Source organism: Dasypus novemcinctus, chromosome 3 (assembly GCF_030445035.2).
Source record: "Dasypus novemcinctus isolate mDasNov1 chromosome 3, mDasNov1.1.hap2, whole genome shotgun sequence".
In the NCBI taxonomy this organism is placed as follows: Eukaryota; Metazoa; Chordata; class Mammalia; order Cingulata; family Dasypodidae; genus Dasypus; species Dasypus novemcinctus.
Window position 1 is genome coordinate 98,080,954 of NC_080675.1, and position 144,179 is coordinate 98,225,132.

Sequence of the window (144,179 nt, forward strand, 5' to 3'; positions counted from 1 at the left end):
CTAAAACCTTCCCTTCAAAGCAGAATGTTCCAAAACTACTCAAGGCAATTTCTTTTCCTCCTTCACCTGCTTCAAGCAGTTATGTGTTGCTTTTGTAAAGTAATTATATATATATATATTTCATATTCTTTATTCTCTCTTGGAATGTCCTGACACACTGGTGGGTCTTTTGCTTATTTGCTGGTTTTAGTGTGTGTGTGTGTGTTAGATATTAAAGTTAAATAATTCAAGATACATTTCAATGTGGTCTGCAAATGCACAGTCGCATATTCACCAGTCTTGTACAATAAAAAATAATATAGTATGAGGATTAGTTTTAATTCAACAAGGTCAAGAAAAAAATCTTAAAGGAAAGTTTTAAACTAATCTCCTACATTAATCATATATAGTAAATATTGATATTTTACTGTAGCCGCTTTAGAACTTTACAAATATATATAATATTACTGATACAGGTGAGGTCCCCTTCTTATGTGAAGGGAACTAAATATATGTGAAACTTTTACTAGGACATATACACAGATGTGAGGTTGCTGAGTAGTATAGTATCTCATCTTCAATTTATTAAAAATGACAAATATGTTCAGTATGTGGCTCCTAGAATACTTATTTTAAAGATGAAGGTGAATAAATTGTTGAGATTATTTTTTTTTCCAGCAGTGTGAGGGGGGAAGTGATAGAAGATTTCTCATGGAGAATAAATGAGAGCACCAACTAATACTTGGAAAAACCAACATATTGAAGAAGGAATAGATTTGTTCCATAAAGTTACCAATGTATAACAATTTGAACAGTCTAACAACTGTCATGTGAAGGAGTGAGCTCTTTCTGGTTGAAGGAAACTATCCAGGGGCTAGATGATTATTTGCAAGATAATGAGAATATTTTATTGACTGTAAGAAAAAAGTCAAGAAATGGAAAGGAAATACTTTTTACTTTCAGACATATTGATACGTTTTTAAAAGTTTTTTTTTCTTCTTTTCACTGTACTGGGAAAAATTGGTTATACAATGTAATCACAGTCTGAGTGCATGAATAAGAGGGAGATGACAGGCCTCAGACTCAGGCCTTCCTTGCTGACTGTTCCTGCACGACATCTTCAGTCTTGCACTGGTTTGATACTTGGTTGATGGGAGCCATGGCAGCTCCAGTGCTGCTGTCAAAAACCTGTAGCAATGAAAACCTGGAAAAAATCAGTATGTCTTTAGATGACATAATCTATTTGAATCAAAAGGAAGAAAAGAAGCAGAATTTGGAAGACTCCAACAAAGCGCTACCCAGCAATTCAGGACAAGAATATGATGGGGAACCAACAGAATTCTGGTTTTGGTAAAAATAGCCGGGGCCATAGAGGAAGAGTAATTCCTGGACAGAGGCGTCCTTATGGGCTTTTCACTGGCCTTGCTGCTAGGAAAGGACCTGAAATTCAAAAAGGAATTAGTCTTATGAATCAACCACTTCTAAGTGATAAGAATATAGAGTATATTTTTCTGTGTTAAAAAGTAAGGCAAACCTTCTGAGACAAAAGGAAATGCAGAGAAAACTCACTGTAGTTCTCAAGAGACCTAACCAGTTAAATTGAAAAAATAATGTTCCAGCCAATTTTATGAGAAATGGAAATAAATTAAGTCATCAGAAAGACATGTCAGGCAACTTTTCTTTTCAGAAGAGGCCTTAAGGTTCAGGCCCACTTGAACAGAGAACAACTGCTACATGATGTAGTAGCAAAGAAAACTCCTCAATGGTGGACTGCTACCCCAAATGGAGGAATTTTAACTGTATCCATTAACTATCCTGGAGCAGTGCTGTGCCCTGTAACTTAGAAACAATGATTAACTTGTACTACTTTCGGAAAAGTGTAAGCAATCTGATATAAAGAAAGATCCTAAAGGTATCCCCCTACAATTTGACATAAATAGTGTTGGAAAATAGGGATGACTTTGAATGAGCAATTTGGGATCCTGAAGGAAAAAAGAGCCACTCACACATTCAATAGAGGAAAACGCTTTGTAACCATGAGATAGATCTCATGTCAAAGAGACTTTTTAATAACGACTGTATTTGACAAGTTGAATTGCTTGAAGAGTACGGCATAGAAATTTAAAAAATTTTATTGCAAAATACTCACAAGTCTAAATAACTCTTCATTATTTTTACTTTTGAAGTTTTTTAAACATGTGTAAAATAATACATGAAAGAATACCAGAGGATATTATACCTATCTGTTTTTAGAGTTTACATGGTTGTTTCAGCATAACAATCCTCTATTTGACTTCTTTCATTCCTCATGCAGTGGAAGAGAGACAAAGATAAAAATTGATTATTTTTATGCTAATGGTGTTTAGCTCCTCCTTTCCTGTGGGAATCCAGGCCCCACCCTCAAGCACATAGTTGCCTGCATGGCCTAGACATATGTTAAAGCTGAACAACCCTCACCAGAAGGGAGAGAATTAGTAGATGGTATCATAAACTACAATCTTCCAAAATGTCCTTGGTAAACGTCCTTCCTACAAGCATAGTGAAAACATCACTATACCCCATGTGTACACTTCATGGGACACTAGCAGGAATTCTGTTCTCATACCCTATGGAATGTTCTTGTTCTGAAATCCCTTATATATTACCCCTCATTTTCCTGTCTCTTTGTGGAGCACTGTCTTCATTCTCCAAACCACTGCAATCAGGGAGCATCTCCTGTGCATAAGTCCCAATAAAGCTTATGCCTGATTAAGACCTAGGTATGTTCTTTGGTCTTACAGCTACACCAACTTGTGCCCTTCAGGAGTTGAGTTGTAACATCTCTTGTGCTAATTTTTAGATTTTGCCATGGTAAATCTTGGTCTTTGGAAATATGAGTAGGTCCCTTTGTTGCTTTCACTTATACTTCAATGGCATTGATGTAATAATTGCAGTTGTCTTTACTTCAGTGGAAATGTTAAAAAAAAAATTCATTACAACTCCAATTTGGGAATATCTGGAACTCAGTTGTTTATTCAGGTAGTGTTAGGTTAATCTTTAGAGACAAACTTTTTTAGGCATTAGTGTTCAAAGGCTGTAAATGCATGGTTACAAAGTTATATGATAATGCCTTGGAGGAGAATGTCCAATGAAAACATCTGACAGTTTGTGTTCAGTAAATGATGAATGCATGAGAGGAAGTAGTAGGTTGAAGAACAGGTAACTGAGGTGGAAAATTTCAAAACCAAGGTTATAGGTATTCTGTTGGATACAGTGTAGTCTTGGGTCTAGTGTCCACAAAAAAGTTTTCAAAAGATTTTTAAAGCAACTATAATTATCAAAATGTATTGAGTCCCTCAAATATTGAGACTATATCTAAGTAAAAGTAATAGCTATAAAGTCTTAGTCTTTCTTCTTATTCAAAAAGTTAAATTTTATAAGGTTTTATGGTTGCTAAATTAAACAATATATGACTCTAAAAACAAAAAACATACTTGTCTTGGTGACAAAGAGAAAAAAAAGCAAAAGTTACACAAGAGTTTTATAACTCTTGCTCTCATTTATATTATGGTATTAAAGTTCTGGCATTTGTGGAGAGAAAATTTTGCCCCCCCTACCTGTGGGTGGGTAGGAAGAGTTAGTCTGTTAAGCCTAGATCTAAGAGTCCTCTGATAGTTGTACAGTATAAGTTTTGGTGTAGTGCCAAAATGCAGCAAAATATTCCAGCCACAAATGTAATTTTGGTTACTATGAAGTTTGTTATAACGTTAATCTCTAAATGAGCATCAGTTTCTCTAGAGCCAAGATTCTTAACCAGTGGTCCATAGAAAGGTTTAGGAAGGCCATGAACTTGAATTGAAGATTAAAAATAAAATTATTCTTGTGGGGATGTATTGGTGTGGGTGTAGTATATTTATTAAATAATATACAATATAGTGTGGATTTAGTAAGGGGTCTATGGTTTTCACCTGTCTGGCAGAAGTGTCCATGGAAGAAAACAGGTTAAGAACCCCAGCTCTAGAGTATAATATTAGTGTTGACATTTCCTATTTAAACAAAACAAAACAAAGCAAAAACCTTTATCACTCTTGCCTGCTTTGCATCATATACTAAACTTCATTGTCACTCATACCTCTTGGGTTTCTTATTGATTTGTTAAGAAGCTAGCCATGGAAAGCTGTCAATAACAGTTTCATGCTTATGCCAAAGAATTAAATCTGATCCTAAATATTTGCTATTTCGCCAGTACGTCTACTGATAAGAGGTTATCAGAAGTCAGTCACAATATTTGAAAATAAACCCTAGCATCTCTTTAGCTCTTTCATGCTTTTTGTAGGGGCCAAGGTACCATTACAAAACATTTTTGCAAGTACGAATGTTTGTATTTGGTCCAGGAACAATGCATTTTAGACTGGTTCCAATAGCTTATTTTAAAGCAAAAGAAAAGTCAACAGAACATGCGTTTGCTGTCTCCAGAAGAATTTGTGAATATATGGTGTAAAGTTAGTTTTCACTTTTCTGTTATTTGAAAATATTGTACAGAGCTATTATTAATGCCATTTTTAAAGCCTTAAACATCACCCCAAAAATTGACATTACATGATTCAAACAACAGTGTCTTTGGTATATTAAACTTTGTTTTTTGTTCATCTGTTAAAAAGAAAAGAAATGTAATCATTCCTGCTGACGGATAACCCTATCAATTTCTGAATTGTGATTTCTTAATTCTTCACTGAGATGAGTTCCATAATCAGGTATCAGTATAGAAGATCTATTCCCTATTTTAGGATATTGAAATTTTATGACTGGAGGCAGGATGCATAGTGCCCTCACTACCTCATACTGGGATATGGGGATTTTACTTTTGCTCAGTTTAGAGCAGGATCCAGGTCAAAAGGTATTAAGTAAAGAGAATATTTCTAATTCTTTAAATGTGAATAATCACAGCGATGGAGAAAATTTAGAAGAGTTGGAGAAAATAAGGACTGGGGAAATTATAACAGTGGGTAAGTACTGTAAATGCATTTCAAAGTATTTGTTTATAATAGAGAAATAATGAGCAAACTGTCTGTAGCAGTTTAATATTGCTTACGAATTCCAAAAATAGATATTGGATTATATTTGTGAACTGGTGTTTTCTTCCGGGCATATTAGATTATATTGGATTTAGGGATTTCACTTTTGCTTGATTAAAAAATGATTAAGGCTTTGATTGGGCCACATCAGTAGGAAGGTGAGTTCCCATCCCCTTAGTGGGCAGAGACTCACAGAAATACAGCATCACAGAGAAAGGAGGTTAGAGATTTTGATATTGGAGCCCTGGGAAGTAAACACACAGAGAAGTAGATATGTCAGGAAGGAGAGAAGGCTCCATTAGACACAGCAGAGGCCCAGGGAAGAGCAATGAACCATTCACCTGACCTTGTGGAGAGAACAGAGAAGTTGAGCCCAGAGACAAATGAGCTCCAGGAAGAGAAGAACCCAGGAAGCCTGAACCCTGGCAGATGTCAGCAGCCATCTTGCTCCAAAACGTGGCAAGAGACTTTGGTGAGGGAAGTAACTTATGCTTTATGGCCTAGTAACTGTAAGCTTCCACCCCTTTATAGAAACCAACCAATTTCTGGTATTTTTGCATCAGCACCCTTTTGACTGACTAATATACTGTCTTATATTTGCAAACTTGATAAATAGAAGACAGTGAAGGGGATTTCAATTATTTTCTTGGTCAGTGATGTACATTCCTGGTCTTTCTCTGTCCCTAAGACTCCCCTGCTGAACTGGCTAAAGGGCAGGTCTGAGAGGAATAAGATCAGGGTCTGATGAATAGAGCACATAAGTTACAGTCACATTGTATGTCCTTTCCCTGCTCATTTATATATTTTCTACTGTGAGGATATTTAGCCATTCATTAAAGAAATATTAATTGAGTATCAAAATTTGTCAGTGTGAAGAAAGGAATTGCTGCACAAAGCAGAGTAATGATCAATAAGGTATCTTTTATTGCTTTCTGTTTCTAGTACAGTAAGAAAGGAAACTTTTAAAGGTAAATTAACAAGAAGAAAAAATTTTGAATGCTCATTGTTTCAGAATTTGTTATTAAATTTTAGAGAGTGATATTACTAGGAGATTAATTTTTTAAATTTTTTAAATTTTTAAAGAAGAATTAGATTACATAAATGTTACATAAAAAATTTAAGGGCCTCCCATTGCCCTGTTCCCTCCCTCTCCCATACTTTTCTCCATCAGCCAAATTCCTCATTAGTTTGATACATTTGTTACAAGTGATGAACATATACTGAAGAATTGCTACTAACTGTGGATTATAGTTTGCTTTACAGTTTACACTCTGTCCTGTTCAATTTTGTAGGTTATGACAAAATATATAACGGCCTGTATCCATCATTGCAATGCCATGCAGGGCAACTCCAGTGTTCTGAAAATGCCCCTATATTATACCTATTCTTCCGTCTCCCAACCCTCAGAACCTCTGGTGGTCAGCCACTGCCTTTATATCAATGATAAGAGTTCTTCCATTACTAGAATAATAAGTCTGTATTAAAATAATATAGACTTATTATAAGCCTATAATTATATATATAATATATTATTACTATAAGTCTATATTAAAATAATGTCTACTTTAGCCCATTGTTCATTTCCCAATCTTGAGGATTTTGAAATGGTGATACCCACTTTGCTTCTAATTGAGAGGGAACTTAGATCCCATAAGGTAGGTGGATGGAACTATCTTGCTCACAGTTGCAGAAACCCTTTGTTCCTTGTAATGGGCATTGTCAATCATCATCTCCTTGTTAGTAGACCTGGGTGAGTCCAATGACCTGGAGAGTAGGTGTTACAACTCTGCTGAAATTCAGGGCTCAACTGGCACATGGACAGATCAAAGATTTAAATCTCTGGGGCAGAATTTTTGATGTATCCACATTGTTCTTAAGCAAGGAAGGGAGAAATTCTCTTATGATGAAATTTGTGATCTGAAAATACTTTTATCTCTGTGGTACACTGGCAATGGTAGAGTGAACGATGTCTTAACCAAAGAACCTGTCAGGAGTGCTGAACATTATTCAAGGAATTGAATATGACTTCTCAAACTTCCACATGTTCTCATTACATACACCCACTGAACTTAGAATTTAAGAGATTAAAATAGATTTGGCCATGTTCTAGTTCTATTTTCTAAGGGAAGAATATTCATCTCTTTTACCGGCAAATGCCAACCTCATATTTTAAAAGGAAAAATATGATGTTTATTACATACATGATAATTTCATTGAAAAACCATGGAAAGTTATTTTGCAGAGAATTTTCAATGATTCCATTTTAATTGAAAAATGAAAATTTCAAAAAGTGGATGTTGTAGGAATTTAGGAAATTTTCAAAAACTTCATTATTTTTCAGTGCTAATTGAATACACAATAGCATATCAAATGCTATCTTCACTTGGTCCAACATGATTTAGAATCTCTGGTTCCTCCTCTCTCTCTTCCTCTCCTTCTATATCTCTTTCTGAAGCTCCTCTTCCACTTGAGTGTGTATTTTGTCCCAGGTGCATATATATCATCACTTATATTCTAAAGTACTGTCTGTGATATCAAATGACTAGCTTCTAATAATTTGTCATGGATTTCCTTTTATCTTTAGGTTGAGAATAATGATACTCCAGAGAATTTAAGGAATCACACAGAAATTTGCATCTCTCATCCATGGACACTGAAAAATTTTGTTTTGTTGATGGGGCAGATACTAAATGCATTGAACAAGAAGTGAGCTGTGCATGCCTAGGATCTCAATTCAGTCAGAAAAGAGAGTAGAGAGGGGTCCTTATCGTTCACACTCTTCTTTACCTACTTAAGATCTGTGCTATTTCTTCTACTACATGTTGTCCAAACAACTAACTGAAGAATGAATTAGGCCTCAATTTTTTTTTAACAAAAAAAATTACCAGGCCTATTTTACTTGTTTCATACTGTTTCCATCAATACAACCAGTTCCATTATTTTTAAATTGACTAGATTTATTTTTTAAAGCATGATTTCAAGAAGCAGAAAAGCAGAGAATATGCTTAGAAGGGCTAATCGCTCCTCTTTGTTTTGAAGAAAATCTGAGGGCCTGAGAGGGTATGTGTGATTTACCTAAAATTTATAGAGCTTACCATTTAGAATGGTTTCTGTTGATTCAAGTTGGGACAGTATGAATATATGCTAATCAATGAAGAACATATAATCTTTTCCGTGCCTAATTAAGGAAAATGTATCACTCATATGTGGTCAGATTTTGGGCATCTGTCACTACTCTGGTCATATCCCTTATACTATTGAAGTGATAAATGTTTAACTGAATTTTATGATAATCACATATTATGCATGCCTGAGGAGGAAGATATTTTCCTGTAGTTTAAAATGAAGGGAAATAAGGATAAAAGAAAGAAAAAACCTAGAGATTTTCTAATCATGGTTTTCACAAAATGATTAAATTTCCTGTCAATTCAGTGACTTTATAGACATGAAATTACATGATGTTCATCGGGTTTACCTCCTAAAATATTTTTGAGTTCTTTTGATTAGTATTTCTTACTGAATCTTCTTCTGATAAAAAAGACACTTTCCATGAAAAAGATATAGTTGAAATTACTGTGCTTTAATTCCTTGAGTGTTTCCATTCATCTTTCTGGAGGCTAAATTGGAAAGTAATACTTAACTAATATATACAGGTAGTATGGAGAACAGAACCAATCTTCTTCATGTGGCTGGCCACAAGTGAGGTATGATTGCTTTTATTTTCTAGAGGTCTACATAAGTTATTATGAATGCTATCTTTGTTCTTAAATTACCTTCTTATAAACAAAGGGTGTTGCATCAACTATGCTAAACTTCAATCACATCTAACAGGCAAATGGTTTCCCATGTTAATTTGTCTCTTTCTTTTAGCAATCCCACTGCCCTCTGTCAGTGTGTATCTTCCTGAGAGTTTTCAGTGTTCCCCTTGTGCAGAGGCCTTCACAAGGATACTGTAACCAGCCCTGTCCCATCCTAGCTACAGACACCCTGTGCCTAATTTCTTCTTTAAAAACATACCTGCTTTATGACTCGTCTTCTCAGTGCCAGATCAGTGTCTTCCCAGCAATCTTTAAACATTTTCAGAACCTCACTGATCCTGAACAATGTGTCCACACTTTCCATTTCACCTTTGGTAAGCAAAAGCAATCCATTAATATATTTTTAACGGCTGTGCATCATCACTGGCCTCTTGTATGCAGTGACTGAGGTGAAAGAAGGGAAGAAAGAGAAGTTGGGAGGAAGGAGAAGACAGCGAAGGAGTTTCTGCAGTCTTTAATTTAAAACTGGGAGTGTTTATGGCATCAGGTAATAATATTGGGGAGAAGACGGCTGTACAGTATGTCATTATAGGTGGGAGTCACCTATAATGACCTGAGAGTCACCTTGCAAATCCCTCTTATGCATATATTAATTCACCTTAAAGTATTACAAGAAATGGAAAATTGTTTTTCCTTGGCATTTCCAGAAATGGGAACCTCATATCTGTATAAGTCAGGCCACACATTCTTTAAGAAGTTTAAATAACAGGGAAAGTACTAATCTTGATCTGAAATAAATCCTCCTCAAGAATATTTTGCATATGTTGTCATGGCAATTGATTAAAGACTTTCCCTCTATTGAATCTTTTAAGAAACTTTTTGATGGTTCTTTGAGAGTAATATTATTCTCAGCATTTTTTACATAAGGACAGAGCCCTGAAAGGCTAAATGAATGGCTTAAAATCACACAGCTGAATGGTGACACAGCTGATATTTTATCCTAGAAACTTTTAATCCAAATATTCATATTTCCACTACAGTATGGGGATTTTATTTGGTTTAAAAAAACAGATCTTTTATTACATGTTTACATACTGTAATTTTTCTGGGAAGGAATGGTCTGGAGATATCATGAAATGAAGGTAGTTAATTGTCTCTAGAACCCCAAAAGATTATTTTAGTAAATGATCTTCAGATGTCAAGTTGTAAAGCTAACTCTTCTGCAGGAGTGTATATAGCTCTGTGCCCTGTATAGTGTAGGCCTTTGCATTCTCTAGAGTGAAGGTACCAAATTTGGTTTATTTTGGAAAGAAACTAATGTTTCTGTTGTCCATCATTTCATCTTACATTAGAAAAAGTGAAGGTTTTGTTTTAAGAGAGTTGCAAAATTTTACCAAGCTAGTCAGTAGAAGAGGTAATAATCATATTTATTATTTTAATCTTCAAAAATGTTTCTACTTGGAGCAAAGATGAGTGCTAAACTTCACTCCTTTTATACCTATAGATTTTTAGCATAAGCATTTTTTTTCAAATATAGATATACTCATTTATGAAGAAAATATCAATTCTATGGCATATAAATAAAATTCAAAATAATCTCTTATTAATGCTGAGTTATGGAAGGAGATAGCACCTGAAAGCCAATACCCCAAAGTGTCTTACTAATAATGAGAGGAGAGTTTCATGTTTTATTAGCAGGAGGATGTCTTTAAAATCTAGGAAGAGAAATAAACAAAAGTGACTTCTCTTTCTTGTCACCATATCTAGCCAATAAAAACTATCAACATTATCAGGAAACTGAACATTACTCGTCCTCTGGAAGCCTGTATTATTGCTCCCTTCTCTACCTTTTCAATCTTGAATGACATCAGCTATTCTTTGTTTCTTATAATGTAGATTAATTTTTATGCATTTGAATATTAAGTAGAAAAATACAGCATGCATCTTAGTGTCTAATATACCTTAGCATTAATCTTATGAAATTCTAATCCTATTAGCAGTACACACTTTTTCTTTGGTTACAAAATCTTAGTAAGTGAAGAATAATGGCATTTTAGTCTTTGCAGAACTGTTATTGGGTTTCTGTGATTCCATAGCAATTTTTCAGATATTGATTTCCATTTATGAATTGGTTGTTTGTTTGTTTTTTTTAAAGATTTATTTTATTTATTTAGTTCCCCTCCCCTCCCCCGGTTGTCTGTTTTCTGTGTCTTTTTGCTGCGTCTTGTTTCTTTGTCCGCTTCTGTTGTCGTCAGCGGCACGGGAAGTGTGGGCGGCGCCATTCCTGGGCAGGCTGACTTTCCTTCGCGCTGGGCGGCTCTCCTTATGGGGCGCACTCCTTGCGCGTGGTGCTCCCCTATACGGGGGACACCCCTGCGTGGCAGGGCACTCCTTGCGCGCATCAGCACTGTGCATGGGTCAGCTCCACACGGGTCAAGGAGGCCCGGGGCTTGAACCGCGGACCTCCCATGTGGTAGACGGATGCCCTAACCACTGGGCCAAAGTCCGTTTCCCATGAATTGGTTGTTTTGACCTCTTATAGTCATCCACTGTATTGAATCTATGGATTGAAAATCTCCCCCACTGATTGCTTAACTACAGCCATCATTTTTTACAAAAGTCTTGGGTTAGTGTCCATTCTGGTGCTATTTGTTTTATTTTCACTGACAATGTACTGTCTCTGTAATTGTTAAGGATGATTGAAAATCCAGAGAGACATCTGAGTTGAAACAAAATCCCTAAACACTTAGATAGAATTCAGAAGTGAAATATTAATGTATATTCATTCATTAATTGACCTCTGATTCATTCTCTTCAGGTGAATGAAGATAAGTCCCTTCAAATTCGATGAATGAGATAAAATTTTCTTGGTTGAATAAGTTTATGTTGTTGGAACTCTAGTTTTAAGGAGCTCCAACCTTTCTTGTTTGTCATATTTTCACTATTCTACCTAGCTATATTGCTGGGTAACTTTCTCATCATCCTCACTGTGACCTCAGAGGCTCACCTTCATACCCCTCTGTACTTTCTGTTTGCAAACTTCTCCTTTTTTAGATATATGTCTTGTCTCCTTCATTACCCCCAAAGTGATTGCTGACTTTCTGATAGAATGCAAGACTATTTCTTTCGAAGCCTGACTTGCTCAGATATTTTTTATTCACTTATTCAGTGGTGGTGAAATGGTGCTTCTTGTATCCATGGCCTTTGCTATTATGTTGTTATTTGCAAACCGCTCCAGTATATGACAATCATGAACCACTGCATGTGTGTTATTCTGGTCCTCATCTTTTGGTTTACTGGCCTCATCCATACTACTAGTTAGTTGGCATTTGTTGTTAACTTGCCTTTCTGTGGTCCTAATTAGGTAGACAGCTTTTTCTGTGACCTTGCACTAGTGACCAAGCTTGCCTGTGGAGGCACTTATGTTATCAGCATCTTAGTACTTGCAAACAGCAGTTTCTTTCTATGATTTCTTTCTTCCTCCTGGTCATCTCCTACACTGTGATACTTATCTCAGTTAGGAAATGCTCCTTTGCCAGCATGACAAAGGCCTGATCCATGCTGACTGCCCACATCACTGTGGTCACATTATTCTTTAGACCATGCATCTTCACCTTGTGTGTCTCCTCAACAGTTGCTCAGTTGACAAGGTCCTTGCTGTGTTCTACCCCATCTTTACTCCCATTTTAAACCCAGCTATCTACAGTCTAAGGAACGGAGACATGAAGAGAGCCATGTCAAAACTGAAGAATCAGTATCTGAAGACTGGTCAGGCGTCCAAAGTCATAAGAAATGTTCTTTTCCTGCAAACAAAATAATAAACTGTACTGTTGCCAGTTTATTTTTGTTAGCTTGCTGTTATAAATGGAATAACTATGGTTAAAGCAGATCTTCTTACCTACAGGGAAGGATTGGCTTTTAAAACATGAATTAAAGAGTAATGACAGTAATAGAAAGCCATAGTACAAGCTAGCAGTTTTAATGTCCTCTAACTTCCAGTATGCATTTTGTTTTCCTGTTTTAGGTTTCTATTTCCTATTTTCATTCATTATATAAAACTGATTTTAGATGTTGGCTTATTGGCTTAACGACAATGGAAAAATGTCATTAATTATAAATGTTAAAATAAAACCACATTTGCGCCTCTGCCTCTCAAATAAATTACTCTTTATTCACCTACTTTACAGTGATTACACACACACACCCCTTAGAGACAATAAATAAATTTGTGTAAAAGTATATATAAAGTAGGTGATAAATGACATACAATATATTATATATCTACATGAGAATTCATATAGTGCTGCACTTGTAACTGGCAGCACATGGATATAATTCTATGATTTATGATAATAGTGGCAGTGAAATATCTAATGTAATAGTTATCTAGAAAAAAGGCATGTACATTGAAGAGCACTCTTCAGAAATACTTGTTTCAAAGTGACTACTTAATAAATTTATTCATGGATGAAAATTGCAAAAAACTACATACAATTATATTTTGTTTTTCCTCATGTGTGTTGAAATAATGATAAAATAATGTGGGTTCTTTCATAAGGACTGGTACCTGAATCCTGGCGTATACATGCTTGTTCTCTGTAGGACTCATGATCTCTATCTTCTTAAAAACGAAATTATTTCAAACCCCAAATCATTTATAAGACCAAAATTTCTTAGGAATTCCCATACACTTTAAGATTCCCATTCTTATCATATACAAGGCTTTTCCTATATTTACTACTGCATTCTGATTTCAGTCTGGTGTCATAGTTTTCATGAAATGATTCTATTTCCTGACACTTCATTGACTTTAGAGACTCTCAATAATGTGAAGACAATTAGAGGTACTTCCTAATATATTTTATTAAGGGCTTTCTATTGATGTTTTCTACTAGAAGTTTTTTTGATAAATAATAAGATAGTTTATATGAAATATCTAGAGCTGAAATAGTTGACTCCCCTTGAGAGCAAAGCTTTAATTCCTTGAAGGTTTCCATCTACCTTTCTAGAGGTTAAATTGGAAAGTAGCACTTTCCTAATATATATGGTTAAGATGGTGAGCATGAGTCAATGCTCTTCATGTGGCCCTTAGTGAGGTGTGATTGTTTTTAATTTCTAGAGATCTTTGCAGGTTATTATAAATAATAACATTGTGCCTAATTTACTTTCTTGTAAACGATGCTTGTTGTAACAATTATGCTGAATTTCAACCAACATTCCTAATAAGCCTACTTGTTTTCAGTGTTTCTTTGCCTCTTTCTTTTAAACAGTCCTACTGTCGTCTGACAGATTCCTGAGAGTTTCCAGTTCTTCCTTCATGCACAAGCCTCCATTAGGAAACTGCACCCAGCCCTTTCCCACTTCCTGGAATGGAGCCCAACATGGTCAAGGGCAACTTCTTTAAAAACAAACCTGTTGTTTTCTCAGTTCCTGGTCAGTGTTTTCCCAGCATCATTTAATCACTTTTCAAATATCACTGATCTTGAACAATGTGTCCACACTCTACAAGTCATCTTGGTAAGTGAAAGAAATCCATCAATATATTTCCAAAGCCTATGCATTGTCACTGTCCTCTTGTGTACAGTGACAGATGTGGAAAAAGGGAGGCGAGGAGAGGGGGCAGGCAGTGAAGAAAAGTTTCTTCAGCATTTAACTTGAAACTTGTAGTGTTTGATGGCATCTGAAAATTATTCTAGTACCTGTTTCACTTTACACACAATTCATAATATTCCAGAGAAATAAATATTGGGGAAAGGCTAATTGTACAGGATGCATTATAAGAGGGATCTGAGAGTCACCTAGCAAATCCCTCTATGCATATATTAATTCACCCTAAAATATTATAAGAAATGAAAAATTGGTTTTACTTGGCACCTCCAGGAACAGGAAACTCATTTCTGTTTAAGTTATATCACACCTTCTTTCAGCACTTTGTCAGAAAAAATACAAATACTGATCTGAAATAAATCCTCATTAAGAATGTTTTGCATTTGTTGTCATTGCAATTAATTAAAGACCTCTCATCTATTGAGTCTTTTAAGAAGAGTTTCAAAGTTTGGGTGGGGGGGGCTATTATTAATCTCAACATTTATACTTGAGAACAGTGAGCCCTGAATTGCTAAATGAGCTGTTCAGTTTCATACCGATGAGTAATGGCACGGCTGTGATTTTATCCTAGAATCATTTATTCCAATGGATTTATTTTTCCACTTGAGCATATAGATTTTATTGGGCTTAAAAACCATTCCTTTTATTAAGTGTTGGCACACTTTTGCTTCACATGGGAAAGAATATGCTAAGGATGAAGTGAAATGAAGGAACTTCTTCTCTAAATAACCAGGATTATCACAGTATAAAATGATCTTAAGTAGCAAGCTATACCAATAATTTCTCTGTCACAAGTGTCTAGCACTATGCCTTGGATAAAGTAGGCATTTAAATTTATCTAGAGTTAGTTAATACAAAATTGGTTGTTATTATAAATAAACTTAGAGTTTCTTTTGCTGGACACCATCTTACTTTCTAAAAAATAGATGTCTTTATTTAAGAAAACTGCCCAAGTTTATTCACCAAGCTAATAAGTGAGAGAAGATGGCATAATCATATATACTTTTTATTCTTCAAACAATGTTCATCTTTGGAGCAAAGTTGGGAGGTAAAGCTTTACTCTTACACAAATAACTCCTTATCATAAGGAAAAATGTGATTTTAAATATAGAAATACTAATTCATTGAGAAAATATAATTTATTAAGAAATTATCAATACTTTGCAATGTAAATAATATTCAACATTTCTTTCCAGCAAAGATGAGTTGTGGAAGGGGTTATTATTGTCTTAAAATCATTACCAAAAACTGTCATGTTAGCCAAAAGAAGAATGTTTCAAGTTTTGTTTTTGTTTTTTGTTTTTGATAAGACTGAGGTCTTTATAACTCATTTAGAGAAAGGAAGAAATGGGACTTCTTTGTCTGACCACCATAAATAGCCAATAAAAACAATCCATCTCCCTAATAAATGGAAATTTACTGCTCCCCAGACGCCTGTCCTAAGCCCCCTTCCTCTCCCTTTCCTCTCCTGAAGTAATACGGCATGCATTCTTTGCATTAAACATCCCTTAGCCAGCATCAATTTTGTGAAATTCTAATCCTCTTTGTTAGCACTACACACTTTTTAAATTAAGGATTTATTTTTATATGGTTTATTGAAAAAAATGACTTTTTGTAGATTCTGAGACTTGTATTCAGTGATGTGGAAACAACTTTTCAGATATTGATTTTCATTTGTAGATTAGTTATTTGACCTCTTATATTCATCTACCTGAATAGGCCAATTGATTGAAACTCTACCCAATAACCACTTGTCTACATTCAGCATTTTTTAGAAAATTTTGGGTCAATATTCCATTCTTGCACTGTTTGTTTAATATTGATTTGGTGAGGTTCTGTCGCTATAATCACATAAATGTATGAAAATCCACATATGTATTTTAGTAGAAGAAGAATCCCTAAATACTGAAGAGGAATTGGGAACTCATTCATTTGTTCATTGATCTCTGATTCTCTTTATTCAGGTAATTGAAGATAAGTCTCTTAAACAGAGATGAATGAGGGAAATCTTTCTCGGGTGAATGAATTTGTGTTGCTGGGACTCTCTAGTTCTCAGGAGCTCCAACCTTTCTTGTTTGTCATATTTTCACTACTTTACACAGGAATCCTGCTGGGCAACATTCTCATCATCCTCACTGTGACCTCAGATTCCTGCCTTCATACTCCCATGTACTTTCTGCTTGCAAACCTCTCTTTTACAGATATGTGTGTTGCCTCCTTTGCTACCCCCAAAATGATAGCTGATTTTCTGGTAGAGCACAAGACTATTTCTTTTGAAGCCTGCCTGGCTCAGATTTTCTTTATTCATCTCTTTGGTGGTGTTGAAATGATGCTCCTTGTCTCCATGGCCTATGACCGTTATGTTGCTATTTGCAAACCGCTCCACTACATGACTATCATGAGCCGCTGTGTGTGCATTATTTTAGTCCTCATGTCCTGGTGTGTTGGATTCATCCATACTACTATCCAGATGTCATTTGCTATTAACTTGCCATTTTGTGGTCCTAATCAGGTTGATAGCTTTTTCTGTGACCTCCCACTAGTGACCAAACTGGCCTGCAGAGACGCATATTTTGTCAGCCTACTAGTACTTACCAACAGTGGCTTTATTTCTATGATTTCTTTCTTCCTCTTGGTTATCTCCTACACTGTGATACTTATTACAGTTAGGAAACGCTCTTCTGCCAGCATGGCAAAGGCTCGCTCCACATTGACTGCCCACATCACTGTGGTCACATTATTCTTTGGACCATGCATCTTCACCTATATCTGGCCCTTTAATAGTTATTCAGTTGACAAGGTTCTTGCTGTCTTCTATACCATATTTACTCCTATTTTAAACCCGGCTATCTATACTTTAAGGAATAAAGAGGTGAAGGCAGCTATGTCAAAACTGAAGAGTCAGTATCTGAAACCTGGCCAGGTTTCTACAGTCATAAAAATTATTCTTTTCCTGGAAAGAAAATAATTTACCCAATGCTTACCTGTTTATTTTTGTTGACAGACTGTGAACAAATGAAATAACCATGATTAAAGCAAATAGTTTTACCCAATGGGAAGGATTGGTTGTGAAACATGAATGAATTGGTAGTGATGATATTAAAATGCTTAAGATGTATGCTAGCAATTTTAATGTTCTCTTCCATCCTATGTGGGTCTTTTTCCCTTTTTCAGTTTTGTTCTTATTTCTATTCTATGTTTAAAACATTCCATTCTTATCGATTGGTTCATTCACATACAGACTTTGAACCTATGTTGCCCATTAGGCTATAATTTCCTAACATCTGCCATAGAACACACATTCTAATGGTGAACACAGAAATCAAACAAAACAGCAAACAAACAGAAATTATTTTTAAAAATTATCAAATTACATATTTGAAAATTGAAAGTATCCTGAGATCCACATAAGGCTTTAGTAAATGTAAGGGTAATTTATAAAAAGGTATAGCAGGAGAGTGTTCAAGGCAGGTCAGAGGTCTGTCTGAGATTTGCAAGCACAGTGGTCTTTGTCCTTCCTCAATGGCACAATGTAGTGAACCACCAAGATACAAGTGAAAGACCCTAGCCTCAGGGGAACCAAGACACTCCTTCCCTGTGGGATCTTATAGTCATCTAGAGTACTTGGCTGTATAACCAAATAAACCAGAGAAACCAGCAACCTACACATTTGACAATATATTTCTTATAAACAATGTAGACAAACTGCCTAAGTGAACCTGAAGTGTGGATTTAGACCTTAACCAGCACATTATAAATTACTGGCTGCTATTTCTCATGTCTGTCTTTCTTGGCCAAGACTCAGTACCATGATTCCAGACATATTTGGAAATTAGCATGGAGTTACAATGGACCCCCTGCAAACTAACCTTATTTTTACCACATATTTGCTGTATAGTTATGACTGCCACTTAAGTAAATCAGATAGAAGAAAAAGACTGGGAGCTGGTCACAGGACAGCCTATATCAGGAAGTGTTTTTTGAGGAAAGATCTGATGAAGTAAAGAAGTGAACTATGGGAAGCTCAAGGGGACATCAGATTAGAGAGAAATTCAAAGTAAAATCACAAAGGTAAGAATGTGTTGTATTCATTTAAAAAAGAAAAATTGATGATGTTAGAATAGAGTGAGAAATACTCTGGAAAAAGATTGTTTTTAAAAATCTGACTTTATTTAATATTGCACCCAGACAACAAAAATTTCTCTCAAAACAAATTATATAAATTACAATTAAGTGAAATTTTACCTGAAAAACTTTTAGTGTGAGTAAATAAATTGCAAAGAGAGAACAAATTCCATCTCAAAACTTTCATATGAAAAAAAAGTGGTAGAAGTTCTGGAAAGATGGTGTTGAGTGGCAAGCAGGGTTCATCTCTTCTCTCACAAAAACAATGTAGAAAGGGCCAAAATCTATCTAAAGGACCTGCTTTGGGGTTCAGTAGAGAAGGACAGTGCTATAACTCTCAGAAGGGTGAAGGACAGAGAGACCAAGAACCCAAATCGACAAACATGATTACTAAACCCTGTGGTGCCAGGAAGGGCTCCCCTCCTCCAACCTTAAAATATTAAGCTAGGATAAATCTCCTGGTTCACTGCAGTTGACTTAGAGATGAACAGATATCTTCTTCCCTGACGTATGTTACAAGGGAAAATGGAGGGGAAGTTGGGGGGCTTCTCTTCAGTGAATTTGGCCAGAAAAGCCTATTTTGAATCTTGTCTCTGGCCAGACCAAAACATAGGAGAGTGGAGATTGAAATTAATACTTCCATGGAAAGGTGTTCTGATGAGCACCATCCACTGGCTGTTCTGGAAATTGTGTGGAGAAAAACTGCTTTTAAGTTTCTTAATTCCAACTCCTGGGGGAACATCTGCACCCCATTAATAAGGAGTGGGGCAATTTCAAAGACTTAGAATAAGTTGCTACATAGTAAAGAAGAGTTATGAAAAAGTAAAGCAATAGCAAGAGAGGGAAATTGGTCATCAGGGTAAATTCAGTAACATATCAGATGCCTAGATATCAGTAATAAATTACAAACTAGGAAACATGAATAGTTGGAGCCAACCAAAGAAACAAACTGAAATACTTGAAAGGACACAGTATTTAGGACAATTATCAATGATTATCATAAATCTCTCTGAAATTATTTCAAAGAAGTCAAAGAAAATATGTCCAAAGAGATAAAGGCCATTAAAAAGGCATTGGGTGAGCACAAAGAACAATTTGAAAGCCTGTAAAGAAAAGTAACAAAGCTTATGGGAATTAAAAACATGATAGATGAAACTGAAAGTACAATAGAGGCACAAAAGAGCAGATTTGAAGTGCTCAAAGACAGAATTAGTAATTTCAAGACAGAATATCTAAACTAGGAAACACAAGGGAACAGAATGAGAAGAGAATGGAAAAAAAGGAACAGGATCTCAGGGAATTGAATGGCAATGTGAAACACATGAATATATGCATTATCAGTGCCCCAGAAGGAGAAGGAAAAGGGGAGGAAAGAATATTTGTGGGAATGACCAAATAGTTCCCAAACCCTATGAAAAACATATATGTCAATATCCAAGAGTTCAATGCTACCCAAACAATAAATCAATCCGAATAGACTTACCAGGAGACAACTTCTATTGAGAATGACAAAAACTAGAGGTAAAGAGAAAGTTCTGAAAGCAGCAAGAGAAAAGCAAAGCATCACATAAATGAACTTCAACAGGATTAAGGCCTGATCTCACATCAGAAACCATAGAGGTGAGAGGAAAGTGGCATGATGTGTGTAAGATACTGAAAGAGTAAAACTGCTGGCCAGTGATTCTGTATCTGGCAAAACTGTCCTCCAACAATGAGAGTGAGTTCAAAGTCTTCACAGACAAACAAAAAACTGATAGAATATATTACCAAAAGACCAGAATTACAAAAGACACTAAAGGGAGTGCTGCAGCCTGAAAAGACAAAAACAAGGATGAGAGACTTGGAGAAGTGTGGAGAAATGAAAATCATTAGGAAGGGTAAATTAAAGAGTAAAAAGAACTTAGTAAGATGTGATATCACAAAAAGTAAAAGGACAAAACAGTAAAGTATATATTGCCTTTATAGTAATAACATTAAATGATAATGATCTGAAATCTCCCATCAGTAGACATAGACTAATAGAATGGTTAAAAAAAATAAAGCCATCTATGTGCTATTTAGAAGAGACTCTCCTCAGATATAAGGACACAACAAAGTTGAAAGTGAAAGGTTGGAAAAAGATATTCCATGTAAATAGAAATAAAAAAGAGATATAGTAGTGATAATAATAGTGTACCAAATAGATTTTAAATGCAAAATTGGTAAAAGAGATAAAGAATGTCAGTATATATTAATAAAAGGGGTAATTCACCATGAAGAAATTAAATACTTATGCACATAACCTAGAAGTTCCTAGATACATGAGGCACACACTGGCAAAATGGAAGGAGAAATGGTAGTCCTACAATAATAGTTTGAGAATTCAGTAAACCATCCTCAATATTGGATAGAACATCTGGAGAGAGGATAAATAAAGAAGCAGAGCATTTGAATAATATGACAAATGACCTAGACCTAACAGATATCTATAGAGCATTGCAACCCAAAACAGGAGGATATATATTCTTTTTAAGTGCTCTAGGATAGACCATATGTTGGTTCACAAGATGAGTTTCAATAAATTTAAAAAGATTGAAATTATATAAAACACTCTCTGTTCATAACAGAATGAAGCTTGAAATCAACAATGGATGGAAGAAGGAAAATGCATAAATATACAGAGATTAACACACTCTTAAATAATCACTGGGTCAAAGAAGAATTTGCAAGAAAATTCAGCAAATATGTTGAGATAAATGAAATGAGAACACAACATATCAAAATCTATGGTATACGACATATGCAGTGCTGAGAGGGAAATTTATAGTCTTCAGTGTTTGCATTGAAAAATAACAAAGATCTAAAGGTGAAGATCTAACTACACACCTGGAGGTACTAGAAACAGAACAGCAAACTAACTCAAACCAAAGTGAAGGAAAGAAATAGTAATGATCAGAGCAGAAATAAATGAAACAAAACAAAACAAAAAGAATAATAAAACCAAAAGCTGGTTCTTTGAGGAGAACAATAAAACTGACAAATCCTTAACTAGATAGATAAAGAAATAAATAAAGAAAATGCAAATGAAATCAGAAATGAGAGAAGGGACATTAGAAATGATCCTGCAGGAAAAAGAGAGGTTATAAGAGGAAATTATAAATAACCGTATGTAAAAAAACTAGACAATCCAGAAGAAAGGGACAAATTCCTAGAAACTCATGAACCACCTATACTAACCCTAGAGAAAATTAAAGACCTTGACAAACCAATCACAAGTGAAGAGACTGAAGCAGTCATCAAAAACTTCCCAAAGATGTAAAGCCTGGGAGCAGATGGCTTTACAGTTGAAGGTAAAACCTACCAATCATTCAAAGGTGATCTAATAGCAATCTTGCTCAAGCTCTTCCCTAAAACTTAATAGGAAGGCACACTACCAAACTCATCCTATAAAACCGACACCCAAATAAGAAAACAAGATAAAGATACTACAAAAAAAAGGAATTACAGACCAATGTCTCTAATGAATATAGATGCAAAAATCCTCAACAAAATACTTGCAAACTGAATCCACAAGCACATTAACAGAATTGTATTTCATAATCAAGGGGATTTTATTCCAGATATGCAAGGGTGGTTCAGCAAAAGAAAATTAATTAATGTTATAAGCCACATTGGTAAATTGAAGAAGAAAAATCACATGATCTTTTCAATTGATGCAGGAAAGGCATTTGGCAAAATAGAAATACATTTTGATAAAAACACTTTAAAAGATAGGTTAGAAAGAAGCTTTCTCAATATGGTAAACTGCATGAATGAAAAACCTACAGCTAATATTGTACTCAGTAGTGAAAGACTGAAAGATTGAACGCTTTCCTGCTGGGATCAGGAACAAGACAAATATGCTCATTGTGACCATTGTTATTCAATATTGTGCTAGAAGTTCTAGCTACAGCAATTAGGCTAGATAAAGAAATAAACGGCACCCAAATAGGAAAGGAAGATGTAAAACTTCCACTATTCACTGATGTTTTGATCCTATATCTAGAAAATCCTGAAAAATCCATAAGAAAGTTACTAGAATTAATAGATGAGTTCAACAATTGGTGGGATACAATATTAATACACAAAAATGAATAGTGTTTCTATACACTACTGATGTGCAATCTGAGGAAGAAATCAGAAAAACATGGATGAACCTGGAGGGCATTATGTTGAGTGAACTTAAACAGACACTAGAGAAGAAATACTGTATGACTACATTATTATGAAGTAAATATATTGTTTAAATTCATGGAATTAATAATTAGAAAACACATCATAGTGTTTGTAACTAGCAAAACTATTATATGGGTGTGAGAGTGGTTAAAGGATCAGTCTAAGGTCATGCATATTACTAGATGGAAGGCTAAAAAATGTAACATGGGAATGTATAACAGTGAAACTTCATATAAAATATGAGTTTGGCTGATATCACATATATAATCTGTTTTTACAAAATATAAAGACAAATAAACTATAGAGAGAAGGAAACAGAATAAAAGATATGTATGGTAAGGGAAGCATACAGAGATTGAGATGTGATGAGTTATTTTTTTGTTTTGTGTTTATTATTATTATTACTGGAATAATGACACTGCTCTAAATGGGTTGAAATGACAAATGCACAAGTGAGTGATTGTACCAAATACCATTGATTTTATACTTTGGATGGATTTATGTTTTATTAATATTCATCAATAACATTTATTTGCTAAAATTAAATAATATAAGATGATAATTCATAAAACCTTTAGTAAATATCACGGAGCAGATTCACATAAATTTATCATAATATAAGTGAATTCGTTGTATAAAATTAGAAACTATCAATAAATTATAAGACTTCCAAATTCTTAAGTCAAGTCTTATCTTTAGTTTATTTCTTACCTACTTTATTATTTCTGAGTTTAAATTTTATGGAAATTTAAATATACTTTATATCCTGCTGTTGTCTTTGTTATGTAAAGAATATGCAAGAATATGAGTAGGATTTGAATAAATAGGGGCTATCAGGAGATCCCATGGTTCGAAGAAAACCAACATTGCAGAAGCACCATCCAACCACTGCTTATATGGAGATGAATAAAATACCCACAGACCCAAAGAAAGACAAGAATGGCTCATTTTTATTCTGTATAAGTAACTTTATTTCAACCTATGTGGTAGGATATCAAAAGAGTCATACAAATGCACAAATAACCACTTTATGAATCTGTTTGGATAATGAAAACATAATTTGTGCTCTTTGCCCAAAGGTATGGCCAAGTGAGAAATCCATTATAGAGAATAATAAACTGGACAACAAGACCCTTAAGGGAAGCAGACTTGGCCCAATCGATACGGCATCTGCCTACCACATGGGAGGTTGGCAGTTCAAACTTCGGGCCTCCTTGACCCATGTGGAGCTGGTTCATGTGTAGTGCTGATGCACACAAGCAGTGCCGTGCCACACAGGGGTGTCCCCCGTGTAGGGGAGCCCCACATGCAAGGAGTGGGCCACGTAAGGAGAGCCGCCCAGCAAGAAAGAAAGTGCAGCCTGCCCAAGAATGGCGCCACATACATGGAGAGCTGACACAAGCAAGATGATGCAACAAAAAGAAACGCAGATTCCCGGTGCCGCTGATAAGGATAGAAGCGGTCACAGAAGAACACACAGTGAATGAACACAGAGAGCAGACAACTGGGGGGGGGGGGGGGGAAGGGAGAGAAAGAAATAAAAATAAATCTTAAAGAAAAAACAACTTAAGTAGGATTGATGACTTAGTCATAAGCCCAAAGTTAAATGTGATCCTTCCTTCATCCATTTCCATGTGTAGAGCTTGATGGAAAAAAGGTACAGGGTTATAAAACAACTCAACATCTGCAGAGTATGATTTCCTATCCCAGATAAAACTCTACACAGTAATACCTAATCACCCAAATGCTTAAATTTCATCTGAAAATCTTTTATTTTTTTCTAAACACTTTCAATTAAAAAAAAATTAATACCTTAAGAAAATGAAATGTATTTCTATGAATGAATGAGGAAAAAGAGAAAGAAAGAAAACATTCATTGATGGCAGAGAGCGATGACTCAATTAAAAGTTAAAGGATTTGGACCAGTTACTTATAATCCTAACAGATCTGGCACATTTCATCATTGTCTCAGGACTGGAGCTTGTGGAAAATGTATATTTTTCATTTCAGTTAAGGAGAAAAGAATTTCTCCCCCTAATCAATTGTTGTGCATTCTAGAGGAATAATATCCTTTTTGAAATAAGCAGTTTCTCTTATCTGGTGGAAAATTTCTCATCCCCCTTTAAGTTTAGGATGCCTCATTGTTTAATTTTTTGGTTTTAAGTAAAGCCAGGTCAGATGGATGAAAACCAAACAGAAGGTGTGAGAGCATTTGTCCTGGCAGGCTTTTCAGAGATGCCAGCTTTTGAGGCAGAGCTCTTTCCATTATTCCTTATCTTCTATGTTTCCACATAGGTGGGTAATGTCCTTATCATGGCCACAGTGGCCTATTAAAAACTACCTGCATACCTCCACGTATTCATCCATATATTTCCTTCTTGGCAACTTCTCTTTCTTGGACATAAGTTATTCAGCAGTAACTACCCTTAAATTCTGGCTGACCTCCTTCATGATCAAAAACTTACTCCTTATGACCAGTGCATCATGTAGCTCTTCTTTCTGTTTTTGTACGGGTGGCTGAGCTGTCATAGTGATGGCCTATGACTGTTGTGTTAACATCTGCTACTCCCTGAACTATACCACTGCCATGAGTGGAGGTTTGTGCTGTGTCCTGGTAACTGCCTCCTGGATTTGTGCCTTCCATTGTGCATACAAGTCTCACTATCACTCAAACCTTTTGTCATGTTCCACTGCCATTTGTCATAGATAATTTTTTTTTGTCACGTTCCACTGTCATAAACTGTACCTATGCAGAAGCCATTGTCATTCAATTGTTAGTGGTATCTAATAGTGGATTGATCTCCGAAGTTCCTTTGAGGTGCTGGTTTCTTCTAATCTAACTCTTCTAGTCAAGGTCCCTTCAGAGAGGGAAGGCTAATTTTGATGTTTGTTTCTGCTAGAAGTAAATTTACTGCTTCTGCCTGCCCCTATTCCACACTCCATTACTGAAAATAAATCATAATGCACAATCAACTCTCATGGTTTAAGGGATTAAGTTCCACCTCTTTCAGTGGAGAATAGGTATAGATAGATAAGTAGATAGCTTTTTTTTTTTTTTTTTTTTTTTTTTTTTGCTTCAATAGGAAGAACTCTCCCTTTTCCTCCATTTTTAAAATTACTCAGTTCTTTTTCAGGGGTTGGAGTTGTCCTGGGTGGTGCTGCAGGGACAGTTATCGGACACTGTAAGTCCTCCCATGGCCCACTGGGTAGACTGTGGGAGAGTGTGGGCTGTGATGTGGACCATTGACCATGAGGTGCAGCGGTGCTCAGAGGTGTATTCACCAAATACAATGAATGTCTCATGATGATTGAGGAGGTTGTTGTTATGGGGGGAGGAGTGGGGTGAAGGGTGGGGGATATATGGGGACCTCATATTTTTTGAATGTAATATTAAAAAATAAAGACAAAAAAATTACTCAATTCTTTATGTATATCAGATGGAGTAGTGGCTATGTACCTCAAAGTTTAGATTTAATCCAGTGCTACATTATTTATATTGTGCTTGAAATTTTCTAGTGGTGGCCTTTTTAAGTTTCTTCAGGTTGGCTTATGGTTCCCTGCAACATATCTCTATATTGTATTTTTTTTTATTACTTTCCTACTTTTGCCATAACAAAATTATCCAGGCTCATATTTTGGTCCCTGCTAGAGTTCTAGAATCTAGAATTCAGTACAAGGATCTCTGGTTCCTTGTACTGAAGAATAGTGTTTAGAACCAGATCTGTGCACTGTGTGCTTACTGCTACTTGGGCATCTATGCTTCTACACCTTCTCAGCAGACAGAGCAAAGCAATATATATATGGATAGCAAACGATGTATACATGCATCTATAATTTTTTTTTTATTAAATTTAGCACATTTTCATTCTGATGACTTCTACTCCAATACAGTAATACAGGGTTCTTTCTAGCTTTCCTTTCTTGTATATCTGTAACCTCCCTCATTAACAGTGAAATCTCTGGCTTGATCTGCGTTCATGCATTTTTTTTTCCAGCCCTAATAAACACACAAAACTATTTCATAATTGTTTATCCTTTGAGAAACAATTTTAGTAACCATAGAAAAGTAATAATGCACAATTCCTTTTGTCTTTATCCTTATACTTTCTAGTCAAAATTGGAATGTTCCAAAGTTATATTAGGCAGTTACTTCCTTCCCCTCACCTGTTTCAGTACAATTTTATATTATATTTGAATCACAATTTTTTGGTTATATTCTTCTTGTATCCTGGGAAGCCCAAATACCCTAGTTAATGCTTTTTTCATTTGCTTGTTTGTGATGAAGCTACAATTTTAAGGCAATCATATTTCAAGTACATTTTTAGGGGGTTGACAAATGCACAGTCTAATATCCACCAGCTTTATACCTTACAGAAGTTTATGAGGATCACTTTTAACGCAGATATTCAAGAAATAAAGAAAATTATAGAAAAAATTTTAAATAGTATTCTTCATTTTCACACATAGTATATAATAATATTTCACCGTAGTTGCTTCAGATATGTACAAATATAGGTAATATTATTGGTACAGTGAACTTCCCTTCTTATACTTCTTGATCTCTTTTCCTTTCTTCCTTTTCAATACTGTTTAGAATTTGGTGAATACTTCTTCCCTTGATGCTTTCAAACTTTTACCTTATAAACGTATGTGAACATTTTCAAATTTCAGTGTATGAATATATGATATATGATCAATATTATTGTATCATTTTAATTTACCTTTCTTTTCAACATTATATATTTGAAACTTCTAAATATTGACATAAATCTATTCATATTAGTTATGAAATAGAGTACCATTGCATTAAATATTATAGTTTATTTCCCAGTTGCCTAGTTTGACACATAGGGCTTTTCAAATAATGACTCAATGAGCACCATTGAGCATGTGTCGTATGTATGTGAAACTTTTTTTAGGTTATATAAATATATTTGAGTTTGTAGTTATTAAAAGATTTCTTATTTGTTCATAGGAATTGTCTCTTATGATTATGGGTTTTGGCAAGTCCAAATTCTATTGGCAGGCCCTGAGCTGGGAACTCTGGTGAAAGTTATGAATCACCAGAAGAAGCTTGCTGGCTAAAAAGAGTTAGAAATTCTTTTTGACTGTGGAATTAATTAATCCCCCCTTCAAGAATTTTAAGTGACTGGGTGAGACTTCTCTCACTCCTAAGGACACTCTCCTTTCCAGATGGAAGATGTAATCAGCCATAGATGCAACCATCTACTGATAACTTAAATCCATGAAATATCCTCACAGTAACAATCAGACCAATGCTTCCTTGATCAAACAACCAGACACCATAACCTAGCCAAGTTGACACATAAACTTAGCCATTAGAGGAATCAAAAATTATTTGCTGACTAGGATTCCAAATGGAAATCAAATACTTTTTACATTCAGAAATGCCAACTAGTTGATAATAGTTTGCTTTTTTTTTGGTCCCTGGAAAAGTTATTTGTAAATGTAATTATTCCCAGTGAAGGAGTACCTCAGAATTCTGAATGGAAATTTTTCACGTCTCTACTGAGATAAGTTCCCTGACATCAGGATAGAATTTACCTTGCCTCATTTTAGGATCTTGCAATTGTATGATTGAAAACAAGGGAGCTGTTTCCTATGACTTCATAATGGTAAATGGGAATTTTATGCTAGCTCAATTTTGTTCAAGGATCATGTTAAAAGGCATTAATTAAAGACAGTATTGCTAGAATACTCAACAATTAATTCATAGATGAATGGAAAGAGTATAATAGAGTTGGAGAAAATAAGGACTGGGAGAATTAATTACTACAATGTATAAGTATTGTAAATGTATTTTGACATATTTGCTTTATTAAGGAGAAAATGAGCAAACTGCCTTCTAGTTGCAAACTTGATAACGATAAGACAGCAGAGGAGAGGTAAGTGTTCCCCAGTCAAATTGGAAACACCATCTGGAAAATGTAAATTTGTGGTTTCTTCTTTGCCTATGACTTCCCTGCTGCTCTAGTTTATAAGCAGTCTGATACGAATAGCATCAGATTCTAATGAATAGAAGTACATTTAACCACATTGTATGTCTTTAATCTGTAAATTTTTATGCTTTCTTTTGAAAGACGTTTTAGCTATTCATTAAAAAATATTTATTGACTATCTAAACCTAATTGAATGAAAAGGGATTTGTAGCACAAAGCAAGATAATGATCAATAGAGTGTCCTTTGTTGCTTTCTGTTTTCAATTCTTAAAGGGATGGAAATTTTTAAGAACGTTTACGATCAAGAAATTATGCATGGCTCATTTTTTTTCAGAGTTCTATTGTCACATTTTAGTGTTGGGGATTAATTTAAGATTAATTTTCCATTAATCAAAGTGGTTATATATAGAGTGGTGAAATTCCTTTATAAAATGTGTGTTTTGTGATTTAAAATTGAAAATAAAAACAACAAAAACACTTTTAGCTCTGATGTACACTGTCAACTAGAGTGTAAATGGTACATTAGCCAAAGAAAATGCTTGAAGTTCGAGAGTAGTCCAAGGAATTATAAAAATAGCTTCAGCTATAATTGAGGTATATATTGGGGAAACTTGATGTCTTTAACTAGCAATTGCCTACTTTATATATTAAGAAGAAATAAAATATAATACTTACTGGGATTATAATAATAGTATTCATAGATCAAATGAAGTCATTGTACAAAGGATTTTTAATTATTTACATTATAATAAAAATGAAAATCAGAAAACTTATTCTCAGATATTAGAAAGATAGCATTGTAGGGGTTTAGGAAGTTTTTGGAAACCATTATTTTTCTTCTTTTTTCTATTTTTTAAAATTTATTGAAATGTATCACTCATACATAAACATACATAAACAGTAAGTGTATAATAGTTGTGAACTTACAGAACAAATGTATATAACATCAAACATATATAACATTTCACCCTACCACCAATAATTTGCATTGTTTTTAAACCTTTTTAACTAATGATTAAAGAGCATTGTCAAAATATTACTACTAAACAAAGTATTTTTCCCCTAACCAATCCGATTATTATCTTTATATCATTTATATATGAACATACATAAACAATTAAGTGTATAGTAAAAGTTGTGAACTTTCTAAAAGGAAACATGCATAACATCATACAGGGGTCCCATACATCAACCTTCCACCAACACTTTGCATTGTCATGAGACATTTGTTACACACCATGAAAGAACAGGAAGAGATGAGAGGTGGAGGCGTTTTTGGGACATGGAGCTGCCCTGGATGGTGCTTCAGAGGCAATCACCGGACATTGTAAATCCTCACAGGGCCCACTGGATGGAATGGAGGAGAGTATGGGCCATGATGTGGACCATTGACTATGAGGTGCAGAGGTGCCCAAAGATGTACTTACCAAATCCAATGGATGTGTCATGATGATGGGAATGAGGGTTGCTGGGGGTGGGGAGAGGTGGGGTGGGGGGGTGGGGTTGAATGGGACCTCACATATATATTTTTAATGTAATATTATTACAAAGTCAATAAAAAAAAATCTTACTACTAATCATAGTCCTTATCTTACGTTTGGTGTGTTTATCCCCCAACCCACCCTATTATTATTTTTTAAATATATTTTTTATGACAGAAGTTGTAAACATATAAACAATCATACACATCTGCAGAATTCCCAACAACACCCCTCCATCAACACACCACAATGTGGTGTGTCATTTGCTACTGATAAAATGTCATCTGATTATTACTATGTCCATAGTGTACATTTGTCTTACATTTTCCATGCTGCCTCAGTATCAACACAGTACATCTTTTGCATAGATGCAAGAATATTATATTATTATACTAACCACAGTCCATAGGTCACTCCAGCTATATTTTTCTCATGCTTCTTCACATTCCCAATACCCTGCAATAGTGATATGCATTTGTTCTAGCTAACAAAGGAAACTTTTGCATCTATACCATTAACCACAATTCTCATCCACCTCATGGTTTACTGTGCTATCCAGTTCCTAGATTATTCTCAAGCATTCTGTCAATTGGCATTTACATAACTAGACTATCACTTTTAGTCACATCCCCATTTATAAACTAGCTGTTAATGTATGTTACCATCCACTCTATATATTTCCACAATTTTATAGTAAAGCTCATTAAAAATTCTATGTACATTAAACATCAGTAGTCCACTCAGTCCTTCTCTTATCTCCTTTGAGAATTTACCACCTACTACCAGGTCTTGAAGATATTTTCCAATAATCTCCTCTAGAAGTTTTATGGTTCTTGCTTTTATTTTTAGTTTTTTGATCCATTTTGCGTTAATTTTTGGATAAGGTGTGAGATAGGGGTCCTCTTTCCTTCTTTCAGCTATGGATGTCCAATTCTTTCAGCACCATTTGTTGAATGGATTGTTCTGCCTGAGCTGTATGAATTTGACAGCCTAGTCAAAAATCACTTGACCCTACCTGTGAGGGTCTGTTTCTGAACCATCAGTTTGGTTCCAATGGTCTATTGTGTCTGTCTTTAGGCAGTATCATGCTGGGTTTACTACTATAGGTAAGTATGATTTAAAGTCTGAAGATGAGGGTTCACTTTTCCTTTTTATGATGTTTCTGGCTATTCAGGACTCCTTACCCTTCCAAATAAATTTAATGATCATGTTTTCAATTTTTTCTTTAATGCTGGTGGAATTTTATCAGGATTACATTAAATCTGTATATCAATTTGAGTAGAATTGCCATCTTAATGATATTTAGTCTTCCAAATCATGAGCATGGAATGTTCTTCCAGTTATTTAGGGCTTTATGGTTTATTTTAACATTGAGTTGCAATTTTCTGAATATAAGTGCTTTACATCATTGTTTAAGTTTATTCCTGAGTTTTATCTTTCACATTTTATTTTCACCACTCTTTTGACACTTTTAGTTACTTTTACTGATATGATCTTCATTTCTAGACTCTTTTCCAGATATCTCTCTCCTGTATTTTCAGGTTCTAGCACACCCTTTAGTATTTCCTGAATTTCTGGTCTCTTGCTTAGAAATTCTGTCAGTTTCTGTTTATCTGTGAATATTCTAATTTCATCCTCATTTTTGAAAGACAGTCTTGCTGGATGTAAGGTTCTTGGCTGGAAGTTTTTCTCTTAAACTATCTTAAGTATATCAAACCACTGTTTTCTTGCCTCCATCATTTCTGGTGAGAAATCAGCACTTAATCTTGTTGGATATCCCTTTTATGTAATGCATTGCTTTTCTCTTGCTGCTCTCAGAATTCTCTCTTTGTCTTTGGCCTTTGGCATTCTGATGAGTATGTGTATTGGAGTTGTTCTATTTGGATTTTTTTGCATGGGAGTATGTTGTGCTTCTTGGACAGGGATATCTATGTCTTTCAATAGGGTTGGGAAATTTTCTACCATTATTTCTTTAAATATTCCTTCTGCCCCTTTTCCCTTCTCTTCTTCTGGGACACCCACGACACATATGTTTGCACGTGTTTGCTATCATTTAGTTCCCTAGGACCTTGTTCAATTTCTTCCATTCTTTTCTTCATCTCTTCTTTTGTCTGTTGACTTTCAGAGGCCATTTCTTCAAGCTCACCAATCCTTTCTTCTGCCTCCTCAAATCTGCTATTATAGAATTCCAATGATTTTTAAATTTCATTGATGGCAACTTTCATTCCAATAAGGTCTGCTACTTTTCTATGTATGCTTTCAAATTCTTCTTTGTGCTAATCCAATGTCTTCTTAATATCCTTAATCTCTTTAGCCATATCATTGAATTTATTAAGGAGATTTGTTTGAACATCTATAATTAGTTGTCTCAACTCATTTATGTCATCTGGAGGCTTATCTTGTTCCTTTAAATGTGGCATAGCTTCCTGTTTCTTGGTGTGATTGTAATTTTTTGTTGGTGTCTTGGTATTTGTCTTACTTGAGTATATATTCTGGGTGCAGTTTTTATCTTTAATTTGGGCCTTCCTATTGTTTCTCCTTTGCTGGTTATGCAGTAGGAGCCAAGCATGTAGTTGGTCCTGAAAGCTGTGGAGGCTCAAGCTGCCCTCATTGCACCAGGGACCAATGAAGCTTCTTCCAAGTTTCTCCTTTGCCAAGCTTAGGGACAGAGTCACAGCTGTGTGGAATAATCCATGTGCAGGCCTAGACTGTAGTTGCCCAGAGAAATGGATAAAGCTTCACATCCCTTTCTCTCCTCTCTCGGGCAGGGTTGGAGCTGCAGATGTGGGCAGCAAACTATGCAGTGTGGGTCCAAGATGACTGCAGTTGCCCTGGTAGACTTCTGGTTTTCAGTCTATGCCAGCCAAAGTTACCTGAAGTTACCCATATAGGCTAGTGCAGGGCTCCTCAGCCTTCTCCCCTCCAGGGGTAGGGCTGAAGCCTAGGAGGCTGCAGGCTGATCTGCATGAAAGAAACAGGTTCCTGTGGACACTAAGAGTTTCTGTCCGCCCAGCTTCACCTCAGACTGGGGGTGGAGTCAGAATGGTGGCTACTGGCCTCTTTCTGACTTGGACTGGTTCATACCCCAGCTATTCCCAGGGTTATCTCTTAGCCAGCCGAGACTCCCATTCAGTAGCCGAAATTGGAAGCCACCCGTCTCCTCCTCCCCTGTTTCTGGGAAATGGAGCTTCCAATTCCCTTCATGGAACAGCTCCTGGGGCAAATCGTGCTGCCGGAGTAGGATGATCACTGACCTCTAAGGCTCGGCTGGTAATTTCCCAGAGAGGCTGGTGCAGGTCCCTGCAACTTCCTCCCTGTTGTAGGTGGCACTGGGGCCTAGGCTAGACCTGCAATGTGATCTGGGATAGGAAGAAGCCAGTCCCCACCTGCAATGGGATTTTCAGTCTAACCCGCTTCCCCTCGTGCCAGGTGTGGAGTTAAGATGGTGGCTATTGGCCTCTTTCTGACTTGGACAGGCTCAAGCTTTAGCTGTTCTCACTGAAATTCCTCATCATAGCTGAAATTGGTGCCCAACCATCTCTTTGTCCCCTGTTTTGGGGAAGTGGAGCTTTCAGTTACAGCCACAGAACAGCTCCCAAGGTGGCTTGTGCCTCCAGTGGAGGATGGGTACTGGCCTCCATGGCATGGAGTGCTCTACTTACGAGTCTTCTCAGCAGATAGGCAGTCTCCTCCTTCCACTCCTTCAAGGATGTTGCAGGATGCTCTTCTGGTCTCCTGGAGCCCCCAAACAGGTTCTTCATCTAGCTCCAGGGAGCTCTGGGTGTTTGCTAACTGCCCAGTAGCAGAAGCTGTCTCTAGGGGCTCCTTATTCAGATGTCATCTTGCTGATTCTATCTGGAAATCATTATTTTTCAGGAAAAAATTGAATAACACAAGAGAATAATGAATATTATCACTTTATCTAACATGATATAAAACCTCATGCTCTTTCTTTTCTCTCCCTTCCCACCTTTATCCCTCTCTACCCCTTTCTCCCTGCCTCTCTCTCTCTGTGCAAAACTCCCCTTCTATTTGGGTGTTTATTTTATTCCCAGCTCATATATGTATCATTACTTATATTCACAACTACAATCTATAATGTAATATAAGTAATTTGCTACTAATCATTCTTGTGATTTTCTTCTACTGGCATGCTAAGAATTGTGATACTCCAGAGAGCAGAAGGGATTACACTGGAGCCAGTATTCTCATCCATGGATACTGAAAATCTTTGATCATTGATAGTAGTGTATAGATATTAAAAGCGAGAGGACAAAGATGGAGTTTTGCTTGCCTAGGATCTAGATTTGTTCAAGAGAAGGTAGAGAGAGGTCTTTATCCCTCAGCTTCTTTAATCTGCTCAGGTTTTGTGCCATTTTGTCTATAACTGTTATCTAAATACCTGATCTTGAAGAATGAACAATGCCAGAATGTCTTCTCTAAATCCACATTTGTTTTACCTGTTTGATTATATGTGCATTATTTTTCACATTGAATGGATTTTTATTTGATAATTATGTTTCAAAAGCCAGAGAAACATAGAATATTAGAGTTCAGAAGAAGAATCATCACCTTTTCTTTAAGGGAAATTGAATGTCTGAGAGAGTGGGTGATTTCCCTAAAATTTGCAAACCTTATTATTTGGAATGCTCTCCATTTCATTAAGACTGAACCTTTTTAATATAAAACAACTAATGAAATTAAGACTAACCTTTCCTAAACATAATTATGGAAATATGTGCTCTCCATAGATGATTAGTATCATTCACTCCTCTAATAAAATCCATTACATTGTTTGAGTATAGTGTCATGATTATAATAAAATCCATTGTATCATTACTGGACAAATAGTTTGGCTCATTTATATGACATTTACCCGTAATGTATATCTGGAAAGGATAGAAATATTTATCTGCACTTTAAAGTGAAGTGAAAGCAAGATCAAGGGCAGAGAATGCCTAAAACTTTTCTAAGTGTAGTTTACATGAATTGACTCTATTTCCTGACACTTCAATGACTACAGACTCTAAATCTTATGACAATCATTGGTAGTACTTCCTAAAATATTTTTAAAGTTCTTTTGATTATTATTTTTTAGTAAAAATTTTTTTTAGTCCTCCAAAAGAGGGATTAATTGAGAAAGCTAGAGCTGATATTGCTGATCTCTCTGTTGAGATCAATATCTTAATTCCTTGAAGGTTTCTAATCACACTTCTAGAGGATAAATTTTTACTAATATATACATTAGTAGGTAGAGAAGGAATCATTCTTTTTCATGTGACCCATAGTGAGGAATAATTAATTTCTAGAGGTCTGTTATTTTAATGGCCAACATTTTTCTTAATTTACCTTCTTATAAACAAAAACATGTTGCAACATTTATGTTAAATTCCAAACAAAATATGAAATAAGTAAATTTATTTGCAGTCTTCTTATATTTTTCTTCTTTCTTTTTCCAACTCACTTTCATCTGTTAGCTTCCTGAGAGTTTCCAGGACTACACTAATGGAGATTCCACTAGGTTGCTGGAACCAGCCTAGTCTCACTTCCTGGAAGGGAGTCCACCCTGGCTATGGACATCCTGAGACTATTTCTTTTAAAAACTAAACTGCTTTATGGCTCATCTGCTCATTGTCAGGTAAATGTTTTTTCCTGAAAACTGTTAACCACGTTCCAAGTCTTACTGTTCATATATAATATCTCCATTTTCTACATTTCATTTTAGGTAAGTGAAAGAAATTCATCAACACATTTCTAAGGACGGTATCTTCACTGTCCTGTAGTATACATTGAATGGCAGGGAAGAAAGAGGGAAGGCAGGAAGGAGGGAGTAAACAATGTAGGAAAAATTCTGAGGACCTTAACTTTGAACTTGTAATGTATGATAACATTTACAAATTCATTTTACCTACCATTTATAATAGTTCGGACATGTAAGTATTGTGGGAGGGAATTTTAAAGGATATTTTTATAAGAGGGATGTGAGAGTCATCTAGGAAATCACCATATGCAAGCATTTTTATTCACCCTAATATAATATAAAACTGGCTTTTCTAGGGCACATCTATCAATAGAAAATCATTTCTGCTTAAGTAAGAGTGCACTATCTTTGAGCACTTCAAATTACTATCAGAAGATTTCAAATTATGACCTAGAAAAAAGTCTTCATCAAGAATGTTTTACATGTGTAGTCATTACAAATGGTTAAAGAGCTCTCACCTATAGAACTTTTTAAGAAATGGCTTCAATATTTCTTTTTCTTTGAGATTAATATTATTCTCAACATTCTATATGAGTTGCTCAATGTCAAGCAGTAAGTAAAGTAGGAATTTAAAATCTTCATAGGGAGTGAACAAAAATAAATGTACTTATATTGGAAAGAATCTTAGAGTTTAGGTAGCCCAATATCTTCATCTTTCATTTTGAGAAATGAAGGTCTTGGTGTACAAGTTTTGCCAATATTTATCAAGCTAGTCAGTGACAGCAGAGGCAATAAAGTCATCAATATTTTTAGTCTTCAGAAAATATATTCCTTTGGAGCAAAGAAGTGATCTGAAACTTCCTCCTGTTCTATCCATAAACTCTTTAACATGAAGATAAAACCCCTTGAAGATGAAAATCTCATCTATTAAGATAATCTCAATAATCTAGGATATAAAGTGTAAAATTTACAAAAATTACTGAATCTTTGAAGGAGTTACTTTTTTAAGAAGTCACTTCCAAAAATGTTCCAATTAGCAAGGAGAAAATAACTTCAAGTTTTACAGGAATATGAGGTCATTAGAATTCACAAAGAGAAAGGAAAAGAAGGTCCCATCTTTTTCTTGGCACCCCCAAGAGCCCATCTCCCAACCTAACTAAAGAAACCAAACATTTACACCACTTTAGAAGCCTTTACCAAGCCCTATTTGTATATCATTCCTCTCTTCAAGAATATCCATTATTGTGCTTTCTTATGCCATAGATTAGTTCTGCCTATCTTTGAAATGTATTTAAATAGAATAATATAACATGAATTCTTTGTGTCTTACAATCCTTAATTAAGATTAATTTGTGAAATTATAATTCTGTTACTAGAACACACTTTTATTACATTTATTATGAATTCTTAACTTATTGAATAAAAATGACATTTTGACTTTGACTATTCTGAACTGGGTTTCTGTGACATGAAAACAACTTTTCAGATATAGATATTCATTTGTATAGTTCCTTCGACCTCTTATTGATATCTTTCTGAATGAGTCAATTGAATGAAACTCTCCCCTCTGACCTCTTAAACATTTCCCCACTTTACTAGAATAACTTGCATTCCCATTATGGTACTGTTTGTCTCATTTTGACTGACATGGGGCTGTCTCTATAATTGTTATAGATGTCTGAAAATCAAGTTATGTATTTGAGCAGAAACAGATTTCTTAAAGACTAAGATAAAATTGAATATTAAAACCTATGTTATGTTCATTGACTGATAACTTATTCTCTCCTATACAGGTGAGTGAAGATAAGTCCCTTCCAAAGTCAATGAATAAGACATATCCTTCTCAAGTGACAGAATTTGTGTTGCTGGAATTCTGCTTCTAAAGAGTTCCAGCCTTTCTTGTTTGTCATAGTTTTACTACTTTACACAGGAATCCTGCTGGGCAACTTTCTCATCATCCTCACTAAGATCTCAGATGCCTGCCTTTGTATCTCATGTACTTTCTCCTTGCAAATATGACTTTTACCAATCCATGTCTAGCCTACTTCCCTATGACCAAAATAATTGCTGACTTTCTCGTAGCATACAAGATTATTTCTTTTGAAGGCTGTCTGGCTCAAATTTTCTTTTTTCATCCATTTGGTGGTGGTGAAACAGTGCTACTTTTATCCATGGCTATGACTGTTGTACTGCTATATGCAAACATCTCTCCTACATGAAAATAATGAACCACCACATGTGTGTTATTCTTCCATCATCCAGTGGTTTGTACCTCCTTTTGCTAGCCAGTTGGTATTTACTTTGACTTGCCTTTCTCTGGTCCTAATCTGACTGATAGCTTTTTCTGTGACCTCTCTCCAGTGACCAAATTGACTTGCAAGGACAGAAATGTTATTGGCCTGTAGTAGTTGCAAGTAGCAGCTTTCTTAGAGTTCCTTTCTCCTCCTGGTCATCTCTTTTACTGTGGTACTTATCACAGTTAGACATTGTTCCTCTGTCAGCTTGACAAGGGTCAGCTTCACATTGATTGTCCACATCACTATGGTCAGGTTATATTTTGGTCCATTTATCTTCATCTATATGTGGCCCATCATTAGTTATTCAGTGGACAAGGTTCTTGCTATGTCCTCAACATCTTACTCCCATTTTAAATGTGGTTATCTATACTTTATTGAACAAGAAGGGAAGCCATCTATGTCAAATGGAAGAACAAATATCTGAAACCTAGTCAGTATTCTGTAGCCTAAAGAAATATTCTTTCCCAGGAAATAAATTGAATTAGATGATTCTTATAACTTTGATATTGTTGGTTGACTGTCACAAATGGAAATTCCATGATGTTAGAGCATATCATTTTGCCCAAAGGAAAGGACTGATTGGGAGACATGAATGAAAGGTTTATAGTGATGAAAATATACAGACTACATACTATCAGTATTTTAAACAAAATTCACATTTTATTTAGCTTGAAATAAACTGCACAAAAATTTTTCTTCACCAAAAATAACAGCAATATTTTTGTATTACTCCTATATAAACCAAACCAAACCAAACCAAAACAAAACCCTATTTTTTAGGTTTTCCAGAAGTTGCTTATAAATCAAGATGAGGCAGTAAATACAGTCGTGGAAATAGAAGAAAAGAGTCAAATCAGTTGTTAGTATCTATGGCCTCTTGATTCTGTCTTGACTATGAAATAGAGGTATTCAACATATACATGCTAAAAAGCTTATGAAGGTATCATCTCAACAAAGGAATGTAAATAGCAACAAACAGATATGGAAAAAGGCATTGCAACTTTAACTGAAGCTTGCCCCTTTAGGATCATTTGAAAAAGACGAAATCTACACTGAACTCTTTGCTTGGCAAGTTCAGTTTCTCTCACTCTGTTAATTCCATTAACTGTCTAATACACCTTTTTAATAATATGTTTAAAACTCCTACTATTTAAAAGTCAGTCATGAGCTTCAATGTAACTTTTTACAAAATGCATTCCTTTCCTTCCGTATCTCCTCAAAATTTATTTCTTCCAAGTACTGGTAACTGGACTGATGATCTGACAATTGGATCCACAGTGATGATAAATGTTATGCTGAACATGACTTAACTAAAATTATTCCAGAATGCCACTAATAGAGATCACACAAAAGTGAAATGTCGCAGTTTTAATGCTACCTTTTGGGAGAATAGATGGGTTTCAAAGCATGAGAGTTTATTAAACAGGGGCCCTTAAAATAAGTAGATTATTAATACTAATGTATTCCATAGGAGACCTATTTGTAAAGATATTCTGTGATTAAGTGGCCTGGATACACCTTACAGTTTTCCTAAAATAGAAGAGAAAACCTATGGAACATGGGAGAGTGTGGGCTATGGTGTGGACCATTGACCATGAGGTGCAGCAGTGCTCAGAGATGTACTCACCAAATGCAATGACTGTCTCATGATGATGAAGGAGATTGTTGTTTTGGGGGGAGGAATGAGGTGAGGGGGTGGGGGGTATTTGGGGACCTCATTTTTTTTAATGTAATATTAAAAAATAAATAAAGACAAAAAAATTCTCTTAGATTTTTTCAATGGTCTCTGAATTACTTGTAGGAAACTCTGACTTAGTTGTATAGAGTTTGACATATGTGTCTACCATTAAATCTAGTTCATGTTTTATATCAAAATTTATATTAAGCAAGACCAAGTTTCTTGACCTGTGGTCTATCAAAGTGTTCCTTAGGTATGCTTTGAGACATTGCTGTCCATTTTCACAGCATTCATTCTCAAACTTCATCATGGAAAGAATACATAAGACCTTCACAATGCATAAACATTAGGAAAAAACTTGAAGTGAATCAGATGGAGGGCTTCATAAATGGTGAATGAAAGCTCTGTATCTTTCCCTCTGTGTTTCCACTTGATTCTTCAACAATGAAGCTTACTGAGAGTGTGTCAAGACTGGGTAAATCAGTTCTGTACATGGCAGCATGGTCTTCCTCTGATGTATTGAATTTGAGCTGTACCATGATAGAGAGCACCAGAGACAAGCATGTAAGAGCTTTGAGTGCTGTTTTGAGAATATATTGTTACATTCCTGAGTAATGTGCTCCACTGATGGGAAATTTAGGGTTTCTTTATAGTAACTCTCAGAGATTAGGTGAGATTCCAAGTGTGTTAGTCAGCCAAAGAGGTGCTGATGCAAAATACCAGGAATTGGTTGGTTTTTATAAAAGGCATTTATTTGGTGTAGGAGCTTACAGATACCAGGCCATAAGGCATAAGTTACTTCCCTCACCAAAGTCTATTTTCACTTATTGGAGCAAAATGGCTGCCAACATCTGTGAGGGTTCAGACTTCTTGGGTTCCTTCCTTCCTGGGGCTTGCTTCTCTTTCCTCTGTGTGTTTACTTTCTGGGGCTTCAGCTTAAGGCTTCAGCATCAAACTCCCAACATCAAAAACCCTCAACTCTGTCCTTTGTCACAGCTTTTACCCATGAGTCCCTACCCATCAAGGAGTGGGGACTCAACACCCCAATAATGTGGCCCAATCAAAGCCCTAATCATAACCTGATTATACCCACGTACAGATGAGATTACAAACATAAAACAACATTTATTTTTGGAATTCATAACTATGTCAAACTGCTACAGCAGGTTATCTTGCTGAGTCCTATGGAATTTGCTAAGGAGTTTCATTTGTATATCAAGTTTGGTTGCCAAATTTGCAGCTTGCTGAAACCAAAATTTGTAATAAACTTCAATATTTTCCATCACTTCATTGAGTGTATATACACTATGGTCAAACTGCCGGCTGCAAAGAAGACACCAGAGGTTGATTTTTCCCAAAATCTCTTGTAAAAGATAAGACATTCCTAAGAACAATAATGATAAAAATGAAATCAAAATTTGTTACTGCACTACAGAGTTCAAATGTTCAGCCAGCCATAGTTATCCATCTAACATTTGTGTCACTATTTGTAGCATCTAAACATAAAACAAGTTCTTGCAGGTGATCCATTAAAATTTCAAAAGCTTCAGGCTTGCCTGTCCACTCAAAATGGCAATTTTTTTTTCAGTTCAGTCCTCCTTTCTCATTCCTCTGAAAAATAACAGAAATTAAATTGTCAAATCCTAAAAGCAGTTGTGGTAATTGATGGAAAACAGAAGAAAGTTCCTCAGTTATTCTCAATGCAATAGATAGTCCCATCACAGGAACTGAATTTGTTAACCACATATTTAGGGCACAGGAAGAGCAGAGTGTGTAAACAGCTTGGGGATATTTCTCTAGAAGTGCAGAAGCAAAAACTTTCATTTTGGAAGAAAATACACTGGACACAATATAAGCCTGTCCACGACTGTTCTCCATGTTTAGTTCCCACTTCTCATTTTAGTGTGAAATTTCGCAGCCCAAATTTCTCATACTAGCAATTTTAACATTCTCTTCCTTTTACCATGGGTTACTTTTTTTTCTGTTTGCTACTTTTATTTTTTAAGTAAAACATTTTTGAGATATAGAGTTACTTATTTAAGAGACAATGGGAAAATGTCAGTTAATTATAAGTGGTAAAAAATATTCCCCTTCTTTCTCAAATAAATTACTATTTTAACACTAAATTTAGAGTTATAATAGTTCTATATCATAGAAATAATAAATATATTTAATGGGGAAATATATGATATAAAATATACAACATACCTAGATGAGAATGCATATAACTCTGCACTATGTATCTGACAGCACATGGAGACAATTCTATGAGTTATGACAATGCTGTCAGAAAAAAGCCACATCTAATATTTACTGAGTGTTAGAGGTTTGCAATAATTAACAAGCTGTAGCTCAGTTTCCCCTGATAGGCACTGGGGAAAGGCTAACCCTCTCCCACATATGTCTACATGCCTAAGGGCATGGCACTTCCCCATAGGTTAAATAAAGAAACCACATAGAGACAGGAGTAAAGGAAAATGGAAACCTTCCCTACTTACACATCAGAGGGAGATACAACCCCTACAGAACAAAGAAACATCTGCTCCTGCAGCATTCTAAGAAACCATAACTCCCTACCCCACTATCTTCTGGTCACTATCAGGGAAAGTTTTCAACTCTAGGGCTTCCTATTTGTCCCTGCACTTCACTCGGACACTCAACCCCCTCCTACCAACTATCATTTCCCTGCCTAGGAAAGTTCTGTATAAATTCAAATCCCCCCTTCCAGGATTGAGCTGAAGTCTCACTTCAAACCACCACCATGCTGGTGGGGGGACTGAAGTCTGTTCTTCAGACCCCCTCCATTGGGAGAACTTCTCAATAAATTCTTTGCTTATGGTCAATCAGTCTCCGTGTCCCCGTAAGCACCTTATTTTCACCAACAATGAACAAAAGGCATATCTGCTTTGAAGAGCACTTTTCAGAAATCCTTGTTCAAAGTGAATACTTAACACATTTATTCATGGATAACAACATATTGCATATTTTACTTACCATTGTATTTTTTAGTTACTCATATTTATGTCTGCCAAGTAATGATAAAATAATGTATGTTATTTCAGAATGTATTATGCCATACTTTTTCATAAAGATTGTTTCTGAATCCTGGCATAAGCATCCTCTCCACCCATGGGGATTCATGGTCTCTACATTCTTTAAAGAAAAGGTTTTTCAGTTTGATAACAGTAGAAATGTATGATTTTTTATATAGCTTTCAGTTAAAACTCATTTTTAAATTGCCTAATGCAGGCCCTAATGATGACAGGGTCACATGCTAGATTTTGGGATAGCAATGCAATTGAACCTCCAAAAATCTTGTGTGATACCAAACTTTCTTGGGAATCCCACTACATGTTATTATAGGATTTCCCTTATGTCATATTGAAGGCTTTTCCTATATTTTTCTACTGCTTTCTTATGTCAATCTCTGTATGTTATCTGACTCTTTCTTAGACCCCACAGCTGACAAACTCCTGAATAAAATGAATAATTTCATTTATGTTTATATATTTCTTAAACAAAAGTTACCATATTATTTATGATATAAAAAATAAAAAATAAGTATGTATTAATCTCTAAGTTTATTTATACACTCAGTTTTACATAATAATATACTATCCCAAAATTCTGTACTTTCACATTTCTCCAATATGATTTATAAAATACATGATATATCATTTTGTACCTACCTAATTACAATGTATTTAACCCTGCATAAAAGCAAATTAATAATGATTTTTTGTGCATTATATCTTTCTTTTAATATTTTCACTAAGATAGTTTATACCGACAATATTAGACTTTAAAGAAAAAATAATACAGTCATACCTCAGAGGTGTAGTGGGCTCAGATTCCAGACTACTGCAATAAAGCAAATATTGCAAGTCAGTCACACAAATATTTTGGTTTCCTAGTGTTTATAACAGTGATGTTTATAATACACTGTAGTCTGTTAAGTGTGCCATAGCATTATTTCTAAAAAGATATTGAACATACCTCAATTAAAATCCGACACAGAGGCAGGAAGTGAGCATATGCTGATAGACTTGCTTAAGCTAAAACATTGTTGCTGAACCTTCAATTTGTGAAAAACATTATCTGTAAAGTACAATAAAGCAAAATACAAGAAAATGAGGAATGTCCATACAGATATTAGACCAACAGGCAAAACCACTATAACACATTTAAAGAAATTTATGACCCAAGGAAACTTTAGACAAATGATATGCATATAATAAATAAAAGAGGAAAATTACATCTAAAGGTTGAGAGTTGTTGAAAGAGTTCTTTGTAAATTTAGCCTCTGATAAATATGAATTGAACAATCAAAATAATGGGAAGAATAGAAAGGGAAAAAAATGAAAGCAAATAGAGCTACTTGGTTAGAATCTGTATAAAAGAGGTAGGAAGAGACTTAATCTAAAAGTAACACAGAAGATTATAGCATTATCTAGTGAGACAAAAGTAATTAAGGTGGATAATCACTAGACCAAAAGCATAAACTCTCCAAATGCCAAGGAAATAAAAAAGTAAAGAGCAGAAAAACAGACCATACGGTTTAAGAAATGCAGTATACACATAGTTTAAAAGAACAGCAGAAATTAAAAGAAAAACAATTATATAATTAAATGTACATAAATTTTACTCTGTTGAAGGATATGATTTTCAGAAGGGTTAAAATGCAAAAATCCACCATTGTGTTCAATCAAGTGGGAAAAATGTAGAAATTGTGTCTATTTGCCTAGAACTCCTTTGGCCGTTTTATATTCATGTTGTTTATTCTTTTTTTCTTATTAGTTTTACCTTATTTGAAAATATTTATTGAAGTATTTACTTAACTATTGGTATATTTTAGAATTAATATCTGACTTCCATTATTCTTGGAAATTTGATTCTGACAGATTCTTCTTTTGCTTTTATTTTTGTTTTTTTAAAAATTTTCTGTGGGGTGGCATTTTCCAGGAACAACTAACTCTTCCCCTTGGGGATGTCTAGTCATGCTTTTGTTAAAACTTTGTTCCACTTGAAATTCATTTGTTTTTAGAACTTCTGTACAAATAGGTATTCAACTTTTCCCACAAATCCATTTGTTTAATAACCTTTTTTTCCTTAATTTGGTATAAATGCCCCATTATTAAATTAAATTTCATAGATATTTGGTTCTCTTTGTAGATGATGTTCTGTTCCATTTATTGGTCTGGCTAATCTTGTTTTAGTACCAAAATATTTCAGTTCTGCATTTTTCTTATATATTTCACTATCTTTAGTTCTACTCATTGATTACACTTTGTTTTAAAATTTTCCTGCCTTTTCTCGCACATTAATTTTATAATAAATTCCATAAACACTTTTTTAGGTTAATGTTCTATTTTTAGAACTGTTTTAATTTTTTAAAAAAATTACAGTTAGTGCAGAGTTCCTTTATTCCCCCAGCTTATCCTAGTGATAACATCTTATGTTACCATGGTAAAATTGTCACAGAAAAGAAGCCAATGTTAATACATTGTTTACAACCAAATCCAAGACCTTATTTGTCTTTTACATGTTTTCTCTAAGTTTTCATAAGGTCTGTCTCTGTCCAAGATTTCATTTAGTATATCACTTTACAATTTAATTTTCACGTCTCCTTAGACAACTTTAGTCTGTGAAAATTTTTCAGTCTTTGATGGTTTTTCATGACCTGGGCATGGGAGGTGTATTGGTCAAAAACCCACAAGAATCAAATGTTTTTCTGATAGATTGAGGTGGAGTTTTGGGTACAATACAACAGTGATGAAGTGTCCATCTCATTACATCATATCGGGGTACATTCCAAACTGACTGTCTGGCTAAGGATGTGTTTGCCAGATTTCTTGATTGTAAAGTACTCGTACCCTGTTCCCCTAATCTATAATCCATTGATTAGAGATAATTCATTATATGCAGTCCATTCTCAAGGAGGAGGGATTAAGTTCACGTCTTTGAGTGAAGAGCAATTACACATTTTAAGAATTCTTCAGTGAGAAAAATGTCTTCCTTTCTCATTATTTTACTATTATCCAATTATTTATGTATACTGGATGGAATTATAAAGCTTTATTTCACACATTTGACTTAATCCAATGCTATATTGTTAGTAATGTTGCTCAGGTTTTTCTTGTTTTGGTCATTTTGTGCTTCTTCAATTTGGCCATTGTATCCCTATTGGAAAACTCCAGCTTTTAGTATTTTTGAGAACTTTCTACCAGTATAAACTGTGAAGGAGTTGGCTGTTTCTGATTGAAGGGAAACATCCAGGGGCTAAATGATTATTTGTAAGATTTTAAGAAGATTTTAATGACTGTAAGAAAGTCAGAGGTCAATAAATAATTTCTGACAGATAGGCCAAATGGGATACAAATACTTTTTACTTTCAGATGTACTGACAAGTTAGTATTTTTTTTTCTTCTCTGTATCTAGAAAAATTGTTTTATAATATGTAATTATTCCTGCTGATGGGTTACCCTATCAACCCGTGAATGGTGATTTCTTAATTTTCCATTGAAATCAGTTCCCTGGCATCAGGATAGAAAGTCTATTTCCCAACTTTAGGGTGTTGTAATTGTATAATTGAAGGGAAGACAAAAAGGGTCCTCGCTAATTCATAAGGGGGTATGGGAATTTTACTTTCACTCAATTTAGTGCAGGAGAACAGATTAAAAGGCTTTAAGTAAGAGACTATTTCTAATATTTTCAATTTGAATAACCTCAGTGATGGAGAGTGTTTAGAAACGTTGGAGAAAATAAGGACTGAGAAAATGATGGCAATGGTAATATCGTAAATGCATTTTTCATGTATTTGCTTAGAATAGAGAAATCCTGAGAAAACTGTCTTAAAGATGCAAACTTGATAAAAAGAAGACAGAAAAGAGGAGTTCAGTTTTTTCCTTAGTAGAATTGTAAACTTCTTATGAGGTACACTGGTGTGAGAGAGTGAATGCTCCCCTACCCAAAGAAGCCATCAGGAGTTCTGAGCATAATCCAAGGATGCAACTCCTCCAAATGCTACATGTTTTCATTACATACAGTTGAGTTTTAGAGATTAAAATAGACTTGGCAATGATATGCTCTATTTTCTATACTGGCGATGGAAGATAATTCATCTCTTTTACTATCAAATAGTTACCTCATATTTTAAGAGGAAATAAAATATGACATTTATTAAGTATGTGATAATTGTATTGAAAGAAAAAAGAAAGTTATTTTGCAGAGAATGTTCAATTATTTCCCTTACATTGAAAAGTGAACATTGACAACTGGGTATTCACTAGATATCTGAGAGTTGGATGTTGTGGGAAATTAGGAAATGTTCAGAAACTTCATTATTTTTCAGTGCTAATTGAATGCACATAGAGTAACAAATGCTACCTTCACTCGGTCCAACAGAATATAGAATTTTTGGTTCTTTCTGCTCTTTCTTCCTCCCCTTCTCTATCTCTGTCTAAAGCTCCTCTGCCATGTGAGTGTGTATTTTGTTCCAGAGACATACATATCATCACTTACCTTCAAAAGTATTCTCTATGATGTAAAATCATTAAATAGCTGCTTATCATTTGTCATAATTTTCCTTTTATCTCTATGAACGTAAGGAGTTGTGTACAGAAATATTTTATTTCATTGATAGGGCAGATATTAAAAGGACTGGGACAAAAAGGAAATGTGTTTCCCTAGGATCTAAATTCAGCCAAAAGAAAGAGTAGTGAGAGGCCATTATCCTCCACACTCTTCTTTAATCTTCTCAAAATAGGTGCCATTCTTCTATTAAATGTTGTCTGAACACCTGACTTTGAAGAATGAAAAGATGCCCGAAATTTCTTTTATAAAAAACATGCGTGTTCTATTTTATTTTATATATATATATATATATATATCCATCAATGTAACAGTTCCATTATTTTTTTCTTATTTTATTTATTTATTTTTCTTTCAATGTCATTTTATTAATATTATTATTAATTATTATTATTAGTTTCATCTTCTACTTCTAGCTTCTGAATTATTTGTGTTTTTTTTATTGACTTTGTAATAATATTACATTAAAAATATATATGTGAGGTCCCATTCAACCCCATCCCCCCACCCCCCCTCTCCCCCCCCCCCAACAACACTCGTTCCCATCATCATGACACATCCATTGGATTTGGTAAGTACATCTTTGGGCACCTCTGCACCTCATAGACAATGGTTCACATCATGGCCCATACTCTCCCCCATTCCATCCAGTGGGCCCTGTGAGGATTTACAATGTCCGGTGATTACCTCTGAAGCACCATCCAGGGCAGCTCCATGTCCCAAAGACGCCTCCACCTCTCATCTCTTCCTGCCTTTCCCCATACCCATCGTCCACCATGTCCACTTTTCCCAATCCAATGCCACCTCTTCTATGTGGACATTGGATTGGTTGTGTCCATTGCCCCTCTATGTCAAGAGGAGGCTCAGATTCCACATGGATGCTGGATGCAATCCTCCCATTTTCAGTTGTAATCACTCTAGGCTCCATGGTGTGGTGGTTGTCCTTCTTCAACTCCATCTTAGCTGAGTGTGGTAATATTCATATAGCCGTGTCTTGAATAAACAGAGACCCTCTGAAGGTAGCTCTACACAGTTTAGGTAAAGCACACACCCTTTCAGGCACTCAGATTCTTTTCAAAACAAAAAGAAAAGACTAGTCCTTCTAGGCATATTCTAGGTTTTGAAATCAAGATCACAAAACAAATCTAATCAATGTTAAAAAATAATAAGTTCCATTATTTTTTAACATTGATTAGATTTGTTTTGTGATCTTGAAAGTGTATAACCTACTGGTGAACAGACTTTGAGCATCTGTCACTATTCTGGTCATATTCCTTATACTATTGTAAGAATAAATGTTAGACTAAATTTTATGATGATCACATATAACACATGCCTGAGAAGGAGGGAAATATTTTCCTTTACTTTAAAATAAAGGGAAATAGAGGTAAAGGGAAGAAAAAACCTAAAAATTTTCTAATAATGATTCTTACAAAATGATTCAATTTTCCTGACTCTAAATCATGCGACAACCATTGGTGGCACTTCCTAAAATACTTTTGAATATTTCATACTGAAACTTCTGATAAAAAAGAGACCTTCCATGAAAAAGGTATAGTTGAAATTACTGCTCTTCCCCTTGAGAACAGTGCTTTAATTCCTTGAAGGTTTCCTTTCATTTTTCTGGAGGTTAAATTGGAAGGTAGAACTTTACTAATATATACAGTTACTGTGGAGAGTAGGAACCAATCCTCTTCATGTGGTCCTTAGTAAGGTATGATTGCTTTTAATTTCTAGAGCTCTTTGCAAGTTATGAATATGGACATTTTTCTTAACATGCTTTCTTATGAACTACAGTATGTTGAAACAATTATGCTAAATTTCTATCATGTCTAATAGGCAAATCATTTCCAGTGTTAATTTGCCTCTTCCTTTTACCTACCCCACTGTCCTCTGCCAGATTTATGAGAGTTTCCAGTGTTCCCCTCATGTACAGGCCTCCATAAGGATACAGACCCAGCCCTGTCCCACTTCCTGGAAAGGAGCCCATCCTAGATACAGACACCATGTGCCTAATTCCTTCTTTAAAAACAAGCCTGAAAAAATAAAATAAAACCAACCAACCAACCTGCTTTATAACTCATCTTGTCAGTGCCAGGTCAGTATCTTCGCAATCTTTAAACATTTTCAAAACCTCACTGATCCTGAACAATGTGTCCACACTCTCCAGTTCATCTTTGGTAAGTGAAAACAATCCATCAATATATTTCTAAGGGCTGTGCATCATCACTGGCCTCTTGAATACAGTGACTGATGTGAAAGAAGGGAAGGAAGGGAGATAGGGAGGAGGGAGCTGGCAGTGAAGGAAAGTTTCTGCTGCCTTTAATTTGAAACTGGTAGTGTTTGATGGCATCAGATAATTGTACTAGTGCTTACTTTACTTTACACACCATTCATAATATTCCAGAGAGATAAGTGTTGGGGAAGGACAGTTGTACAGGATGTCATCATAGGGGGGACCTGATATTCACCTAGCAAATCCCTCTATGGATATATTAATTCACCCTAAAATATTACAAGAAATGGAAAATTGGTTTTACACAGCACCTCCAGAAATGGGAAACTCATATCTGTCTAAGTCAGGTCACACATTCTTTGAAAAGCTTAATTATCAGGGAAAATACTAATCCTGATCTGAAATAAATCTTCCTTAAGAATATTTTGCATGTGTTCTCATTGCAATTGATTAAAGACCTTTCCTCTATTGAATCTTTCAAGAAACTGTTTTGATGTTTCTTTTAGGGTAATTTTATTCTCAGCATTATATACATGAGGACAGTGAACACTGAATTGCTAATTGAAATGTTCAATATCATACAGTTGAAAAATGAGACAGTTGATATTTTTCCTAGAATCTTTTATTCCAAAAGATTTACATTTCCACTAGAGTATGGGGATTTAAACAAACCATTTATTACATGATAACATACTTTTAATTCATGTGAGAAAGAATGATCTGGATATATCATGAAATGAAGGTAATCATTTCTAACAGCCCCAAAAGATTATTTCAGTAAATGATCTTCATGTGGCAAGTTGCAAAACTAACTTTTCTGTCACCAGGGTCTAGCTGTGTGCCCTGAATAAGGCTGGCATTTACATTCTCTAGAGTGAACATGCCAAATGTTGTTTATTTTGGAAAGAAACTAATGTTTCGGTTGCCCCACACCTTTAGCGAAGTTCCTGTTTTAAGAAAGTAGCCCAATTCACCATGGTAGTCGAAAGAAGAGGTTATAACTATACCTATCTTTTTATTCTTCAAAAATGTTTACTCTTGTAGCAAAGTTGAGAGTTAAACTTTGCTCCTGATATACCTATAGCTTCTTTGCATAAGGAAAACTTATATAGAAATATTCATTTATTAAGAAAGTATCAATTCTGTGGAGGTATAAATTATCTCTTCATTAATGCTGAGTTGTGGAAGGAGATATCTCCTGAAATCCAATATGAAAAAAACTGTCTTTTAGCAATGAGAGGAGAGTTTCAAATTTTACTAGCAGGAAGAGGTCTTTAGAGCCTAAGAACAGAAAGGAATAAAGGTGAGTTCTCTTTCTGGTCACCATATGAAGCCAGTAAAAGCTATCAACATCATCGAGAAGCTGAACTACACCAGTCCTCCAGAAACCTGTTCTATGCGTGCTTCTTCCACCTTTCCTCTCCTGAAGGATATCGAGTATCCTTGTTTCTTGTGAAATGGTTAGTTCTGTATGTATATGAATTTTAAATAGAAAAATACAGCCTATATTCTTCATGTGTAAAATCCCTAGTCAACAATAATTTTGTGAAATTTTAATCCTCTCTGTTAGCAGTATACTCTTTTATAAAGAATTCTTATATGATTTACTGAAGAAAAATGACATTTTAGTCTTTGTAGTTTTTACGACTGTGTTCTTCTGATGCCATAACAACTTTACAGATATTGATCTTCATTTGACCTCTTATACACTTACCTGAATGAGTCATTTGATTGGAAATCTCCCTACTGATCATTTCACTATATTCCTCATTTTTAGAGGGGTTTCAAGTCATTGTCATATGATGATCTTTGTCTTATTTTGATTTACAATATGCTGCCTCTGTAATAGTTATTGCTGCCTTAAAATCCAGATATATATTTGATTTGAACAAAATCCCTAAAGACTGAGGTAGAACTAGGAAATGAAACATATATTCATTCATTGATTAAATTGTGATTCTCTCCTATTCAGGTGAGTGAAGATAAGTCGCTTCCAAATTTGATGAATGAGACAAAATTTTCTTGGGTAAATGAATTTGTGTTGCTGGGACTCTCTACTTCCCAGGAGCCCCAACCATTCCTGTTTGTTGTATTTTCACTACTCTACCTAACTATTTTGCTGGGTAACTTTCTCATCATCCTCACTGTGATCTCAGATGCCCACCTTCACACCCCCATGTACTTTCTGCTTGCAAACCTCTCTTTTACAGATATATGTCTAGCCTCCTTTGCTACCCCCAAAATGATCACTGACTTTCTAGTAGAACACAAGACTATTTCCTTTGAAGCTTGCCTAGCCCAGATTTTCTTTATTCATCTATTTGGTGGTGGTGAAATGGTGATCCTTGTATCCATGGCCTATGACCGTTACGTTGCTATTTGCAAACCTCTCCACTACATGACAATCATGAGTCGTCACATGTGTGTTATTCTGGTCCTCATCGCCTGGTGTGTTGGCCTCATCCATACTACTATCCAGATGTCATTTGCTGTTAACTTGCCTTTCTGTGGTCCTAATCAGGTTGATAGCTTTTTCTGTGACCTCCCTCTAGTGACCAAGCTCGCCTGCAGAGACACGTATTTTGTCAGCCTATTAGTTCTTGCAAACAGCGGCTTTCTCTCTGTGATTTCCTTCTTCCTCCTGGTCATCTCTTACACTGTGATACTTGTCACAGTTAGGAACCACTCCTCTGCCAGCATGGCAAAGGCCCGTTCCACGTTGACTGCTCACATCACTGTGGTCATATTATTCTTTGGACCATGCATCTTCACTTATGTCTGGCCCTTCAACAGTTACTCAGTTGACAAGGTTCTTGCTGTCTTCTACACCATCTTTACTCCCATTTTAAACCCAACTATCTACACTCTAAGGAACAAAGAAATGAAGACAGCCATGTCAAAACTGAAGAGTCAGTATCTGAAGCCTGGTCAGATTTTTGCAGTGATAAGAAATGTTCTTTTCCTGGAATCAAAATAATATACTATAAATATATATATATATAAATAAATATATATATATAAATAAAGAATATATATATATTTTTTTCTCTTTATTTTTTTAAATGTTACATTAAAAAAATATAAGAGGTCCCCATCTACCCCTCTACCCTCCTAACCCCACTCCTCCCACATCAACAACTTCTTTCATCATTGTGGCACATTTTCATTGTATTTGGTGAATACAGTTTGGAGCACTGCTGCACCACAAAAATAGTGGTTTACATTGTAGTTTACACTCTCCCCCAGTCCACCCAGCGGGCCATGGCAGGACATACAATGTCCAGCATCTGTCCCTTCCGTGCCACCCAGGATAACTCCCATTTACTCCTTAGGAACTCTGTAGAAGCATAAGAAAAAAATCCTTCTTTATTAAAAATAAAAAAACAAACAAAAACTCTATTTATTTAAAGTCCCTGATCAAGTTAAACTGTATACCTTCAACAACCATAATTATTTTAACCTGTACTCCATTCTGTACTCCATTCTATCAATCATTTTGGTCCCCTTCTGTGAGACTCTTTTTATTTTCCTAAAAACTTTCTAAATATAGACACACAGAATACATTTGTTGAAAATTGATTTACTAATAAAAAAAAGCCCTTGTATATTATAACCTTGTTCATATATATGAGAATCATTTTGTTTTTTAATTATTTAAAAAAACAACAAAATACTATACTATAATCTTAACAGTAAATTATTATTGGCTTACTGTTACAAATGTAATTAATGTGATTAAAGGAAGTCGTGGGGAAGGACTGGTATTGGAAACATGCATAAAAGAGTAAGGACAATAATTAAAAGCCATAGTGCATGCTAGCAATTTTAATGTACTCTACTTTCTATCATGTACCTTGTTTTTCTTTTTTGATTTCTGTTTCCTACTTTCATTCTCTATATAAAATCATTTTAAGATGTTGGATTACTTGCTTAAAACATGGAAAAAAAGATTTTTAATTACAAATGGTAAAAAAAATTATAACTCTCCCTCTCAAATAGAGAACTGTTCAGAATCCATCTATAGAGAGATAATAAATATATTTGTCTATACCACTGAAGTAATACATATATTTACTATATAAAATATAATATAAGGTAGGTGATAAATGACATAGAGTATATGATTATCTAGATGAAAAGGCATATAACTCTGCACTATATAATTGGCAGCACACAAAAATAATTCTGATTTAAGACAATTGTGTCAGTGAAATGCCAAATGTAATTATCACCTAGAAAAAGGCATGTACATTGAAGAACACTTTTCAGAAATCTCTGTGCAAAGTGACTACTTAATAAATGTATTCATTGATAACAATGTATTGCATAAATTAACAGAGATTTGTATATTGTATTTATTCATATTTGTGTCATAAAATAATAATAATAATCTGATTTCTTTCAGAGATAAATCTTACATCTCTAACTTGCTTTTTCATGAGGATTTGTGCCTGAATCGTAACATAAACATCTCTCTCCACCTAGGAATCCATGGTTTCTACCTTTTTTAAAAAAGTTTTTTCTGATCAATATCAGTAGAAATGACAATAATGACTATTTTTCATTTGGTTAAATTTCATTTTTGATTGCCTAATGCAGGACCTGATGATTGATAACAGATCTTCATTGCTAGATCTTGGGGTAGTAATGGAATTACTCCCCTGAGAGCACATATGAGACCAAATTTCTTGAGATTCCCAATACACATTTTTTTAAGGTATCCCTTACTTAGGATATTCAAAGCATTTCCTTTATTTTTCTACAGTGTTCTACTTTCAATTTGGTGTGTTACATGACTCTTCTCTAGAGTCCAATATCTAGAGTCTTCCAAATAATTCTCCAATTCTTATTAACATAAAAACAAATGTTTTAATTTCTGAACCAAATTGAACCGTATTATTCAGGATGTAAATAAATAAAATAAAAATAAATGTGAAAGAATCTCTAAGATTATTTATATATTAACACATTTTATATTAATGGAGTCTAAAAGAATTTCATATTTTTATTATTTTCCAATGTTATGTATAAAATTAAATGATTTATTGTCTCCGTACTAATTCAAATTAATTAGCACTGTACAAAATGCAATGTAGTGATGATTTGTGTGCATTTTACCATTGTTTATTTAAATTTGTTGATGAGTCATTTGTTCTGCTCATTTTATGCCTTGTATAAATAATATTAAGAAGGGTAAAGGAAGTTGGGCAATTTTATGAAGTTAGAAAATGGCAGAATGTATTTTCTTTTATAACTTTATTTTTTAAAAGATACTTAGGTTGCATAAATATTACATAGAATATATAGGAGATTCCCCACACTTCTCACATTGGCAACATCTTTCATCAGTGTGGTACATTCATTGCAATTGATAAACACATTTTGGAGCATTGCCACTAAGCCTGGATTATAGTAGTTGTAGTTTATACTCTCTCCCATTCAACTCTGTAGGCTATGACAGGATATATAATGATCTGTATCTGTCATTGTAATGTCATTCAGGACAGTTCCTAAGTCCCCAAAATGCCCACATATTACACCTGATTTTCCCTTTCCCTACTCCCAGAACCTCCAGTGGCCACTGCCTCCACATCAATGATCTTTATGCCATTGCTAGAATCACAATAAATCTATAGTAGAATATGAGTAAGTCTACTTTATTCCATAGTTCCTTCACCAATCCTGAGTACTCTGTGATGGTGATGCCCATTCCATCTTTAATGGAGGGGGGCCTTCTATCTCACATGCTGATAGATGGGACTCTCTTGCCTGCAGTTGTACACACTCAGTTCCTTGTTATATTGTTTGTCCATCATCTCCTCCTTGTTAGTTGTCCTGAGTCCAATGAACTGCAGAGCAGGTGATGCAACTATGCTGAGATTCAAGGCCCAGCTGGCACATGGACAGCCCCAAGATTTAAGTCTCTTTGGTGTACACCTACCAACTCTAGTACTAATTATAGGTTCAAAAGAAGGAGAGAAGAACCATGTGTAGGAAAACCACAGTTGAGTTCAACTCTGTCACCCTGAGGGGCATAAATTCCAAAGTAGGGCCCACTGGCAAGGGACTAAACTCCTGACCTGCCATCACTATTGTGTCTAGGTGCCTGCATTGCCCTTAGGAACCCCTCTATTTGGGATTGTTATCTACTTTGGTTGTCAGTGAGATCGTGCTGAGACATGCATAAGTGTCACCTCTGGAATGACCTCCCAACTGGCTTTGAAGTCTCTTAGCCATATAAACTATTTGCCTTTACCTCTTCCCCCTTTTGGTCATGGTCTTTTTATTTTTTCCAGTTCCATTGTTTGTTGGTACTTATGCAATCCCTCAGTGCCAGGGAGACTCATCCCCAGGAGTCCTGCCCCACAATGGGGGGAAGTACTGCATTTATATGCTGAGTTCAGCTTAGAGAGAGGCCACATTTGAGCAACAAGAAAGTTCCCAGTAGGTAACTCTTAGGAACCCTACAACACTAGGCTAAGTTTCATTTTCAGGAGCAAAGCTCACAAGTATAGCCATCAATATCAAGGACCCATCAATGGGCCATCCTCCTTCATTAGTCATTGTACCTCTACTTGGGGGATCTTGGTGTTTCATTAAAGAATGTGACAAAACTTCCAGGATGAGAATATGATATTCTTTTGGCTATTATGTGAATCTCCACCCACTGTAACAATGCCCCATGAACATTTGAACACATTTATATGCCTCATATGTATCCCTAGGTGAACTTCTTCCCATGTATCCTCTATCACTGACACCCCAAAAGAATGAGCCTCCCTTGCCACAATTATAACCCCTCTGTGATCCAAAGCTTCTTAAAAAATGAAGCCATTAAATTGTAAAATACAATTATAAGAAAATGAAATAAAAATGATAATTTTAAACTTAAAAAAGAAAATACAGAAAAATTGAACAAAAAAACTAAAACTAAAATAAAATTTAAAAGTTGGGGTATTGAAAGATAATGAGAAATAAATAAACGATTTTTTGCATTTTGCTGTTCATCACTGCAAGATTTGTTGTCCTGTAGGTTCAGTGACATTATTTTCTTATATTTATTCTTCCAGTATCTTACTTTTTTTCCATTTTGTCTTCAAAGAAGTTTTAGGTCATGTATCGAATACTGGTGACTCCCATATACCCAACATCTTCCCCATTTTCCCCCTTCCCATATTAATAACCTTCTTATATGTGGATGATACATTTGTTACAACTGATGTACAAATATTGAAGCATAGCTACTAACCATGGTCAATGGTTTACATTTTGAACCATATATTTTTACAAATTTTAATTAAATGTAACATGGTCTGTAGCCATTATTGCAAGATCATGTAGTATAGTTCCATTGCCCCCAAAATGCCCCTGTTGCTTCCATTTTATTACTCCCCCCCACCTCAGGACCCACTATGTTTCACTCTTTGAAGGAGTTGTTGCAACAAAGGGAGGGTTTGACAGACTGGTCTGTCCTCCCCTATTAGACAGCACCCATGCTCTTGAGAGACTCCAGCTCTTCTGTTTGGAAACATAGTGGGCCTCCCCAAGATAGGAGTCTAAAAACATTCTGCTCATTTTATGTGGGTCTTTGCCCCCCAATACCACACACTACGACAAAATGATCACTCACACACTCCCTAGAAACCTGTCTCAGGTTTACTCTGTCCTGAATGACCCCCCACCAACACTCTAAAAGAGTAACCCCTCCTTGTCATATTGCCAACAGAGCTTCCCCAACATTGTAGTTACAACCACATACCCACCAATCACCAGTGTTCACCTGCTCCCTTCTCCAACCATCCCTCCTGTTCTGTGGACTATCCAGCCCTCCCTCCTCACCCTATTCCCTGTCAGACCTGCACCACCTGATCCAATAGTATCAGTACACCATGTTGCTTCATTGCACAACTATGCACTTCTACCCTATCATATATTTCACCCATATGGGCATTGACTCACAACCTTCTTCTCCCTATTTCCTACAAACCTATCTTCTAGATCCTAGCTCTGTGAGTCTGCTCAATTTGCTTAATTTATATCAGTGAGGTCATATAATATTTGTCCTTCAGTGCCTAGCTTTCGTCATTCAATATAAGGTCTTCAAGATTCATCTGTGTGTTGTACTGTATTTATTTTTACAGCTAAGTAATAGTTTGTGTGTATATACCACACTTTGCTTATCCCTTCATCTGTTGATGAGCATTTGGGTTGATTCCAACTTTTGGCAATAGTGAATAATGCCACTATGAACATTGGTGTGCATATATCTGTTTGTGTCCTTGCTTTCAATTCTTCTGGGTATATACCCAGCAGTGCAATTGCTGGATCATGTGACAGATCTATAGTTCGTTGTTTGAGGAACCACCAAACTGTCCTGCACAATGGCTGCACAATTCTACATTCTACATCTACCAGCAGTGGATGAGAGTTCCTGTTACCCCACATCCTCTCCAACCCTTGTATTCCTCTGTTTTTGAAATAGCTGTTAGTTTAATGGGTGGAAGATTATATCTCATTGTAGTTTTGATTTGCATTTCCTTAATAGCTTGCGATGTTGAGAATCTTTTCATGTGCTTTTTTAGGCTTTTTATTTATTCTTTGGAAAAGTGTCTATTCAAATCACTAGCCCTTTTTTAAATGGGTTGTTTGTCTTTTTATTTTCAAGGTGTAGGAATTCTTTACATATACCAGATATTGGGCTCCTATTATATATGTTTATCAAATATTTTCTCCCATTGTGTAAGCTGCCTTTTCAATTTCTTGACAAACTCCTTTAAGGTGCAAAAGTTCTTAATTTTGAGGAGGTCCCATTTATCTATTTTTTCTTTTTTGCTTGTACTTTGGGTGTGAAGTTCATTATTTCCTAATATAAGATCTTATAGATGCTTCCCTACATTATCCTCCAAGGTCTTGATGGTCTTGGCTCTTCTATTTAAATCTTTGATCCATCTTAAGTTAATTTTTGTATAAGATGTGAGATTGTGTTCCTTTCTCATTCTTTTGGGTATGGATATCCAGTTCTTCAAGCACCATTTGTTGAAGACGCCATTCTCTCCCAGTTGAGTGGGCTTCTTGACCTTATTGAGTATCAGATGACTATATATTCAAGGATCTATATCAAAACTCTCAATTAATTTCCTTTCGTCAGTGTGTCTATCCTTGTGCCAATTCCATGCAGTATAGATGACTGTAGTTGGTAGTATGTTTTATTTATTTATTTTTTTTAAAGATTTATTTGTTTATTTATTTCTCTCCCTCCCCCCCCCCCCAGTTGTCTGCTCTCTGTGTCCATTCTCTGTGTGTTCTTCTGTGACTACTTCTATCCTTATCAACGGCACCGGGAATCTGTGTCTCTTTTTGTTGCGTCATCTGGTTGTGTCAGCTCTCCGTGCCCTTCCTGGGCAGGCTGCACTTTCTTTCGCATGGGCAGCTCTCCTTATGGGGTGCACTCCTTGCACTTGGGGCTACCCTATGCGGGGGACACCCCTATGCGGGGACACCCCTGCGTGGCACAGCACTCCTTGTGCGCATCAGCACTGTGCATGGGCCAGCTCCACATGGGTCAAGGAGACCCAGGGTTTGAACCACAGACCTTCCATGTGGTAGGTGGACACCCTATCCATTGGGCCAAGTCTGCTTCCCCTGGTAGTATGTTTTAAAGTCAGGTAATGTGAGTCCTCTGATTTCATTTTTGTTTTTCAGTGCGTCTTTGGCTATTTGGGGCCTCTTGCCCTTCCAAATAAATCTCATCATTTTTCCAGTTCAGTAAAAATGCTTTGGTGATTTTTAATGGGACTGCATTAAATCTGTAGGTCAGTTTGGGTAGGACAGACATCTTAATGATGTTTGGTCTTCCTATCCATGAACAGGGAATTTTCTTCCATTTATTTAAGTCTTCTTTGATTTCCTTTAATAAAGTTGTGTAGTTTTTTACATATAAATTATTTACATCTTTAGTTAAATTTATTCCTAGGTATTTGATTATTTGTTTTTGCTATAGTAAATGGTATTTTTTTCATGATTTCTTCCTCAGATTGCTCATTATTGGTGTAAGGAGATGCTAATAATATTCGTGCGTTGACATTATAGCCTGCAACTCTGCTGAGTTCTTTATAAGTTCTAGAAGCTTTGTTGTAGATTTCTCAGGGCTTTTTATGTATAGGATCATGTCATCTACACATAGTGAAATTTTTATGTCTTCCTTTCCCATTTGATTGCCTTTTATATCTTTTTCTTGCCTAAGTGCATGAGCATGAACTTCTAGCACAGTGTTAAATAGGAGCACTGATAGTGGGCATACTTGTCTTTGTCCCAATCTTAGAGGGAAAGCTTTTAAAATGTCACCATTGTATATGATGTTAGTTATGGGTTTTTCATATATACCCTTTATCATGATGAGGAGATTTCCTTCTATTCCTTCTATCCTTATCTTTTGTAGTGTTTTTCTCAGGAAAGGGTGCTATAATTTGCTGAATGCTTCTTCTGCATCTGTAGAGATGATCATGGATTTTTTCTTTTGATCTGTTTATGTGGTGTTTAACATTGACTAATTTTCTTATGTTGAAACATCCTTGCATACCAGGGATGAAACACACCTGGTCATAGTGTATAATTCATTTGATGTGTTGTTGAATATGATGAGCAAGTATTTTGTTGAGTATTTTAGCCATCTAGTTTCATTAGAGGGTTTGGTCTTCAGTTTATCTTTCTTGTGGCATCTTTAGCTTTGGTATTAGGATGATGTTGGCATCATAGATTGAGTTTGGCAGTGTTTCTGCCACTTCTATTTTTTGGAAAAGCTTTAGCAGTATTGGTGCTAGTTATTTCCAGAATGTTTGATAGAATTCACCTGTGAAGCTGTCTTGTCTTGGGCTCATCTTAGTTGGGAGGTCTTAGATGATTCTTAGTTGGGAGATTTTTTTTTTAAGATTTATTTTATTTATTTATTTCTCTCCCCTCCACCCTGCCCCACCCCAGTTGTCTGTTCTCTGTGTCTATTTGTTGTAATCATCTTCTTTGTGCACTTCTGTTGTTGTCAGCGGCATGGGAATCTGTGTTTCTTTTTGTTGCATCATCTTGTTGTGTCAGCTCTCCGTGTGTGCAGTGCCATTCCTGGGCAGGCTGCACTTTCTTTCATGCTGGGTGGCTCTCCTTACGGGGTGCACTTCTTGCGTGTGGGGCTCCCCTACGTGGGGAACTCCCCTGTGTGGCACAGCACTCCTTGCATGCTTCAGCATTGAGCATGGGCCAGCTCCACATGGGCCAAGGAGGCCCGGGGTTTGAACTGCAAACCTCCCATGTGGTAGACAGACACCCTAACCACTGGGGCAAGTCCGCTTCCCTAGTTGGAAGATTTTTGATGATTCTAGCTCACTAATTGTGATTGGCCTGTTGAGTTCATCAGTTTCTTTTCTTTGCAATGTAGGCTGCTTGTGTGTTTCTAGGAATTTGTCCATTTCCTCTAAATTATCCATCTTGCTGTTATATAATTTTTCCAGGTATCCCTTTATGAGTCTCTTTATTTCTGTGGGGTCAGTGGTGATATCTCCTTTTTCATTTCTTATTTTAGGTATTTGCATCTTCCCCCCTTTTGTTTCTTTGTTAGTGTAACTAAGGGTCTCTATATTTTATTGATCTTCTTGAAGAACTAGCTTTTCTTTTATTTGTCCTAGTGCCTTCTTATTTTCAATTCCATTTAGTTCTGTTTTAATCTTTTTTTTTCTTCTGCCTATTTCCTTTAGAGTTAGTTTATTGTTATTTTTCTAATTCCTCTTGTACAGTTAGGACTTTGATTTTAGACCTTTCTTCTTTTTTAATATAGGCATTTATGGCCTTAATTTTCTTCTCAGTAAAGTTTTTGCTGCATCCCATAGATTTGGATATGTTGTATTGTCATTCTCATTTGTTTCAAGGTAGTTACTCATTTCTTTTGCGATTTTCTCCTTGACGCGCTGTTTGTCCAAGAGTGTGTTGTTCAACTTCCATATCTTTTTGCTTAATCTGGTTTTCTGTCCTTTACTGTTTTCTAGCTTCATTCAGTTGTTGCCAGAGAAGCTACGTTGTATAATTTCAATCTCTCTGAATTCATTTAGAGTTGTTCTGTGACCTAGTATGTGATCTATCCTGAAGAATGATCCATGTGCACTAGACAAGAATGTATATTATGCTTTATTGGGGTGTAATGTTGTATATATGTCTATTAGGTCCAGGTCCTTTAATGTATCATTCAAATTCTTTGTTTCTGTATTGATTCTCTGTTGAGATGTTCTGTCTAATGGTGATAATTGTATTTTTTAAGTCCTCCACTGAAATTGTAGTAGCTTCCATTTCTCCACTTTGTTTTTTCCAGTGTCTGCTTTATGTATTTTGAGGCATCCTGGTTAGGCAAATAAATGTTTGTGATTATTCTTTCTTCTTGATATATTACCCCTTTTATTAATATATAGTGTCCATTTTTGTCTCTTACAATGGCTTTGCATTTGAAGTCTATTTTACCTGATATTAGTATAGCTGCTCCCACCCCTTTTTTGGTTATTGTTTGCTTATAGAATTGTTTTCCAACTGTTCTCTTTCAGCTTCCTTGCATCCCTATGTCTAAGATGGGTTCTTGTAGACAGCATATAGATAGGTCATATTTCCATATCCATTCTGTCAATATGTGCCTCTTGACTGGTGAGTTTAAATCATTAACATTTAATTTTATTATTTTCAGGGAATTACTTACATTAGCCATATTTTCTTTGGGTTTGTGTATGCCATATGCTGTTTTTATTTCTCTTTTTGCCTTTTTTTCCCCTACACTTTGCTCCAACTCTTTCTTTCATGTTTTTTCCTTTCTATCTGCAGAAGTCCCTTTAATATTTCTTGAAGGTCAGGTTTCTTATTAACATACTCTCAACTTCTGTTTATCTGTTAATTTGAACTCTCCCTCATTTTTGAATGCCAGCTTTGCTGGATGGAGAATTCTTAGCTCGAAGATTTTTTTTTTCTTTTAGTACCTTAACTATGGCATACCACTGCCTTATTGCTTCTATCGTTTCAGATGAGAAATCAGTGCTTAATCTTATTTAGCTTCCTTTGTATATGATGTTTCTCTTTTCTCTTGCTGCTTTTCGTATTCTCTCTTTGTCCTGAGCATTGGATAATTTGATGAGTATATGTCTTGGAGTAGGCCGTTGGAATTTATATTGTTTGGGGTGTGCTGTGCTTCCTGGATATGTATGTTCATCTCCCTCAATAAGGTTGGGAAATTTTCAGCCATTATTTCCTCCAACACTTCTTCTGTCCCTTTTCCCTTCTCTTCTCCCTCTGGGATGCCTGTAATGCATATGTTTGTGCATTTCATGTTGTCATTCAAATCCCTGAATCCCTGATGGATTTTTTCTTTTTTTCAATCTGTTCTACTATGTGCTTGATTTCATTGTACTGTTTTCTACATCTCTAATTATTTTCATTGCCTACTAAAATCTGTTCTTATGTGCCTCCAATGTATTTTTGATTTCCTGGATTGTGCCATACATTATCATTATATCTGTTATCTTTTTATGTCTGTTTAGAATTTCTTCAGTATATTCTCCTAAAATCTTCTTGTATTAGTCAGCTTAAGGGGTGCTGGTGCAAAATACCAGAACTCAGTTGGTTTTTATAAAGGGTATTTATTTAGGGTAAAAACTTATAACTATGAGTTATTTCCCTCACTAATGTCTTTTGCCATGTATTGGAGCAAGATGGCTGCTGACAGCTGCCAGGATTCAATCTTCCTGAGTTCCTGGATTCCCAGGGTTAATTTCTCTTCAGGATCAGCTCCTCTGTTTTCTCCACAAGGCCAGCTCTAGACTATTAGATGAATGGCTTGTTTCTCTTCCTGGGGCCTTCTCTCTTTCCTCATGGCCAAACTTCTTTGTGTGCTTACTTCCTGGGGTCCAACTTAAGATTCCAGCATCAAAATTCCAACTCTGTCCTTTGCCGTGTCATTTATCTGTGCGTCCCCATTCACCAAGGAGCTGGACTCCACACCCTACTGAAGTGGCCCAATCAAAGCCTTAATCATAATTTAATCACATCCAGGTATAGACCAATTTATAAACATAATCCAATACCTATTTTTGGAATTCATAAACCATATCAAACTGCTATACTTCTTAATATCCTTAAGCTATTCCTTCATTTAATTAAGTTGATTCATGATGTTTGTTTGGACAGCTCTGATTAGTTGTTCCATGATCTGTATCTCCTCCTGGTTTTAGTTTGTTCATTGGATTGGGCCATGCCTTTCTGTTTCTTAGCATGACTTGTAATTTTTTGTTGGTGTCTTGGTATCTCTATCTTATAGGTTTATTCAGTTGATTAGCTTCTCTTTCTACTCTAAGGTTTTATTTTGTTTTTGAGTGTGGTAAGGTTTCTCTTTGACCCTTCATTCCTCTTATTCCATTTCCTTGCTCTTGTCTATGTTCCCTTGAAAAGAAAGTTAGGACCAGAGAAATAAAAAAAGACAGGAAGAGAAAATGAATAACAGTAGTAATAATAATAAAAGGCTACAGAGGGGCTATACAAGGCATAAGAAATTGAATAATTAACCTGAATAAGAAGTACAGAGGAATATGATTAGAAAAGTGGGCTATACAAGGCATAAGAAATTGAATAATTAACCTGAATAAGAAGTACAGAGGAATATGATTAGAAAAGTGGAATAGAAACAATGAAATGAGAAAGAGAATAGAGAAAAATATAGAATGAATTAAAAGGCTGGAATGATGAGAAGAGGGGCAAAGAAAAATAAAAAAGAGAAAGAAAGAAAAAGTAAAAAGGAAAGAAACCATAAAGTAGGGGAGAGAGAGAAATGAGAAAAGGAAAAATTGGGGACCAAGCAAAGAGTGATGGAATGAAAGAGCAACAACAGAAAACAGAAAATACAGAGATTAAGGAGAGAAAATATATAGTATAGATAGAGAAAATTGGTAAACAAAGGAAAAAATTTAAAAAATGGAAAAAAAAAGGAATGGGAAACACGACAAGAAGAGACAGCAGCTACTCATTTAAAAAAAAAAAAGAGGAAGAAGTCAAAAAAGGATCACAAAACAAAGATAAACATGGAAAAACAGTCTCTGTCTTAGACCCCTAGGAATCTTCTCAGGTGGTTGTTTTTCTCCAATCAGTCTCCCTGCAGCCTGTCCTCTGCAGGATTTAAGCCATGTTTTATTGAGGAAAATAAAGAAAATAAAAAAGGAAACTTTTTTAAAAATAAGAGATCAAATATATTCCCTATCTTAAAGTTTCAGTTGGATGCCTGATAACCCAGTATCACTTCTCAGAAAGGAACCAGGGATCAAACCAAGGCCCTTGTATTAGGCTAGGCAGGAATTCTTCCACTGAGCTAATTTGTATCCTTAGTTTAGGGAGGTTTTTGGAAAGCTGTCTCTTTTCCCTTAGACAGGTTAGATTAGTCTTTTATCTCTGCCTCCTTTCTGATGTAATTCCTCTCTTTATCTAGGCTGGTGGACTTGATGACCTTTCTGAGGAATCCCCCTCCCCTATCCATATTGAGTCAGGATTCCTTCGAGGTGGGCTTGGCTGGCTAAAATAACCACAAAGAAACCACTCTCCACCATCCCAGACCCCTCCTCCTCCCAGGGAAGTTGCCATCACTCTCTATTTGGAGGAGGGAGCTGGTGACCCCACTTAGGCTCTTTCCTAGGGGGTACATGTGTCAATTCCAGGCACAGGCACAAGAAAACAAGATTTTTCTTAGGGTTCCTTATCTTTCCAGTACCCTCCTAGATGACCCAGAGACTCTCCCACTCTATATATATTTAAAGGAGCTGGCAGGGAACAAGTCTGTTTTCTCAGTCAGATGCAACATGATGGAGCCTCAGGACAGGGCAACATGGCCTGATGAGACCCACAGCACAGCTCTGATAACCAGAGTGTAGGATCTGGTGATGAAGAGGAAGATGGGGGGAAATGAGGGTTGAAAATGACAGCACAGGTGACCTCAGAATCTGGAGCTGGAGGAAAGGACAACTTCAAAAGTGGTTCTGGTCATTGAAAGTGATCAGTTTTATTGGGACAACAAAATGGCAATTGAGAAATTAGGTAAACAGGTCAGAAGAAGTATAAGAAGCCACACACACAGCAGCAGGCTGTAATTCTGATGCAGCATTGAGCTGTCATGATGGTGGGGTACTGCAGGGGTCTGCAGATCACACTTGTCAAAGGTCATGGTGGACAAGAAGGTCCCAGTGTGGTGTCCATGGAGTAAAAGAAGTAGAACTGGAGGAGGCAGCCAGAGAAGGATGGTGTTGACCTCAGAAAGAAAGTTGGCTAGCATATTAGGGAAGAGTGGAGGTGATAAATCAGATCTCCAGGAAGGAAAATTTGGCTAGCAGGATGTATATGAGGTTGTGTAGATGGTAGTCCTACCTCACAAAACAGAGAATGCACATGTTTCCAATGTGTGTCAGTATAAACACCCAGAAAAGACTGAAGGGAAGCCTAAGATGAATTCACTCACAGTACTGAAATAATTACATACATTGAAATGTTTGTGTGTTTCCAAAGCTGAAAAAACAAGAGATTTTGATATTAAAAGTGGCCTTGCATAATATTTCTCTTTAAGGCAAATGCCTTAGGTAGGGTAACATTTTTCTGCATGACAGTCATTTAACAATGCCATGCCTATGTAGAAAATATTTCATGATTTGCACATATTCATAGTCCTATTTAGATATAATAAATGTAATATAAGCAGACACTTTCCTATCACCCTGATTTTAAAATTAAAGTCAGTTGGCATGGACAATAAACAAAAATGTATGTATAGGACCTATAATTTTAGTTCAGTGAATGAATAAGGAATTAATAAACACACCAAAGAGATAGGACAATATTTGTGACATATAAAGAAATTAAAGTGATTGATATATGAAATTCTTTGCTCTATTAAAAGAATAATATCTACTGTCAAGCTGATTTGAGGATGCTATCTGGGGACATTCATAGATTCAGAAAAGTGTTTGCAAGATAATTCATTTTGGCTATATTTTTTTACTACATGGGATATATTCCTATATCCATTTTAAAGCATATTTTAACCTAAATTATAAATAAAATGTATGAATGTTTATTAGAAGATTCTAAGTTTTAAACTGACAGAAAATAACATTGAATATGTAACAAAGCATATGAAGTTTCACTTATGGAAGTTATGTCTTTATTCGTTTTCTGGAAATTTGCCCTGATTTAGAGTCTAAATTCTCTCATTTACAATAGGGATATAAAAGGAAAACTGGCAAGCCTCTATAAAGTAACAGTATTTTTGGAAGTAGCATTAGTATGAGTATTTAGGTAAAATCTTAGCTTGCATTAATGTAGAAACAATGCTTTTTCAATTCACCCAATCAGTGATGGGATTTAAACCTAGGACAGGTTAAGGAGAAGGGTGATACGGGGCTCAGAGTCATGTGACCTTTATCTTAACCTGAAGATTCACGGTAAGCATCATAAAAAGTCTGTGCAAATGAATGTCATCTTCCTCATCAGAGTGCAAACACTAGTCTTATTTCAGAAAAAAAAATATATACCGAATAATGTTGTACCAATTAGCGTGTGAACTTGCATAATACTGAGGAGCCTTTTAGGAGCAAGGACATTATTGGATTATCAGTCTGTCATGGGCATTTAGACAAGCCCTGCAGGGCTCTTTTATAGGTGGAAAAGGCAATAAGCAACGGAACAGTGCAAAGTGAATGATGATCTCGCATGCTGTAGTCATAAAAAATGCACAGCTGAAATTTTGAGCCCTTCAGTGCAGTACATCTTGGGCCCTCTAGGGAGGGATTTATAACACACCAGTCCTAGTGACTCCTGTGTAATTTTCTATTCTGTTTTTACTCAGCTTGCCAGAGACTGTTTCAGATTTTTATACATTACCTATTCCAGTTCAAGATTTTCTTTATTGGCATAATGAGGAAAAATAGAACCAAATAAAATGATTTGGCAAGGTATAAACTTACTATCTTAACTGTGATTAAAGGTAATATCCCTTCTGGTGATAAAAGGGAAGTTGTATCTCTAGCTATGAGCCTTAGTTCCAAGCTTGGAGAAACACATCTAAGAAAATATGTTCATGTAAAGATTAGGAACCAGTTTACTTAACCATATTAAAATTTCCTCTCTCTTTTTTTTAAAAAATATTTCATCATCTCTGCTACACTTGGATTTCCTGTTGGGGTTCAGAAGTGGGAAGAGTGTTAGTCTTGTCCAGCAAGACTCCGACGCATGAAGAAAGTACATGCATACACGCAGGTGTATGCTTAAAGAAGAAGCTCCTTTTATTAATTCCTACCTGGTATATATACTTCTCAGATTCTTAGCTATGACATAGAATTAACAAGTGATCATGACTTAGGAATTTGTTTTCCTGGTGAACCATAAGCGTTTCTGACCTAGTACAGCTCTTGATTAAATGTCTCATTGTGTGTTTACAGCAGGCTATGTTCCGAACATTATATTTGCTTTCATCCCCTTGTGTACTTAACGAATTTTCCTGGGTACTATGTGACTTACAAGTCTCCTCAGTCAGACTTATGGTGACAGCTGCCTTCAGCCATCTATGTTCAAGCCTTCCCTGAACTTCCATCAAGGTCTCACAGAGGCAGCCTGGTTTGCTACAGTTTCCCACCCATGCTTCCTACCCATGTTCACCACCACCACATTGAGAGATAACTTCTTCGTGAGCAATATTATAAAAATAAAAGGGATACATGGGAAAATGTATAATGCAGTTAACCTCTTTCACAAAATGTTTTAATTGGACCATACTCTAGCTTTATATAGATATGCAATATTTTAGATAATGATTCCTTATTTTTTTAGCACTTGCATTTGATAACCAGTATTAAAACCTTATTATAATATTAATCCATATTATGTGGTAGAATATTGAGAAATAATATAATATGACCAATTATAATTATTCAATTAATTTGAGGATGTCCAACATTATGTCCTATGTGAATAACATATAAAAATATAATGTTATACACATTAGAGAAAAATAAGACTGTCTTAAAAGATGTAAAAATGGCATTAGATCACATTGAAAATCCATACTTGATAAAAATTATAATATATCACATATAGATTGAGATTGTTTAACTTGATAAAAGAAAACCATACCAGAGATAGCAAAATTATACTTTCATAATAAAACACTATAAGCATCCCAGTTGAAATCAAGTGAAACAAGGATGGCCTCTATGGTAAATAGAGTTCTTCTTTTTTTCCAGTTAATTCACTGTCTTTCCTATAAAAGGATTATATTTTCATACTTCAGAGTTTAAAGTAGATGACATAACTTAGTCTGGGCAATGAAATGGGAGAAAAATTTAAATATGCCCCTTTTAATGAAAACCTCTGAGAGCAATTGTATTTTACACTATAGTTGTTTTTCTTCTGCCATGAAAAGAGGCTGTTCTATTTCATCCTTGCTGAAGATGAAGAAGACATATATTCAGAAAGGGCTATTGATTAATACACACAAGGAAATCCTGTATTGTTATAAGCTATAGATAATTGCAGCTTAGTATGATGACAACCCAATTTGGGGAAAAACCAATTAATACATCTACTATTGCCAGGTCCTATCTAGAACTATGAAAGTGTACAAGGTTAGAAATTTAAAAGGTATAAATATTAGAAAGGGGGAAATGGACTTTGGCCCAGTGGTTAGGGTGTCCGTCTACCACATGGGAGGCCCGCGGTTCAAGCCCCGGGCCTCCTTGACCCGTGTGGAGCTGGCCCATGTGCAGTGCTGATGCGCGCAAGGAGTGCCGTGCCACACAGGGGTGTCCCCTGCGTAGGGGAGCCCCACGCGCAAGGAGTGCACCCATAAGGAGAGCCGCCCAGCGCGAAGGAGAGAACAGCCTGCCCAGGAATGGCGCCGCCCACACTTCCCGTGCGGCTGACGACAACAGAAGCGGACAAAGAAACAAGACACAGCAAAAAAGACACAGAAAACAGACAACGAGGGGGGAGGGGAGGGGAATTAAATAAATAAAAATAAAACTGTAAAAAAAAATATTAGAAAGGATGAGAAGAATTGATTATTGACTAGCAGATCAAGAGAATTGGCTAAAACAAAATACAATATATTGTCTAGATATAAATATCAGAAAATAATATCTTTTTTAATATATTCTGTAACAGGTCATAAAATATTACAGGCCATGATTTAATTTTCAATAATTCAAAATACACAAATATTAAAAAACCCTTGGGAAAAAAATTTGAAGTCATGTATAAGATCCATGAAGAAAACAATAAAAATGTTCTGACCAATATAAAAGAAAACTGGAATAAGAGAATAGGCTTGTAGTATTCATTAGTGAGCTGACTACTAATGTCAAGGTTAAAAATTCAATCCAAGTCATTATACAAATACAATTCAGTTTAGACATAATTCCTATAATATAGGAGATGGTTGGTAATACAGATTGAAAAATAACAAAGAAATTTTTAAATCTTGTTCGAAATAATGAATTTTCAAAAGTAGATAAATATTTTTACCAAGTAGAATAGTTCAGTACGATTTGTCATACCATATACCAAAAATATATTTAAAACTAAATTAATTAAATGTCTCGTAGAGACACTTTTTGCTTTTCATGTCATATTTTTAACTTACTTGTTTTCTAAATGAATATCTTTTATTGAATTTTTATCAATTACAAATTAAATTTAATTATCTATAAGTAGTAGCAACAATAACAGTGGAACTATGCAAATTTAGGTCTAAATGAAAACTTATGTATTTTGTGACTTCATAAAAATAAATATACTGTATCTTTAAAGAAAATAGAAATAACAGAATATATTCTAAAGTAAAGGTTTAATGACCATAAGCAATCAGAGCAATAGAATTGTGCTTCTTTTACATACTTGGGGCAATGAAATGTTTAACCACATTTTTTTCTCCAAAAACATGAAATAGAACTCATACCCTCACAAATAAATGATCGTTGATGAACACACACCAAAGTTCAATCAAAGCAAAACACAAACTGAAAATTTTTGTATTTATTCATATTTTAAATTCAACGTCATCACTCTATTAAAAAATTAATAGCTAATAGCTGTAGCAGCTCATAATAAATAGCTTTCCAGACATTACAGAGAACGTATATGACCATTGTTCATTACTGTTAAAGCAAGTCTTAAATTTGAAATTACTGCTATACCCCATCTTAAACTATGTTTAGGGTAAAATTCCTACTTCCGGCAAATTTCTGCAATATTTAAAAATTTATTTTGGAATTATAGTGGTAAATATGCATTTAAAACATGATTTCCATATTCCATAGTTAAGTTTTTCTTTACTACAACAATAAAAATTTAAGAGTAAACGAAAAATATGGTATTGTAAATATTTGCCAATTGTTTTCAGTGGAACAAAATTTAAAATGAGATATCCAGATTAAAAATGTAAGATAAGGAATATAGCTGGTAGTAATATTTTGACAATGCTCTTGCATAGTTTGTAAAAAATGTTTCACAACAATGGAAAGAGTTGGTGGTGGGGTGATGTATGAGACCCCTGTATGATGTTATGTATGTTTATTTTGTAAGTTTGCAATCTTTACTATACACTTGTTGTTTATGTGTGTTCATGTATGAATGATATACATCAATAAAAAATAAAAATATATTTATATTTGGCTGATTAGCAAAGCTCATACGTAGGGTGTCTGCAAAGATCAAACCATTTGGGAGAATTTTAACAAAAACTTCTGAGGTCATAAACACAATTTCTTTATAGTATTTATAAACATATTATACGCCATGGTTTCCTGCTATGCCATATGCAAACATGGTATTGCACAACAAGCAGAATGCCATCTAATTCTTACCAAAGTGAATAATTTCAACAAGTCAGTGACACTTTAAGGCATACAGATGATAATACTGAAGTTTACGTTCCTTTGATCTGTTTTGTGTGGCAACAGTAAAGTTAAAAATGAAACATAAGAATAAAAATGATTAAATATGGAAGAAATTGTTATTCCCAGTGAAACGGCTACATAGAATGTATGATTCTATGCATATTCTTTCTTTTTGTTGAAATTTCAAGATAGAAAGCACTTGTTTTCAGCAGGTTCGCAAAATAGCATAACAAGAACAATAAAGGAGAATGTAATGCCGGTGTTAGTTGGATTAACAAACTATGGCCCAATGCTCAAATCCATATTTTCAATTCAAGTAATGGTTACAGAAACCATTTTACATCTTTCTAAATGCACAGGGAAAAAATATGCCTTTCCCCAGAAACAAATTATTATGCGAATCATCTTTTTCATTTGACGCCCATATGACTGTCACATCTAGCCCGTCTTTTATAACACAACAAAAAGAGACACAGATTATAGACACATTTTATGTTACTACAAAAGAAAGCAATTTGGACAATAGTCACATGTATTGACATCTATAAAACTGTAATGGCATGTGAGATTGCTACAAAATCAGTTCAAAAGTCTTTTCCTTAACAATCTCAGGTCTCAATCGGCTAATGTTGCTGATGACTCATTTACTGATGATTCCTGAGGTCTGTTGGCAAAGGAAGATGGTGGTTACCCAAGGGGCTTTTGCTAGATCCTTTTATAGTACTGGAATGTGAGGAAACTGAGGGTGAGGAGACTGGACCTGAGTTCCAGCGCTAGACAGGCAAGATGAGGTGGGGAGGAGGATGCCTGCCAGGCTGGTGAACTTGTCATTACCAGAGTCACTTTCCAGTTCTCCAGCATTCCACAGTCCATCTCTCTAGTGAATGTTCTTCATTCTTTTACAAGTAGGTAAAAATATGTATTTCAAAGGAAGTGGCCCATTTCTTCCCCAGGTATAAATGTAGGTGATGCCAATTAGTGTACTGTATATCTTTAAAAGTTCCTCTTCATACATGACATCAATCTGGAAAGTATTAGGTATGTCCAATTTTTTTCTGAGAAACCTACGGGCATCACAGTCGTCACTGCTGGACATCATAGATATCTTTTATCATCCACCTCTTCCTTAGATTTCTCTTTGTTTACTTACTGATCCAATCTTTTCTGGTCAAAGAATTCAATGGATAAACTAATTATCTCAGTATCAGTTACAATTCTTTTCTCTTCATCTGCAATTTTGACTCTATCTTCATTAGAGCCATAGGCAGCATCAGCTGAAGTATGAGCTGTATAAAAATTCCCCCTTCTGTTAATTTCCTTTTTGAAAAGCCCTGGACTACTTTGTATACAATATCTTGGAGAGTTTTATCTGACCTTATATTTAGGAATGGTCTTGTTTTGTAAACTTGGTCATCTCAGATAGAACAGTACTTGCTGGTCTCCAAGGAACACACAATACACATTGTACAGAAGAAATGTAGATATTCAATGATGGTGGTTCTGCCAATGAAGTACCCTCCACAGAACACACATATCCAGTGGAGATTTAGCTCACTGCCTTTGATTCTGCTTGTTCCAACCATGTGCTGGATAAAAGATTCCATTTGTGAAGGAGTCAGGTCTTCTTGGCCAGTTTGAAAATTTGCTCCCTCATATCACCAGATGTTAACTTTGGCCAGATGGGGACACTGAAAAAGATGACTGGGACAGAACCTTGCCAGGAGCATGCATGCAACCCATGATGTTGGCGGTCAGGTAGTGAAACACTTTAAAAAATGTTTTTTTAAAATTTTCAAAGATAGATTACATAAAAGTTACATAAAAAATTGTAGGGGATGCCCCATTCTCTACCCCTCCCACACTTTCCCATATTAACAATATCTTTCGTTAGTATGATATATTTGTTATAATTGATAAACACATATTGCAGCATTGCCACCAAGTGTGGATTATAGTGTACATTATAGTGTAAACTCTCTTGCACATATTTTTGTAAGTTATAACAAGATATATAATGGCCTGCATCCATCACTTCAACATCATTCATGACAATTCCAATGTCAGAAAATGCCACCATATTACACCTAATTTTTTAGATTACATAAATATTACATAAAAATTACAGGGATTCCCATATACCCCATTCCCTATCCCTTCCACACTTTCCCATATTAACATTAGTGTGGTATATTCATTACAATTGATGGACACATTTTGGAGCATTGCCAGAAAGCATGGGTTAAAGTTCACATTGTAGTTTACATTCTCTCCCATCCAATTCTGTAGGTTATGGCAAGATATATAATGGCCTGTCATTATAAAATCATTTAGGGTAATTCCTAAGCCCTAAAAATGTCCCTGCATTATACCTCTTTTTCCCTCCCCCTTCCCTCATAATCTCCAGTGGCCACTGCCTCCACATCAATTATATAATTTCTTCTATTGATAGAATCACAGTAAGTCTATTGTAGAATACCAGTATATCTACTTTAGTCCATAGTTTATTCCCCAGTCCTGCGGATTCTGGGATGGTGATGTCCACTCCATCTCTAATTGAGAGGAGGCTGTGACTTATTAGGGCCAATGAATGGGACTCTCTTGCTTGCATTTGTAGACTCTCTTGATTTCTTGTTATGGTGGTTGTCTATCATCATCACCTTGTTAGTTTTCCTGGGTGAGTCCAATGAACTGGAGAGTAGGTGTTGCAACTCTATTGAGATTTGAGGCCCAACTGGCACATGGACAGTCCAAAGATTTAAGTCTCTTGGACAGACACATACCAACTCTAGTACTAATTATAGATTCAAATAGAAGGGTCAAAAGAGGCATGTGTAAGGAAGCCACAACTGAGTCCAACTCTGTACCTTGGGGAGCATATATTCTAAAGTAGGACCCACCGGCAAGACAGCAAACTCCTGAACCATCTTCCCTGCCTATAGTGTTGGGATATCTCCAGAGCCCTCAGAAGCCTGACTATTTGAGGTAATATTTATTTTGGCAGTCTATGATTTCCTGCTGAGACTTGCATAAGTGTAACTTCTCCTGACTCACTTTGAAATCTTTTAGCCATATAAACTCATTTGTGTTTACCTTTTTCCCCTTTGGCTCAAGGTCTTATTTTTCCAGTAGCATTGCTAGTTGGTGCTTGGTAGTAAGCCCTGGATGCCAGGGAGGCTCATCCCTGCAGGTCATGCCCCATGCTCAGGGGAAGGTAATATGCTGAGTTGGGCTTAGAGAAAGGCCACATTTGAACAACAAGGAAGCTCCCAGGAAACAACTCTTAAGCACCCTATAATACTAGGCTAAGTTTCCATTTCAAAGGTCATCAAAATCAAGGGCCTGTCAATGGACCATCCTCCCTCACTAGTCATTGCCCTACTCAAGGATTCTTGGGATTCTCTTCCATTAGGGAATTTGGCAGAGTTCCCCAGGATGGAAATTTGATATTTCTTTGGTTATTTTGTGAATCTCCACACACTGTGACAATGCCCCATGAACATTTGAACACATTTATATGCCTTACATGTATGCCCAGGTGTGCTTCCTCCCATATGTCTCCCATAACTGTAACATTTTCTTCTGTTTATTCCCCCCATGTCTCAAGTTTTTCATTTTGTCCTCAAAGATGTTTTATGTTACAGAAAAGTAACTTAACAAATACAGGGGCTCCCATATACCCAACAGCCTCCCACTTTCCCCCTTTCCCTATTAATAACATTTTATATTGGATGGTATGTTTGTTACAATTGATGTCCAAATATTGAAACATAGCTATCAACCATGGTCAATGGTTTACATTAAAGTTTATATTTTGGGCCATATAGTTTTATAAATTTTGATATAATTTAGCATGGCTTGTATCTGTCTTTGCAAGATTATGTAGAACACTTCAATCAATCCCCGCCCCCCCCCTTCCAAAGCTCCCTGTCCATTCTATTCTATTCCTTACTTCTCCTTCCCTTGGGACCCATGGCAACCACCAGGCTTCTTGTCCTTGCAGGACAAGATTCACAGTTACTTGCAACAACACTGAGAGAGTCTTCACACACTGATTTGTCCTCCCCTGTTAAACACCACCCATGCTCTTGAGAGACTCTTGCCCCTCTATTTGAGAACATAGCAGGCCTCCCCAGGAGAAGTCTATAGCAGTTTGATATAGTTATGAATTCCAAAAATAGATATTAGATTATGTTTGCAATCTGGTCTGTACCTGGGTGTGATTAAGTTATGATTAGGCCTTTGATTGGGCTACATCATTAGGGTATTGAGTCTCCATCCCTTGGTGGATGGGAACTCACAGATAAAAGACATGGCAAAGGACAGAGTTGAGGGGTTTTGATGTTGGAGTTTTGATGTTGGAGCCTTAAGCTGAAGCCTTAAGCTGGAGCCCTGGGAAGTAAGCACACAGAGGAAAGAGAAGCAAGCCCCAGGAAGAAAGGAACCCTGATCCCAGTAAGAAGCAAGCCCTGGAAAGAGAGGAGCCCTGAACCCCGAGAGAAATAAGACCCTGAAAAAAGAGGAACCCAGGAAGCCTGAAACCTTGCAGATGTCGGCAGCCATCTTGTTCCAATATATGAAAATAGACTTTGGTGAGGGAAGTAACTTATGTTTTATGGCCTAGTGTCTGTAAGCTCCTACCCCAAATAAATGTCCTTTATAAAAACCAACCAGTTTCTGGTATTTTTGCATCAGCACAATACAGAGTGCTGACTTATACAGAGTCTAACACCTTTCTGCTCATTACGTGGGTCTCCATCCACTAATATGACATATGGCAAAATGAACATCATATACTTCCTAGAAGTCTGATCCAGGAGCACCCTGTTCTGAATGCCCCCCACATCCAACACTCCAAATCAGGAACCCTTACTTGCCATATTGCTAACAGAGCATTTCCCACATTGTAATTTCAACCATGTACCTGCCAATCCCCAGTGTTCACCTCTTCCCTCCCCCAACCCTTCCCCCAGTTCCAAGGACAGTTCAACTCACCCTCCCCACCCAACTCCCTTGACAAACCAGCACAGCTCAACCCAACAATATCATTACACCACTGTCATGCACCTCCACTGCATAAATTCACACTTATACCTTATCATAGATTTTGCTCATATGACCCTTGGTTTACAACCAACCTTCTCTCTTTCTATATCCTGTAAACCTATCTTCCAGATGCTAGCTTTGTGAATCTGCTCAGTTTGCTTAATTTATATCAGTAGGTTATGTAATATTTGTCCTTCAGTGCCTGGCTTGCTTCACTCAACATAAGATCCTCAAGATCCATGTTACCCAGTGTGTTAGCACTGTCTTCCTTCTTACAGTTGAGTAATATTCCATTGTATGTATAAACACTATTTGCTTATCCATTGATCTGCTGAAGGGCATTTGGGTTGATTCCAACTTTTGGCAATGGTGAATGATGCTGTTATGGACATTGGTGTGCTTATATCTTTTCATAGATACACTTTTAAATAACAGGTCAAGTGGTCAGATTATATTTTAGAAACATATTCATGTTTGGGAATTCAGATTTTGATAAAGGATATTTAAAAGGCAAATATGGAAGGAAAGATGGAGTATTAAATAAAAAGTGTTGGAATATTAAATTCCAACCACACATATTAGTATTCATGGATATAACCTAGACAGATTAATGAAATAAACTTAAAAAAATACCAAGACCCAAAAAAATACAGAAAAATGCATTTATAATCTTGCTGTGGAAAGATATTTTAAAGAAAATATTGCTTGTTTTTCATGTGGCAAGACTACAGGATGCCTTGTGTAAAAATCTCTCAGCAGCTAAAGAACTGAGAAGACATTTTAAAAATAAGATTATAAGTCCTGATGATATGGAGAAATTTGGGCTTTCAATTCAATTCCTAAAATGGCCAGGCCTAGAAATAGGCCCAAACTCAAGGACCAAGATATATACCCCAGAATAAGGCAAAAGAAAAACAGATGAATATTAACAGCCTAAGCAAACCTTTAATGGATCTGTAAGATCTATTACCTCTTACAGTGTCAAAGTATAAGAGAAGTATAAGACACAGTAAAAGATTTCAATGATCTATGTATCTAGTGTCCTAGAGGTAAAGGAGAAAAATTAAGAAGAAATAATTTTTGAAGAAATTGTGGCTGAAATTTTCTGAAAATGACTAAAACACATACACATTCAAGAAACTCAGTGAAGTCCTGGTAAGCAACGTACAAATCAAATTCACTTAGCCAGTTCTTAAAAATCAAAGAAAAAGAGACAATTAAAAAAGAAATCAGAGGGAAAATCATTATATTATTTTCATTAAAGTAATAATAAGATTGATGGCAAAATTTCAACAGAAACTGTTGAAGCCAGCAGTAAATAGAATGGTAGGTATAACGTGATGAAACAAAAACCACCAAGATGGAAGAAGAAGATATGGTGTGGGGGCATTTCCAGGATTTGGAGTTGTCCTGGGTGGTGCTGCAGGGATCGATGCTGGACATTGTGTGTCCTGCCGTGTCTCACTGGGTGGACTGGGGGAGAGTGTGGACTACAATGTGGACCACTGTCCATGAGGTGCAGCGGTGCTCCAGAATGTATTCACTGGGTGCAGTGGATGTGCCATGATGATGGAAGAGGTTGTTCATGTGGGAGGGGTGAGGTGGGTGGGATTGGGGTATATGGGGACCTCATATTTTTTGAATGTGACATTTAAAAGAAAATAAAGAAGAAAAAAACCACCAAGATAAGAACTGTACTCCCATCAAATGTTCTTCATAAATAAAGGCACATGAAGTGTTTCTAGAAAAAATTGTTGTGATAATTTTTGTTAGAAAATTTCTTTTAACATAAATAATCAAATAATCACAACAAATAATAAGTTCTTTAGGCTGAATGAAATGATCCCAGATGGAAGGATGAAACTGCAATAAGAATTGAAGAGAATCATAAAGGACAAATATTGGAAATAAGTAGAATGTGTGGACTGCTCAGGACCAAAATAAAACCATGAATTGGATGATTTAAAAGAAATATAAAAGTGAGCTATTTGACACCTTTAAAATAAAGATGAATGGGTAAATGAAATTAAAATTTTCCCTATTTACATTGTTTATGAAGTTGTATATCATCATTTTAAGTACATTGCTATAAATTCAGTATGCATAGTGTATGAATAATTAAAGTCATTAGAAACAAATATCTTATATATGGAGAATTAAATAGAAAAGAGTAATTGGTTAATGCAAAAGTAATAGGAAGTAAGAAATAAAAGAATAAGATGGAAAAATAAAAGCAAATAGCTTGATAATAAAATAAAAGCCAACTATTTTGGTAATTATATTAAATATAAAACTTATAACTTCTCCAATTACAACACAAACATTTTCAGATTTTATGTTGTTCAAAATGGACACACTTTAGACATAAGGACATAGAAAGTTTGATAGAAAAAGAAATTAAATGTAAGCACAGTACAAAAGAGAACCTTAGGTATTTCTTAATGACTCAATCATCAATCAAGTAGGAAGAAATAAGAATCTTAACTGTGGAGCAATTAATAGAATAATTTCAAAATCAATGAAGTAAAAGTTAACAGTGAAGACACATTTAGATGCACAGCTGATTGTAACTGAGAAAACAAATGGCTAAAACACCAGTAAGAATTTAATGATATTAATAACACATTTAACTAACTTCAAATTATATATGTATTAATTAAATCACTCTTAGGAAAATGACTCCAGAATGCACACCTTTTAAAAGGGCACAGATATATTTTCCAAAACTGGCACTATTATGATCAAAAAAAAAATCTTTACAAAGAATTTAAATCACACAATGTGTGTACCAAACTCTACGAAATTAATTTGAAAGATACTAAAAAAAATGGCCTAATATACATCCAAGTATTTAGAAAATACATATCACACACTTAAAATCCCTATGTTTGATGCTAAAGTCTTAAGCTGGAGCCCCAGGAACTAAGCACACAGAGGAAAGAGAAGTAAGCCCTAGGAAGAAAGGAACCCTGAGCCTGGGAAAAAACCTTGGGAAAAGAGTAACCCTGAGCCCAGAGAGAAGCAAGACCTGAGAAGAGAGGAACCCAGGAAGCCTGAGCCTGGCAGACATTGGCAACCATCTTATTCCAACATGTGGAAATAGACTTTGGTGAGGAAAGTAACCTACACTTTATGGCCTGGTGTCTGTAAATTCCTACCCCAAATAAATACCCTTTATAAAAAAAAACAAAACCAAAACATATCATTACTATGCTAAAGGCTATAACTGAAATGATGGGTTAGCAGCAAGATTATTTAGGTAATTTTAATAGAGTGATAGAAATACTAATGAAGATTCAAAAGGAAATATTAGAGATGAAAGCCACCATTGTAAAGAAGAATGCCTTCAACAGGCTTAGAAGTTGAGGAAAAGAGTCAGGGAACTTTAAGACAGGCCAAAATAAATTTTGCACACTAAACACCTAAGGAAAATAAAGAGAAAAATACAAAAGAAAATCCAGGAATAAAGGCTTTTATCAAATATGAAGTCCAATTATCAGAGGAAAAGAGAGAGACATCAGGAATATTGGATGAGATTTTTTCAAAATTCATTACAAATGCCAAAACTACAGACTAACAAGCTTAAACAACACCATGAAGGACAATATTTAACAAATGATCAAACAAATCGACAGCCATAGACATATTATATTCAAATTTCTATAACAAAAAAGAAAATCATAAAGAAAGCTATAGAAATATAAATATTAACATGTTACTAAGTTTGCTAGGGCTGCCTTAACAAAGTATCACAAACCAATGGGTTAGAAAAACAACAACTTATTGTCTCATAGATTTGTAGACAGAACTCTGAAGTCAAGGTGTCAATACAACTAGACTTGCTCTGAATTCTATAGGGTTCTTGTGATGCCTTCCTGGAAATCTGTGGCATGACTCAATCTTTGTCTTCACCGCATGCTGTCTTCTTTCTGTCCATATCCTACCAACTGTGACTAAATTACTTCTCCTTACAAGGACACTAGTTATATTAGATTAAGACCCACTAAATCTGGTTTGGCTTCATTTTAACCAAAAACATTTCCAGGGATCCTAATTCCAAATACGATAACATTCTCAGGGTCAGGGGTTGCTCTTAAATTTTTTTTTGGGTGAACAGATTCAATCAATAAAACCATGTATGACATGAACAATGGAGTGATATTTTTTAAAATTCTGAAAGATAAAAAGACGTCAACTCACAATTCTTTACCCAGAGAAAATAACATTTAAAGTGAAAGAGAATAAATATTTTCAAGTGAAGTGAATTGATTTCCAGAAGATCTCCTCCATGAGAAATCTTAAAAACAACTTATTCAAATGGAAGAAAATCTGATATCAGACTGGAATCTGGATCTACAAAAAGAAATGAAGAGTGCTGAAATGGAATAAATGAAGGGTAAATTGAATACATTTTTTTTCTTACTTTAATTTATCTGAGGTAAAATAGACGGTCTAAAGCAAAAATGCTAGTAATATACTACGTGTTTTTAACATACATAAAACTAGAGTAGAACAAAAAAAGGCACAAATGATGGGAGGAAGTATTGTAAATATACTTATGAAACATTCTTACAAATAAACCAAATGAAATGGTATAACATTATTTTAATATGGATACTAAATAATTAAAGATGTATATTTTAAATTCTTAAAATCACTAACTTTTTATAAATGAGGTATACATAGTTAGCTAATAAATGTGATTAGCTTGAATAAAAATTATCAATTCACACAAGAGATGGCAAAAAAGGAGAAAAATTAAGCATAAAACAAAACAAATTATAAAGAGCCAACAATATGTAAGATTTTAATCTAATCCTATCATCTATAACATCAAATGTGAATGGTCTTGGAATATCAGTTAAAAGATTAAGAATGTTGGATTGGGATTGAGCAATACCTAAATATATACTTTCTACAAGATTTCCACTTTGAATGTAATGATAGAGTTATGTTAAATTTAAATTATAGACAATGCTGTACCGTGCATACCCTAACCAACTGAAAGAAGGAGAAGCTATATTATTCCTATACAAGGCAGACTTTAGATTATTAGATATATTGTTTGACCTTAAGAGGGACATAATGTACCAAAGTTATTAACATTAATATGTTAACATTAATTAGATATTAATAGTAATAGCTCACTAAGAATATAAAACAATCCTAAATATGTATTCACCTAACAAAAATGCATCAAAATATGGGAGGTAAAATTGATGGAATATTAAGGAGAAATAAACAAATTCACAATATCATTGGGGACCTCAAAACTCATATCTCAGTAATTGATAGAAATCAATAGGGATATAGAAAACTTGAAGACTGTCACAAGATAGACCCAATAGATATTTATATATTCCACTTAACAACACAGAACATTCACTAAGGTAGGTCATGTTTTGAGCCAAAAAAAAAAAAAAAAAACCCCAACAAATTAAAAAGAGTAAAAATCACATGAAATTTGAATGCAGACCTCAAAATAATTCAAATAGAAATCATTAATAGAAGGATAAATAGAAACTCACCCTCCCTCCAAACTTACAAATTAACAAGATACTTCTAATAATCCATTGGTCAAAGTAATCTCAACGTAAATTTTAAAATATTTTTAAAAGATTAAGTTGAAAATGTATCATAAAAATTTTTAGATTGTTGTCAAAGCAATATTTAGAGGATAATTTAAAGCAAAGCATTCTTATAGTAGAAAAAAAGAAAGTTCTCATATTAATTTAAATTCTCTGCCTACCATGTCTAGAAAAGGGAGAGTAAACTAAGCCAAAAAGGAAACAGAAGGAAGGAAAAAATAAATTTAATAGCAGACATAAATGAAATTAAAAGCAAACTTAAACAGAAAATTAAAGAAGCAAAATGCTAGTTTTTACTTTTAATTTTAGAATTAGCATGTAAAATTCTGCCAAAAAACACATGAAAATAAATAAAAGAATACTGCTGGAATTTTGGCTGGGATTGTATGAAATGTATAGAACAATATAGAAAAATATTGATATCCTAACAAATTTAAATCTTCTTATCCATGAACAAGATTTCTGTATCGGTAAGTGGACTTGGTCCAATGAAATGGGAAGCAGACTTGGCCCAATGAATAGGGCGTCCACCTACCACATGGGAGGTCTACAGTTTAAACCCCAGACCTCCTTGACCCATTTAGAGCTGGCCCATGCACAGTGCTGATGCACTCAAGGAGTGCCATGCCATGCAGGTGTGTCCCCCGCGTAAGGGTGTCCCCCGTGTAGAGGAGCCCCATGCGCAAGGAGTGCACCCCGTAAGGAGAGCCACCCAGCACAAATGAAAGTGCAGCCTGCCCAAGAATGGCGCTGCACACACAGAGAGATGGCACAACAAGATGAAGCAACAAAAAGAAACAGATTCCTGGTGCCGCTGATAAGGATATAAGTGGTCACAGAAGAACACACAGCGAATGGAAACAGAGAGCAGAAAACTGGGGGGTGGGTGGGAAGGGGAGAGAAATTTTAAAAAAAGATTTATCTATCCATTTATTTGATTTTCTTTGATTTCTGTAAATAATGTTTTGTAATTTCACTATTCAGTTCTTACCTAACTTTTATCAAATTCATCTGCATGTATATCACATTTTACTGGCTTTGTAAATTATATTGTTTTGTTTTTTATTTCAATTAGTCATTGCTTAAATATAAGAAAACAATTGATTTTGCATATTGGTCAGTTTAATTCTACAGTGATGCTAAAACTCTTTATTGGTTCTAGTAGCTTTTTTATAGATCACAAAATAATATTATGCACAAATGATAATGTATAAAAAAATAAAAGCAGTTTTGTTTCTTTCCAAGAAAATTAGTGCTTTCCAAAGATTAAAAACATTGATAAATTTCTAGTTAGGCCAAAAAGAAAAGAGAAAAGAACCAATTACCAATGTCAGAAGCAACAGCCTCAAAAATATATCACTACACCATCACAGATATTGGGGTCATAAAGGGAATATTACAAACTCTCTGTGTCCATAAATTTGACAACCTTGATGAAATGGAACAATTCCTTTCAGAAAACAGTCTGTGAAAACTCACTTAAAAAGAAAGACAAAATACGCAGAGTTCTATGTCTATTAAAGAAATTGAACAGGCAGTTCAAAATTCCAAAAGAGAAAACTGAAAATTTCAAATTATGATATTTTCATTGATAAATTTAGTCAATATTTACCAGAGGAAGACCTTCAGACTCTTTTATGAGGCTAGAAATATCTTTGTACCAAAACCAGAACAGGATTTAAATGAAAAATAACTAAGACTAAACTGTCTCATGAACACAGTCACAAAAATCCTCAACAAAATAGTAGCAAGTCCAATCCATCAATATATTAAAACTATAATGTATCATGATCAAGTGGAGATCATACCAGGAACACAAGGTTGCTTTAATAGTTGAGAATCAATCAGAATAAATCACCATAATAGTAGATTAAAGAAGAAAAATCTTACGATCGTATCAATAGATTGCTTAAAAGGGATATGACAAAATTCAACATTCATCCTCAATAAAATTCTCATCAAACCAGGAATGTAATGACACTTCATTAACCTGATAAAGAAACTCTTCAATAAACTTCCAACTAATGTTATCCTTAAAAGTAAAACACTATATGCTTTTTCCTTAAGATAGTGAACAAGGCAATGATGTTCTGTCAGGACTTTTATTCAGTACTCTTCTGGAGGTCCTATCGATATTGACTCATTTGGAACATATACAAAGATAAATATGTACAGAATATATTCACTGCTTCTGCATGAGTTAATAGGGATCCTAGCACTTTCTATTGAAGGGGTGCTGAAACCTGTACACCCTGAAAAGAATAAGCACACCAGTTTTCAGACCTTGGTTTCAAAGTACCATTCTCCAATAAAAGGAACCTTGTCATTGTGGAGCATTTGTTGATTTGTTGATTCCAGGTCTTTGCCAACACACCTGAGAGATACATCATAGTCAAATAATATAAGACTTGTTATTATATGGCAATTGTTCCTTACAAATACTCAAAATTTTCTAAGGAATTTGAACAAAACTATTCAATGCAGCATTAGTTATATTGCATTACTACGATAATAGGAACGCTAATAGAAGAACCAAATGCTAAACAATAGAGTATTTATTTCATTATAGTTTGCATATCAAAATTTTTGTTACCAATGAAAAATAATTAGATCTGTATAACTACATGAAAGAATATCCACAACACTTTGTTGAAGAAAGACAACAGAAAGTTTTAGAAAAATATAGACTTGTTTGTATTCAATGATCTGATTTTGAGAAAGGAAAGAAGCTTTCTAAATCACTCAATGTCCCTCTCTCTCTCACACACACACATGCACACATGCACACACTCACTCATTCATGCACACCCAGTAGTACTGATAAGAAAATTGTAGCAGTTTGATATAATTGATGAATTCCAAAAAGAAATATTGGATTATGCTTGTAATCTGATCTGTACCTGGGTATGATTGAGTTATGATTAGGGCATTCAGTACCCACCCCTTGATGAGTGGGTACTCACAGATAAAAGGCATGGGAAGAACAAAGTTGAGGGCTTTTAATGTTAGAGTTTTGTTTTTGGAGTTTGATGCTGAAGACTTAAACTGTAGCCCTGGGAAGTCAGAACACAGAAGACAGAGGAGGCAGCCACAGGAAGGAAGGAAACTTGAAGCCAGAGTAAAGCGAGTCCTAGTGATGGATGTAGGATGACCAGATAACCTGAAAGTAACTTGTTTCTCTCCCTGTTACTAGGATACAAAGAAAAGAATTGTGTGTAAATCAGAAGGTAATGAAATGCAATCCTCTCTTTAGGCTAAATTCCGCTTTTGGTGGTCAAGAATATCCTGTTGAAGCAATGAAGTATGAAAACCAGCTTCAACCAGTTGGCCAGACCTGCACAGAAGTAGCCCCTTGCTGTCCTCAGTTCAACTTGCTTAATTAACATAGTAAAATTCCCACCCAGGCGTGGAGTTATCTGCCCCTTTCTTGATCATGCAATGTATGTGCAAACATGATTTCCTGAACATACTAATCATACAATTAGACAACCAGCTATGTGTGTTCATCCATATGCATAAAAACTAATGCATAATCAAAGCAAATGCTAAGTAGTAACCTGGGTATTTAAACAAGAGTGAAACTGCAGCACGGGGAGTCAGGTCTGAGTCACTTTGGACTGGCCTTGGCTCCTTACCTCTGCAGATGCAATAAATGTGAGTTTGCCTAACTCTCATCTTGAAGTTTCCTTCATGCCATCTCTGGTTATCCATAAAAGCCTTGCTTTGAGGCCTAACACTAGCAATGTAGGAACCCAGGAAGCCTGAACACTTGCAGATGTCAGCAGCCATCTTGCTCCAAATAGACTGTTGAGGGAAGCAACTTATGCTTTATGGCCTGGTATCTGTAAGCTCCTAGCCCAAATAAATACCCTTTATAAAAACCAACCAATTTCTGGTATTTTGTATCAGTACCCCTTTGGCTGACTAATACAAAAATATGAATGAAAAAGGGAAGAAATTTATATTTACTTTACATATTTATATTGTTTGAAAACATTAAAAAATTAAAACTTAGAATAAAAAACTATTATTAATAGTTGGAGAAAACAGCCCAAGCAAAGGTGTAGTAGTAGGAGAAAAGCAAGGCACATGCAGCCAAATTTCCCTTGATTTCCTATTATCCTCCCATAACTTTCAGTCCTGTGGATCAGAGGAGCTTCTTTTTCCACATGAAAAGCTATCATATATTATTGCAAATATCACATTATCACATTCCACAATCTTTCCATCACACACATATTTTTTCCATTCTTTCATACAAAAGACTGTGATTAAATTTTTTTACTGATTCTCTTTATGATTAGAGTGTGATCACTGAATCACTAAATCCCTAAATATCAAAATTTCCTAATGATTATGAGTGTAACCAGGGGCTTCCATCTATTTTACTTCTCTTCTTGACTAGGTTGGTTCAATGGTGTGAATGTGACAGGTATCTGTGACTGCAGATTGTAAGAATTTATGCTGTATAGACAAAAGGTATGTAATTTGACTTCAAGTGTTTTATACTGAATGCCTTTCTTCATGTTCCTGTCATCTGTACCCATCCAGTTGACTCAGTGTTCCTCATTGCCTCAGGATCAGTATTTAATGCTAATTGTAATCTTTGTCAATAGTTTATCAAATTACCTATGCAATATTATATCAAGTATGTAAGGCAAGCAATGAGTTTCCAAAGGGTTTTAAGAATGTAAAGCTGAAGTTAACAGTGTTTACCTCTTGTTATTGTGAAAGTGTTTCCTTTTGATTTTTGTGCTTCCAAATTTAAGCAATAAGCATGCATTATTTTAGTAATCAGAAAAAGTTTAAAACTTGAAAATTAAGACAAAAGTGCAATATTTCTTGCAAAGTGGACCCATCTTGGAAAAGAATGTTTGTTAAAAATCTGAGGACATTTGATGTTGTACCTGGACAACAAACATTTTCTCAATACATGTTACATATATTATAATTAAATGGAATTTTATCTGAAGTTTGGTTAGTGTAAGTAAACTGAATTGTGGGAAGAGAAAAATTCATAAAACTCAAAAATTTCATGTGAAAATAAAATGAAAATTCATAAACCTTTGATATATATAACCACACAAATTCATAGAAATTTATATATTTACCATATATGTAGGTGGGTTTATTGTAGAAAATTGGAAACTTTCAAAAAGTTAAAAAGAAGTTCCAAATTATCAAGCCAAAATACAAAAATATTTCATTTACTTTGTATATCATTAAATTTTTCTGAGTAAAATTTTATCATAATTTAAATATAGTTTATATACCACTGTTGTCCTTTACTCCACAAACATTTTTTCATATTTTTTTATGAAAAATGTCATATAAATTTTATGTATTGGTGTCATGATTTCATGATATTTCCAATTGTTAAAGAGCTTATAATTAATATCACATAATTGCATTAAGGAATATGTAAATTTTATTCATTTGTATTTAAACTAATTTTTATTAAGTATAAATTAATTTTCACTTTAAGAGCTTTTATTCTTTTTGGTTCATTTAAATGAAGTATACAGTTCATGGATTTAAAAGAAGCATAAATGGTAATAAGATGAAAAAAATTCTTCAATATCTAAACTTTAAAATAGTAAGTATGTCTTAATTTCTCATAATGTAGGTCTGTGTGGGTCAGGACTGAGAGTGGAATTTGAGTAAATGGCAACTGCTGGTGATTCTGGACTCCTCTGTCACATGGCAAGTCACATGGCAGCATTTGCTGGTCTCTCCCTTTTCCTTAGGGTTTTATTGCTTTCAGCTTCTTTTTCCATGACATTCTCTTTATTTTTCTCTGCAATTCATCCTGTTTATAAAGGACTTCTGTAAGAAGATTTAGACCCACCATGGGCCATGCCTTAACTGTTGTAACCTATTCAAAAGGTCCTAATTAAAATAGGTTTACACCCTCAGTAATGGATTAGCTTTAAAGACATGATTTTCTGGGGTACATATAGATCCAAACCACCACAAAAGTCAAAAGAGTCAAACAGATGCAAAAATAACCATTTCTGATTAGGTTTGGATCCATGAAAAGCATACTTTGTGCATATTTGCAGAAAGACATGATTTGAAGTAAGGAATGTATTATAGACAATAACAAACTGAACAATCAAGATAATAAGTTAGGGTGAATGAAATACCCAAAGCTTAAAGTGAAGTGTAAACCTTCTGTATTAGTCAGCTAAAGGGATGCTGATGCAAAGTACCAGAAATCTGTTGGCTTTTATAAAGGGTATTTATTTGGTTAAAAGCATAGAATTACAAGGCCCTAAAGAGTCCAAATCAAGGCTGCTTCTCTCCCAAGTCAATTGCCTCTCGTTGAAGCAAGATGGTGGGCAATCTCTGTGTGGTCTCTCCTTCCTTCTTCTGCTTAAGGCACCATGGGCCCAGTTTCTTTTGATCTCAGTTGTAGGCTGGCATAGGGCTTGTTTCTCAGGGTTTCCTATATAAGTCTGGCATAGGTTTTTTTTTTTTTTCTTTCCAGGCCTTATCAGCTGCTCAGCTGCTCTGTTCTCTTCAGTTGCAAACTATCAGGTGAATGGCTCATCTCTCCCCACAGCCCCATGATCAAATGAGACAGAGATTTCTCCTCTTCTGTGTGTCTTCTTGAGTGAGTGTATATTTACATCAGCCCATAAAGGAGGTGGGAGCTCTGTGTCTAGTCATACCCTACTAATGTGGTCAAATCAAAATCCTAATCTTTTATCAAGTAAACTTAAAACCTTTGAATTTAATACAACCAAAGGGTATCACACCCAGAAGAACAGACCAGCTTACAAACTTAATTTTTCTCTTTTCTGGGGATGCATACATAATATCAAACTGCCACACTCCACCCTCTAAATCCCAAACAAGACATTACAATATTCAAAAAGCCTCAAGTCCTTTTGACAAGCAATGTTATGTCCAGAATCACAACACAATTATAGAAATACAGTTTGTCTTGAGGCAAAGTCCCATCTGGCTGTAGATCTCTGAAACTTGCAAAACCATTTATCTGCTTCCAATATACAAAGGGACACACAAAGGATGAACGTTTGCATTTCTGTAAGGAGAAATTGGGAGGGAAACATGAGTCATGGGTCCTCTGCAGTTCCATAAGCCCGCAGGGCATATGCTTCATTAGATTTCAAAGTTTGAGAGTAATTTTTAAGATGATATTTTCTTCTTCCAGGGCCTTCATGGGAGCTCACCCTTTCCACAACCTTGACCAATGGCTATTTTCTTGGTTCCACCATCATCGAGCTTCTGGGTGGCAACTGAGTTCCAGACCTTACCCTCCAAGAACACTGGGGGTAAGGCCACCCTTTACCCAATCTCTAGGGTAGAGTCTCAACCCCCACAGTGCAGTGAGGTGGCAGGAACATTCTCCCTAATCTCTGGCACACAGGCCCAAACTTCTCAGAGCAGTGAGGTCATGACTTGGACTTCACTAATCTCTGGGGAACAAGCCAACTCTTCTCAGAGCACTGGGGTATTTACCTCACTCTCCCCACCTTGGGAAATGTGCTTCACCCTGTCTGTAGCCTGAAGTGACAAAGTTCTCCCTGAACATCCATTCTTTTCAAATGCTGGGGCAAACTCACCCTGTCTTTACGAATGGGTGGGATCCCTCTCTTGGCCTAAGAAGATGTCTTAAATCCAAACCTTGGCTCCCATAGTTTTCCCCTTAAAGCTGCTGTCCCTTCCATTTCTCCTGTCCATGTCCTTTCCAGTCCACGCTGACAGTGATATTGTTTATATACCTCTCCCAGAAAAGTTGTTGGTTTAGCATGCTGGAATCAGGGGTCCAATTCCTCAGGCAGTAACACTTTCCACAAGTCTTTCCTGGATTTTCAATCCTGGCTTACAAGTTAATTCCTCAAATGAGGCTATATCATCTGATTTCTAGAGGCTTGGAATTTCCAGAATCAGTTTCTATTTTCTTTGTGCTGAACAATTTGATTCTCAGCTTATCTCTCTCATTTAGCATTTTACTATAAGCTTCAAGGAGAAGGAAGGCTGCATTTTCTATATTTAGTTGGAAATCTCCTTGGCTAAATGTTCAAGTTCATAATTTTCAAATTCTATCATCTATATAACAACATCAGGAGCCAATATTGCTAAGGTCTCTGCCACCTTAAAACACGATCACCTTTTCTCCAGTTTCCAATAACAGTTTCATCATTTCCTTCTAAGGCCTCATCAAAAAATCTCTTTAGCATCATATTTTTACCAACAGTCTCTTCAAAGCAGTCTAGGCCTTTTCCATCAAGCATCACACAATTCCTCCAAAAAATACCCCTTACCCATTTATAAAACTGTTACTGCATTTTTGGTAATTGCCTCAGACTGTACCCCACTACTGGTACCAAATTCTGTATTAGTCTGACAAATGTGTGCTGATGCAAAGTACAAGAAATCTGTTGGCTTTTTTTTTTAAGATTTATTTTTATTTACTTTTCTCTCCTCCCCCACCTGTTGTCTGCTTTCTGTGTCCATTTGCTGTGTGTTCTTCTGTGTCCACTTGTACCCTCGGTGGGACCAGGAAACTGCATCTCTTTTTTGTTCATCATCTTATTGCATCAGCTCTTCATTGTGCGGTGCCACCCCTGGGCAGGCTGCACTTTTCTCATGCAGGGTGGCTCTCCTTGTAGGGTACACTCCTTGTGCATGGGGCTCCCTCACACAGGGGCACCCCCACGTGGCACAGCACTACTTGCATGTGGAAGCTCTGTGCGTGGGCCAGCTCACCACGTGGGTCAGGAGGCGCTGGATCTAGAACTCTGGACCCTCCCACATGTTAGGCAGATGCTCTACCGGTTGAGCAACATCCACTTCCCCTGTTGGCTTTATGAAGGATATTTATTTGGGTTAAAGCTTACAGTTAAAAGACCCTAAAGAGTCCAACTCAAGGTTGCTTTCTCACCTGTCAGTTGCCACATGGTGAAGCAAGACAGAGGGTGATCTCTGCCTGGTTTCTCCTTTCTTCTTCCTCTTAAGTCTCCATGGACCCAGTTTCTTCCAACCTCAGCTGTAGGCTGGCATAGAGCTCATCTTTCAGGGTTTTCTGTATCAGTCCTGCATAGGGCTCATTTCTTTCCTGGCCTTATCAGCTGCTCAATAGCTCTGTTTTCTTCATTTGCAAATTATCAAGCATTCCCTAGCTGTGGCCCTTGGAACAAACATGATAGGACTATCTTCTCTTCCATGTTTCTTCTTGAGTGACTGTTCATTTATACCAGCCCACGAAGGAGGTGGGGACTCAATGCTGAGTCACACCCTGCTGATGTGGTCTAGTCAAAGCCCTAATCTTTTATCAAGTAAACTTAAAACCTTTGAATTAAATACAATCAAAGGGTATTATACCCAGAGTAAAAATCCAGTTTACAGACATACTTTTTCTTCTTTTTGGAGATTGATAAATAATATCAAACTGCTACACCTTCCTTCATCTATTTAAATGGAAAGAGTTTTGACAACAGTTAACTTGATGGAAAAAGGGCACAGGGTTATTACAGCAACCTAACTTATACATAGTGTGATTTCCTATCCTAAATGAAACCTCTATACACATTAATACCTCTTCTCTGAATTTAAATTTCACCTTTAATTCTACCTTTAAATTTAGACTTTTCATAAATATTTTTGCTTTAAAAATATTAATGTCTGAGGTAAATATAATACACAGAAATTTCAAGACAAAAATTATTGGAGAATTATTAAAATAATCTCCTACATTAATCACATATAGTAAATATTGATATTTTGCTGCAGCTGCTTCAGACCTTTATAGTTATATGTTATTACTGAAACAGATGAAGTTCCTTTCCTAACCTTCTTGACACCTCTCCTTTCTGCCTTTCCAATACTATTTTGGGATTTTTGTTTTTTTTAGGAGGTATTGGGGATTGAATTTGGGACTTCATATATGAGAGTCAGGTGTACAACCACTGAGCCACATCTGCTCCCCATCCAATACTGTTTTTTTTAAACAAATCAATTTTATTTATAAATATTAATAAAACATAAATTTATCCAAAGTTTACAATCAATGATATTTGGTATAATCACATATTTGTGCATTCATTACTTCAATCATTCTTATAGCATTCTCCTTATTCAAATAATAATAATAATAAACAAAAACAAACAAAACTCCTCTCCTTTCAATCTCTGTATGCTTCCCTGTATTAATATATTTATATACTCTAGTATTTTGTAAATATAGTCATATATGCAATATCACCCATATCTGTGTTTTACATGAGCTTTTATTATCTTATACAGTCCCATGTTACAGTTTTTAGCTTTCCTTCTAGTAATATACATGAGGTTATACTTTCCCATTCAACCACTGTTATACCCACATAATAGCTCTGCTTGTCACAAACACCATGTTGTGCTCTCACCATTTCCATTCATTTCCAAAGATTTACAAACAACCTTTTTGTCAATTCTGCACAGATTAACCCTCAGTTTTCCATTCTCTATCCTCATTCTATTTTCTGGCACCCTATATTCTAATCATTAACATCATGAGTTTATGTAATATATTTAGGTCATAATAGTGCAATCATATAGTATTTGTCCTTTTGTGTCTGGCTTGCTTCACTTAACATAATGTTTTGCGGGTTCATCCATGTTGTCATATGCTTCATAATTTCATTTCTTCTTATGCTGTATAATATTCTATCGTGTATATGCTCTGTAATTTCTTTATCCATTCATCAGTTGATGGACATCAGGATTGTTTTCAACTTTTGACAAACATAAATAATGCTGCTATGAACATTAGTGTGCAGATATCTATTTGTATCACTGCTCTCAGTATTTCTGGGTATATACCTAACAATGGTATTGACAGGTCCAATGGCAAGTCTATATTCAACTTTCTTAGGAAATGCCAGTCTTCCACAGTGTCTGTCCCATTCTAAATTCCCACCAATAGTGAATAAGTGTTTCTATCTCTCCACATCCTTTCCAACATTTACAGTTTTCCAGCTCTTCAATAGTGGTCAGTTAAGAGGTATGAAATGACATCTCATTGTAGTTTTGATTAACATTTCTTAATAGCCAGTGATGTTGAACATTTTTGTCATGTGTTTCCTTATCATTTGTATTTCCTTTTTGGGACAATTGTCTTTTCAAGTCTTTTGCCCATTTTTTAATCTGGCAGTTTGTCTTTTTATTGTTGAATTGTATAATTTCTTTTTATATCATGGATAGTAATCCCTCATCGGATATGCGATTGCCAAATATATTCTGACTCTTAAGCATTTTTACAAAGTCCTTTGCGGTACATAAGTGTTTAATTTTGAAAATGCCCTATTTACCTATTTTTCCTTTTGTTGTTCATCCTTTATGTATAAGGTTTAAGGAACTACCACCTAATACAAGATCTTGAAGATGTTTTCCTACATTTTCTTCTAGGAGTTGTATGGTTTTATATTTAGGTCCTGATACATTTTGAGCTAAGTTTTGTATAAGGTGTAAGATAGGGGTCCCCTTTCTCTTTTTTTTGGATGTGGCTATCCAGTTCTACCAGCACTATTTGTTGAATAGAGAGTTGTGGCCCAGCTCAGAAGGCTTGACTGCTGTGTCAAAAATAACTTGACTAGAGAAAGAAGCTCTTCTTCAGACATGAAAAAGGAAGAAATACTCAAAATTTGTGTGAACAATTCTGTTTGTGAATTCTAGAAACTAAAATTTTGTACTGCTAGTATATGGGAAAGAATTAAAATAATACTTCTACTTCTTCAGTTCCATATCTGATTGGGAGAGTATTATCCAATAAAAAGAATAGAAGTTATTATATGGAGTATATATCACTGTTCAAGTATCAGTTGAGACTATATATAGCCCCATTTTTGTTATAGACTCTTAACAATTAATTTAATAATTTTGGATGTTAACTCCATTGGAAAGCAAATCAGTTTTAGCTTCACTTAAACTTAAAATTAAGTATTCTGGACAAATAAAGAAATAAAGAACATCATACCTTATATATATAGACAGATGTTTCTGCTTATATTGACATTCTGATCTAAGGCTTCAGGCCAACTTATTCTTCAGCTTAGACCCAGGCTCCATTATCTTCTTTTCCTCTAGAGGTAGGACCAATTTAGAACCCAGTTAAAGAAAGATTTTCTGAGATCTGCCCAAAAGTTTCTCAGTGTTATCCCTAGATGAAGTCATGGAAGAAACTGTGTAATCCAGAAGGATCAGAAATAAACCCTGGCACATTTATTAAAAAGTATATTAGGGTACTGTAGCTAAACTGGAAGGCCAGAGCACACTCACTGGTGTTCTGGGTCAAAACCCCTCCACAGGGGGTTGCAGAAGATCCAGGGTTCAACATGCATTTGCTGCATCAGCTCTTTTAAAGCAGGGGTGCTACTGGTCCTTTCTAAATCACGAGAGACCTCAGTGCTCTTTATCTTATTGTAATGGCCTTTTCAGGCTTTTTAAAGCAACATAGTCACAGAGTGGGCTCCAACTAATTACATTACATGATAATGTTATCTTCAATCACGCACCCTCTTTTAGAAGCCTGCTCTGAAGCTTGGATGTGAACATCACCATGTTTGGCTTTGCTGCACATTTTCTCCTGCTGAAATGGAGACCAAGGCTGACTTGTCTACTCCAGGAGAGAGCAAATAATTTGGAAATCTTCCCTCTCCAGAGTCTTTAATTGCTACACAACAGTTACAGGTACAGCTCAGAAGTCTTTTTTTTTTTTTTTTTTTTTTAAGATTTATTTCTTTATTTCCCTCCCCTCCCCTCTGCCCCGGTTGTGGTTGTCTGTTCTCTGTGTCTATTTGCTGCATCTTCTTTTTTCCGCTTCTATTGTTGTTAGAGGCAGGGGAATCTGTGTTTCTTTTGGTTGCGTCATCTTGTTGTGTCAGCTCTCCGTGTGGACGGCACCATTCTTGGGCAGGCTGCACTTTCTTTCCTGTTGGGCAGCTTTCCTTACGGGGTGCACTCTTTACGCGTGAGGCTCCCCTACACAGGGGACACCCCTGCGTGGCACGGCACTCCTTGCATGCATCAGCATTGGGCATGGGTCAGTTCCACACAGGTCAAGGAGGCCCGGGGTTTGAACCGCGGGCCTCCCATGTGGTAGACGGACGCCCTAACCATTGGGCCAAGTCCGCTTCCCTCAGAAGTCTTGTATTGTTTTTTCCACTTGTAATCCTGCATTTTATTTTCTCCATGTGAAAAATTAAATTTAAATAGCTTCCTTGTAATGGCAGTTGGTTGGATTCTCATCTACAGAACATGGCCTCCAACAATCAGAACCAGTCTAAATAAGTTATATGTGTTTTATTTATAAACATAGATTAAAAATACCTAAAAAAAATAAAGATATTTTATTTAAATTGAAATGTTAGTTGAACCACAATATCACACAGGTCAGGCATAAATTTTGGAATGACAACTTTATTCTACACCTTATTATTCAATTATTCAGGTCATATATACTGATTTTCCTGGCACTGAATGTCAGACCAAAGGGGGAAAACATTGTCTATTTGTGCTCCTGAGTGTGATGGAGTGGGACTCAGATGTGACCTCTCTACACATGTCTCTGCTGTCACTTTTACTGAACCTGTGGTTGGTGCTGGTGTTCATGTGTGCTCAGGACACTTGAATCTCTGAACTGTCCATGTTTCAACTGGGCCCTGAGCCTCAGCAGAGTTGTAATATCTACTCTCAGGTTCGTTGGACTTACCCAGGTCAGCTAACAGGGAGGTGAGGATGGTCAACCACCACACCAGGGAACTGAGAGAGTCTACAACAGCAAACAGGAGAAGTCCATCCATCAGTCATGTGGGATCTAAGCCTCCTCTTGATTTAGAGGTGAAGTGGACATTGCCATCCCAGAGTCCTCAGGGTGGAGGAATACTATATGGATTAGAGTGGATTTATAGATATTCTACTGTAGGATTATTGTGGCTAGCAATGGAAGAAACTGTATCATTGATATGGAGACAATGGCCATGGGAGTTGCTGAGGGCAAGGAGAGGGAAGAAGAGGTGTGATATAGGGGCATTTTGGGGACTTGAAATTGTCCTGAATGATATTGCAGGGACAGATGCAGGACATTATATATCCTACCATAACCTACTAAATGGACTGAGGGAGAGTATAAACTACAATGTAAACTATAATCCATGCTGCATAGCTGTGCTCCAAAATGTATTCATCAAATGCAAAGAATATGCTACACTGATGAAAGAGGTTGTTGTGTGGGAGCAGTGGGAGGTGTGGAGAGTGGGGATATATGGGAACCTCTTATATTTTTTTAATATAACATTTTGTGTGATCTCTGTATCTTAAAAAAAAATGATAATAATACTAATAAAAAGCACATTGGGAGCCAGTGTAGCTCAATTTGTTGAGTGCCTACTTTCCATGTTCAAATCCCTAGTGCCTCCTATAGACAAGATAGCAAAAAACAGTATTCACACACATGGAATGAATCAGAGACAATGCAAAAGCACAGAGGGACATAGTGAACAGAGGACATAAAAGAAGATGAGGTGATTGAGAAGGAGAGGAGACTTTGTAGGAGTTGTCTGGAGTATGCTGTTGACATGGGTAGAGTACTATTTGTTTGGAGTGAGGATATATCCCCATTACATAATAAAGTTCTTGCTGCTTTGCTTTTGCTTTTTTTTAACAAACTAGTGGTAGCAGCATTTGCATTATTTTTTACTTTTTGTCCTGAATATAAGCAATTATTTTCCTGATTGGTTATTATTAGGGCTCATTCATTAATTGAGACACTGTCTATTAATGACCACCTATATTTACCAGACACTGTCCTTGATTCTGAAATATGTAGGTGAGTAAATCAACTCAACACTATCAGTGCAGTTCCTATGTGGCTAATAGTCTCTAAACACACGAAAAATAGAAGCAGGTAGACAGTATAGGAAGCTCTTTCAAAAGTCCAGGTGAGAATTTCATGGTGGTATGGATAAGGATGATAGCAGAAGGGAATAGTCAAAATTGGTCAGATTCTGAATTTGTTTGAATATGGAGCCTAGAGGATTTTTTGGCCATCTTGATATGGGATATTGAGAGAAGTGTTTTGGATGTGGATAAAATTTGTGACTTTGGCAACTGATTACATAGATATATCATATATTGAGACAGGGAACAGCAAGTTTAGGGTGAGAACAATAAAGAACTCAGTCTTTTGCATGTTATGTTTAAGTTGCCTATTAAATAGAAAATGGCAACGTTTAGTAAGAAGTTGGGTAGACAAATCCGGGTTGCAAATATCAAGGCTAAGGACAGAAAATTTGGCTTTATCTCTCATGTATAGGATAATATAAAAATCAAGGGCTAGATGACAGGTCACTTACAGAGAGTATAAAGCTGGGGAAGAGAAAATACAGGGACTTGGTCCTGAAAAAAATATGTCAGATCAGCCAGAAGAAGCACTAGTACAAGACCTTCAGATAAAAGAGAGAAACAGTATAATGAGAATGAATAGTTAATGCACTTATTTTCAATTAAAGTAATTCCAATTTCAGAGGGCTTTCAATGATACAGCACTAAGTGCCCATATATATATATATATGTATATATATATTGACTACATGATGAGTTATTTTCCAGCACCAAATAAATTTCAAGTGAGACCTAAATACTCTAATTTGGGTATATTTCAGTTAAAAAAGAATCATGTTAGTTTGTAATCTGTAACTCAATCATTAAAGCCAACTTCATTTTAAATGTTTATTCAAATTCATAATGCATGAAGCTTACTCCTCCTCAGCAATACAATTTTGAACTGCAAAGAGGACTAAGTAAAAAATAAGGAGATATTTGGAAAATTATACATATGTTATTAAATATTAAGAGAAATCAGCAATGAAAATTGTGGAATTTCTTTCACTGAGATCTTTAAAAATAAGATCTGAATTGGCCATATCATACACAATCCTTGATTAAAAGTCATTTTCCTTATCTTTTTTCCAAATGATTGTAAACAAACTTTGCTTGGTACAATATTTTCTTCTCTATATTTACTCAGAGATTGAACTGTACAATTAATTAACTCCCCATGTGCCCTTAGATAAGCTTCAATCAGATTGATGTTTCTAAATTAGATCAGAAGTCCCTGAATAACAATACCTTGTTTAATGTGGTGCTGAAGACATTAGTAAAGGCAGTTGTTTAACAGATCCTAGTGATGATGGTGGACATGACAGTGACGCCGTAGTCAACACATACATACACAGGGTCCTTACATCCTCCCAACATCACATTGGGGAACAGAATACTGAAAATCTCTGAGAGGTTTAAAACTATATTACTAACTGAGTTGTAAAGAAATTATGAGAACATTCTAATAAGAAAATCTCTGTTGTGTCTTTTGTAACATAGCAATATTCTGCTTGTCATTGCAGATTTGGGAGAAAAAATGGAAAACTCAGGAGGGAATAATTACTCTGACATCATGAGTGATTTCATTCTCCTTGGATTCCATTGTACCTGGGAAATTCAGACCTTCCTCCTCTCACTCTTCTCGGTGACACTAATTGGGAACCTATGCATTATCTGTGCTGTCATGCGGGACCACCATCTCCACACCCCCATGTACATCCTGCTAGCCAATTTTTCCTTCCTGAAGATCTGATATGCAAACTCCACTGTCCCCAATATGTTAACCAACTTTCTCTGAGATAGCAACACCATCTCCTTCTCTGACTGCTTTCTCCAGTTCTACTTCTTCTTCTCCATGGGAACCACTGAGATCTTCTTATTATCTACCATGGCCTTTGACAGGTACCTTGCCATCTGTAGGTCCCTGCACTACAACACCATCATGACAGGTCAATGCTGCATCAGAATGGGAGCCTGCTGCTGGGTGTGCAATTTCTCCTCTTCCTCCTCCCAGTTTATCTCATCTCCCAGCTTCCTTTTTGTGGTCTCAATACTATTGATCACTTTTTATATGACCCAGGACCCCTTATGCAGTTGTCTTGTGTGCCAGCTCCTGCCACTGAGGTCACCTGTGTCATCTTGAACTCGGTCTTCATTTTCTCCACTGTCCGCTTCATCACCAGCTCCTACAGTCTGGTGATCAGAGCTGTGCTGAGGTTCCTCTCAGCAAAAGGCCAGCAAAAGTCTTTCTCTACTTGTGGCTCCCATCTGGCAGTGGTATCCCTGTTCTGTGGCTCCACCATAGTGATGTACGTGAGCCCAACATCAGGCAATCCAGCAGGCATCCAGAAAATTGTGACTTTATTTTATTCTGTGTTGACTCCCCTTTTCAACCCTTTGATCTACAGTCTCAGGAATAAGGAGATGAAGGAGGCCCTGAGAAAGCTGTTCAGGACCTTGAGATTTGGTCAAAGACAACCTCTCAAGAACTAGAATTCATAATTCATGCATGTGTAAGACATACAGTGTTACTAAAACACAGAAGATTAATGGTCTTAAGTAAATTCCTCATTCTCTTCCCACATCTCCAAAGATTGATCTGAAAATCTTCCCTTTTTTCTTTGGAATAATGCTGTCCACATGGACAAAATAAGTCTGGAAATATCTTGACACACCGGATAACAAGGAAATGATCAACAACTCTACTAGGGTCGTATCAAAAGGACTCAGAAGCCAACCCTAAAAGGTTTCCACTGGCCAAATAAGGGACAATTTTGAATTCAGTAAGACTGAAAATTGCACTGTATTAAAACCCATGCAGTACATTTAAATCCATGAGTACACAATGATATTTTTTAAACCAATTGAGCACCTCCTGAAGATGACAAGAAACCAATTCTTGAAATTGGGTAAATACAATAAAAGGAATTAGTAATTATTTACCCAGCCTTTTCTATGTAAACTATTTCTATATACTCCAACTGTGGTAGGGGTTGATGGCATGGTATCAATGCCAGCTCAGCTCCTATATCCACATTCCTTTTACCCAGTGTAGAATAACTCTGGTAAATAGCTATAGTTCACTTTGGATAAGTTTAGGAACTATTGATAGTATATACTTATGGTAACATTGTAGGCTCCTCCTTCAAGTGGCCTCAATTTCCCTTACAATCTGTAGGCTTTTGGGTTTGAGAACTGGCTTTATTTGAAAATTGACTTGGGACACCTCTCAAGGTTGTACCTTTGGTTTACTAGTAGCTTTATTACTCTTGCAAATAAATTGTGGGCCTAGTTTTCAGTACATTCTTTTATAAGATAGCAGAAGGTAAATGGTTCTTTAAAAATTTTCACAGAAGCTTTTTTACTTTCATAATGTTCCAAATTGATCATTGGCTTACCTGAGCTTGTCATATTTTCTTCAAGGTTTTGAAGATTGTTAGCAAGGGCCAGTCATATCCTGCCATTTTCAAATATCACCACTCTTATACTATTCACCACATAAACCACTGCCAACACATAAACCAATATTTCCGTTTCTCACATAAACCACTGCCAACACATAAACCAATGTTTCCATTTCTACCAGCATTTCAAACACCGAATGTCTTGGCAATTATAATATATTGCCCACTAGAGGTTATCATACCTTAATTACCACCAGCAATGGGGTCCTTGACTGTCAATCATCTAGACTCGTAATTCTATTCTGAGATTCAGCTTTCTAGGGCAATTTAGAGTACCAACTGTCTTCCCATGTTCTCTCAGAAAGTGAAACCTGAGCCATGGGGTAATTAATTTTGTAAAGTTATCCCAAGAAATAGTAGTGTAGAAATAAGAATAAAAGAAATGGAAGGAAAGGAAGCCAATTCAAGGATATGGTATTCAACTAGTAAATGCTGTGGGTAACAGAGCCCCTGAGTCTTCTTATAGATTATGCCTCAGCTTTGCCTGACTCAAAGATAAAAGATGGTCTCATTCCCCAAAGAAGTCCAAAGAGTGTTGACTTGCTCTTATTTCTAAGTTTTTGCATGCATAAATTTAGCTGACTAGGTTCCTGCCACAATCCCGTGTAAGAGATTCTTGTTTTTCCAGAACTTTCTCTACATAGAAAGCAAAGAAAAGAGGCTACTATTTAGTAACTATTGAACATCTTCAGTGGCTAAGGTTGCTAACTCAAAATGCAGACAAATAGAAGTATATCTACTATCCAGGGGGTTCAGTGAGGATGTACTTGATGCTTCCATTGCCAGTGAAGACCATAAATGGGCAATTTCACTAACAAAGTTAAAGTAATCAAAGACTGATTCTTTGGGCAAAAGGTTTGGGTGACACCACAATCAAGCAACCTATACTCAATAAAGCTGAAGGTGATGAAAATCTTGACTGGATTGTTGAAGAGCACTCTGATAAATATTACTTAAAGAATCATGCAAGAATTCATCAATAAAGCAGTCAATGAACCTTTGGATAATGTGGTGTTATGAGGCACAGTGGGCAGCAAACTCAAACCCATATGCAGAATATGTTCAATCCTAAAATCAATGCACTTTCCAGGGTAAAGAGGTAGGTGACATGAGGGTCAGGAATACTTGTTCAAGCAGCTTACTTACTCTGGACTTGACTGGGTTTGATCCTGATGTGCCACTTTTTTCTAAAATGGATTCCTGCTGGATATGCCTGGCCTAACAAATTGTTGAGCCTGACACCACCTGACTTACTATGACAACTACGGTTGTATAGACTTTGGATGTCCCATGATGAGATGCCCAGCTTCTAGAAGCATCACAAACATGCCAGCAGCTTCATTTCAAATAGCATATAGTTTTCTACTGTACATGGGATGGGTCTTGCTCCAGAATCTTAAGAATTCATTCTGCAACTCTCCTTATAGCACTTGCCAGAGGTTCCATCCAGTATCGTTTATGCACAAGTACCTCAATCACAACAGGATCTGGGTCATCTGCCTTTTATACCACTGCCTAGAACTGCCTGCTCAAGAGTTCTCACTTGAACCAGACTGTTGAATCAAACATGACAGTCTTCCAAATCACTCAGTCAATGAATGGGAGCTGTTTATGCTGCCTTCAAAACTCAAAGAAGACTACAAAAGTCTTTTGCCTTTTTCTCAGTGGCAGGAAGTGCAAGATGAAATAATCTGTGCTTTACATAAAGGCGATGTCCTGACATGCTCCAGAACAAAGGACACTAATGTGGTAGATTCCTCAGTCTTTATAGGATTTATCTCCCACTCTTTGCCAAGCATGTGTCTAACAAAAGCATCCAGAATACTTATTACTACTGCTTAGTAGGTCTGATTAACATGATGCCATCGATGTATTTTAAAACAATGATACATGTGAACTATCCAGACAATCAACCTGTTTTAAGATTTATATTTTGAAGGAAAGTAAGAGAGTTATCATAACCCTAGGATAGCCTATCTCAGTTGAATGCTAACTATTTCTGGTCCTTTTTTCTAAAGGGTATTTAAAATAATGCAATAGCTCATACCACCTACCAGAGGCTGGGTTGATGTGTTCTGGCTGCATTTTGGCTACCTTTTAGTTAAGCTTACAACAGTCCACTGTCATTTACCATGATCCTCTCAGATTTTGAAGGAGACAGACTAATAAAATGTATCAAATATGTAAACATAAAAGCTAAAACTATAAAACTCTTAGATGAAAATATAGCGTAAATCTTCATAGTGTTGTGCTAAGCAATACTTTCTTAGATATGACACCTGACAAAGAAAAAAAAACTGTACGAGACAATGTTAAAACAGGCAAGGATGACTTCATGAAAGGGGTTGCTCTTAGCAGGGGGTAGACAGTAGAGCTCAACTCTCTCAAAGCAAATGACAGCAAACTGTTTAATGGTTGGGAGTAAGTTGGAGAAAAAGCACTAGAAGATATAAGAGCAGTTGAGGAGGGTGGGTAACTGATTTACTGAGAACTTAGAACAGTTTGGTTCCAAGAAGACGGATGAAAGATTTACTGAGATTATGATTAGGACCCTTTGGTTCTGAATGTTTTCCTATGTAGTAATTAGGTTCCCCGGAGCCTGTTAATGATGGGAGAGAGGAGAAGGGAGGGAAGTTAAGAGACTCCAGTCACCTGACCAGTGTAAGGGTCAAGATGAGAGGGGAAAGGGAGGGCAAAGTGGGAGGCAAGTGTGATGTTTAGAATAGCTAGGGTCTAGAATTGTTCTTTTCCTTTTTCTCCCTACAGTCTGAGTTGTTTTTCCCTGCACAGCTGCAAGACTGGCTTCAAGGTAGTGAGGACAGGGAGGGAGGGGTAGTGCAATAAGTAAGTTTAGTGGCTTGATCAAGAGAAGGAAAACAGTCTTTTTTTTAGTGAAGAAATTTTTTACTCTTTTTTTTAAACGATACATAGATCACAAAAAATGTTACATTAAAAAATATAAGAGGTTCTCATATACTCCACACCCCACCCTGACCCACTCCTCCCACATCAACAACTTCTTTCATCATTGTGGCACATTCATTGCATCTGGTGAATACATTTGGAGTATTGCTGCCCCGCATGCATTATAGTTTACATCGTAGTTTACACTCCCCTCCAGTACATTCAGTGGGTTATGGCAGGATATATATAATGTCCTGCATCTGTCTCTGCAATATCATTCAGGACAGCTCTAAGTCCCGAAAATACCCCCACATCACACTGTTTCTTCCCTCTCCCTGCCCTCAGCAACTACCATGGCCATTGTCTCCACATCATTGATACAATTTCTCCCATTGCTAGAGTCACAATAGTTCTATAGTAGAATACCAGTACATCCACTCTAATCCATATTTTATTCCTCCATCCTGCAGACCCTGGGATGGTGATGTCCACTCCACCTCTAAATTGAGAAGGGGTTTAGATTCCTCATGGCTGATGGATGTGATTCTCCTGCTTGCAGTTGTAGGCACTTTCAACAGTCTTCTTTACACCAAAAAGAAGAGCTACCAACGAAAAAATATATCAGCTGAACTTAATCAAAGTTATAAACTTTTGCACATCAGAGGACACTATCAAGAAAGAGAGAACGCAACCTAGAGAATGAGAGGAAATTACAAGTCATATACTTAATAAATGGGTAGTATCCAGAATATATAAACAACTCTTAAAATTTAAAACAGAAATCAAACACACATTAAAAACTGAACAAAGGGAGCACATCCCAGGAGCAGCCTTTGAATACTTAGGCACCATGGACTTCCTAGGCAGCTCTTCCAGTCCCAGAAACCTGGAAGGGATGCTCTGCCCTGCAGTCCCCTGTGCCTATGTGCCCAGCCAAACCAGTTTGAACTTCCACTGCTTCAAAAATGTACTAAATGTAACTTCAAGAGCAGGATGTAAGGCTTTCAAGCAGAGCAACTTGATTATGGGTGATGTTGAGAAGAGTAGGATTTTTGTTCAGAAGTGGGCCCAGTGCCACACCATGAAAAAGGGAGGCAAGCACAAGACTGGACAAAATCTGCATGCTTGTTTAGGTGGAAGATAGGTTAGGCCCCGGGATCTCTTACAGAGACGCAAACAAGAACAAAGGCATCACTTGGTGAAACAAGACACTGATGGAGTGTTTGGAGAATCCCAAGAAGTACATCCCTGGAACAAAAATGATCGTTGCTGGCCTTAAGAAGGCTGAAAGTGCAGACTTGATAACTTTTCTAAAAAAAAGCTGCCCATGAGTAATAGTTGGCCACTGTGTTATTTATTTAAAAACAGAAATGTCTTGTGACTTTTTTACATGTGCCATATTTAAATTGATCTCATACATCAAAATTTAGATCATGAATTTCTGATAGGATATTTTTGTTGGACAGTCCAGAATTAAATGAGATTGGCTTATAGTTAAATGAATTTGATCAAGCTTTTTGAATTTTAATAGTAATTCTGGCTCAGCAAGTGCCATTATTGTTTCCCCTTCTAAAGATATAATTACACTCGAAGCTAGGTTGAATTAGTAATGTTCAGCTTTTCACAAAAATGGTGAATGTTAACTCACAACCTATAGGAGACTGGTTTTATGTTTAGAGCTATAGAACTTGTTTTATAAATATATTTAAATAATAGGGAAATTCCCTTCACTGTCTCATAGAACAGAGCAAGACTCAACTGGGTTTGTTTCAATTGGTGTTCATCAGCTTGTTTAAAGGCAGGTGGTGAAAATAAGTAAGCTATGTCCAATTTATCTTTTTGGTCTTAACTATGTCAACCTAATGAAAATTCCCTTCATCTAAAATGTTGCCTTTCACTTAATGAAAGGCATTTTAGTGTGGTTTATGTATACTACCAAATAAAGAATGCTGAACATTTCTTTAAAAAGAAAAAGAGAGATACTGAATATCAAAAAGCAGAGTATCTATTTGATGAATTTTAGGAAAACGGGGACTTTGGGTGCCCAAGGTCTCTAGATGAGACCATCTATGAGAAACTGTTCAGAGAAAGTGCTGGACTCTGTAACAGAATTTTTAAAAATCTTGCAGATAAACCTTACACATTTGAGAATTATGATGTCTCATCTACTAGTGGTGTTCTGTCAATTAAACTGGATAGAGATCTGGAAACCAACATGGTCAACAAAGAGACCCTAATCAAACAAATCTGGTTATCTTCTCCAGCCTGGGGACCTAAATGCTAAAAGTGAATTGGAAAAAACTGGGTATAGTCCCAAAATGGTGCATGCCTCTATAGTCCACAGAGCTGACTATAGCTTTGAAAATCAAATTGGAACTGTTTTCCTTGTTTTTTTCTGGAAAAAGAAAATACTATATGCCAAGCCCTTTTTAAAGACATTAAAAACTATAATGCCAAGGGCCCGGCTTCTTTCTACGGCTGTGTCTGTTCTTTTCCATTCTGGTTTTTGAGAACATTGCACTGTATATAGCACCTCTGTGGAAAGAAATTTTCTGACTTAATTTTTAAAGAGTTTTTTTGATTTATTGTCTAATTTCCTGCCTCATATGATCTACCTTATTTTTAGTCATGTGCGTATATGCATGACATAATATTCCTACAACAAAGAAAAATAATAAGGAAAACTTCCAGGATTAGAAATGAAAAATAATAATTTAAAAAATGTGCAAAGGACATGAATAGACATTCCAAAGATGATATACAAATGCCCAATAAGCATATGAAAAGATGCTAAATGTCATTAATCACTAGGGAAAGGGAAATCAAAGTGAGAATGAGATACCACTTCATAACCTGTGTCAATTTTGTCAGACTGCTGTGGCCAATACCACAAAAGGGGATGGCTTAAACAATGGGAAGTTTTTTTGGTTCACAGTTTTGTGAGTAGAAGAAATCCAAAATTGAGGCATGAGCAAGGTTACTTTCTCCCAAACTCTGTAACATTCTGGTGCTGGCTGCCGGCAATCCTTGGAGTTCCTTGGCTTTTATCCTTGCCTTGAATCACATGACAGTGTCCCCTCCTTTCTCTTCCAGGTTCTGTAGACTTCCAGCTTGTAGCTCCTCCCTATGGCTTTCTCTAACTCTGACTTTTGGTTTCTTTCTCTTTATAAAGCCTCCAGTAGTCCAGGTTAAGGCCCAACCCTATCCAGTTGGGCCACACCTTAACTAAAATGACATCTTCAATAGATCTTATTTACAATGGTTTTATACCCACAGGAATGCTGATTAAGGTTAAGGGCATATTTAAATTGGGGAACATAGTTTACCCAGTATGATGACTCAAATTAACAAATTGAGGGGGTTGTGGATAACAATGGTTGGTGAGGATGTGGAGGAATTACATTGCTGGTGGGAATGTAAAATTGTGCAATCACTGTGGAAAACTGTTTGGTGGTTTCAAAAAGTTAGACATTGATTTTACAATATTATACAGCAGTTTTATTCTTAGGTATACACCCAAAAATATTAAAAACACGTCATCAAACATATATTTGTAAATGAATGTTCATAGCAGCACTATTCACAATAACCAAAAGGTGACAAAAAACAGATCTCCATCAAGGGATGAATGGATACACAAAATGTAGTATATATACATACAATGGAATATTATTCAACCGTAAAACGGTATGAGGTACTAATGCATGTCACAATATGACTGAACCTTAAAATCATTAAAATCACTATGCTAAGTAAAACAAGCCAGACACAAAACGTCACATATTGTATGATTCCATTTATGAAATATCCAGCAGAGTTAAATCAATAGAAACAGAAAGCCAATTAATGCTTGCTAGGGGATCAGGGTGGTTGAGGGCATGGGGAGCAGAGAGAATGGAAAATGACTGCTTAATGTATGTCAGGGTCTCCCTTCGGGGTGGTAAAGGGTGTTGCAGCTAGATAGAGGAGATAGTTGTAAGCTATTGTAAATGTGCTAAATGCCTCTGAATTGTATACTTTAAACATGGTTTATTGATGTTATATGAATTTCACATAACCTCATTAAAACATAAGTAGAAACTCATTTTACGTAACCAATAAGTTCCAGGACCCTTCGAGTAAGTTGAAAATTGAGGATAATAGCAAGGCCCATTATTCAACAAATATTTCTTGTATGAACATACCTTTCACACATTTATTTTTTATAAATAAGGCAAATAAACAATTTAATTACAGTAAGTAAGCAAAATGAATTATGTAAGTATTTAAAAATTTTTAAATTTTCTCTTGGGCACTGCATGCAAGCCCCAGCAGCCTTCACTGCCCTAAAGTGTCTCTACCCCCTCCCCCATTGAAAAAAAAATTGGCATTGACCAGCCAGTCTAATAGGTGTGTAAAGATATCACATTGTAGTTTTGATTTGCATTTCCCTTATTGCTAGCGATGTTGAAAACTTTTGTCATGTGTTTCTTTGCCAGTTGTATTTCTTCTTTGGACAATTGTCTTTTCAAGTCTTTTGTCCATTTTTTATTAGGGTAGTTTGTGTTTTTATTGTTGAACTGTATGATTTCTTGGTATAATATGGATATTAATCTCTTATCAGATATGTGATTGCCAAATGTTTTCTCCCATTGAGTCAACTGCCTTTTCACCCTTTTGACAAAGTTCTTTGAGGTATAAAAGTGTTTACTTTTGAGGAGGGACCATTTATTTATTCCTTTTGGTTGCTTGTGCTTTGGGCCTAAGATTTAAGAAACTGCTGCTTACCACAAAATTTTGAAGATGTTTTCATACATTTTCTTCTATGAGTTTTATGGATTTCACTTTTATGTTTAGGCCCCTGATCCAATTTGAGTAAATTTTTGTATAAGGTGTGAGGTAGAGGTTCTTGTTCTTTTATCCAGTCCTCCCAGCACTATTTGTTGAATAGACTGCTCTGGTCCAGTTAGGTGGGTTTAACAGCCTTTTCAAAATTCACTTGACTGTAGAAGTGAGGTTCTATTTCTGAGTTCTTGATTTAGTTCCATTGGTCAATTTGTCTGTTTTTAGCCAGAACAATGCTGTTTTACCACTGTGGCTAAGTAAAATGAGAGCTTCAACTTCATTCTTCTTTTTAAAGACATTTTGGCCATTTGAGGCTCCTTTCCCTTCCAAATAAATTTGATTATTGGCTTTTCAATTTCTGCAAGAAAGGCTGTTGGGATTTTTATTAGTTTTGCATTGAATCTATAAATTGGTTTGGGTAGAACTGACATCTTAATGATATTTAGTATTGCAAACTATGAATATGGAATGCTCTTTCATTTATTTAAGTCTTCTTTAGTTTCTTTTAGCAGTGTTTTGTTTTTTTTTCTGAATACAAGTGCTTTATGTCCTTGGTTAAGTTTATTTCTAAATATTTGGTTATTTTTGTCAGTATTATAAATGGAAGGTTTTTTTTCTGATTTCCTCCTCAGATTGTATATCACTAGTGTATAGAAAAGTTATAGATTTTTATTAATCTTATATCCTACAACTTTGCTGAACATGTCTGTTTATTTTAATAGCTTTGTTGTGGATATTTCAGGGTTTTCCAAATAAAGTATCATATCATCAATGAATAGCAAAAATTTTACTTCTTTTCCTGTTCGGTGCCCTTTATTTTATCTAGCCTAATTGCCCTAGTTAGAACTTCTAGCACAATATTGAATAACCATGGTGACAGTGAGGTGATATATAATTCCTTTAATGTAGGATTTGTTTTGCAAGTGTTTTGTTGAATATTTTTGCATCTATACTCATTAGAGATATTGGTCTGTAATTTTCTTCTTTCGTAGTATCTTAATCTGGTTTTGGTATTAGGGTGATGTTGGCTTCATGGCATGAGTTTGGTTTCATTGTTTCTTGTTCAACCTTTTGGAAGAACTTATGCAAGACTGGCATTAAATCAATTATGAATGGTTGGTGTTAATCACCTGGAAAGTCATTGGACATGGGCTTTTCTTCTTTGGGAGTTTTTTAAAAATATATTTTTATTAGAGAAGTTGTGAACTTACAAAACAATCATGCACATGTGTAGAATTTCCATACAACACCCCTTCACCAATACACCACACTATTGTGGACCACTTGTTATAGATTATGAGCTATTATCAGATTATTACCACTAACCATGTTCAGTAATGTTCATTTGGCATATTTTTTCCATATTCCCTATTATTAACACTGTACATCTTTGGTGCTGATGAAGAGTAATGCAGAATTGCTGTTAACTATAGTCCATAGATTACATTAATTATATTTTCCCCATGCTTTGCCAATTCCCACCACCTTGTAATAGTGATATATATCTGCTCTAGTTCACAGGACATTCTTGCATCTGTACTATCACCCAAAATTCTCATTCACTCTGTATTCACTGTGTAATTCTCTAGACTTCTCTCAATTGACATTTACTTCCCTACACAACCCTTTTCAGCCTCAATCCCTTTTATAATCCAACTGCTACTCATTAGAATGTGTTACCATCAACTCTATCCATTTCCACACTTTTACAGTCAAGTTTATTAATACTTCTACATACATTAAACGTCAGTACTCCTTCATAGCACTCCTATTATCTTCTAATAATCTATACTCTAGATTTTAACTCCATGTATTTATACTTCCTATTTAGTTCATATTAGTGAGACCATGCAGTATTTGTCCTTTTGTGTCTGGCTTACTTCGTTTAACATAAAGTCCTCAAGGTTCATCAATGTTATCATATGTGTCTCAATTTCATTTCTTCTTATTGCAGCATAGTATTTAATCATACGTACATACCACATTTTGTTTACCCATTCATTGGTTCACGGACACTTCGGTTGTTTCCATCTTTTGGCAATTGTGACTAATGCTGCTATGAACATTTATGTGCAAATGTCTGTTCATGTTACAGTTTTCAGTTCTTCTGGATATATTTCTAGTAGAGGAATTGCTGGACAATATGGCAGTTCTATATTTATCTTCCTGATTAACTGCCACACTGTCTTCCCCAGAGGCTGCACCATTTTACAATCCCACCAAGAGTGAAGGAGTTTTGCTAATTCTTCCCACCCTCTCCAGCATTTACTATTTTTTGTTTTTTTAAGAAAGGCAATTCCATGCTGTGTGAGATGATAGCTCATTGTCATTTTGCTTTGCGTTTTCCTAATACCTAGTGATACGAAAAATTGTTTCATTTGTTTTTGCCCATTTGTATTTCCTCTTTTGAGAAATGTCCATTTAAATCTGCCCGTTTTAAAAATTGGATTGCTTACTCTTTTGTTGAGTTGTATGATCTCATTATATAGTGTGACAATCAAATCTTTATTGGATATGTGGTTTCCAAATATTTTCTCCCATTGAGTGAGCTAGTTTTTCAGTTTCTTGACGAAGTCCTTTGTCTAACAAAAGTGTTAAATTTGAGGAGGTCCTGTTTATCTATGTTCTCTTTCACTGCTTTTTCTTTTGGTATAAAGTTTATTAATTCATCATGTTTTGCAGATGTTTTCCTACCTTCTCTTCTAGGAGCTTTATGGTTTTAGCTTTCTTATTTAGATCTTGATCCATTTTGAGTTAAGTTTTGTATAAGGTGTGAGATAAGGGTGCTCTTTCTTTTTTTCTGGATATGGATATCTGTTGTGGGAAACTGGCTTACCTGTTTGTTATCTTAAATGTTATACTTGTTAAATGTTGCAGTTAGATGTTGCAATTGTTCCCTGTTATTGTAAATGATGTTGCAGTTCAGACAGTAAACAGCTGCCTGGTAGTTTCCCAATAAATGCAATGGGAAAACTAGGGTTGAGGCTCTCAGTTCCAGAAGCTGTGAGTCTCTTGGTCCCAGGTTTGTCTCCCCTCTTGTGTCTACCTTTATTTCTGCATTGCCTTCCCTTCCAGCCAAACTGTTGTGAGCTTTCTGTTTCAAACTCGAGCCTCCAACAAGATTTTCAAGTTCCTTTTATACAGGGTGGGGAATCAAATGGTGCTTTAATCCAAGAAAACGACTTTCTTTCTTAGTTAAATGTTTGCTTGAGTACCAGGTAGGTGTAAAATTAACATATCGCCCACATTTCAGATGAGCTTGAATTAGCATCTTGCCGACATTCCATCTGGATGCAAGATTGAATACACATTCAGTCTTATATCCTTTCTGAACAGTCAAACCCCTATTGCTTAACTGGATTTCTAGAGACTAGGCACACTTGGATACAGAATTAGATGATTTTGAATTTATGCACAGGCTATATTATGTTTCTCCTTCGAGGCCAAGTCCAAGTTCCCTTAAGTTTCGGCATCACCACCATCAGAGTTTCCCTGGACTGACTGGTATGTATATAGAGTTTGCATTGCTAAATTGCCTTCCAGGACTGGAGTCACTGCCATGGTCACCAAGGGCAGGACTGCAGCCTCTCACTATCCCACACCTACAAGTCAGGACACAAAGGGATGAACAGCCTCCCACCCATAGCCCACATCAATTTCACTCCTACTTGCTTTGGCATTAACTTGCTGTTCATTTTCTAGTTCCTCCAGCTGTGTAACTAGGCCATTGATTTTAGCTCTTCTTTTTTAATGTAGGAATTGAGGGCAATAAATTTCTTTCTAAGCACTGCCTTTGCTGCATCTCATGTTCTTATATGTTGTGTTCTTATTTGCATTCACCTTGAGATATGTATTGATTTCTCTTGACATTTCTTCTTTGACCTACTGATTATTTGAGAGTGTGTTGTTTAATCTCTATATATTTGTGAGTTTTCCCTTTTCCACCTCTTGTTGATTTCCAATTTTATTCTATTTTGATCAAAGAAACTGTGTTGTATAATTTCTATCTTGTTGAATTTATTGAGATCTGCTTTGTAAACCAACATATCATCTATGCTGGAGAAAGATCCATGAGCACATGAGAAGTTTACATACCCTGCTGTTTGGGGGTGTACTGTTCTGCATACCACTATTAGGTTTAGTCCATTTAGCATATTATTTAAGCTTTTTCTTGATTCTCTGCCCAGACTTTCTGTCCAAGGCTGGGAGTGGTGTATTAATGACTCCAAATGTTATTTTAGAGACATCTATTTTTCCCTTCATTTTTGCCTTTGTTTGCATTATATAATTTGGGGCATCCTGGTTACGTGTATATATATTTATGATTGTTATTCCTTCCTGGGCAAGTGCCCTTTTTATTAATATGTAATGTCATGTCCTTCCCTTTCTCTTTTTTTTTTTTTTAATTTAATTTAATTTTATTTTATTTTTTCTGATAAGGGATTAACATCCAGAATTTATAAAGAAATCCTATAATTCAACAATAAAAATAAATAAATTTAAAAATGGTTATCTAGGGAAGCAGATGTGGCTCAACCACTTGGGTACCAGACTAACACATGGGAGATCCCAGGTTCGGGTCCCAGTGCCTCCTTTTTTTTCCCAAATTCTACTCAATTTATTCATTTTTTAAAAAAATATTACATTAAAAAATGTGAGGTCCCCATTCACCCCCACCACCCCCACCCCACCACTCCCCCCACAGTAACACTCTCCCCCAACATCATGACATGTCCATTGCATCTGGTGAGTACATCTCTGGGCATCACTGTACCCCATGTCCTGTGGTCCACACCATAGCCCACACTCTCCCACGTTCCATCCAGTGGGCCATGGGAGGACATACGATTCCGGCAATTGTCCCTGGAGCACCACCCAGGACAACTCCAAGTCCCGAAAATGCCTCCACATCTCATCTCTTCCTCCCATTCCCCGCACCCAGAAGCCACCATGGCCACTTTTTCCACACCAATGCCACATTTTCTCGATTATTAACCACAATAGTTCATGAATAGGAGACCATTAAGTCCACTCTCATCCTTACTGTATTCCTCCTTCCTGTGGACCTTGGCTTGGTTGTGTCCATTCCACATCTATGTCAAGAGGGGGTTTAGATTCCACATAGATACTGGATGCAATTTTCCTGCTTTCAGTTGTAGGCACTCTAAGCTCCATGGTGTGGTGGTTGACCTTCTTCAACTCCATGTTAGCTGAATGGGGTAAGTCCAATAAATCAGAATGTAGGAGCTAAAGTCTGTTGGGGCTCAGGGCCTGGCTATCATATTGTCAGTCCAGAGATTCAAATCCCCTAGAAAAATCTTAAACCCCAGCACCAACTACAATTCTAGTAAAGTAGCATGAAAGGCTTGTGAAAAGAGATCCCATCTGAGTCCAGTTCCATCACGCAGAAACACCAGCTCCAAAGAAGGGCCAACTGACATGGCAGTGAACCCCATCTCCCATGACCATAGAACCTGTGGGTCTCTTTACCCCTCAAAAGGATCAATACCTGCGGTTGTATCTACTTTGTCTGTCTCTGAGACTCTGCTCAAGTGTGCATAAGGGCAATCCTTCTGACAACCTCCAGACTCTTTTTTAGAGACTCATAGCCATATGAACTCATTTGTCCTTTCCATTTCCCCCTTACTTTAGGTCAAACAGCATTTTGAACTCCTGTTATTCTATGTAGACAGGGATATTCTGCTGGTCCGCATTGAACCTTTAATTCAAGGTCATTTTCTAGTTACATCATCAGCTGGTACTTAGTAGTGATCCCTTGGTGCCAGGGAGGCTCATCCCCGGGTGTCATGTCCCACATAGGGGGGAAGGCATTGCATTTACATGCTGAGTTTGGCTTTGAGGCTGGCCACATTTGAGTAACACGGAGGCTGTCAGGAGGGAACTTTTAGGCACAGTGCTGCTCTAGGCCTTGTTCTTATTTCCAGTGTATAGGTTCACAAGAATAGTTATTAGTATCAGGGGCTCACTGTTGGACCCTCATTCCCTCCTGGTCCTTGCCGTTGCACCTGGGAGACTGCTGCTGCTCCCCTAGGGACCATGACAGAGCCCCCCCCCCACTGGCCAGGAACCCAGTACCCCCCCAGCTGTTGTTTTCAATTGTTTCCACTATGAGTATATCCAAACATTTCCATGCACCCAGGACACATGCCCTGTATAACTCCCTGTCAACCATATATCACCTGTCAATAACATCCCATACCAGTGTTCCTCAGCTGCCATTGTTGAACCATTCTGTGATCCAAAACTTCCTGAAAAGTGAAGCCCAGTATGTCAGGTTCCCTTACTAGTAAAATGGAATATAGCGATGAGTTTAAAGGTTAGATATAGAATACATATTGATTTGGAAAAATTCTACATCCTATCTTTTTCTTTTCTTTTTTCCTAATTATTGAGCTTCTCTTCACAAGAGCCTTAGAACACAGTAATTCATCTATACAATATACAGTACTCCCACATATCCAATATAAAACCTTTTCCCTTCCACAGCGATAATCTTTTAACTTATTCATATCATATTTACTGAAACTGATGTACAGATATTGAGACAATAGCTTTCAAACAAGGTAACATTTGTGTTTACATTGTGGTTTACACTTTAGGCTATACAGTTTTCTAAATTTTTTAGTTATCCTATGTTTTACATTATGGTTTACATTATTAGTCTGTCGTTCCCTATATGTTTTTGGTGTAATATTACATGTTTTATATCCATCCTTGTGAACTCTTGTGAAACACTTCTTTTGCCCTCACATTTACTTTGGTTCCATCTATTCAATATCTATTTCCCCCTCCCCTTGGGGCCCACAGTGACAGTCAATCTTCCTTTCTTGAGGAGCCATGTTCAGAGATACTTGCAACAGTGTTGAGGGCTTGACTTGCTCAACTGCCCTAATACCCTGGGAGTCACCCATTCTCTTGAGAGATACAGTTCCCTCTATTTGATGGCATTAGTCCTCCCCAGGATGTGGGTCTACCTTCACTCTCATTATATGGGTCTTTACCCAATGGTATAACCCACTCTGGCAAAATGAGCATTCAGATATTCCCTAGGAGTCTATCCTGCATCAGGTTATGTCCTTTGAGTATCTTAAACAGGTAACTTTCCTAATTATATTTTGAAAAGGTTTTCTCAGCATTTTACTTTCAACCAACACCTGACAATCTCCTATGTTCATATGTTGCCCCTCCCTCCCCCCAATTTCTTGGGCAATATTACCCATCTGCCCATCCTTAGCCACCCTCAAACCTGCAAAGCCCCACCCAAAGGTGAATCTATGCCCCCATTTTATCTCTTCCTTGTGCACATACTTACCCCCAGCTTATCATAGATTTCACCCATGTAGATGTCAGCTTACATCCTTCCTCTACCCTCCATTTTCCTGTGAGCCTATCTTCCAGTCTCTAGCTCTCTGAGGCAACTTGCTTATTTCATATACTTGAGTTTATATAGAATTTGTCCTTCAATGCCTGGGTTGCTTCACTCAACATAGAGTTCTCAAGATTCATCCATGTTATCACGTGTGTTTATAGTGTATTTGTTCTTAAAGCCGAGTAGTATTCCATTATATGTATATATTACATTTTATTGATCCACTCATCTGCTGATGAGCATTTGGGTTGATTCTAACTTTTGGCGGTAGTGAACAATGCTGCTATGAACATTGGTGTGCATATAACGGTTTGTGTCCTTGTTTTCAGTTCTGCTGGGTATATACCCAGCAGTGGTATTGCTGGGTCATATGGCAAATCTATGGTTAGTTTTTTGAGAAACCCCCAAACTGTCTTCCAGAATGGTTGGATCCATCTGCATTCCCACCAACAGTGGATGAGTGTTCCCCTTTCTTCACATCCATTCCAGCATTTGTATTCTTCTGTTTTTTTCATAGCTGCCAATCTTATGGGAGTAAGATGGTATCTCATTGTAGTTTTGATTTGCATTTCCCTGATAGCTAGAGATTTGGAGCATTTTTTTCATGTGATTTTTAGCCATTTGTATTTCTTCTTTGGAGAACTGTCTGTTTAAATCTTTTTCCCATTTTTTAAATGGGTTGTTTATCTTTTTATTTTCAAGATATAGGAGTTCTTCATATATGCAAGTTATAAGTCTCTTAATCGGATATATGGTTGCCAAATATTTTCTTCCATTATGTAGGTTCCCTTTTTACTTTCTTGACAAACTCCTTTGAGGTGCAGAAGGGTTTAATTTTGAGGAAGTCCCATTTATCTATTTGTTCTTTTGCTGCTCGTGCTTTTGGTGTGATGTTCATGAAGCCATTTCCTATTACAAGGTCTTGTAGATGTTTCCCTACACTGCTTTCCAAGGTCTTTATGGTCTTGGCTCTTATATTTAGGTCTTTGATCCATCTGGAGTTGATCTTTGTATAAGGTGTGAGATGGTAATCCTCTTTCATTCTTCTACATATGGCTATCCAGTTCTCCAGTCACCATTTTTTGAATAGTCCATTCTCTCCCAGTTGAGAGGGTTTGGTGGCTTTATCGAATATTATATGGCTATATATATATGAGGTTCTATATCAGAACTTTCAATTCAATTCCATTGGTCTGTGTGTCTCTCCTTATGCCAATACCATGCTGTTTTCACTACTGTAGCTTTGTAGTATGCTTTGAAGTCAGGTAGTGTGATTCCTCCAATTTCGTTTTTCTTTTTCAGTATGTCTTTGGCTATTCGGGGTCTCTTTCCTTTCCAAATAAATTTCATAGTTAGTTTTTCTAGTTCCTTAAAGAAGGCTGTGTTGATTTTTATTGTGGTTGCATTGAATGTGTAGATCAGTTTTAGTAGGATAGACATCTTAATAATATTTAGTCTTCCTATCCATAAACAGAGAATATTCTTCCATTTATTTAGAACTTCTTTGATTTCCTTGAACAGTCTTGTATAGTTCTCAGTGTATACATTTTTTACATCTTTAGTTACATTTATTCCTAAATAGTTGATATTTTAATTTACTATTGTGAATGGTATTTGTATCTGGATTTCCTCCTGATCTTGCTCATTATTGTGTACAGAAATGCTACTGATTTTTGTGCATTGATCTTATAACCTGAGACTTTACTAAACTCATTTATGAGTTCTAGAAGCTTTGTTGTGAACATCTCAGGGTTTTCTATGTATAGGATCATGTCATCTGCAAATAATGAAATTTTGACTTCTTCCTTTCCAATTTGAATGCCTTTTATATCTGGTTCTTGCCTCAGTGCTTGAGAAAGTACTTTTAAGACAATATTAAATAGAAGGGGAGACAGTGGGCATCCTTGTCTTGTTCCTGACTTTAGAGGGAAGGATTTTAGGACTTCTTCATTGTAAACAATGTTGGCTGTAGGTTTTTCATATATCCCCTTTATCATGTTGAAAAAATTTCCTTGTATCCCGATCTTTTGGAGTGTTTTTATCAAGAAAGTGTGCTGTATTTTGTCAAATGCTTTTTCTGCATCTATAGATATAATCATGTGATTTTTTTCCTTCCATCTCTTTATATGGTGTATTACATTGATTGATTTTCTTATGTTGAACCATCCTTGCATACCTGGAATGAATCCCAATTGGTCGTGGTGTATAATTCGTTTAATGTGTTGTTGAATATGATTAGCAATTATTCTGTTAAGTATTTTTGCATCTAGGTTCATTAGAGAGATTGGTCTGTAATTTTCCTTTCTTGTGGTGTCTTTGTTTGGCTTTGGTACTAGGGTAATGGTGGCATCATAGAAGGAGTTAGGCAATGTTCCTTCTGTTTCGATTTTTTGGAAGAGTTTCAGCAGGATTGGTGTTAGTTCTTTCTGGAATGTGTGGTAGAATTCACCTGTGAAGCCATCTGGCCCTGGGCTCTTCTCAGTTGGGAGGTTTTTGATGACTGATTCTATCTCTTTACTTGTGATTGGTTTGTTGAGATCATCAATTTCTTCTTTCATCAGTATAGGCTGCTTATGTGTTTCTAGGAATTTGTCCATTTCCTCTGAATTGTCATTTTTTTGGAATATAGTTTTTCAAAGTATCCTTTTATGATAGTCTTTATTTCTGTGGGGTCAGTGGTGATATCTCCTTTCTCATTTCTTATTTTGTGTATATGCATCTTCTCTCTTTTTTTCTTTGTTAGTCTCGCTAAAGGTTTGTCATTTATTGATCTTCTCAAAAAACCATCTCTTGGTCTTGTTTATCTTTTCAAGTGCTTTCTTATTTTCTATTTCATTTAGTTCTGCTGTTATCTTTGTTATTTCCTTCCTTCTTTTTCCTGTTGGATTACTTTGTTGTTTTTTTTCTAATTCCTCCAAATGTGCAGTTAGTTCTTCAATTTTTGCTCTTTCTTCTTTTTTGATGTATGAATTTGTGGCTATAAATTTCCCTATCAGTACTGTTTTTGCTGCATCCCATAAATTTTGGTATGTTGTGTTATCATTATCATTTGTTTCAAGGTAATTATTGATTTCTTTTGAGATTTCCTCTTTGACCCACTGTTTTTCTAAGAGTGTGCTATTTAATTTCCATATCTTGGTGTGAAATCTGGGCCTCTGACCCTTGCAGATTTCCAGCTTCACTCTACTGTGGTCAGAGATATTATTTTGTATGATTTCGAACTTTCTGAATTCATTAAGACTTTCTTTGTGGCCTAACATATGGTCTATCTTGGAGAATGATCCATGCGCACTTGAGAAAAATGTATATCCTGCTGTGTTTGGGTGTAATGATCTGTATATGTCTATTAGATCCAGCTCCTCTAATATACTGTTCAAATATTTTGTTTCTTTAGTGATTCTCTTTTGAGATGGTCTGTCCAGAGTTCATAGTGGTGTATTAAAATCCCCCACTATAATTTTAGATGCATCTATTCTTTCACTTAGTTTTTCCAGCGTTTGCCACACATATTTAGAGTCGCCCTTGTTGGGAGCATAAATATTTATCATTGTTCATTCTTTCTGAGAGATTGTCCCTTTCACTAATATGTAGTATCCTTCTTTGTCTCTCACAATTGTTTTTCATTTAAAGTCTATTTTGTCTGATATTAATATAGCTACTCCTGCCTTTTTTTGGTTATTGTTTGCTTGTAAGATTGTTTTCCAACCATTCACTTTTAGCCTCCATGAGTCTCTGGGTCTAAGATGTGTCTCTTGTAGACAGCATATAGATGGGTCATATTTCCTTATCCAATGTCCCAGTCTGAATCTTTTGATAAGTGAGTTTAATCCGTTGACTTTCAGTGTTATTACTTTCAAGGAATTATTTATGTTAGCCATATTTTGATTGGACTTGTGTTTGTCATTTTGTTTGTTTGTTTTTTTTCTTCTCTTTTTGTCTTTTTTGTTGCTCTTACACTCTCCTCCAACTCTGCCTGTCCTGTTTTTTCCTTTCTTCCTGCAGAATTCCCTTTAGAATTTCTTGAAGGGGAGGTTTCTTGTTGGCATACTCTTTCAATTTCTGTTTATCTGTGAATATTTTGAACTCTGCATCATTTTTGAATGCTAATTTAGCTGGATAGAGTATTCTTGGTTGGAAATTGTTTTCTTTTAGTACCTTCACTATATCATACCACTGCCTTCTTGCCTCCATGGTTTCAGATGAAGAATCAGCACTTAATCTTATGGACCTTCCCTTTTATGCGATGGTTTTCTATTCTCTTGCTGCTTTTAGAATTTTCTCTTTGTCTTGAGTGTTAGATAATTTGACAAGTATATGTCTTGGTGTGGGTCTGTTGGGGTTTATGATGTTTGGGGTTTGTTGTGCTTCTTGGATATGTACAGCTGTCTCTTTCAGTAGATTTGGGAAGTTTTCAGCCATTATTTCCTACAACACTCCTTCTGACCCCTTTCCCTTCTCTTCTCCTTCTGGGATGCCTATAATACGTATGCTTGTGCGTTTTGCATTGTCTTTCATGTCCCTAAGTCCTAGCTGGTTTTTTTCTATCTTTTTATCGATCAATTCTACTACCTGTTTGATTTCTGATGTACTGTCTTCCACACCATAATTCTCTGCTCTGCCTCTTCTAATCTGCTGTTATTTGCTTGCGAGTGTATTTTTGATTTCTTGAACTGTGGTGTTCATTCCCATCATATCTGTTATCTTTTTGCCTATGGCTGCAATTTCCCTCCAAGTGTTGTCTTCATATTGTTAACCTCTTCCTTTACTTCATTAAATTTGTCTGTGATATATGTTCTGAGATCTTTAATTACTTGTGCGAAGTTCTGCTCCCCTTCCTGGTTTTTAGTTTGTTCATTGGATTCAGCCATGTTTTCCTGATTATTGGTTTGGTTTGTAGATTTTTGTTGCTGTCTGGTCATCATTTTATCTTGACAGGTTTAATCAGTTCCTTAGCTTCTTTGTGTAGTCTTGGGGATTAATTAGCTGTTGTTTTTGCATAAGTGTTATATCTTCTCTTTGTCACTTTGTTCTTATTCTAATTTCTTATTGCTGGCTGATTTCACTTTGAAGAAAAGTATTAGGGCCAGGGAAAGGCAATTGTGTAAGCAAGGAAAATGTGTAAAGTAGTATTGGTAATAAATGTTAACAGAGCAACAATATGAGATCTGAGAGGATGGATATTAGATTCATGTAAATTGTATAGAGTTATAGCAGTAAGTAGAGTACCTATAATGAGGTAGTTGACTGAATATGGTATGAATTAAAAAGCTAGCAGTTTTGTGAGAGAGGGAAAGAGAAAGGAAAGGCAATAGTTTGGAGAGTGGATAAAAGACAGAAAACAAAACAAAGTTATTAGAAATTAAGAGTTAGACAATTTGGGGATCAAAGTAAGGGAGGTGGAATATAGGAGAGACAGTAGATGATGGAGGATATCAAGATGTAGGGGAAAAGGGATAGAGTAAGTGACCAAAATCAATTCACACAGAAATGAGGCAATGGAGGATGAGGGAACCTAGCAAATGTGAGGTGTTCCCTGCAGTACCTATTATATAATTAAGATAAAATAAAATAAAAAGAAAACAAAGGACAAGAGAGAGAGAAAAAAAGAAGAACAAAAGAAGGAAGAAGGGGGTGGGTAAAGGGAAGGGAACAAGTAAGGAAAAGAAAAAAAGATAGAGAACAACCACAACAGCAACAACAAAATACCCCCCTAAATAACTGAAAAAAAAAAGTCTTTGGTGGATACAATGGGAGAAAAGACTAGGAGATAATGCAATGTTAGCAATCCAAACAATAAAAATTAAAATTAAAATAAAAATAAAACAAAAAAAATAAAACAAAAAAGAAAAAACTCAAAAGTTGAGGGCTAGGACATTCAAAGACCTTAGGCGGACCTCAGGGCATGATGGATTCAGGGATGGAAAGTCTATGATATTGCAGACTCAAGAGGTGTGAGTCTCTTGGGTGTGGGCCACCAGGGTTTAGGGGACTCAAATCTGGTTAACAGGGAGCCTGGGAGCACCGCAGTGCAACACAGCCTTCAAGGATCCCCACAGCTGGGTGCCAGCCCTATGGGGGAGGTCACATCTGCAAACTCAGACCTATGTGTCAGACCCCTGCAATTCACCCTCTCACTCTGGTCTCTTCTGTGGCTGTATTACCAATTCTACTTCAGGACACCTCCCGCCCTGTAAGCCCCCAAAATGGCCACCTGGGGGCGCCTCTACACTGCAGCCAATTTAATGACATTGCTGATCAGTAGCCAGGCCTTGGGGGTGGGGCTCCAGCCGGAAATGCTGTTATGAGTCTGAAACCGAAATTCCCACGCTTCACAAAATATTCCCCTAATAGGCTTCCAGACGTCTCCCACCCTGCCAGTCCCTAAAACAGCCTCCTGGTGATGTCTCTTTATTGCAAGCAATTTAAGGCTGCTGCAGATCAGCAGCCGGCCTTGGGGGCGGGACTCTAGCCAGAAGTGCTATTATTTGTGTCCGCATACAAAAATTCCCTGACTTGCAATAAAACTCCTGTTTGTCTCCCCAAATCAGTCTGCAAAGTTCTCCTGCCCTGTTAGGCCCCCAATAGCCCGCTCAGGGCTTATGAATTCCCCAGTACCACAGAGCCTCCTGGAATCACCCCCGCAGCACTGGTGCCACGGCTCCGCCCACCCCAAGAGGGAGCATCCTGCATGCAGCCCCCACCACTGTGTAATAGAGCCTCCTCAATTTTATCTTATACACGAGTTTTCTCTGTTACCTTCCCACCAAATCGATGTCCAGACACCTCCTCCTGCCCTGCAAAATCCTGAAACAGCCTGGTCCCAAAGAATTTCCAATGCTGCCTAGCCGCTTCTTTGCAGGAGAGATTTCAGGTGCAATCACTCAGCTACCACCTTGCCCCACCTCCCCCTTTCTCTAATAACACCTTTACTTTATTATTATTATTGTTGTTGAAGTATATCATTCATACATGAACACACATGAACAATAAGTGTATAGTAAATATTTCAAACTTACAAAATAAACATATATAACATCACACAGGGTTCTCATAATCACCCCTCCACCAACTCTTTGCATTAATGTTAAACATTTGTTACAAACTATGCAAAAGCATTGTCAAAATATTACTACCAACCATTTTCCTTTTCTTACATTTGGTGTATTTTTTTCACCCTATAAAAGTATAACTACTCCATTTTTAGCTATTGCATGCATGGAATAACTTTTTCCAGCCTTTAATTTTCAACCTATTGGTTTCCTTGGTGCTAAGGAGAGTCTCCTATAGAGCACATATAGAAAGCTCATATTTTCTTAACCATTCTGCCAGTCTGTGTCTTTTGATTAGGGAGTTAATCCATTAACACACTCATTGTTATTATTCTAAAGGCAGTTCTTATTGCACCCATTTTGACTTTGAGTTTTATCTGCCATATTTTATTTTCACCACTCTTTTTACATTTCTAGTTACTTTTACTGATATTATATAATCTTCATTTCTATATTCTCTTCCAAGCCTTTCTCTCCTGTCTTTTCTTTTCATGCTGTAGTGGTCTTTAGTATTTCCTGCAAAGCCTGTATCTTTTAAATAAATTCTCTCAGTTTCAATTTATCTGTGAATATTCTAAACTTGTCCTCATTTTTGAAAGACAGTCTTGCCAAGTTTAATATTCTTGGATAGCAGTTGCTCTTACATTATCTTAAATATATCATACCACTACCTTCTTACCTCCATAATTCTGATGAGAAATTTGCTTCTACTCTTAATGTGTATCCCTTATATGTCATGCATCACATTGCTCTTGCTGTTCTCAGGATTCTCTATTTGTCTTTGGCATTTGACATTCTAATTAGTATGTACCTGACTTGGTTTATTAGGATTTTTTCAGATAGGAGTCTCTTGTACTTCTTGGACATGGGTATCTATGTCCTTCAATAGGGAGGGGACATTTTCTACCATTATTTCTTCAAATATTCCTTCTGCCACTTTTTCCTTCTCATCTCCTTCTGGGACTCCTGTGACACTTATATTTGCATGTGTCTTGCCTTCATTTAGTTCTCTGAGACCTTATTCAATTTTTCCCATTCTTTTCTTCATTTACTTTTTTGTGTGTTAACTTTCAGAGACCATGTCTTCAAGCAAACTGATCCTGCCTTCTGACTCCTTGAATCTCCTATTAGCCTCCAGGGTATTTTAAAATTCATTTAAGATGTCTTTCATTCCCATAAATTCTGCTATTCTTCTATGAATGCTTTCAAATTCTTTTTGCTCACCCAGTGTCTTCTTTTTTTAATATACTTTTTAATTTATTTAAAAAGATAATTAGATTACATAAATGTTACATAAAAAATATATGGGATTCCCTTATGCCCCACTCTGTACCCCTTCTCCATTTTCTCACATTAACAACATCCTTCGTTAGTGTGGTACATTGTAATGATAGATGAACACATTTGGGACTCTTGCCACCAAGCATGGATTATAGTTTATGTTGTAGTTTGCACTCTCTTCCCCCCACACACACAATTTTGTAAGTTATAAGATATATATATATAGGCCTGTATCCATCATTGCAAGGTCATTCAGGACAATTCTTAAGGCCCAAAAATGTGCCCCAATACCCATTTTTTTCTCTCTCCCTCCCCTCAGAACATAGAGTGGCCACTGTCTTCACATCAATGATATGAGTTCTTCCTTTGTTAGAATCACAATAAGCCTAGAATACCAGTAATCTATTCTATTTCTTTATTCCCAAATCCAAGGATCCTCAGGTGGTGATGCCTATTCAACCTCAAACTGAGAGGGTGCATAGAGCCCATGGCGCATATGGATGGGACTATCTTGCTTGAAGTTGAAGACTCTCTCTCTTCCTTGGCATGATCATTTCCATCATCATCATCATCTCCTTGTTAGTTGCCCTGGGTGAGTCCAATGAACTGGAGAGTAGGTTTTGCAACTCTATTGAGATTCAGGGCCTAGCTGGCACATGGACAGCCCAAGGATTTATACCTCTTGGAAATGAATCTATCAACTTTAGTACTAACTATAGGTTCAAATAGAAGGGGCAGATAGCCATGTATAGGGAAAACACAATTGAGTCCATCCCTGTCACACTAAATTCCAAAGTCGGGTACCAACCTCCTGAGCTGTCTGCCCTGCCTGTAGTATCTGGATGCCTCCAGAGCCCTCAGGATCCCTGCTACTTGAGGCAATATTTACTTTGGCAGTCAATGAGATCCTGCTGAGTGTGCATAAGTGAAACCTCTGCAATGACCTCTGGACACAATTTGTAGACTCTTAGCCTTATAAACTGATTTGTCTTTACCATTTCCCTCTTTTGGTCAAGATCTTTTTCCATTTGCATTGCTAGTTGGTGCTTATAGTAGTCCTTTTGATGTGGGCTATGGGTGGGAGGCTCTTTGTCTCTTCCTAGATAACCCAAACTGTCTTTCCTGACTTGTGGATGTGGGATGGTAAAGAGGCTGCAGTCCTGCCCTTGAGGGCCATGGCAACAACTCCTGGCCTGGGAGGGAGGCCATTTAGCAATGCAAACTCTATATACATACCAGTCAGTCCAGGGAAACTCTGATGGTGGGATGCCAAAACTTAAGGGAACTTGGACTTGGCCTCGAATGGGAAATATAATATAGCCTGTGCATACATTCAAAATCATCTAATTCTGTATCCAAGTGTGCCTAGTCTCTAGAAGTCCAGTTAAGTGATATGGGCTTTGAATGTTCAGAAAGGATGTAAGACTAAATGCGTATTCAAACTTGCATGCAGACTGAATGTGGGCAAGATGCTAACTCAAAACCTATCTGGTACTCAGGCAAAGACTTAACTAACAAAGAAAATCATTTTCTTGATGAAAGCACCATTTGACTCCCCACAATGTATAAAAAGAACTTGAAAATCTTGTTCGGGGCTCGGGTTTGAAACAGAAAGCTCTCAAGTCTGGCAGGCGGTCAATAAACCATTTTTCCTTCTCAAAATCATTCCTGAGTCCTGGCCTTTCTATACACAAATAATTGAACCTCTCTCAACTTCTACAACTTTTTGGGGGGCTCTGAAGAAAGGAGGCTATCACTTGAAACAATAGACCTCTAATCACTTGATAGCATTTTCAATGGTCTGGCTAGGAACTTCTGGGTTGTGAGACTACAGAGTAAAAAAAAAAGAATGAAATGCCACTTTGAAATCTATGTTTGCCTTTTTTCAGTTGTTAGCACCTAAGAATTCACTGCAAAAAAAAGTAAATATATAGTTTAAAATGAATCTTTAAATGCCAATACTCTCTTGCTGGTGAATTAAATGCATAACTTGCAGATGAGAATTTGTTCCATTACTAAGAAAAGGCAGGACTTCACAGAATAGTTACTAATAAAATTCTTGTAGCTTAATTAATAAAGGTATCCAATTCACCTTAAGGTTAAAACTTAATAAAAACTGTAATTAAGAGTTAAAATCATTTATAGATGCCTTTATTTTATAAAACAGTGGAAAGATAATAACTAAAATTATAACTGGGTGAATTTTGCCTGAAACTATCATAATAAGTTTAAATTCTAAACTAACCTTGTCTTGGTTTATGGTTATTTAAAACCTAGCCTCACCCCTTGCCTTTGCCTATGGTTATTTCATAACAGCTTCTGCCCCTATAGTCCAGGGAAAAGCTGGGACATTCCTGTCTCTTGTCCTGTGGTATTAGTAACCCTTCTTTCTCTCATGCTTCCAGGTGTCAACTATATCACTGCCTGGTGAAATTCTTAGCCCTCAGGGTTGAAATGACCACTGGAGTTTTATTATCTCCAAGGACTGGGGGAAAAAAGGAAGTCTCCTGCCTTGACTGTCAGTGTTCCTAAGAGTGGCAATTCATGACAGAAACCAGTCTCCCTGAGGTTTCAATAGCCTTGATAAATATACATAGGATTAGTCTTTTTGCTCATCCAAAATTCTGCCAAATTGAAGGTAAAATATAAAATTCTAAAACAAAAGAGAATTGTGTTAAAACACCGGAAACATTTTAGTTATAAGCAATTGCTAATTCAAACCTATTGAGCACTGAAACAAACAATGACTTAGCCCTTCCTCTGTATAAAAGGAACTCAAAATTCTTGTTTGGGGCTCAGATTTGAAACAGAAAGCTCCCAAGTCCGGCTGGGCATCAGTAAATCATTTTTCCTTCTCAAAATCATTCCTGAGTCCTGACCTTTCTATACATAAATAATTGAACCTCTCTCAAATTCTGCAACATTTTGGGGGGCTCTCCTGGGATTGAAAACAAAGGCCAGAGATGGTAGCATTTTGCTGCCCCTTCCAAATCACCAAGGAAGCTGGGAGGACTCAGGTGAACCCCAAATCTGAGCTCCCCTGGATTAAATTTAATCCAGAAAAGATGTGGGCTCCACCAGAATCTTCCTGACCAAAAACAAAAAAACCAATGGAAGGTTGAAGAGAAAGATTTTGGGAATGAAAAAGAATTCCAAACATGGAAAAAGGTAAGACTTCCCAGGTGAGCACAGTCTGGAGAACCCTAGCTTTAATTGCTAGGAAGGGAGGCTGATCACCTCCTGAGAGAACCCCAGTAGCCCTAGAAAATTGGGGGGAAGCCATTCTCTCTAGGTCTGGAAAAAGGAGAAAAACCAGGGAAAAGCCTGGTGTTTTGGGTTTGTCTAACTGCATGTTAGACTCTGGTACTGGTCTTACATCCACTGAAGGAGTGGAGGCTTGATTTTAATAGGAAGGGCTATTTATACCTATAAATAGTCCTAACGTCCTGAAAATTGGTCTGGATTTTTAAAAACTTGGTTACAGGAAAATGGATTGGTTTTTCTAGTGAAGCTTGGTCTGGGTTTAAAGTTAAACAGTGAAAAAGGTCTAGCTGGAATCTTTTTTTATGGTGCTGAATTGTGAATGAATTCACTTTATACCAGATGTTAATGTTAAGTGTTCTCTCTAAGATTTGTGATGGCTGTGGGGCAGCCATGCTGAAAAAAAAAATATATATATATATATAACTTGTGGGTCAGATTAGTTACCTTTGTGCTTCTCTCTTTGTCAGCTCAATGCTGGTGTTGGTGTTGTGTGCTTATGTAAAGTAGTGGAATTATTTGAGCTGGAACCCTCCCTTGCCATTGGCAAGGGGGTTAATTGATTATGGGGCAAAACTGAGGAGTCTGGATGTTTGTGCATGCTCTGCTGCCTCATCTCTGGTCTGCCCCTTTGCTGGGCCTGTGTCCATGCCATGCACCCGGGTTTGTTGGGGTTGCCTCAGTCAGGACGGCTGGGTCCCTGAGAGGGGTGCTTGAATTAAGTTCTGTCTGCCCATTTTGGCAGAAAGCTGGAAAGGGGGGAGTGGCTTGCCCCTTTCCAGTGAGTCCACACCTTCTATTCATAAACTGCATTTCTATTTGATTGTTGTGCACCTGACTTCCTGTAAGGGAGAAGGAAGGTGAAGGGGATGAAAAGCAGAATCAAAATAAATGCAATGAAGTTCTCTGTCTAGGGTGTCAAGGCCAAAAAACATTTGCATTCTGGCCAGGTTCTTTACTTTTCTGAATCTCTCTCTCTGTAAGACTGTAGAAATACTTTGAAATGTTTAGAACTGTAAACTTGTCTGAAGAAAGGAGGCTATTGCTTGAAACAATAGACCTCTAATCACTTGATAGCCTTTTCAATGGTCTGGCTAGGAACTTCTGGGTTGTGAGACTACAGAGGAAAAAGAAAAAAGAAGGAATGAAATGCCACTTTGAAATCTATGTTTGGCTTTTGTCCGTTGCTGGTGCCTAAGAATTCACAGTAAAAAGGTAAAAACATAGTTTAAAATGAATCTTTAAATGCCAATTGCTGGTGAATTAAATGCATAACTTACATATGAGAATTTGTTCCATTACTAAGAAAAGGCAGAACTTTACAGAATTGTTACTAATAAAATTCTTGTAACTTAATTAATAAAGGTATCCAATTCACCTTAAGGTTAAAAGATTAATAAAAACTGTAACTAAGATTTAAGATCATTTATAGATGCATTTATATTATAAAACAGTGAAAAGATAATAACCAAAATTATAACTGGGTGAATTTAGCCTGAAACTATTATTGTAAGTGTAAATTCTAAACTAACCTTGCCTTCATTTATAGTTACTTCAAGCCTAGCCTCACCCCTTGCCTTTGCCTACGGTTATTTCATAACAGCTTCTGCCCCTATAGTCCAGGGAAAGGCGAACTTGGAGACATCCCTGTCTCCTGTCCTATGGTATTAGTAACCCTTCTTTCTCTCATGAATCCAAGTGTAAACTAAATTGCTTCCTGGTGGAATTATTAGCCCTTGGGGTTAAATGACCACTGGAGTTTTATTATCTCCCAAGGACTGGGGGGGAAAGGAAGTCTCCTGCCTTGACTGTCAGTGCTCCTAACAGTGGCAATTCAGGAGAGAAACCAGTCTCCCTGAGGCATCAAATAGCCTCGGTAAATATACATAGAATTACTCTTGTTGCTTATCAAAATTCTGCTAAATTCAAAGTAAAATATAAAGTTCTGAAACAAAAGAAAATGGTGCTAAAGCATTGGGAACATTTTGGTTACAAGCCATTAGCAAAGAAACAAAATTCTTGTGCAAAACTGCACAGTCATAGTGCAAATTAAGAAAAGTTTCAGGAGTCTTTGAAATGTTTTGCAGTCACACTTATTTTATACAAAATATGAAGTTTCAAGTAACTAAAGTTATGTTTCTGTATCAAACTATTCATGTCTTCCTATTTGCTCAAATTGTTGAGGTTAAACATGCAGTTATAAAGTAATATATATTTCTGGAACACAAATTAAGCTAAACAGTATATAAAATAGTGCAAATTATGAATAACATCAATGAGTTGTGTTTCTGCGTCTAACTCTATTTGTGCCTGACCATTTGCTCAGTGCATGTCTTCATACATCAGGATGATAATATCAAATTAACAAATGAAAATTCTTAAAATAGCTCTATTCAAATTGTTAAATCTAAATATTGTTATATATGTGAATAATATTCTTGGAGCCCAAATTAGACTACTAAGCAGGATAGAAAGGTCATATAGAAATCTGATTATAGGAACTATTGGAAAAGGCTCTCCTCTTTATAAGAGCTTTGAGGGCAGGACTAGGTGTGGGAGATTAACCTTATCTACTAGGCTGGGGAATTAAGAATCAGTTTGCCCTATAATTTCCAGTTTAAACCTTTTGACAGCCATAAAATAAGGGTAATTATTAGCTCTGTTGACAAATTTCAGTAAGTAAATAAAGTCCATAAAAACTATGGAGAAATCTTTCCTGGATTATGATTAAACAAATTAGGTAATTGTGTAATGTGTTTTGAAACCTGGTAGTCAGTATGCTTTTAAAATTATTCATTTTCATAACTTAAACAAAGAAAAGAAGTTTTAGCTTCCTGTTAAGAAAAAAAGGGAACATTCCTTGCATAAACTATAATGGTTTTGAATGTAATCTCCCATAGTTTATAAATTATCCATTTACTAAATTAACATTATATGTACAAAATCTTTAGAGTACTAAAAATTGTAAGTTTACGTTAATGAAATTAAGCTAAAGAAGATAGATTGTAGATATGATCTCTTAAATAAATAAAGTAAATTTCTTTGGTTAGTAATTGTAATTTAATAAGTTTATTTAAACATAAGGTAACTAGTCAATGTGGTTGTAGTCAATTATAAAGAGTTTGTAAACTGAAAACATTTAAATAGTTCTAGTTCTAGAAGTCATTGTTAACTGAAAACTTGGATTGGTATTGGTGGCAAAGAATAACTTCGTGATAATAAAACCTGTCTGAAGGCCACTGCAAGGTGCATATTTAAGTAAATGACAATGAAAGGTTATCTTGATTCTATTGGGAAACTTCTGTTTTCAAATTAACAATGAAATATAGTTTTTTCCTCTATTAGTAAAGTAAAATATCTACTATTATCTTCATGGTAAAATTGTATTGATGTGGGCTATGGGTGGAGGGCTCTGTGTCTCTTCAGAGATAACTAAGTTGTTTGACTTGTGGGTGTGGAATGGTAAGAGGCTGCAGTCCTGCCCTTAGGGACAGTGATAGCGGCTCCAGTCCCAGGAAATGTTTAACAATGCAAGGGCTATAAACTTTAAGTATTTAGGGGAAATGCAAAAACCAAATACGCTAAAGGCTTATCTAGAATGTCTGGAGTCCATGCTAAAAGCTTACCTAAGATGTGGAAGAGATATATGCTAATTGAAGCCTATTGAGAACTGAAACAAAGGGACCATTTGGCCTTTCCTCTCTGTATAAAAGACGTTTGAAAATCTTGTTCGGGGCTCGGGATTCAAACTGAAAGCTCCCGAGTCCAGCCGGCCGTCAATAAACCATTTTTCCTTCTCAAAATCATTCCTGAGTCCTGGCCTCTCTATACTCAAATAATTGAACTTCTCTTAAATTCCACAACAATTTTGGCAACCACGAAGGGATAATAAATGAAGGCCAGAGATGGTAGCATTTTGCTGCCCCTTCCAAATCCCCGAGGAAGCCGGGAGGACTCGGGTGAACCCCAAATCTGGGCGCCCCTGGATTAAAATTTAATCCAGAAAAGATGTGGGCTCCACCAGAATCTTCCCAACAAAATCGAGGGCAATGGAAGGTCTGAAGAGAAAGATTCTGGGAACGAAAAAGAACTCCGAACATGGAAGAAGGTAAGACTCCCCGGGTGAGCACAGTCTGGAAGGCCCTAGCTTTAATTGATAGGAAGGGGAGGCTGATCACCTCCCGAGAGAACCCTAGTAGCCCCAGAAGGCTGGGGGGAAGCCGTTCTCTCTAGGCTTGGGAAAAGGAGGAAAACCGGGGAAAAGCCCTGGTGTTTTGGGTTTGTCTAACTGCATGTTAGAATCTGGTACTGGTCTTATATCCACTAAAGGAGTGGAGTCTCGATTTTAATAGGAAGGGCTATTTATAGGTTCAAGTCCTAATGTCCTGGAAATTGGTCTAGATTAAGGGAAACAAAACTTGGTTACAGGAAAATGGATCGGCTTTTCTGGTGGAGCTTGGTCTGGGTGTAAAGTTTAAACAGTGGAAAAGTCTAGCTGAAATCTTTTGTTATGGTGTTAATTTGTGAATGAATTCGCTTTATACCAAATGTTAAGTGTTCTGAGGTTTGTGATGGCTGTGGGGGCAGCCATGGTGAAAATAAATATATAAACTTGTGGCTCAGATTAGTGACCTTTGTGCTTCTGTCTGTGTCAGCTCAAGGCTAGTGTTGGAGTTGTGTCCTTATGTAAAGTGGAATTACAGCTGAGCTGGAGCCCTCCCTTGCCATTGGCAAGGGAGTGAAATGATTCTGGGGCAAAAGCTGAGGAGTCTGGCTGTTTGTGGAGTCTAGATGTTTGTGCATGCTCTGCTGTCTTGTCTCTGGTCTGGTCCTTTGCCGGGGCTTGGAGGCCATCTGTGTCCACGCCAAGCACCCAAGTTTGTTGGGAATGTCCCAGTCAGGGCAGCTGGGTTCCTGGGAGAGTTGCCAAATTTGAGTAGGTTCTGTCTGCCCATTTTGGCTGAAAGCTGGAAAGGGGGGAGCGGCTTGCCCCTTTCCAGTGAGTCCACCCTTCTATTCATAAGCCGCATTCCTGTTTCTTGTGCACCCGACTGCCTGGAAGGGGGGGAAGTGAAGGAGGTGAAAAGCAGAATCAGAATAAATGCGGTAAAGTTCCCTCCTTAGGGTGTCAAAGCCAAAATATGTTTGCATTCTGCTCAGGTTCTTAGAAGGTATTGTAGTAACCTTAAGTAAGAGAATGTGTTCTGTGAAGGTAAAATTTGTCTTAAGGGTATAAATAATTATAAAAGTTTTACAAAGCATTGTTTAAGGTATTTAAGTGGCTAATTGCAGAAAGTCATTATTTAACAAAACTGAATTAATAATAATAATAAAAGGCAATTTTATAACAAACTTATTCGGCAGCCAATCTCCCCTGCCAACTTGCTTCCAAAAAACTGTTTCTGGTATTATTACATGCTACTAAGTATTTAAAGTGAAGAAAAGTTCATTATTTTAACAAACTTGTTTAGTATTAATGGCAATTATATGTTGTAAGAAGTTTGCCTGGTAACTTAGTATGTGGGATATATGGAGTGTGTTTTTATTGTTAAGGAAACAGAAGATGATTTTGTCCTAAGATAAAATGATTGATTATTGGAAAGAGTAGAGTGTGGGACAGAACCTGAATGAATACTGAAAGTGTAGAAGGTTTGTGGAAGGGAAATTTTTATGATTAAAATTGAGTAAGATCAATATACAACGAAAATCTTTTATCAATAGCTTCTTGTGCTTTAACCTCATCATATCCTCAATGTTTGAAGAAGAGTCTTACCTCTTTTAAAAGAACATTTTATGTTCTAGAAATCAAATCCTGAAAAGTAGCCTTTTATTTCAAACTAACTGCAAGAGATTTATTCTTTTACTTTAAAGGAAAAATTAAAGTAATGGTTAAGTTCATTTAATATGTTATAAGTTGAATGAAAGGTATTTAAAGGTGTTAGAAAATTAATAGGCTTTTAAAAAAATTAATAAAAACTGTAACTAAGAGTTAAAATCATTTATAAATGCATTTATATTATAAAACAGTGGAAAGACAATAACTGAGATTATAGCTGGGTGAATTTAGCCTGAAACTATTATTTAAGTGTAAATTCTACACCAACCTTTCCTTTGTTTATGGTTACTTCAAGCCTAACCTCACCCTTTGCCTTTGCCTACGGTTATTTCATAATTGAGAAGAGCTTGGACATCACTGTCTCCTCTCCTGGTATTAGTAACCCTTTCTCTCATGAATTCAAGTGTAAACTAAATAAATTGCTGCCTGATAGAATAAGGTTAAATGACCACTGGAGTTTTATTATCTCCAAAACCAAAAAGGGGGGGTGGAGGGGGAGAAGTCTCCTGCCTTGACGGTCAGTGTTCCTAAGAGTGGCAATTCATGAGAGAAAGCAGTCTAGACTGTCTCCCTGAGGCTTCAAATAGCCTCAGTAAATATATATAAGATTAATCTTGTTGCTTATCCAAAATTCTGCTAATTTCAAAGTAAAATATAAAGTTCTAAAACAAAATGGTGCTAAGGCATTGAGAACATTTTGGTTATTACAATCCATTAAGTAAGAAAGAAAATTCTTGTGGTAAACTGCATGGTCATAGTGCAAATTAAGAGTTTCAAAAGTCTTTGAAAAGTTTAAAGTAACTAAAGTCATGTTGTTGTGTCAACCTATTCATGTCTGCCTATTTGCTCAAATTGTTGAGGTTAAATATGCAGTTATATAAGTAATATGTATTTCTGGACCCCTAATTAATTAAGCTAAACAGTATATAAAATAATGCAAATTACAAGTAATATCAATGAGTTGTGTTTGTGTCTAACTCTTTGTGTCTGCCCATTTTAAAAAAAATGCTCAATGTATGTCTTCATACATCAGGATAATATCAAATTAACAAATAAAAATTCTTAAAAGAGGTCTATTCAAATTGTTAAAAATTAAATATGCAGTTATATTTATAAATATTCTTAAAGCCCAAATTGAACTAAGCAGGATGAAAAAGTCATAGAAATCTGATTATGGAAACAATTGGGAAAGGGCCTCCTCTTTGCAAGAGCTTTTAAGGCAAGACTAGGTGTGGCAGATTAAACCTATCTACTAGGCTAGGGAATTAAGAATCAGTTTGCCTGGTAATTTCCCAGTTTAAACCTTTGTCAGCCATAAATTGCAAAAAAAAAACACACACAAAGATTAGGTTAATTTTCACATAAGAAAATTGTTGATGTAACCTGGCGGCCTGCTGCCTCAGTCTCCCACTCCCGGGTTGGACAGCAGTGGAGGAGACCAGTTTAGGCCAGTCCTATGGGCAGTGGAAGGATGCCCAAGAAGGAGCTAACTAAGTCGGTGCTATTTCAGCACTAAATTCTATTCCTTATTTGAAAAAGGGGGGAGCAGGTAAAAACTAAAATTGTTGGAATGTGATAGAGGAAGCAGTTAAATCAAACTTTTGCGTGGGAAAGTTAAATCTCAGATAAGCTGTAACTTCTGAAGTATCCAATCTATGGAAAAACAGGAAGAGCTTGCATGCTAGGCTTAGGGGTATATATAAATTGTGTCATTTTTCTTTGTTCGTGGCACCAGCCATATCTGGCTCTGCACCCCTTCTTGCAAGATTGAGAATAAATTATTTTCTTCTCCACAATCTGGTGAGCCTTAATTTCTTCCAGAAGATTTCTTTCCAACAAAATAAAGGTAATTAGTGGCTCTATTAACAAATTTCAGTAAGTAAAGGAAAGTCCATAAAAACTATGGAGAAATCTTTCCTGGGTTATGATTTTTAAAAAATTAAGTAATTGTGTAATGTGTTTTAAAACCTGGTAGTCAGTATGCATGTGTTTTAAAACCTGGTAGTCAGTTATGCTTTTAAATTAATAATTTTCATAACTTAAAGAAAAGAAGTTTTTAGCTTCCTGTAAGGGAAAAAGAGAACATTCCTTGCATAAACTATTATGGTTTCAATTTTATTTAACTTGAGTGTAATCTCCCATAGTTAATTTGTAAACTAAATTAACATTATGTACAAAATCTTTAGAGTAATGAAAATTGTAAGTTCACATTGGTGAAATTAGGCTAAAGGAAAAAGATTGTAGATATGCACTTTTAAATAAAGAGTAAATTTCTTTCATTGGTAATTGTAATTTAGTAAGTTTATTTAAACATGAGGTGGCTAGTCAATGTGGTTATAGTCAATTATAAAGAGTTTGTAAAACATCTTCCAAACTGAAAATGTTTAAATAGTTCTAGTTGTAGAAGTCATTGTTAACTAAAGAAACTTAGATTGGTATTGGTAGCAGAAATAACTTCATGATAATAAACCTGTCTGAAGGCCACTGCAAAATACACATTTAAGTAAATGGTAATAAAAAGTTGTCTTGATTCTATTGGAAATATTCTGTTTTCATTCTAACAATGAAAAATATTTTTCCTCTATTACTAAAGTAAAGTACCTACTGTTATCTTCATAGTAAAATTGTGTAAGTAAATAGTCATTTGATATATGTATTGCGTTAAGTTGTTTAATATATATATAAAACAAGGAATAAACTTTAACATTGTCAAACTCTTGTGCATTCGAACCAGGCCTTGTATACATTACAGGTGGCCTCTCCATGTGAGTTATTGGCTAGGCTGGTCACTGACCCCTCAATTAAAAATATGTGCTATATCAGTCTCTGGTTCTGCTCCTGAAGTCGATGGAAACTATATTGCAGTTTCAAGCTCCTGCAGCAGCCAATAATGACTCGGTACAGCCAAGTGTACAATGGATATCGCCTCCAGACTGGCACTGTTCCATGGTGCCAGAGAGCACTATGCACCAGGCTAGTAGAATACTGGAAAATCTCTCTAAGATGAAGGATGCTGCAACTTGCTCACTGCGTTGAAGAACATGCTAAGTGGAGCCATGATACCAGGATACTGTAAGTAAAACTTAAACACAATTGGCATTATGGCCTGCTCTCATGGAGAGATAACATGTAAAGTATTACAAACCTGAAACTCAAAACTAATAATTGCAACTCCGAATCCTTATGCATTAAGTAATATGTTAGTTATGCATTAAGTAATACGTTAGTTAATATTAAGTGCTGTACTTTTATCCTGTACTAAATATATGCCTAATAATTGTAATGTTATCTTTTCTATTTTGGATCAAGTGCAGAAGTATATTAGACATGCTAAATTCCTGGTAAAATCATTTTCTAAACAGTTAATAACATGTCTATAGAATAAGGTGGCAGTCTCAGCCAGTCTCAGTCAACTTCTATATTCTGCTGTACTCTGCTGTGTAGCAAAAGTGAGGCTTGCTTGCTGATGGTGAGTCACCTATTGAACAAGTCAAAATTGCTAGAAATTGTACAATGAAAACCAATGTGTAAAAATCTTTATTCTGTAGTTCTGATCACTTCCACAGGTGAAAACTAAGAGTATTTCCAAATTAGTGTTCTAATCCTGAGTGAAGCCAGTTGCCCAAGGAGTGCCAGTTCACCAGGAGCATCTGACAGAGCGAATGAGTGTCAATCATTGAACAGCTTGGAATGTGTCTTCAGACAAAGCTAAGTGTCTGTTGCAATTTCTCTCTAAAGATGGATAACTTAAAAAAGAATATATATGCTGTTCCACCAGCTTTTAAGGAGTGCCATCTTTATAGGCATCTAACCTTGTCTACCTCTGTAATCCAATGTGTCCTCTTTTAAAAACAGGTATTCCAAATTTTTAATTAAGTTTGTTTCTTTCAGAGTGAACATCTTATTAACCATATGAAAACTTCATCCAACTTCGTACAGAATGCCAGATCCATCTTCCTCCAGTTAGAATAAATTAAAGAGTTTTACACCTTATTAGGCAATGACTACAGCCCATGGCCAGCAGGAAGCAGTTACAGAAAAGAGATCGTCTCCCTTCAGCACCCCTTTTAAATTAAAGGTGTAAACTCTTTAAGTGTAAAATAAAAGTAATAGATGGATCTGGAACCTGACTGGAAATCCACGTGAGTGCCAGTGGCAGCAGAATAACTGCAGGAGGCCCCTGCCCAAGATTCTGCTGTCCAGAATGAAAAGTTCTAAACTTCTAAAAACGGTCCTGGATGCTGTACTAAAGACTGATAAATAATCAGTCAAGACAACAAACAGCCATCCACCTCATAGCTCCAACAATAATTATGCCAAAGCTTAGCAAGTAAACTTTGACAAAGGGGGGGAATGATGTGGGCTATGGGTGGAGGGCTCTGTGTCTCTTCAGAGATAACTAAGTTGTTTGACTTGTGGGTGTGGAACGGTAAGAGGCTGCAGTCCTGCCCTTAGGGACAGTGATAGCGGCCCCAGTCCCAGGAAATGTTTAACAATGCAAGGGCTATAAACTTTAAGTATTTAGGGGAAATGCAAAAACCAAATACGCTAAAGGCTTATCTAGAATGTCTGGAGTCCATGCTAAAAGCTTACCTAAGATGTGGAAGAGATATATGCTAATTGAAGCCTATTGAGAACTGAAACAAAGGGACCATTTGGCCTTTCCTCTCTGTATAAAAGACGTTTGAAAATCTTGTTTGGGGCTCGGGATTCAAACTGAAAGCTCCCGAGTCCAGCCGGCCGTCAATAAACCATTTTTCCTTCTCAAAATCATTCCTGAGTCCTGGCCTCTCTATACTCAAATAATTGAACTTCTCTTAAATTCCACAACAGTATAAGTAAACAGTCATTTGATACATGATGTGTTGCCTTAAATTGTTTAAAATATATATAAAAACAAGGAATAAACTTTAACATTGTCAAACTCCTTTGTGCATTCAAACCAGGCCTTGAATACACTACAGGTGGCCTCTCCATGTGAGTTATTGGCTAGGCTGGTCACTGACCTCTCAATTAAAAAAATTTGCTGTATTAGCCTCTGGTTCTGCTCCTGAAGTTGACAGAAACTATGTTGCAGTTTCAAGCTCCTGTAGCAGCCAATGATGACTCAGTACAGCCAAGTATACAATGGATATCACCTCCAGAATGGCACTGTTCCATAGTGCCAGAGGGCACTATGCACCAGGGTGGTAGAATACTGGAAACACTCTCTAGGATCAACAATGCTGCGACTTGCTCACTGTGTGAAGAACATGCTAAGTGGAGCCATCATACCAGGATACTGTAAGTAAAATTTGAAGACAATTGGCATTATGTCCTGCTCCCAAGGAGAGATTACATGTAAATTATTACAATCCTGAAATTTAAAACTATTAATTGCAACTGAGAATCCTAATATATTAATTAATATCAAAGTATTGTACTTTTATCCTGTACTAAATATATGCCTAATAATTATAACTTTATCTTTTCTATTCTGGATTAGGTACAAAAGTATATTAGACATGTTAAATTCTTGGTAACTTTATTTTCTAAATAGTTAATAAACATGTCTATAAAATAAGGCAATGGTCTTAGCCAGGCTCAGCCAATTTACTATTCTACTGTGCTCTACAAAAATGAGGCTTGTTTGCTAATAATGGGTCACCTATCAAACAGTCAAAATGACCAGAAATTGTACTATTAAAACCAAAATGAAAAACAGCTTTATTCTATATTTCTGATCCACTCCCACAGCTAAAAACTAAGAAAATTTCCATCTCAGTGCACTAATTCTGAATGAAACCAAATGTCCACAAGGTGCCAGTTCACCAGGAGCATTTAACAGAACACATGAGTGCCAATTATTAAAGAGTCTGAAATGCATCTTCAAAACAAAGCTAAGTATCTATTGCAATTTCTCTCTAAAAATACTTAGAGAAAATATATATATATATATACATACTATTCCTACCTGCTTTTAAAAAGGGGTGCCATCTTAATTGGCACCTAACCTTGTCTACCTCTTTTTAAAATGGGTATTCTAAATTTTTAATTATGTTTGTTTCTTTCAGAATGAAAATCTTATTAACCATATGAAAACTTCATCCAGCTTCATACAGAATGCCAGATCCAACTTCCTCCAGTTAAAATAAGAGTTTTACACCTTGTTAGGCAGTGACTACAGCCCATGGCCATCAGGAAGAAGTTACAGAAAAGAGATCCTCTCCCTTCAGCACCCCTTTAAGATTAAAGGTGTAAACTCTTTAAGGGGAAAACAAAATTAATAGATGGATCTAGAGCCTAACTGGAAATCCATGTGAGCACTGGTGGTCCCAGGATGACTGCAGCGGGGAGTGCCCACCCCAGGATTCTGCTGTCCAGAATGAAAACTTCTAAACTTCTAAAAACAAAGTCCTGGATGCTACATTAAAAATGGATAAGTAATGTAATCAATCAAAACAACAAACAGCCATCCACCTCATAGCTCCAACAATAATTATGCCAAAGCTTAGCAAGTTAAGCTTCAGCATAACGGTGGAAAATGATGTAGGCTATCGGTGGGAGGTTATTTATCTCTTCAAAGATAACCTAAGCAGTCTGTCCTGACTTGTGGGTGTGGGACGGTAAGAGGCTGCAGTTCTGCCCATGGTGACCCTGGCAATGACTCCAGGCGGGGAGGGAGGCCATTTAGCAATGCAAACTAAACCATTTGTCCTTCTCAAAATCATTCTTGAGTCCTGGCCTTTTTATATGCAAATAATTGAAACTCTCTCAACTTCCACAACACCTTGGTGCCAGGAAGACTCATTCCTGGGAGTCATGTTCCATGCTGGGGGAAGGTAATGCATTTATATGCAGAGTTTGGCTTAAAGAGAGGCCACAGTTGAGCAATACGGAGGCTCTCAGGAGGTAACTCTTAGACACCCTGCAACACTAGGTTAAGTTGCAATTTCAAGAGTAAAGGCCCATAAGACAGTCATGAATATCAAGGGCCTGTCAATGGAACATCCTTCTTCACTAGTCACTACCCTTATACTTGGGATTGTTGCTGTTCCATTAGAGAATGTGGCAGAGTTTCCCAAAATAAGAGTTCAATATTCTTTTGGTTGTTGCATGAATCTCCACCCTCAGTGACAATGCCCCATGAACAATTGAACACATTTCTATGCCTTATAGATATGCCCTAGGTGAACATCCTCCCATGCGTCCCCCATCATTGACACCCCATACCAGTATTCCTCCCCTGTCACAGTTGTAACACTTATGTGATCCAAAACTTCTTAAAAAATGAAGCCAACAAAATAACCAAATGCAATTAATAAGAAAATGAATTAATAGTGAGAGTTTTAAAAATAAGAAATGAAGCATCACTTTAAAAAATGGAATATTAAAAAATAATGAGAAAATATTTTTAGAAAATCCCCCATATTTCATCTATTTCTCCCTCTCCTTGCCCTCAGAACCATCAGTGGACACTGCATCCACATCAGTGATATAATTTCTTCCATTGCTAAAGTCACAATAAGTCTATAGTGGAATACCAATAAGTCTACTTTATTATAGGGTACTGTAGCACTTTGATATTATTTATGAATTCCAAAAATAGACACTGGATTATGTTTGTAAACTGGTCTTTTCCTCTGGGCATATTAGACTATATTGGATTCAGAAGTTTCACTTTTACTTGATTAGATAACAATTAAGGCTTTGATTGGGTCATGTCAGTTGGATGTTGAGAAGCTGCACCAGAGAAAAGGGGGGTTAGAGTTTTGAGCTGGAGCCCCAGGAAGTGACACACAGAAGAAAACAGAGGAATAGAAATGGCTCCATAGACATGGCACAGACCCAAGGAAGCAAGTGATTCTGATAGCCTACACCTGACCTTGTGCAGAGAACAGAGTTGAGTCCAGGGAGGAATCTCTTTCCCTGGGAAAGAGATAAGACTTATTCCAGCCTCTGCCTAAGATCGGAAGAAGCTAGGAACACAAAGCTTTGGCAGGAGAAGAGTGAATGCTCATAGACATTGCCTGCTATCTTGCTTCAACACATGACAACAGATTCTGGGGAAGAGTACCTATTATGGTACCTTGAGTTGGACTCTTTAGGCCATGTGACTGTAAATTTCTACCCCAAATAATTATCTTTTATAAAAACTAACCAGGGAAGTAGAGGTGGCTCAAGTGATAGAGCTTCCACCTATCATATGGGAGGACCTGGGTTTGATCACTTGGGCATCCTGGTGAAAAAGCAGAGAAAGCATGCCCACATGGTAAGCCAGTGCCTATGTGAGTGCCTGTGTGGTGAGCCAGTGCCCCACATAAGTGAGGCATGCAGGAAGGTGATGATGCATCAAAAAGAGAGACAAGGGGAGAGTCAAGTTGGAGCATAACAGAAAGCAGGAAATGAGGTGGCATAATAGATAGGGAGCCTTTTTCCCCATCAGAGGTCACCAGGAATGAATCCCAGTGAATCTTAGGGGGAGAGAAAATGAGAAGAGAAGACAACATGGACAGCAAAACAGCAGGAAAGGGGAAGGGCAAGGAGGGGGGAAATAAATAAATAAACAAATAAATAAAAAATAAATCTTTAAAAAGTAAAAACAAAAACTAAAAACCATCTGAATTCTGGTATTTTGTATCATCACCTCTTTGACTGACTAATATAGCTGATTAATAATTCATGAGGGGAAATGGACTTGGCCCAGTGGTTAGGGCATTTGTCTACCACATGGGAGGTCCGCGGTTCAAACCCTGGGCCTCCTTGACCCATGTGGAGCTGGTCCATGCGCAGTGCTGATGCGCGCAAGGAGTGCCGACCCACGCAGGGGTGTCCCCCACGTAGGGGAGCCCCATGTGCAAGGAGTGCACCCATAAGGAGAGCTGCCCAGCATGAAAGAAAGTGCAGCCTGCCCAGGAATGGCACCGCCCACACTTCCCATGCCACTGATGACAACAGAAGTGGACAAAGAAACAAGACGCAGCAAATAGACACAGAGAACAGACAGCTGGGGGAGGGGGGAGAATTAAATAAATCTTTTAAAAAAATAATTCATGAGAACCTCCTTGTTGCTCAAATGTGGCTTTTCTATAAACCAAACTCAGAATATATATGCATTACCTTTCTCCCTGTGTGAGACAGGACTCCCAGGAATGAGCCTCTCTGGCACCAAAGATTACTACCAAGCACTAACTAGCAATGCAACTTGACCAAAAGGGGGAAAAGGTGCTGTATTTTGTCAATAAAACACTTATTTTTATTCTGGGTGCAGTTTTTCTCTTTAGTTTAGGGCTTCCTGCCCTTTCTCCCTGACTGGTTGTGTAGTAGTAGCCAAGGATGTAGTTGATGTTATAACTCTGGAGGCTCAAGCTGCCCTCATAGCTCCAGAGACTGATGAAGCTACTCCTAATTTTCTCCTTTGCCAGGGGTAGGACAGAGTCACAGCTGTGTGATATAATCCAAGTTGTGCAATCTTAGACTGTAGTTGCCCAGAGAGTCTGATGAGGCTTCACACCTCTTTCTCCCCTGCCTAGGGCAGGGGCCAAGCTGTAGGTGTGGGCAGCAATCTATGCAGTGTGGCATCCAAGATGACCACAGTTGCCCTGGTAGACTTCTGATTGTTTGGTCTGTGACAGCCAACGGTACCTGCAGTTATCTGGATAGGCTGATGCAGGGCCTGCCCACCTCCTCCCAGCCAGAGGTGGGACTGAAGCCTAGGCTAGGGCTGCAGGCCAAACTTGGTGAAAGAAACTGGTTCCTACCATCATTGTGATTTGGGGTCCTGGCTTCCTCTTAGGCTGGGGACATAGTCAAAATGGTGGCTGCTGGCCTCTTCTTGACCTGTACAGATTTACACCCTAGCTCTTCCTGGGGTTATATCTTAGCCAGCCGAGGCTACTAACCAGTAGCCAGAATTAGGGGCCAACCATCTCCTCCTCCCCTGTTTTTGGGAAATGGAACTTCCAATTCCAGCCACAGAATAGCTCCTGGGGCAGCTTGCACTGCCAATGTCAGACATCCACTGGCCTCTATGGCTTGGCCAGTAATTTTCTGGAGAGGCCAGCACAGGTCCCCCCAGCTTTCTCCCTCCCAGAGGGGGACTGGTGTTTAAACTAGACCTGCAATCTGTTCTGGATGGAAAGAAGGTGGTCCCTACCAGCACTGTGATTTTCGGTCCACCCCACATCCCCTCATGTCAAATGCAGAGTTAAGATGGTGGCTTCTGGCCTTTTTCTGACTTGGACAGGCTCAAACTTTAACTATTCTCAGGATAACTTTAGTTCACTGAATTTACTCATCAGTAGCTAAAGTTGGTGCTCAACTGTCTCTTACCCACCCCCCCCATTTTTGGAAAGTGGAGCTTTCAATACCAGCAATGGAACCCCTCCCAAGGTGGCTTGTGCCTCCATTGGTGGATCAGCACTGGCCTCCATGACAGGGAGTGCTCTACTTATGAATCTTTTGCACAGATGGACAGTCTTCTCCTTCCATTCATTCAAGGGTGTGGTCAGATGTTCTTCTGGTCTCCTGGAGTCCCCAAACAGGTGCTTTGGCTAACTTCAGATAGCTCTGGGTGTTTACTAACTGCCCTGTAGCAGGAGCTGACTCTAGGAGCCTCTTACTCTGCTGGCATCTTGCTGGTTTTACCCCCCTTTTAGTTTTGTTAATTTTTCTATTGCTTTCTTATTTTCAATTTCATTTATCTCTGCTCTAATCTTTGTTAATTCCTTCTTTCTATTTACTTTGGCATTAGTTTGTTGTTCTTTATCTAATTCCTCTAGGTGTGCAGTTATGTCTTTTATTTTAGCTCTTCTTTTTTATGTAGGCATTTATGGCTTTGAATTTCCCTCTCAGCCCTGCTTTTCCTGCATTCATATATGTTGATATGTTGTGTTATCATTTTCATTTGTTGCAGCTAACTACTGATTTTTTTTGCAATGTCCTCTTTGAACCACTGATTGTTTAAGATTTTGTTGTTTAACTTCCAAATCTTTGTATTTAATCTGCTTCTCTGTCCCTCACTGATTTCTAGGTTCATTGCATTGTGGTCACAAAAATTGCTTTGCATAAGTT

At 36.4% G+C, this 144,179-nt stretch overlaps 2 protein-coding genes and 4 pseudogenes across 2 annotated transcripts; 4 read left to right on the top strand and 2 right to left on the bottom strand.

Annotated features, from left to right (window-relative positions):
* The first annotated feature begins 1,138 nt into the window (after positions 1 to 1,138).
* LOC101430427 (UAP56-interacting factor pseudogene) lies at positions 1,139 to 2,024 on the top strand (annotated as a pseudogene).
* A 14,367-nt stretch (positions 2,025 to 16,391) lies between these two features.
* LOC101429537 (olfactory receptor 4K15-like) lies at positions 16,392 to 17,366 on the top strand. The gene has a single exon (XM_004482707.4). It carries the CDS (start codon positions 16,392 to 16,394, stop codon positions 17,364 to 17,366), a length of 975 nt encoding a protein of 324 aa, XP_004482764.1.
* A 22,556-nt stretch (positions 17,367 to 39,922) lies between these two features.
* On the bottom strand, positions 39,923 to 51,414 carry LOC139437729 (52 kDa repressor of the inhibitor of the protein kinase-like; annotated as a pseudogene).
* A 248-nt stretch (positions 51,415 to 51,662) lies between these two features.
* On the top strand, positions 51,663 to 52,637 carry LOC101428217 (olfactory receptor 4K15-like). Its single transcript, XM_004482706.3, has one exon. The coding sequence runs from the start codon at positions 51,663 to 51,665 to the stop codon at positions 52,635 to 52,637; it is 975 nt and encodes a 324-aa protein (XP_004482763.1).
* A 19,576-nt stretch (positions 52,638 to 72,213) lies between these two features.
* Positions 72,214 to 73,181, bottom strand: LOC101427785 (polycomb complex protein BMI-1 pseudogene; annotated as a pseudogene).
* Positions 73,182 to 98,691: 25,510 nt separating this feature from the next.
* LOC105745117 (olfactory receptor 11H6-like) lies at positions 98,692 to 100,327 on the top strand (annotated as a pseudogene).
* Positions 100,328 to 144,179: the final 43,852 nt, after the last annotated feature.

Excerpts from the sequence above, each read along its gene's own strand:
- LOC101429537 (XM_004482707.4), top strand. The coding sequence starts at position 16,392 with ATGAATGAGGGAAATCTTTCTCGGGTGAATGAATTTGTGTTGCTGGGA.
- LOC101428217 (XM_004482706.3), top strand. The coding sequence starts at position 51,663 with ATGAATGAGACAAAATTTTCTTGGGTAAATGAATTTGTGTTGCTGGGA.